This window comes from Tinamus guttatus, unplaced genomic scaffold, assembly GCF_059628265.1.
Source record: "Tinamus guttatus ecotype Peru unplaced genomic scaffold, ASM5962826v1 Tinamus_guttatus_pri_ptg000314l, whole genome shotgun sequence".
Taxonomy (NCBI): domain Eukaryota; kingdom Metazoa; phylum Chordata; class Aves; order Tinamiformes; family Tinamidae; genus Tinamus; species Tinamus guttatus.
Window position 1 is genome coordinate 2,399,511 of NW_028288848.1, and position 144,179 is coordinate 2,543,689.

A 144,179-nucleotide genomic window follows, 5' to 3' on the forward strand; every position below is an offset into this window, starting at 1 on the left:
TATAGGATAAAGCAATAGGAGAAAGCAGGTTTATGTGCCAAATAATCATCAGCTGCGTTAAAGCCTAATGTAGAGAAGGTTTTATTTGCTTCCTGTGATATGTTGAAGAGGATTTGTGAACATAAAGAAAGAAAGATTCAGATCAGATATTGGGAAAGACTTTCTAACAGGGAATGTAGAGCACTTGGTGGTGGGGTGGAAATAGAGATATCTGAAAAGAAGCTACATAATGGGAGAGACTCCATGCAACTCCAGGTAAAGGTGTTAAGATATTTTGTCTCGGAGAAGAAAATAATTTAGGTGACCTCTTTATGGTTCTTCCAGTTCTGTGTTTTTCCTCTGTAGTGGGTTTTGTTCCAAGTTAATGCAACTTTTCATGTCTTAAGGTGGAATAAGAGAACGAGGCTGGTTCCCTAGGAAATGTGTGGAAAAATGCCAATATGACTCTGAAATGGATCAACCAATGGATGGAGAGAAGAAAACCAGATAGCCTTCTATTTTTTTTTTAAAGTGATGGAAATTTTATCTTTATACCACAATCCTTTACTTGAAACTTTCTGTATATTACTTTACACTTAGACAACGAATATGTTAAGACAGGGTTTTCTTTTTGTCGCAGCTGAAAGGGTTGGATATATCTGTGCCATGATTTGCATACTTTTTCAACAATAAATAATTGAAGAAGCCATTCAGTGGATTGCCTTCAAGATGCAACTTTTTTTCATCCCAAATCAAGTTTCTTTTTGCTGTTTAAATTTCACTTTATCGTATACCAAAATCATATTTTAGTCTTTCCACAACAGCATCAGACTGTGATATGTGCTGTTTATCTTTCGTATTTTACTTTCTCTGAAGTTGCCCCTAAAAACGATAAAATAAACCTCTAATTCAAATTCACAATAAGATTTGTTACCTGTGACTTTTAATGATGTGACTTGTCCACTTCAAATAAATGATACACATTCATATTCACTTGTGGATTTGATTGTTCATAGAGCTACAATAACTTTTTTTAGGCATGGAAATGTGAACAGAGTGGGAAATAAAGAATTTACTGTGCTAAGTTTTTCTAAAGGCAGAAAGAATTCAGCTCTTGTTCCAAAAATGGTGCTCTCAATGCCAGAGAGTTGTAGCCAGATACATCTCTGCTCCCTTTGAAATCTGATCACAGATTTGAGAGACTAAAGATCTTGGTCATGATCTATCTTAGAGTCAAAGACAGCAATAGACCCAAGACTGAAAACTTCTGTTAGATAGGCCCCAAAAAGTGATTAACACCTTTCCTAAATTATTTTTATTTGACATCTGACATGGATCAGTAAGTAGAAGTCTTTAATACAGTTAATAAGGAACAGTTTATATAAACTGTTTATATAAATACAGTTTAATAAGTTCTGTGTATAAACTGATAACTTCCTAAAATAATCCTTTCAAATGCTGCAGGTGCTCTTGGTCTCTCTATTAGGCTAATTGAATATCATATGTTAAGAGTTCTTGCCACTGATTTGTTTGAAAAATGCCTTACATCTGGGAGCATGCCTAAGAGATTTGCCTCAGAAGCACACGTACAAGCTGAAAAGAATGCTGAAGTACATGCATTATTTTTGCCATACTTTTGTCTTGTTTAACCATTCCAGTTTTTCTGAAGCAACAGCTACAGTCTTACCTCTCCTGTGTTTTGTAGCATACACCACTGATGTCTATAAGTAGCAGCACCTGGGTATATAGCCTTTAAAGGCCTTGAAGAAGGAGGACAAGCTCTTTTTTCACGGCAGCTGTACCACAGCATGAAATGTTAAGAGAGACCATCTCTACAAAACTCATTTTTAATGCTAGTAGAAAACTTTTTCTTCTCTGTCAGTCTGTATTTTTCTTTTCTCCCATCCCCCTCCCTGTTTTTCTTGGAGAAACTGCTTAGCTCATTAAGGAAAGAAGCAGGTTGATTTGACATAGCTGGTCTTTGTTGCACAATGATTCATCAGGGCATTCTGTTTATATTTTCTTTTAGGTTGTTCAAGTCACAAGAGAAGCCAGGCCACAATGCAGTAGGAAGCAAGTGTCATTTTCACACAGTAATTAGGTCTATTAAATTACATCTTTTGCCTTTCCCTGAGGGAAGAATTGCTCTTTGTACTTAAAACCCCATCTTTTCCATCTTCTGACAGTAAGTCTTGACTTGCAGTGTTAAGAGAGGACTAGCTCAGGCTCCAAGAGGCTGAAAAGTAAAGGTACCTGCATGCTGAATTTGAACTTTCTCTCCTTTTTAAAGAAAAAGAAGGAAAAAGGCTAACAAGAATTAGCCTTTTGCTTGTCATACAGATGGGTTTTGCACCAAATGAAACTGAATCTGATGTAGATAAGGGGTAGAGGGGGAAAACACAATACTGATTACTGTAAATAGACACCTCCGTCTTTCTGTGCAGCCACTCAATCAACAAGAATTTCACTTTCTACTGGTCTGCCCTAGATTTGGCCTCCAAAACCTGAGAAGTTGCTGCTTGGCCAAGCCAGTGACACTGCCAGCTCCTTCAGCTCTTAGAAGCATTGAATTGTTACAGTTGGAAAAGACCTTCAAGAACATGAAGTCAAACTGTAAATCCATCACCCCCCTGCCTGCTAAACCCTGTCCTGAGTACCTCATCTACACATTTCATTAAAACTGCCAGGCATGGTAACTCCACCACTTCCCTGGGCAGCCTGTTTCAATGCTTCACCACTCTTTCCATGCAGAATTCTTTTTCCTAACATCTAATCTGAATCTCACCTACGACAACTTGAGGAAGTAGCCAGATTACCATACAAGACTGTCCAAAAGGCCAGCCTTGGCATCCTCTTGTCTGGAAGCTCTGAGGTGGTCACTATTAGAAGAAGAAATAGGTGATAGAAGGTTTCTCTCCTTCCTTATCCAAAAGGTTTCTGATATTAATTCAAATCTGTTAAGAATTAAGCAAGTTGTAAGCTCCTGCTAGAGTTGAAACATCCCCTGTAGAGTTGAGGCGCACATTGCAAAGCATCCATCAGGAGAAAATGTTAAAATCCTCAGGCCAGGAAGCCTAGATGTGTGGGTTATTTAGTTTTTGCAATTAAGTTTCTTAACTACTGCATTAGAGACTGTTTCCAGAGCTTCTTTGAGAGCACTGATTTAAATAATTTCATTAAAGATGAATTAAGACTCAGTACTTCCTTCCAAGCACATCCTCTCTGGATTGGGAGCATAAGAGAATAACCAGAAATTAAATTGCAGAAGTCATACTATATAGATGGAAAGAAAATTAGCTAAATTTTTATCTCGGGCACAGTTCTTACGCTTTGGGGAGTAATTCAGGCAATCTAATTTTTGATATAGTACATAAGGGAGCTATTTCCAATTTGTTAAGGAAGTTATCACCATTCATGTTAAATGCATGTGTCTTAGATGAATAATCTTGATAGACACTAATTAATCAGTTAGCTTGCACATCTGTACTGCTGCCCAAATGGATCATCTCATAATGGACAACTGTTGGATTAGTCTAAAGTAGAAAAACAGATTTGATCTAAGCTCCCATCCTCTATCATAGGAAAAGAGTTACAGAGATCTGAACTTCATACTACATACAGTCATCCTTATCTCAGATCTCACTTCATTTAGCAGTCTTTCAATCTTGCTGTAGCTTTCTCCAGTTCTCAAGGAGTATCCAGACATCATTTTCCTATTACTTCTTTGCATCCTGCCTAGATCATTCCTGCTTTCCCTTTAGAGCTATACTCCAGTAGCAGTTCACAGGGTAGAAACAGCACCTAAGAGGCAAGTTTCAGTCTACTTCACACCTTTGGCTTCCTGTTCAGCCATTACCCCTTCAACTGCATCTTTGTAGCACCTACGAGCAGATCCCACAGATCTGAAAAATTTACAGCACTTACTTACTTACCAGCCATAAAAAGAGGTTTAATCTACAATGAAGAGCAAATCATGATCTGAGATTTAGGCATTTCTATAGAGAGAGATTTAGATTCTCTGTGTAGAGATTTAGGCAATCTATAACCTTTAAGGTATAAACCTAATTTGCCATTAATTTGATTAGTTAGGCAGTGCCAAATAAGAATGCTAAGGTACTCAACAGTATTTTGCCTTGCAGTTAAACATCCTTCAAGCATACATGCTGACTGAGCTTTTCAAAAGACACAGAGAGCACTCAGCACACATAAGGAGTTCTCAAACTGAACTTTATTAAGCCTCGTACCTTAGTTTATGTGGCAGGCTGAGCTGGACTAGTGCAATCTATGCTGCAGGCTGTGGTACAAACTGCCCTGCTACAAGAACATGAAAGCTGACTACAGTTGCCAGACAAGATGTTACCCCATTTTACTGCCATACGGTTTGAGCTGCAGCCAAGCAATGACAGTGCAGGAAACAAGTTAAATGCAGCTAATTCAGAGCCTCTATAGAAGGCTATCTATTAAGCAGGCTGCAGGAAGTCTACAGGTGATAAAATTCTGCTTGGAGTAGAGAAACAGTCACTCATGCAGGTTTTTGTTCAATTTTGCAGTTAAAATTTATTGCATCCTCAGTTCTTAGGAATCACAACTGAAGTTTTCCAGTGATCTGACTCAAAGCCCATATGCTGTTATGAATTTATGGCTGCCACTGCATTTGAGAACATCATGCACAGAAAAACTGATCCAATGCATATCACACATCAAGTATAATGTTTGCTTGCAACACTTGCATTTTATAAACCTGCTGATGTCAGACTACTCACACTTCAGTTAAACCTATGCTGTATAGTCCAGGGCTAGGAGCAGAAAGTTCACTTCTTTGTTTGCTGAGTAGACATTAACTCCCTGTTCACACTGTAACAGCCTGAATTGAGACAGGCACATTGAGAAGGCTATGCCATCCTCAGTGGGAACTGGAGTCTTAGTGTTATCTTCCCTCCCCCTTATGCAAACATATAACTGCATGGAAGAGGTTAGTATGTGATTGCAGATCAGTCTTTTGGTCAGATTGGAGTTTTTGGTTGGAATAGGAAAATAAGTTTTGCTTTTGACAACAGGAAGAAGTGCATACAGCTGCCTTGTAAAGGCTGAGGCTCTTCGGCATTTGCGCTTGCTTCAGTCGCAGTCCAAGAAACACTGAAGTTAAGGATTTGCCTAGACATCCGATTCTTAGTCCTGCAAGATGTGGACGTGGCCAGTAGTCAGTTACACCATAACCATCTTCTCTAAAGGTCATTTTTCCCAAGTTAATACCAGAAGCAATACATTTAAGTTGTCCTTGCTCCCCTTCATTCAGGCTTGTGTTCACCATAAGTGATGTAATGGCACAGATTTGTTTGGACACTCCATGAAATTTAATAAGACACTTATTCCTGAATACTTGAGTAGAGAGCATCAATTTGGTTCTTGAAGAATTTAACAACCTCTCCCCGCTTTGCCTTCAGAGTTGGTGTCAAGAGTCCATTTTCTACAGAGAACATCTCTGTGTGGATGTACAGATCTTTAACCTACGTGGAAGGGAAATAACAAGAATGTGACATAACTGCTTACAGCACAAACAAAATGGTTCTTCCCAGGTCCCCTGAGCTCAATGCAAGGACTTACTCATTCTCATTACTCCAGTAAATAAGGAGTTCCCTTAATTACCTAATCCAGTAAGGATATCCTAAGGATAGGCTGGAACTACCAGACAGCTCCTAGGGCTCATGGGGAATCTACAGTCAATCCTACAGCAATTGTTACTGTTGCCCTACGGCCGTGGTTTGGTCAGTGCTCCACTGCCTGCTGCCACTGGGCAACTTTCTTAGGTCCAAGCCTGGCACTAATAGTATGACATCAATAACGATAGTAATGGAGACTCCCCAGCCATAGTAGCAGTGCAAGCACTAGTGAGCCAGGTTTGGAAGTACTCACTTGTTCAAAGGATTTAAGGCCGCCTTGTCTCCCCAGTTTGACTAGATCTTCTAAAATGGCTTTCTTCAGTGCCTAGAAGAGATGCATAGTTCAACGGGAGCAGCGGCTGAAGATCCTACCTGATGCCCAATCAGTGAAAACTCAGGATGGCAAAATGATGTGCGTATTTCAACATTCAACAGTTCTCACATTGAAGCCACTGCTAGGTCCCCACTGAGTTCTTTTCAGAGGAAAAGAATCAGTAGTAGCCCTTGAAGCCTCAAGGGACACCTATACTTCCCCAGCTCCTACTTTAAGGCTGCTTGCATTACTCACTCAGCTTTACATCAGTTTGATTTAATAAATAAATAAATGAGGTTGAAGCATTACAAGACTGGGCTTCAGAATTAAGATACTCCTGCAGCCCACTTAAAAGGTAAGACCACTCACTGGATTTTTGCAGATATCTTCATAGGAACCTTTTATTCCAAGTTTTGATGCAAAATCTGGAAGCGTCTCAGGATCAGGAACCACAATGCCTACTAGAGAGGACTGAAAACAAGTGGAAGTAGTCATGTTTAGACAAGGATGAGGCAGCTAAAATTATTGTGATAATGTGCGGGAAAAATTGGTAAAGAATAATATTTACATACGTCCATGTCTACTTCCCTATCCTTTTCCATGGTTTGGAAAGTGGCTATAAGGACTATCTTAACTTCAATTACTGATGTCATAAGTTAAGATTTAAGTTTCAGATTAAGTTAAACTACTGTTTATGTCTGTTACTTGTGCTGGCTTTTGTGTGGCTTAAGGACTAAGGACTGAAATCTACAAAAACACATAGACCCAACCTGACATACTGATCCCATACAAGTATGTAACTAGCCTTAACATGACTTTCAAATTCATGTTGAGATCTCGTGTTCTGAGGTATCCAGAGCAAAGGCTGAAGACAGCCCAGGAGGTCTGAAAGAAGGCTTCCATAAGCATGGCTTTCATGGGAACAGATCTCATTCAAGGACACTTCTATGCATTTACTTCTACCTGATCCAGAACTCAGTTTGGGAGAAATCTTACATGCTTGCACTTAACATTGCTTACCCTCAGGCTCTCCCCATGCACAAAGACTTGGGCTACAGGAGCACTTTGGATATAGATGTTTTCTATCTTCTCTGGAGCAATATATTCTCCTTGTGCAAGTTTAAATATATTCTTCTTCCTATCAATGATCTTCAGTGTTCCATTCTAGAAGTAGAAGATGGATAGCCATTAGTTTAAAGTCCTTGTCTTGCTTCTGCTGGAAGCATGACTAGACAGCTCCTTTACTCTCCTCTGACACAGGATGAGAGACCACATTCATTCTGCCTGATCTTAGTGGAAGTGGCATTCTTAACTACTGGCCAAGCAGATGTTATTTGAAACCTTGCAAGCTGATTGCTCTTTGGAACTTTGCCTGGGGTTATATGGTAGCTGATTTAACAAAATCCTAGGATCCACTTTTCAGACTACTGTACACTAGTCCACGATTCAAATACAAGAGATGATATGTATTAAATTCGTACTCACTGGCATCCATTTCCCTATGTCTCCGGTGTGGAGCCAGCCATCTTTGTCAATTGCTTCGGCTGTTTTCTCAGGGTCTTTCAGATAACCCTTGAACACATTTGTTCCTTTAATGCAAACCTGCAGCAAGCACAGAACACTATTAGTTACCCAGTCTTATGTTTTAGTATTTCCTGGTACACGAAAGAAATGGTACCTACCTCGCCTTCATTATTAGAAGAGAAATAGTTCATTTCCTCTACATCATCCAGCTTTACGATATTACAAGCTAGAGGGGTTCCCACATGTCCTGAGGGAAAAAAGAAAACAAGATAATTAAGTTTGGTGGCAGAGCACTGGAACAGGCTGCCCAGAGAGGTTGTGGAGTCTCCTTCTCTGGAGATCTTCAAACCCGCTTGGACACAGTCCTGTGCCACGTGCTCTAGGTGACCCTGCGTGTGCAGGGGGGTTGGACTAGATGACCTCTAAAGGTCCCTTCCAACCTTAAGCATTCTATGATTCTATGATTTTATATAAAGTTACAAAGAATTGGTTTTGAAGTGGGATGGGAGAACCCTGCTGTCCTCTGCATATGGAAGACTTGAGCAATATGAGATACTTCATGGTCATATTCACAGCTTTAGGAAGAACTGGTACTGTTTAGAGGGGCCAGGCACCAAATACACAAGAACCACTATTGTAATGCCATTTTCAGATACTTTCTGTGTGTTAAGTGGAAGCTAAGCTTCGATGTTTTGAACCATTTATTGGTCTAACCGGGCATACTGGTCATGTGCCACACTTGCCCTCACAAAACTCCATCATTATTCCCTGGTTTTCATTTCTATTTTATACTCATGAACTGTAATATCTGTTTTGATAGTTAAAGAGCCTAAAGCCTTAAAGCTCTTTGAAAAAAAGTCATCTCCTCATCTACAGTCCTACAGATGCACCTTGCTTGTGCAACTGTAGTAGACAAGTTCTAGGCTGACTGAGATCACTTTACACCAGAGCTCTTCATCTACTTGAAGCCAGTATTTTGGTGCCCTGTTATACATACAGGTGTGACTGTTGACACTCAGGATCATTTTGAGGGAGGTTAAATACCAGGATTTATTTTTCATTGACGTTAAAAAAAAAAAAAAACACGTAAGCATGAGTGCCACTTTCCATTGGCAGTTGTGGGAGAGTGAGTCTCAAATTGCAATACCTGCTGTCCAGTCTCCAGGCGTTGAGACAGTGCATCCAGCTGAGCATTCAGTCTGACCATAAGCTTCAAAGATCTGTATGAGAAAGTATGAGTATCCTGCGAACACCGAGTCCTTGGTACACAAGCACTCACTCAACTATGCCCAAGCACAAGTTTTTTTAGGAATGAAATTAAGACCATCACAGGCTTCTTTTTAGTGTGATCAGATATCCTTAAAGTTTACCTTGTTCTCCAAATTCTGTTCTGTGGTGGGACCTGCTGACTGTCAGGGTAAGCTGCAAAGGTCAGAGCAACTACCTGACTTGCTGCTGTAATTACATGTTCTCTTTTCTGCTGCTCAATTCCCTTGCCTAGGGCCTCCAGGATATTTTCAGTGGTTTAGTCTGAAGCCAGTTAGCCATGCAGGGTTTGTTCCTGATACAATTAACTTGGACTAAGTAGTCTGAAAACACTGGAGACCCTGACTGCAACCTCTCCAGCAACAAGCCGGGCTAGATTACAAGTTGTATCATTAATTATATCCAAATAAGTGACTATTAAGCTGTAGTTTAGAGAAGAAGAAAAAAAAAAGAAAAGTCAGCTCACCTGGCAACCCAATGCTGCTCTGAGAAATGACAGGACAGTAGGAGATATGGGAGCTGCAGCTGTTACCATCATACGTACTTGTCCACCCATTGTTTCCTGCAAGAGGATTAAAAGCCATCAGATCCTCCAGGATGACATTGGCTGGGTTGCTTACACATGGGAGGACATACCTGAACTTTTTTGAAGATTAGCTGATCCCAAATGCTGTTATTTCGAATTATGCCCTGCTTCACTTCAGCCATCTTCATAGCCACAGCAAAATTTAACAGCAATTTCTTCATTGGGCTCTTTGCACCACTTTGTACCTGCCGGAAAATTGAATCGTGGGTTTAACTCAAATCTGTACCTTGAGTTTTTGAAGGCACCATCTCTTACTTTGATAAATTATAATTGATCTTCACTACTGTCATGTTCTAGGACATGAACAAAGGGGAAATATTAATTTGTGATCTCTAGCTTTGCATTTACTTAATTTTTATTCTGAAAGTAAACAAATTTTTGTCTCTGAACAGCAACAGATCTCATTCAGTCATGGCTGGATACGCTGTTCTTGTACTAGAGGTCAATTACTGAGAAAGGATTTTAAAGATTTCCTTCTGCTAAGGAGTGATTAATCTAGAAGGGTTGTTATGCATTCAATTGCAGTTTGAAGTTACATTCTTGCTTAAATGCATGAATTTGAAGATAATTTAGCTAAAAATTTCTCACCTACCTTGTCATATATTCTATTAAGCAGTCTTGGTACAACTGGAAATAGTGTTGGCTTCAAGGTTTTCATGTCATCTGTTAGAAACTTGATGTCTCCTTGGAAGAAGCCTACTTTCCCTCCACAGCAGTAGATTACCGTCTAAAAATTAAACAGACCTTAGTCAAGAACAATTCCTACCTTCACATTAGCACTAATGATTTGCCTATGGAAGGCAGCATGATTTCCAGTGCCCATTAGTAGGAAAGGTCTTGCTGTTTGAGGTTTTGACTATATTTTGACCTACGAGTGTTCAAACACATTGACTAAGCACTGACGTGAAACCTTGATTGAGAGTCCATGAGTGCCACAAGAAAAAAAATCATGTTATATTTGAAGAGTTTGATTTAACGCATTTGTGCAAGGGTTGTTCTATTTTGATATCTCAAACATCTGGAAATGTCAGCAACTACAAGATAACAGAAGAACTGAACAGCTTGACAAAGGATAAGACATGACACAATCTGTTTTAACTACCAGATCAGGAATTGGGGTTAAGGACCATTACATGTAGAAGAGTTGATCCAACCACAAAGTTGCTAACACTTCCTGTAGAAAGGAGCTCTGAGAGCTGAGATTTTTTTTTTTTTTTCCAGTTCTGCTCTGCATTTTAGCAAGTGCATCTTCAGCACTCTTGGAACATGCTGGAAGAAGTGCATTAATTGGAAGAGTAGAAGTGGAGCTTAGGAAATAAACTGGCAGCATGACAGAGCCCAGCAGAGTACACAGTGCAGAACATATAAACATTCACATCCTCTGAAAGCTTAAATCTGTGGCTCTTAAACTGCTGCCACTTCACGTGCTAGCTTTCTCTGTACTTTAGATTAAGCACTGGATGCTTGCAGACTTCTTAGGGCATCAAGGAGGCTGGACTGAACATCATAGCAACTCAGCAGCTGTTTCTTGTCACAGTAACTAGATATTAATTGGTCAGCTTAGACGTTTTATTTTATGTAGGTAGTACTGGTTGCTAGGTATGAATTATCACGAGTGTTATTATCAGCTAGTCTGTACATATAAAAATCTTCTACAGAAACGTAGTAGCATGTGCACAGTCTACTTACCTGCACAATTCTCTCAAACATGTGAGCCAAAGGAAGATAGGACACAGAAATATCCGAACTTGTACACTCAAATGTATTCTACATGGGAAAGAAACAGATATTTGTCAGCAGTCCATATATCTTCTCAAGTTATTCTTAAGTAGAAAGTGAATGAATCTTGGATAGGAGTACTTTGAAACAGCTGTTTTTAAATGACTGAAACAACTCAGTCCCTTCTATCTTTTTTCAAAACTTGAAACTGAGTTAGTGAAAGATGAGACAAAATACTAGGTCAGCAGTAGTTTCACATTTTGGAAAGATTTGAAATAGGGTAGTTTAGCATGCTTGGCATAAGTTCTGACTCATTCTAGAATAATTTTTAAAGTCAAAATAAGTTACTTGCAGTTATCTTTTCTCATGGAAATATGTACACTTAAGAAAGCATGAGTTTCCTGGAAGTGAACGGTTTGCAGAAAATGCCTGTATTAAAGCCATTTTAGTTGCTCTGAATGACAACCCGGAGATCACCTTCAGCAGTGGCTTACCTCTGTGCATTTAAGGAAGGCAGAAGCATTTGCAACAATATTTTCATGTGTCAGCATTGCTCCTTTAGGGTTACCTTTGGACAGATTGAGGAAAGTCAGCTGTGGCTATGAGTGCATATACTACTACATTCTCATGTTTTGCTTGGTTCAGTCAGTTTGACGAGAACGATCTTAGTATGTGTTGTCCCAAGAGTTCAGAAATACCCCACATCTTGTTCACTTTCAGCTATAGATATTATCTAAATAGACTGTCTAGAAATTGCAGAGTGATTAGGAATAGCATAGAGAATGATGGAACAAGACCTTTATGTAGAGAAGATCAGCACATAGATAAACAGCCAAGGTATTTAATGAAATGACTTCCCTCTATTTTTCAGAAGGTAAGACAGAGCAAGCATGGACTAGAATTTATCAATTCTTCTCTCGAAGAAGCTTTTTCTTTAGTGCACTAGTTCTGCAGTGACAGCATCCCAAACAGAAGCACAGTGATAACTCTACACAATAGAAGGTTCCAATTTACTTTGTTACATTTTATGTTGTTAAGTGTTTCCTTTTCTCTGCTGGAAAGCAAGTTCTTCCAGCTCAGGGAGCTTATTTTAATGGGTAAGCCTCAACATGCATTTTCTTACCTGTGGTTCCACTGGTGAAACACACAATGCAAAGATCTTCAGGCTTAGGAGGCTACAAGAGAGAAGCAACATGAAGTCAGAATCTATAGATTGTTACAGTGTCTCTCAGAACACACATTTTAGAAAGGGTTATGAATCTGGCATGCCAACCAGGAGTCATCTGGGATGAGAAAGACAAGATTAAAACAGTCCTGCCAACCTCCTCTGCTACCAATGTGGCAAAGTTCTTTTCAAAGATCAGTTTTTGCACATTTAGAACTGTTCCATAGGGATACTTACAATTGGTTCTCTTATGTTGTTTCTTCCCAGCTCCTGTATTAGAGAAAACACAGATTAATAATTGTAACCAAAAATGCAACAGAAGTTGTTTTCACTTTGACTCTTACTTTATGTTCTTAGTTCCTTCTTCAGAGAGAGGAGATAGTCTTTGTGCATTTAGTGCACACACAGCTTGGAAAAATGAACTCTGCTTGGGGTTGTAAAAAGCAGGAATTTTGATGTGCAGAAAGTGATCAGGGCTACTTAAGGAGTTCAGACATTTTAATTAGAGATATTTTATTTAATGTAGGCCAAATCTCTTATTTATGGTCCAATCTGGCAGATTAAAATTAGCATTAGGATTTCAAAGCAGCCAGTTATTTGCATTTGAAGTTTTAATTAAATTATTTTTATCCTGTTACAACTAAACCTATGGAATTCTTCAGGTTGCTGCACACTGAGTGCCCACAATGCACAAACACAACAGCGGTCAATTGCCAGATCCCTGCAAGTCCACTCAGCTAAATATATAAAGTTTCAAAAAGACTGTTCCTCAAGATCTCAGATTCAGTATGATTGCTGGATAATGTGAAAAGTGCCATTGTGGTCAGAAAAGCTTCACATGTCTATCTGGCAAAGCAATATCAAGCAGAAGCCATCAGTCACCTACCTCAACTTCCTGCAGCGCTAGGATTTCAACTCCTATTTGTGCTCCTCTGTCCTTGAGCTCTTTATCAAACAGATTCATGAGAATGATAGTCTTCAAACACGTGGTCAATCCTTGCTCACAGTTTTTAAGCAAGACCTGTGCCTTCTCAGGAGTGTCGCATATGACTGTGGTTATGCCAGCTACAGAAAAGAAATTACATTTCAGAAGTCTGTTCAGGGGACACAGGACGCTAAAGGTAGCATATACATTTAAAACATAGCATTTGCTTCTTATAGGGTGAGCTTCAGCCTATGCATTTGTTTGTATGGATTCAGTGGCTGGCTTGATGGTGCTAAAAAGATTCCTACCAGGTCAGCTGAGCTTATAGCTAGAGCCCTTTTTTTTTTTTTCTCCCCCCCGTGAAGGCAGGTCTTTGTGTTGAAGAACTAAATAAGAAAATATTTAAGTCACAGTCAGATATTTCATCTTTCAGCATTGCTATAAAAGTTCAGAATTGTTCACATTAATAATTTAGTTATAACCATCTTCATAAAATTTAAGGAAATATAGATCTGCTTGAAGTTGGTAGCTAGAATTTAGGAGTTGATACTTCAGTTTTCCTGCATTTTCAGGAGACTTGCTCAGAATTACAAAACCATTCCCCAGCAAGACAACAGAGGATCTGCATTTGGCTGAACATGCTGGTTCTTCATTAATCTAATCACAGCTGTGTGATTAATTAGTCCCTAAAAAGCATCAGTCCCAGGCAAAAACTATTAGCAAGATTTACCCCCATGACTGTGGAGGTGATTCTGCTTGGCAAATGCTATTTATAGGTAGGATCCTAGGTAGTTGGGATAGTAGTAGATTTTTTTTTTCCTTGATCTTCTCTTGGACTAGAAGAGGAATTTTGAAGACACATTCAAGATCCCTTACCAACTTCCTCCATGAGGGCATGCAAACTGTTAGTTTTGTAGAACCACAGACTAGATAGATTTAGACATACACCTTCCCTCCACCCTTCTTTCACCCCCTGCCCCCAACCCCTGCAGCATGGTCCACATAACCTAACAGGCCATTATTAAGCTTGTACTCAAAGACAGCAAGAGGTATAGGAAGTTCACTGCCTCCTTCCAGAAACTGAACAATGTCCTCAGCAGAACAGCTTTACAGCTTTATGAAGGGTCCGTAAAACTAGAAGAGCAGCAAGGGCAAAGCTAGTTTAAGTTAGATGAAACACCTTTGAATTTCAGCCTTCTCAGAACAGAACATCTTACAGAAATCATCACTGAAGAACTTGTTAAAGTCAACATTTACCTTTGTCAACAATATATACAATGGCCTCTGGCCCCAGAGTGTCGTAGAGTGGAACAGCAACCAGTGAGTAAGTGTAGCAGGCATACTCCGAAATGATCCACTGAAGACAAAAAACAGTCATTCTAAGAAAAAACTAGCAGCTCCCAGGACAAGATTACCTAGAGACTTTGTGCAACTGAACTAGCCTGCAACAACTGGGCTAACTGAACTGATGATGCACATGTCAGGGGCTGGGTCTCTGTAAGGAACAGGTCGTTGGGACTCCTATAGCAGTCAGAACTCAAGACAATCATTGCTGTATGGTAACTGGCAGGATATATTCAGTTATTACTAAGGGAAATAGGAGGGGAAAAGCCATTTGTGATTGTTCCTAAAGTGGCCTCACACTATTTAAAAAGCAAATTGAACAGATCCCAAGTGACTAGACCCTCCTCTCCCTCCCAGATACCCAAATATTTTCCTTCTTGCTTACCTCAGGCCTATTCTGAGCAAAAATACCAATAAACTGGTTTGATGATGGGTTACATCCTTTCTGCAGAAGCCCTGATCCCAGGTATTCAGCTCTATCCAAAACCTGTAGGAAAGTATTTTCTCTTTAGTATTGCAAGGCAGCATCCTAAATGAAGTCATCTATTAATAGCAAAACTTACCTGTTTATATGTTAGCCATTGATAAGGTTGATTGGGTTTTCTGTAGCCCAAACAGGCACCATTTCCTAATGGAACAGTTCAGAAAAGTAGCTGTAAAGCTCAATACCAAAGTTGCATGGCACTTAAACACGATACCAATTTTCAGTCAGATTCCTAGCTAACGTCATGGAATATGGCAGTGATGTGTTCATAATTAAGAAGTCTACCCAAATCAAAACAGCAAGATTGTTGGCTTCATCCTTATGAGCAATATTTCAAGACCTGGTGATATTTTCTCATTTTACAACCCATCTGAATTTGAATTCAAGCTATCATATTTCCGTGCATAGGGCCTGGGCCTATGAAGTTACACAGACAGCAGCTCCTACCTGTTGTGAACAGGCAGTAATTCACCTTAAAACTCACATCTTAACCTTCTAATGCTTGCTCTGGAGCAGTTTGCCAACTGATAATATTTCCAAATTAGTGGAAAAAATGGGGTCACTTGTCATTCAAACATACCAAGGTAAAGGAAAGCTTTTACTAGCTTGAAAAACAAGATGCAGATGGAAAAACCTTGGAACCACTTGATTTACTTGTGTGATAAGTCAGCACTAGCAGCTACAAAACTTACTAGAAACATGCAGTCCTCTTCGGAAGATTTCATACAGAGTTTTAGCATCTTCATAGTAATAAGAAAGCAAGTTGTTATCTGCCAAGATGGCACCTCTTCTGGCTCCTCCCTAGAGACAGAACATAGTTATGTATTAGCACACAACAAATGCAGTACTACTTGTTAGTCAACCACTCTCCCAGCAATTTCCTTTAAAACATTTTAATAGCACTGGATTGTTACGGAAGTCTCATGTTCCTTCCCGATTTCAGTCTGTCAGGTCACACAGAGGAGCTTTGTAGCTGGACTAGATTAGTATTCAATTACAGATTAGAGATCTTGACTAAGTGTTATCACTTGCCTACTTTCATTAACTCTAGCATCTTAGTGCAGCATCAGCCTCAATGTTGACCACTCAAAGTACTAAAATAAAGGACTAAAAAGAGTGGTGGCTGAGAATACCTGGTAAAAAGCACATCTGGGTTTGACAAGAGGCACTGCATCTTATTCTGTTAATATCTTAAAGACTTCCTTTCTCTCCCTGTAAAGAAAAGCCATACAACTGGGAAAGAAAGTTGAACATATCAGACAGGAAAGTTCCCACTGATACTTGGAGTCAGGAATAGATCAGTGTCCAGAGCAAGTTGCTCAAAAATGGTCCATCCCTACAAACAGAATAAGCATTACCTCAATTCCTACTGACTGCTTGTTTAAGTCAACAGGAGGCAGAACAGGTTTGGGCCTGCTGATCACCCACAGGAGGATGACAGCTCCAAACACAACAAGGCTGTACAACGCTGGTGTGGGGAGCGGTGAGAACAAGACTTGAAGTATCCAGATCATCGTGCTGGGTCACAGCAGCCAGAGTTGGATCTGAGACAAACAGGAGATTCAGCAGACAGTTAGAAGCACTTGACCTGCAAGTCATCATTATTTAGTTTCTTAAGAAAAACTAAGTATAATTTCAGGAGTTTGCTCCTAGGCACAGCACAGTAATGAAGCAAGATTATGCAATGCTTTATGCCCCCTAAGAGATCTCAAGTTACCTGTCTCTGTAAACCTTAATCCATTCTGTACCCACACACACACACACACAATTAAAAAAAAAAAAAAAAAAACTGCACTCTCCAAGTCAGGCCAGGAACAGAAGATGTAAAATCCTTCCATTCAAAAGTCTATCACCCATATCAGGTTTATAGCTTTAGTTGTCAAGTCTACTTTGGGGGGGGAAAAAAAAAAAAAAAGTAGTAAACTATTTCCCAAGTTATGTTTAGCTAAACGGTACAGTTTACAGTTCAGTGAAATGAACAGCAAAAGCAAAAAAGCCCTCAAGGTTATAGCTGTCCAACAGGAAGGGTATTCCTGGACTATATATAGGTGTAACAAATGGGTAAAAGTCTGCAGAATTATAGTATCTACATGATCAGCTGCCCTTATTGGGAGGAAGATCTGTGCTGGACAAGCCTTTCAGTTAGGCACTGACTACGTGTTCAGTGTGAGATACAAGTCAAAACTCTAGAAGATAATTTGCACTAGGGAATGGTGACCTAGAAGCCAATGCATGCAACAGAAGTCTAGCTGGGAAATACCAAAGCTATTCTGCTGCTTCTACCATTCAGATACTCCTCCTTGAGGGTCAGGGAAGCAAAAACTGAGAATGCAGGATGAGAGAGATCCTACATCTTATAAACAGAAATTATGCTTGTCTGTATCTCTTGTTCCCTTACAAAGAGGTATTTTAACTTCCAAGATGTACTCTTACGTTTATGGTCAAGGCATAACCACATTTGTTCTAGATGAATTCACATATCACACCAATTTATCTTTGCCGAGTATCTACATAGGTATGTAGGGCATAATACACATGACACTTTCAAAGGACATGATTATTCACCTTGCAAATTCCTATATGCAGGATCAAGGGAATCCAAACAACAGATAATACTTCAGCCAGCACCTAATTCCCTTCACGTGAAAAATACCAGGCATTCTGGAGCAACAAAACCCAGTCATCCCTTAACTACAGCACCAAGAAACTAAAAGGTGTTTTCCAAACAGTGAGCAAATTCGGCCAGGTGCCTAAGTCAGAATGTGGGTCTCTGAGCCCAGACTGACCAGAGTTACCTCACCCATATCAGGCTTAAAATTTTGGTTCTCAATTCACAGCGGCCATGCCAAGCAGTCTCCTGTACAGCAGATCAAGGCATGCTTTGCCTGCTGAGCAGCTGGATAAGAAAGGAAGCTCATCACCTCCAGCATGCCAAAGACATGCCATCTGTTCATCTGATCAGTAGGAACTCCCTAGACCCCTTTCCCACTCTTAAGTCCCAGTCAGTGTGTCCTTCTGGTCTCATACTTTGACAGTTCTCCCCAAAAATAGTGCTACAGCAAGAAACATAGGAACGGCTGCATTGTAACTCTGCATTGGCTGAACTTCAGTCACTGCGTATATCACACCTAAAAGTGTGAGCCTATTATTTCTATAACTTATTTCCACATTCTTCCTCATCCTTTACCAACTTGGCTTGGAGAAAAATCTCCTGAACCCTGATCTGTTGATCAAGTTTATACTCTGAGCAGAGCCTCCTAGCAGTCTGTTCTAGTACGAATGTTTGAAAGACTAAGGTTTAAGGTGAATTTGGCAATCACTTGCCTTACATAATTTATACATTTGGCCTTGTAACCTATTACTGGAGTAGTCTGTAAGCAGCTATATAGAGGCGATTAAACAGTACCTGTTTTATGATGTGATTTACTGAACTAGACACTGAGCTCCTCCTGCCAAAGTTAGATCTGTTCAACTGCTTAGTCCTTTGTTATCATGGACAAGACACCTTTTATAGCATCTGCATCTCCACTCTCCAACATGAGGAGGAGCTGTATATAAAACATTATCCTTTTAACTCAAGGACCAACTAGATCCAAGTGATACAGCAAACCATATTTGAACTATTGTACACTGTAAGCATGGCTTGTTGCCAATCGGCAAAACTAGCCTGGGGCACATCTATTCCACCATCTTTCTACAGGGGTGCCAGAATACTCATGTCCTACTCTTGGAATTTTGATTAATAGCAATCGGCCTGTGCTATTTTCCTGTCTTTTCCCATTTCCAGATGGGCTGAAAGGAATTTGTACTCAGCATACTTAAGGGGAGTCCTCCCTGGATATCTTAGGTCCTTTCAACAAGCAGTAATAGAGATGTATACAGGCCACTAAAGAGATCACATGCCTGCTTTGCTGTGCTAATTCCAATGTTTGAAATATGCTCTCACATGTTAATTTAAAAAGCAGTTTTAAAATAGCTTTTTCTATGTAGGCAGGAAGAGCTAGTTGCCTATAGCATTGTGCTAGAAGTAACCCATCAGAACTAACATAGAAGAGAGTCCTTTAACTGAATTAAAACTGCTCAGTCAGACAGGTAAGTGGAGTTTTCAAATAACTAGTATCTGTTACATTTTTTATCTGTTACATTTATTTTACTGAAAATAAATAAATGGAAGATATTTGTCTGACATTGCTGTGAAAATGACCAGGGAACCCACCAAGTCCAAATGCTCCATTTTGCCACAGACAAGTCTGTAGAAAGCTCGACTCCTCATTGAACAACATTGCAAGGCTATTTGTGCCAAGGCATCTAGGAAGACCGAAGATCAAGCCCTAACGATAAAGGCGCTTGGAGCAGAGAACCTACTGAGGTCCTGGGAGAACACCTGATCAGGAGCAAGTGAGAAGCTTGCAGAGGCCTAATGCAGGAATGTGGCAAAGCTTCTGCCCTCAGTTTCTGAGTTGATTCCACAAGTCTCTTGCATGCAGAAGAGAAAGCTGGTAACTTATCAGGGATGAATTTCAGTTTTAAGCAAAAACCAGAAGTTTTTGTAATTTAAAGAAATATCTTCTTTCTTTTTGTTTATATCCACAACTTGGGAAACCTTATGGCACTATTTCTTCATTAGCCTGTTTACAATATTGACTATGTTCAGAAGTCAAGACATAATAAGCTTTAAGACTACAAAAATGTTAGCATTGTATTAAAAAAAAAAAAAAAAAAGAGGGCACAAACACACAAATACTTGAATCTTGTTTGCATTACAAAGGAAATACCTGAAAGACAATTCCTCTACTTTATGAAAGGTGATAGTGACAATAGCATGTTACTTTAATTTCCAACTATTATTAACTATTATATTAACTATTATATTAACTATTATATATATTAACTATTCCCACCAAAGTACATAGGCTGTGGCAACAGACAGCAGCTTTGTCACAAGATTTCCAGATAGGACAATTGTCTATACTATGGCTAGAGCTTCTTCTGTAACTGCTTATCAAATTCAAGGTACTGGTAGTTTATCCACCCCTGCTGTCTTCCAAAAGGCATTTAAAACTCCTTCTTTCGAAGCTGAAAGGCACTTAAAATCCTTCATTCAAAGCCGAGAGCAGCAAGAGGACGGGAATGTCTTCTCTAGACAGTCATCTGTCCGTGCAAAGACAGCAGCTTTACTCTAGGTCGATGCTATGGAGCAACAACAAGCAGAAGTTAACCCACAGATCCAGACACCCTGCAAATACCCAATTCCTGATCTATACTGACTGGATCAAAATTCAAGCAGGGGGTGAAGCACATGAAAATGTCAGGGCATTTCAGCCACTAGCTTCCATCATAGGGCAAGTCCAAGCACTAACTGCTTTCACTAGTATGCAGGAGAGTTGGACCACTTGAAACCTGAGTACTGGAGGGCCTAACTCTGGCTGACCAGAGAGATACAAATGCACAGGATGTCTCAAGCCAGTTCTTTTAGCTGTCTTATGCAATAAGGTGCTAGACAGCTAAAGTATTATCAGGTGTTTGGCCTGATCAATGGTCAGGGGTAAGGTACACCATACTTAGGAGTGCAAAGGCTTAGATTTTATCAGAAAAGATTACAGTGGTACCAGTTATGTCTTTGAATGCAGCCATGCATGCTCTCATTTCTACTGTACCCTCAGTAACCTTTAGGAGAATTTCTTTGCTAGCTAGAAGATATCTATAAGGAATTAAACAGAACTATTGTCTCCAAGGCAGGAATTACCGGAAAGTGACTGATCTTTGTGCCTTCAAGCACACAAATTTGAAGTTAAAAAAAAAAAAAAAGTAATCTATCTCACAGTAGTTCTCTACAGCCAGTACAGCAGGGTCTGATACTCCTACCAGTTCAGAGGCAAGGATCATGCACTGCCTGAGAAAGTTCTGTAATTATATTCTCTTTGCTCCAAGGCCAAAGGGGTAAGAGACAATTCACATATACATTGAAGAGATCATGAAAATTTTTTGATCAGCATTAGTAAAGTAACCTTATTGACTTTTTTATTGACTTCCTGAACAGGAAGAATAGACTAGAACTAACTATACTGAGTCCACCACTTGTAGTAGTAGTTCACTCCTTAACATTTGCTTTCTCATAGTGCAGATCTCACCTGGTCTTCTGCAGATGTGAGCCACTATGCCAGTTCTTATTTCTTGGTATGATTATATCCCATCATTTTTCTAGTGGCAGCAAGGAAAACCTGTGTTCTTCAGCATTTGGGCATATCTGGCTTTTAGCATCTACAGAGCTAGACAAAGCACAAGAGCTCAGTAGTGACTGCAGACCAGCGTCATGTACAGATTGCATCACCTATTAATTTAATGGTCTGAGAGATATGAGACTTTGAAGACAAAATAAAATAACAGATTTGCCTCCCATTGCTTTTCTCAGGGTCCTTTTTGGAGGCAAGTGAAAATACATTTAATGCAAAAGCTTTAATGCAACCTGCATTAAGCTGAGGCACACTCGAGATAAGAAGTCTTTGAGAGCAAAACCCATGAGAGTTACAGCCGAACAGTTCAAGTATACCTTGATTGTGCCCAAGAACTGCTCTAGCAGCGGATGAAAAAAATGAGGCCTCCATAACTTACTTTCAGGAAGTCTATAGCACTGTGGTTGGAGACTGAGCTACAAGCTATTTCTGGGCCCCGCTCAGACCTAAGTAGAAATGCTTATTGAGCCCAAAATTAGAAAGCCCATTTCTACAGAGGATTTCACCATGCCTAATATTGTCCCTTCATCAGGGGCCCAATGTTATCAGGACATTGAAAAGTTCTACAAGTTATTTTGTAAAACCTTCAAGAATCTACTTTTTAAATGTTAGCTTTTATGGCTGGTTTTCACCTTGAAAATCTACATGCTAAAAAGATACCTACACAGAAGGATTCTTTACAGAATGCTTACACTTAACTAGCACCATAAAGTTTGAAATATCTTAAAAGTAGTATAAGAAGTTCTGTTATTGTTTATCCTATTATATAATAGAGCATCATACCCCTGCTTGGTATGTATGTATCAACATTTCACTAATTGAAATTAGACACACATCAGGCATGGTTTAAAGAGCTGGAGTGAAAGTTCAGCTTGAAAAAACACACAGAATCTCCGAGAAAGCTATTAAACACGTTATATAGCCACATAGAAAGGAGGCAGCATTAATCACTCTTAGTTACACGTGTTTTTTATCTGTATAAATTATTACAGCAGTTCTCTTACAAAGAGCAAACATATATCTGGACTTAACTCAGCCTAAGGTTAACTCTAGCTAAGAACACGGACTCAGAGCAGGCTCTACCAGTAGGACCAATGCACTATCTTGAACCTCAGTTGCACTAAAGATCACACGAGCAACCACAGGAAAGCCCATTACCCGTGAGAAATTTTTTTTTAAAAAAAAATCATCATCTTTACTTACACAGAATGGAGCAGATGCAGAGAAAAGAACGAGCAACAAAAACACACCTACTGAGGAAGGGGAGAAAGAAGAAGAAGGAAAAAAAAATGCTAACTTTTTTTTTTCTCCTTAAGTAAGACAAAACCCTTATCAACACAGTAGCAAAACAACAGCCATAAAAAGGATATTCATGTTAAAACTCCAAGCAGTTTCCTTTCCCGCGTTTAAGTACATCAGCAAGCGCAAGGCAGGAGCTCGCAGAAGGCAACTTAAGTGGTCAGAGAGACTTTGCTAAGGAAGTTGGGTGGGTTTCTCTCTTTTTTTTCTTTTTCTTTTCTTTCAGGGGGAGGAGGAAGAGGAGAGGTTGTTGTGTTTGCGCATTTCTGAAGAGCTAAGCAGTGAAAAGCATACTAAGGCTTCCTGAATTAATATTTACAACTCATACTCCAGTTGCTATTTTTCCTTCGTTATGTAAGGTTGCTCACTAGCAGTGCTCTTTCACTATGGCTTGGTTGTACACATGACTGAGCAGATCTTGGCAGCGTGTAGCAGTAACAGATTACTGAGATTACGGTATTTATAATCTGCTGTTGTAATTTGCTTGTTTATGGGCTCCATAATTGTTTTTGCCTTTCTGCTGAAGGGTACCTATTTTTTTTATAAAGCTCCTCAGTCCTCACAAAGTATTAACTATGCTGAAATCTTATATATGTGCAGCTATTTGTACAGTGTGACAGGTTTCAGCCTTCTTTAGTTTTATTTCCTGCTATAACAGGGATTTTCTTTACACCTGGAAGCGTGTTTATTTAATAGTTTATAGCTGCTGCCTTATCCCTTTCTCTTTAATGTGCTTGACTGGTGTAACCGGAATGTGGCACCAGGTTCACTGCTTTCCCTGTTAGTTCCTTGACCTCAGCAATTGGAAGCCTCATTTCTCACACACCAGCTTGCCCATGAGCCGGCTGCCTATGCTGGGTGATTTTGGGGACGCTAGATTAGGCTGCAGCAAGGCTGGAATAACACAGCATGATGTACTGGCACCCAGAGCACTATCCATCCTGAACCTTGGCTACACATTCTGCTGGCTAAAACCCAGAGCCTGTACTAATTGCTATTACATTTTCATTGCTGCAGTAAACTGTCTTCTATTTAGGTAGATTGTAGCATTGCTTAGCAATGCAGACATACCTTCAAGACACAACTGAGGCTTAATTTGCTGATTTTGCTGTAGGCTTTTCATAAAAGCAAAAAAAGAAACCACTTGTTCTTCAGGACAGCCTTCTCCTTTCAGTTTTGCCTATCCAGAGCTTCTCCTGAGCAGCCATGAAGTCTAGCCCTCAGCCAGTATGTGTTTATGCTTAGAGGAAGGCAATGCCCCCACAGAGAAGGGAAGGAAAAGCAGGCTTAGGGCCAGCCAGCTGCATTTCTAGCTTCCTTGGGTGTGTCTGAGGACTTCCCCCCTCCAGGTGTGTGCGTTTGGCTCTTACTTTTCCCGGGAGGAAGAGAAGAAGCAGTGAATTTGCCCCATCCTTGATGGGCTGTTAGGTACCAATGTTGCACCTCAGCTGCATTGGTTTTTGCCTAGAAGTGCAGGAGTTTGTTCCTACAGCACAGTCTTGCTGGGCCTGCTTCAAGCCCAGGGTGATGCAGGGGTTGCAGAGCCATGAGAGCTACACTGCACTGCCTGGATACTGCAAGTACCACTGCTCCAATGCATGGATTCAGGGGTGCAAAAAGGAGAGCTATGTAGAGAAGGGCTCCTTAAGGGATTTGTCCTGCTTAACGCTCAGAAGTTGAAATGCATCTGATGTTCTTTCCCAGGTATGTGTAAGAAGTGACATGTGAATTTGGAGGCTTTGCATAAAATCCAGCTTTTCTAAAGAGGCAAAAATCCATTTGAGTTAAGTAAATCCCTGCCAAAAATAAAGAAAAGTGAGTCTTAGCCTCTGTTTCTTGTGTGTGCAAAATGTTCATGTGCATCTTTCATACCCATTAGCAAGTGATTAAAATCAGCAGTAGGTCGAGTGTGTGTATAGAGTTAAAGCTGTTTTCTTTCTACTGTCGTATGTAAGGGATTTGCTTAAAAAGGGATAAAGTGACTTATAGGGAGCCTAAAGGACATAGCAGAACACAAGGATTTGTTATCCAAAGATGCTAAAATAGACCATCTACCCATAGCAAACTGCAGAAGTTATATGTAAATAAAGGAGAAGCATAAACTCAACACCCAATTCTCTCTGTTGCCACCTCAAGGATTGTATCTGAAATCTGTGAGTTGATGGGAAATGTGGGCTCACTACTTTTTTGAAGGATGTGTGAATTCTGATATGCTTTCTTAATGTTGTGGAAATAATCATTCTTTATTGGTTTGTCATGAAAATAATAATTCTTTTTTGCCCTGCTATATTTTTAAAGCACAGATATCTGGCTTTGGAAACAGAGTGATTGCACAGGGATATAAATTGTTGCAGAGCGTAAGCTGTGTGAAGGGGACAATAGACTAGGGCTTGGGAGAGCAGCATGCTTTTTGCTGCGCATCTTAATTGAAATCTGTTTTTGGTTAGTATTTCTCTCTAGTTTCCTCTCCTTGATTACAGTTGTGACTGCATGCAATAATTTTGAGAAACTACCATCCCTATAGCTGTATGAAGTGGTTGTGCCAGGGTGATGGCAGCAGTCTGTTGTGCTATACTTAAACTCATACTTTTAGAAGATTGAAAAGTGCTTTATAGCCAGCTTCCATATTCTCATAATGATAATTTGGGAGATGATGGTACTCTTGTACTAACTGCTGCTAGTAGGCTTGTGTGTGTGTAAATGATCTAGTGATTAGCAATTTTTTACTGACAGCATTTCAAAACTTGCTTCCAATGCTGTGGTACCAATGTCTTTATTATTACTTTTCTGGAACTTGGTCTTAAACATAAATCTGAGGAAGAGCCTGGCATTGATACTCTGTGCACTCAGCCTTTAAAAAGGCAAAACTAGCAGGCTGATAAGATGGCCTCAGGCTACACTGCAGTCAGGTTTCCAACTCCAGCCAGGCTATAGCATCAGGCAGAGTTCAGGTGGTTGCTCTCCCTCACTACAGCTGAGATTCCTTTGCCTCCTCCTGTGAGCCCAGACTCACTCCTTTCATAGCTTGCAGCCCATTACTCAGGTGTTGCCTTTAGCAGCACATAGTGTGATGGGAACTGTGCATTTATATCGGGGCAGTGCAGCAAATTAAGGTCATCATCCCACCTCTGCTGTCCTTGCAGGAGCAGGGAGCCCAGTCCTGAAAGAGTTGGCTCTGATCCGGAGAGTTTGGCTTACCTGCCTTCAGCTCTGGTGGAGGGGCTGGCACCGCTCTCCTTCCTCGCTGCTCTACAACTCCAAGTGGGTGTTCAAGGGCTGGCGCTTCCCCAGCTCCCGCAGCTGGACTGAGCCCTGAATCACCAGCGTGTGGCTCTAATAAACAGGCAACACTGCACCCAGGTAACCTTTGAACCTGTGTTGTGACAGGTTCAAAGGTAAAAATTATTCCTGATCAAACATAAAGAGCAACTTTGGCCGGTTAGAATGTTAAACACACAGGGGGCTTGCGCAACAGCCTTGGAAGAGAGCAGGGCGCTGTGAAAGCTGACCCCGGCCCGCAAAGGCTGTGCCCTTGGGGGCTTAACCGGCCTCTCGTTTCTCCTGCATATACACAGGGCACTGAATAAGCATGTGTTTGCTGAGACTGGGTGCCTCTTAGATTGTACGTATAGCAAGCAAATGTATTCTATTTTTCCCTTACTGCTTTGTGGAGGGACCTCTCCTTAAATGTGGACGGCTTCCAAGATACAGTTGTGTTGCAGTTCAAGTGGTCCATGAATAGTGCACCCCTGTAGGGGTAAGAGTTGTTAATGTGGTGAAGATGGAGTGAGACTGGTTTTCTTAACCACTGTGTGCTTTCTTTGAAGGTGTGTGAAGGGCCTTGCATTCACTGCACTAGCAAGGAGCAGTCTGGTGCTCAGGACACCGGACTAAGCCTGCTTCGTCATCAGCTTCTGGAGTGGTTGCTCTGTGTCCCTTCTCTCTATAAAATGGGAATAACGGAGCTGCTGCACTTGATGCTGGTGGTGAACAGGCTCAGCTGTGAGGTGAGGTGCTCACCCTGGGCTGCCAGGTGGAGTTTCCTGCCTTTGCGTTCAAAGATTGAGGACGTGATCTTTGGATCATGAGAAGCAAAAACTCTTCCAAGACACAAGGCCTAAATACCAAAGTCCTTTCAGTGCTCACTTAATACTGTCAGGACCAGTTAATATCATATAGCTTTTGATTCAGGCCTGCTTTGACTAGTGCTTGAATCTGACTCCTGTATAATCTTTGAGAAGTTGCTGTTAACTCTTTTCACTTATGGTCTTGAGTATTCTTTACTGGGGGTAGGGGAATCCGCTTTTATAGACATTAATAAAAGTGACAGCAATTGTGCAGATACTTATTATCATCCTAGATGTTCTTATGAAGATGTCTGGATTGTATGTCCATGAACGTGAAGGATTTTAGAAAATATCAGTTTGGGGAAGAAGGGAAAGGAAACAAGTGGGATGATTCCAAACTTGGTGTAATGAGATGCTCTAGGTGTGCAAGTTCTTGGCTGCAGTCTGTGGTGTAACTTGTACGTGGGAAATAGAACAGCATAAACCAGGGGCTTTGAGATGAGCTGTGGGTGCAAATAATTAAGAACTGAGCAGGTCCCCATTTAGTGTAAGTGGATATTTTCTCCCAGCCTCTAGAATGACTAGCATAATCCATAGATTTTTGCTCCTAGCTACATCTTATTTTAATGCACAGAAGTGTGTGTAGTAGAGTAAGCTTGTCAGAGACCTAAGTGAGTTGCCCACGTCAGACATACAGGTAAAGCTTTAACTGCGTTTCTTTCTCCAGCTCGTCTCCCCGGTACATAAAGTGCATGGCTTTTTACCTCATTTGAACAGCAAATTAATGCACGTTGTACTGTTTTGTCACCTTTCACCTATATAGTGGCCTCCTGATGAGTGAAGACCTTTGATTTTGTGCTCTGCAGGCAGCAGAGCCAGGAGCCCTGAGCAGCTCTGAGCCGTGAGTTGTGCCCGAGTTGGACAGGCAGTGGTGTTGATCAAAAGTTTGCCTGAACTGCCATGGGGCTTAACCTTTTCTCAATTCATTCTGAAAGCAGGAATAGGAAAATATGTTTACAAACCCCAGGAAGCACATCTGCTTGTGTTCTATAGCACAGACTTGTATGGGGATACTATGGCCTTGTTGCCCCTCAATGAACACTGCCAGAGGGCTGGTGTTTGGGATCTGAGTGCCTAAAACACAATCAGTAACATAAGAGAGACTAGATCATCTGTGGACAATGTCACCCAGGTACCTGTCTGAAAAGGAGGAGTCTGAGGCAAAGCTCATGTCAAAGTTAATCCAAGGCCTTTTCTTCTGTTGTAGACTAGCAAATAAGCATCAAGTTACACATTTCAACACTGGGAGGATGAACATCAGCCATAAGGGAGCGAGAGAAATTTGGAAGGAGTCTGTATGTCCTCCAGCTTTCGTACAGCTCCAGTACCAATAGTGGGATTCATAAGCATGTTTTAGATGCCTGCCAGGGAACATACAACCATGGGGCAATAATCCATGAATGCTAATTAAGTGATTCTTGCTGAGGTTGTACAACTAGTCCAAGCTGCAAAGGGTGGCTCTAAAGGTCATTACCAAACAGAGCTGGAATTTAATCGCTCTTCTAGGCAACTCATAAGAAGCCTTTTCTTAATTGGTCTTATGAAATCTGCTAAAATACAATTGAATGATAAGCGTAAAACAATCTCTATCCTGCCACCTCAAATAGCTGCACTGCCAGTAGTGGTATTTGGGGACGGTGTTTTATAATTCATTCTTATTGTGCTAAAGCTTTGCTTTATAAAAAAAAAAATATATGTTTAGTTAAAGTGCTTGGATCCATGAATGAGACTACACCTGTTTGAATATTTAAAATTGCCCTGTATGCCCAAGAACAGCTGCATACTTATTTTTATCACATTATGATGTGTGCGATGTGTGATGACAACTATATGAAATTTAAGTTTCTGAGTGAATTAGTGTTCCTGTGTTACTGCTGGCAATTCTGCATTTTACTCTTCTCATAATTCTACTGATTTTGATTGGAAACTATATTCTGAACTTACTTTAGCCCTTCTGGGATAAGATTTTGTGTCCAAAAGACTAATCCTTCTGAGCTCTGTCATGAAAAACAAAATTTGGTATTGATCATTTTATTCTATTTGGTAAGAATCATAGAAGAAAAATGAATGAAGCTGTCTGCAGAATGTCCAACAAATTAAAGGAATTACTCTCTCAAAAGCAGTGTGTGTTGCGTGTTAGCCCTAAAGATGGTCATCCAGCACACATTCTGCCTTTCTATGACAGGGAGCTGGTATTTGAAGTCTGTGGAGAGAAAAATTATCAGCAGGTCACCTTTGAAAAGTTAACCATGTTGTTAACTGAAACAGCTGAAACATCAAGTGGGCAGGTGCAGAGGGCACAGATGAGCTCAGATTCAGCTTGTAGCAGTTAGTGAAGATTTCATGGTATTTAACTTCTACTGAAAATAAAAACTGCCTACTAGAGTTGAGGGCGTGCTGGCATTTTGAAACTTAACACACTTTTCCTGTGTTAATATAATGCTTGACTTCTGGATCAACATCTCCAGGCTATCAAATCCAATCCTGTCACAAGATTCAAGAACTAAAACTTCAGCAGCTTTTATAGTTTGGTTCTCTTATTCTGTATACTGAAAAGTGTTTACTTGAACAATTGGTAGTATTTAACCTTCCCTATTGCTGTGGAAAATATGAATGAGAGAAGCAGACATAGCAGTTTTTGAGTAGAAACCTTGTCTATTGACCATTCAAATTGGAAGTTTTTTTTTTTTAATTTTTCTTAGTGACTTTAGACTTTGGATCATGACTAATAAAAGAGAAAAGAGCTAATGTTCAAAAGGAGCAGTATCTGACGTGTAATATTTAGATGAGGAAAGTTTAAAGACCGTTTGAAATGCTTCTAAGTGTTATCAGTGCTGTAGTTTGTTTAGTTGGTTAAACTTTCATAGAAGCAACCAAGTTCCATCTATAATTTAGATAATTATAAAGATTTGATCTATCAATCCCACTTGTGAGTAATTTAACCAAACGAGAACCAGCAGTGATTTTTTTTTTTTTTTTTTTTTTAGGAGTAAGATGTTTTTAATAGCAGAGGAATAAATATAGTAGTGTTAGGTAAGATATATTACAGTCCTTTGTTGTGTCTTGGACCTTTTCTTTCTTTTTAGCTTGATTCAAAGGATAAACCTTGAGTTTGACTTTCTTTTTTAGAGTTCTAGGGAGCTTTAATTTGATTAATTTGATTTGGTGTCTATATTTTGGGAACTCTATACTCTTATTTTTTTCCATTTTAAGCTGGAGATAATATCATTGAAGTTGATGGGATGACCTAAAACAATACAGAGCTGGACTGTAACAACTGACTTTGATGTACAGCAGAGAATCTGCTTACACATTTCTATTGGAACAATACAGAATGCTTCTGATGCTCCAAAATTTTTTGTCTTTCCATGCACTGAAGCCACGATGGAGATGGTTTTGTGCCAGTTAAAGAGCAGACTGCATACAAGAAGTTCAAGATTTGGCCTGTTGTGAGATGCGGTGTCTGATACTTCTTTGATTTATTTCTGCGGACTTTATTAGACTCGAGAATTTAAAGAGATCATGGAAAAGGAATCCTACTATTTGAGGAGTACTTTAATTTCCAAGGTCATTGTACATAATTTTTTAGCAATCTGTGGGAACTAATCACTGGGCTAATTTTAAAAAATGTTTGGGAGATCTTTCTGGTGAAAGATCACTAAAGACAAAGTTATTTTTAAATGCAGACTTAAATTGTAAGCCTCTTGTTGCAGTTGCTTATTACTGATGAAAACCCTCCTATTTTGGTGCATAAACCCTCCTATTTTGGTTCAGCAATTTAGGGACTGTGATGTAGAAAGTTTCAATGCAACTTTTCAGACTTTGCTCTTGCAATGGATTTGTGCAGATGAAGAGTAGACAAATTAAGTTTTGTGCCAATTGAAGCAATTCATTGGAAATAATAATAAAAAAAAATCAGAATAAAAATAGATGGCCATATGTTACAGTCTAGGGAAATAGGGAAATGCATTAAAGAAAATGAAATGATATTCAAATTTGTGGAATTAGTGCTTCCTTTTGCTGACTAAGCTATAACCTCTGGGTCATGTTTAGTAAAGGATTGGAATGAGGTGAGTAAATGATTTTGTCCACCAAATTAATCATTGTATGATGTATGAGGCCTCCTTCCAGGCTTTAAATCATGTCTGTGACATTTACACATGGTCACTGAACTCAGCTTGTAGAAGGGGTAAGTTTGATGCCTTTTGGCTGTTTTATACAACAAGCATAATTTCCATAAGGCACTTGAAACTGGAGAAAAGCTTAAAAAAAATTCTAAACAGAGTGGTCATGGTGATCCCTTAAGTACAGGCCTTTTGCTTGAATTATTTCCATTGTATCCTGGGTTTTAAGCTAACATGTTTTCCATAATTTTTTTTGGGGGGTGGGCAGGTGCGCAGGGGGTGTGAGGGTAGGATGGTGACAGAAGTGAGTCTTGATTTGGGATATAGGTGTTTCTGAATTGGCAGGCCTTACACAGAAGTCCACTGGGATTGATGTACTGCTGAGTCACTTCACATCCTGTGTCCCACCCCAAGCAGTTTGGAGGGGACCTATTGCTCATTCTACAATCTTAGAAGACTTCAGACCATGTTTACAGCATATGCCCATAATTTCTTATCGACTGCCTACTCAGGACAAGCACACAGGCGTGTATTATTTGCCTTAGATCTTCTGTTTCAAAACATGTGGGTTGGTTTATGAGAACAAGATGCAACTTCTGGCTTAGATGGAGAGAGGTGAAGAACAGTAACATGGAGGCCATCTTCAAGACTTCACTGTCAGTGGTACTTGCCCCTTCTCTCAGTTAAAATGTTACCTGCATCCCATGTATCTATTTCTTCTCTTTCCAACTGAAGTGTGATGAACAGTACGTGGCACACTGAAAATCTGACCTGACTTGACTTCCAATATTAAGTCCAAACTGAGGTTGTCACTGAAACAGTTAAACTGTGACATACTCTGAAGAATGAGACTTTGGTTACTAGTGTCATTTAATTAAAATCTGCTGACAGGCAAGGAAGCTGGAGCCGGCAGAATGAAAAGAGGAATAAGAGGAAAGTGCAACGTCTCCGGTGCAGGACTACCACCTGCTGACAAGCGTGTGGGCTTAATGCAGGCCTCAATGATGAGGAAGGGCTGTCCCATCCTGCACTAGCTCTCCACACTGTTGTCATGTGCCTGCTTGGTGGGACGGACACCTTGGCACTTGCTGTGCAGTCTCAAGCGCCGTGGGACTCGTGTGCCTCCTAGCACCGTGCTCAAAGGCTGGGCTCTGCCGTGCAGATTGCCATCGATAAAGTCAACTTGGAGCTGTCATTCTTAGGTAACCTTATCCCGGCTTTTGTTTGCGCTGATTGTGGTTGTGATAATTGTGGTAATACATTGAGATAATACTGCCAACTGCAAAATCTCTGCCAAAAGAAATTACGTCCGATTTCCATAGGTAGGCATTAAATTTCCAGCTGTATTTAAATGTTGGAAACCTCACAGGGCCACTTAAGGTTGCTTTTTTTATGTCAGACTTCCTTATTTTTATAGCAAAGTTTCCACGTAGAAAGAAAATTTAAATGAAATTAAACAAGATATTGTAAGCTAAGTTCCCTACTAGATTTCCAAGTTGATAAGGAAAGAATCTTTAGTAAGGACAGTAGGGAGACTGAATTGTATTCAAGAATATGAGTAAGGAGGACAGCAGTATTTCCTCTGAGAAGCCCTTTTAGTATGTGTTAGGAGTTGGGGTGAAATGCTGTGGTCTGTAGATATTTCACCTCCAAATGTTTATTGCTGTCATATTCCAGTGCAATGAAATAAAAACTTATTGGAGTAGATGTTTCCTTCACAGGGCATGAATATATATTTATTTATTTATTACCATAAAGTTTCACTGTCCCTCTTTGCCTGTCTTTGATGTAAATTGCTATGTGCCTGTACCAAATCTTGCAGCATACTGCTTGTGCTGGGAAGTTGGTATCTTCTGTCAGGAAGTGAGAGGGAAGGTGGCTCATTTGTTGATCACAGTAAGTGACAGCAGGTAAAGCACTTAGCAGCAAATCCAAGCAAGTAGAGGTCTTGCTGTACTGAGATCTTCAGTCCTCAGTGCTTGCTGCTGAGGCTCCTTGCAGTTAGCTTCATCATTTCCTCTTAAAAGGAGCCAGGTTCTGTTTAGAGTGTTTCCTCCAAAGTGCTTTCTAGTTAGTGGTCAGTGTTAGAGCTGGTTGAGAAGGGGGTTTCCTCACTGTTTATAGCAGTTTCCAAAAGCTGACTGAACTCCCTGTTTTGCTTGGAGGAGCTTTAAAACCTCAAATAGGGAAGAAATTTTCATCCCATTTTTTAATTTCTCTAATCACAGCATTTGACTCACTCTCTAGCAGTCCAAGGAAGATGCCTCCTGGTAGAAGTATTAAATAGAAAGGTCAATGCTAGAAAATAATATTGTAGTATCACATCTCTGTTCATAACTGCTAAGAGCCAGCATGAAACCTTCCTCATGACAATCCAGGTATCCAAGCAGGGCTCCCATTTGTACCATGTGGTGTGCACCTCTGATTGCAAGGGCATGAGTTTCAGGCTGTGGATGTCAAATTAGCGTCAGCAATGACAAACAGATTGTTACATCACAGAGTTTTGGCAGATAACTCTAATAGCAGAGGAACATGTGACAGTGGTAATCTGTTTAGGCAGTCTAAAGACTAAATGAGACCTGACCTGAGTGTAGCAAAGAGCATCTGCTCCATATTCTGTGTGTCCTACATGGAAGAGACCTGGACTGTGGTAACGCCCTTTGTTGCCTTTTTTGTGGCTGCTGAGATCCCATACTTGGGTTCAGCCCATGGTGGAGTCCGGATTGAATATAAGACTTCCCCCTGATGCCTGGTCACATACCACACTTCATTGCAAGCACCCACATACTATAATGCCTTCAGTGTAGGTAATACCACTAATTATTTCATATTAAGGTAGTACATCCATATCCCAGCTTGGTGCTGAAATGTTTGGAGAGGTCTTGCCATGTTCAGGGATAGAGTAGGAGCTAACACAGATGGTATCTGGTCTCAGCCTCGCAGCAGAACCCGGAGCTGGGGTTCTGCCCTGTGCTAGAAGCAGTGAGTCTTTCTTTACTTCCCTTCTCTTCCATTTCTTCCCAAACTGGTGCACTGCATTTTTCTTTTTTTTTTTCTTCACGTTTCATAGTGACCGTTTACCTAGTGCTTATTTTTGCTCTCCTCAACACAGAGTTTTCCAGGTATAAAGTAGAGCTCTAAGGAGAGCTAGGAGCATAGGATTCCTGCTTTCTACTGTTCATAGCTCTAAAGACTCCAAGTACACAAAGCAAGTGATCATACTGTTAACTGTTAGTTAAGAATGCCACCTGGAACTAGATCTTCCAGGGAAGAGATTCTCCACCTAAAACCATAAAATTCTCGAAGTCTTTTTTAATTAGCTTATGATGAAGACCAATAAAATGAGTTGTGTCACAGGAGAGAGCAGAAGAGATCAACCATACCATGAAAATCCTTGTTCTCTAGATAGCAGGGATTTGTTAACAGCTTAGCATCTCTGCCCAGGGAGCGGACAAAGCAAGCAACAGTCATTTAAATCAGTTGTTTTTGTTTTCAGTCACTCACCTCTTTCAGTAGAATATCTGTGGTTATTTCTGTAACCTCCTTAACATTGTTGTTAGCTTCTGTCTTTTTCTTTGCTACTCTCTTTGCTTGCTCACCTATCTTTTATACTGACAGCTACACCCTCTCGTAATGATAACCTGCTCTTATGCAGTGCATTTGACTTAGTGATTTACCCAGCCTACTCACAAGCTTGCAAACAAGAATGCATTGCTTTTATGGGGCACTGCCTACTAGCTAGTCTGTTAGTAGTGTGTGTATTATGTGATTAGAAGATCACCTCAAGTACAGCTTGTAGTATCTGTAGCAAACTGACAAATTTGTCTGAGATGTTTTTTTCGCTGTTAAATGACTGATTTGGAAAGGAGCTTCCACCTTTAGATTAAAGAGTTTCCAATGTGCTTCTCAGTAGCTGAAACTCTTCTAATAAAGGTCTAGCACTCAAGTTAAAACAAAATTTAAAATTGAGCATCAAAAGTAGGTAACTTTTTCATCAGCAGGGTGATCACCTAGTGATTGTTGGGGCCAGTTATCCTAGGACAGGATATCCAATTCTATGGATTTCTACTTGGGGAACAAACCAGACCCTCTCTCAACTCTTTCCCAGATTGCATAGTCTGAACCCTAGAGAGTGACTGGTAGTTTTAGAGATTATTATTCTTCAATTAAACATAGGCTTTGGCTGCACATTCTGGGAAATCTTTTTGTAGTGCTTTAATGAGGCTTTCTAGGCTTGTGTAAAAGTATCTCAGAGCAGGTGATGTGCTGCAGCTGCTCCTGTTCACGGCTGCATTGGTGGGCTCCTAGGAAGGCTGCATGGAGTAATGTGCAAGTCTGCCTAAGCAGTGACAAGGTCAGTGCAAAAAGTACAACAAATGTCTGTGGAAGTGTGCTTAGTTGTGATCTTGTAGCTCATGTTTGCGCAATTACTTTTGGGGATTTCTTAATGGGATTCTTTTCCGAAGAAATATTTACATATATGTGTATATATATTTTCCCCTCAGAGGCTACATATGGGCAAAACTTGTTCAGCCTCTTTGAATTGTTGAATAAAAAAATCTGGGATGCAGTATGGAAAAAAATAAAAAAAACTTCTATTGCTGGTTGTGGAAAAGTTACCAAGCTAACACGCAATCCTATGTTGTTAGCTTTTATTTACCCTCTGTTTCTTTATTGTGCTTACCTGTTTCATGCTCTGTCTATCCTGCAAACTCTTTAGTTTCATAATGGTGCCTTCCAGGATGAATATTAGGTCAAAGCGGTTAGAATTTGAGTCTAAACTAGGTGCTCCAGTGATATAAAGAACAGCAGTGTTCTGATAGGAAGAAATTAAGACATGTGGAAGTAGGTTAAAAATCTGGGAAGAGCTTCAACTACAGCTTTTCCTAGAGCTTTACAGGTGCTATGTGGAAATCCTTCTAAAACCACTGGCTCGGTGTTGCTCGGTACTCAATGACAGACAAATAGGACCTGTTTGCACATAGCCAAGGAGGCACCTTAGCATTTTAGCCTGGTGAGCAAACTGGAAAAATATAGCAGTTATTTGGAGGATATTGTTAGAGAAAAGACAGTGCAGAGAGTGGCAGAGAACAGGATGGCAGAGAAGCTCTTCTCTTCAGTGCTGCCTAGGGAATCAAATAACTATTTTCCCTAGGTCATCTAATGACATGAAATAGCTTTCCACATCAGGACTGTTCAAGAGTGTAGCATCACTCTGGGCTAACGCATAACTGAGTTGTGTGATGACACAGCAGGCTCTCCTGTTCCTGCTGACTGGTGCTAAATGTGCTAGCTGCAGGTTAACAGCACCCACACAAGGTGAAATGTCTCAACTTGCGCCTCAATAACACTGTTAATGGAATTCTGCCTGAACTGAATTTTCAGCACAATTTTGGCTTGGGCTAATAAAGGTCATTGTTGTCAGTAACTTCAAAATTTATTTTTTTTACATTTTGAAAAATAGTATTTATACGAGTGAAGAAAATTTTTTAAAGCTTTTTCAACACTTTCTGTTTGTTTGTTTAGCTGTTTAATTAACTTCTTCCACTGAGAAGATGAAAAGAAGTTTTTGACAGACTGGTACTTTGAAAGAGAAAGAACTCTGTAGCTTTCAACAACTCTAGGCATGTGTTAAGAGAATTAACCATGGATAACTCGGAATGGCAAAGTAATTTCATTTACTCAAATTTTGTTCTTAAGAATTTGGCTTGGTATATACTGTTGGTGTAAACTTCCTTCCAGGGGATTAACCCTTGAGTTTTACCTTGCATTTGCTATATGTGCTTGTGGTCCGTTACTGTGTGTCTCCAAATACATGCTAAATTGTATGTTAAAACCCTTAAGTTTGTTTTCTTGATTTTATATATAATATATGTATATGAAGTTTATATTTTCAGTATAAGTTCAATAAATGCAAAACTTGTAAGTTTTCTGAATTCATAACCTCATCCCAAGAATTAATTAAGATGAGACTGTATTTTTTTTCTGGTGATGATTATGCTTTTCAGGTAACCTTCCCCTTGATGCTGGAGCCTAGCTTGCTACCTCGCTTTTGACTTCATTCTTTATGCCTTGGTGTTTCCCAGTTCATAAAGGAAAGATCAAATCTGCTGTACTAATTTTTTAGGTACTGTCTTAAAATACTTTGTGGTGTTCACTGAAAGGTGCTATGGAAGTGCTGGAAGTTAAGAGTTCTTAGAATGCTCTTATCAAGGTTTGTTAATCATTGTGTAAATTCAGTGCTGTGCAAACATTTATTTGTGATAAGACCTCTATATGGCTGCTCACCAAGGAACGGGATCTGCTCTTCCCATCATGCAATACTGCATCATTCTGACTTCCCACTAAGTGTTAAATTTATGAGAAATAATAAAAGGGCAATTTAAATCTGCAAGATTGCTTCAAAATATATTTCGGGGAAGAGTTTAACACAAAGCCAGCTAGAAACAAGTCTGTCTCTTAGGAGTGTTGAACATCTCTGTATCAGCGGTGTTGGCTCCAGAAGAGGAATGCTGATGATGTTTTCTGCTAGAGGCCAATTAGCAGGGCAGATGAGCACAGCAGGAAAGCAGTGGTTTGTGTTGGAGTTTGTGGATTCCTTCAGGGAGCCAGCCCATGGGAGGAGGTGTCAACGAGCATGGAACCACATGCAGAGAATGTTCAGCGAGGAGACCAGGCCCAGGCTGCTCCGTGTGGGAAGTGATCTGGGAAGGCTGTGGAGCACCAGCATGGGAGGTGTGGGAGTACTAAGGATAAGTTAAATAAAATGTCAGCAGGCATATGATATAGATAATATTTATTTCTCCTTCTGCACCTGTGAGCGACAGCTGCCCTTTAGATGGAGGTAAATTGGGAAGATTTAATTCTCAGAATGGGGTAAAGGGGTTCACTCCTGATAAAAGCTGTGAACTTCTACACAATGTTTTCCTTGTTTGAGTCGCAGGTGTTGTGATACTGGTGTGAGATAAGTGAGGTTTTTCCTTGTTCCTGTCTGGAACATTAAAAAAAATAAGAAATTTACAGAATAGGGAGATGGATGTGGTGTTTAAATTAGGATTAAAACAGGGAGTTTCTATACAGACACACTGGCTATCTGGATAGCTGAGGGCTGAGCTGCCAGGAGAGGTGCTATATGGCTGCTATGTGGGTATTGGATTTATTGTTTGTGTAGGTGTCAATTTGTGAGGTGCCAAGCTAGTTTGTACTCCTGAGAACTGTGTTGCGTCTGCCTCGGTTGGAGTTTTTCTTGCTGTTTTTTTTGCATCTGCAGGGACTGTCAAACAAAGGTGTTTACCACTGTATAAGTGTCCTAATTTAATAAACAAAGTATTATGTATGTATGTGTCACTGCTGTTGTGCTGCAACTTGCGTTGCTATCTTGACATCTGTGCATATTCATTTCTATCCTATCTCTTGCCGTGACCTTGGTGGCCTTGTGTTTTAGCATAGCCAAGAGCATCATGATGCCGAACTGAGAAGCGGAAAGCATGGCAAAACCTGACCTCACTGCAATTCCTCCAAGCAGGAGGAGGAATTGCAACAAAAAGCACAACCTCGGGGAGGGGGAGAAAAAAATCAAGTTGTGTGTGTTTGTTTATTATTATTATCTATAGTGGCTGGAGGGCTGGGTTAAAAGTGAGCTTGCTTCTATGCTGAGCTGTGAGACAATTTTATCCTTCTGTAAGGATTTTTCAAATGAATTGTTTTGTGCGAGAAGCCATAGGAAGAGCTTGCTGTTTCTAGCCTCTAATCTCATTAAGGCAAATGTAATGCAACCTATCTGGAGCTGTGTGCTAGAACAGGATTGTAATCTACTACTCAGTAAATGAAGTTTTCCTCTCGGTCATGTGTGCTGCAAAGAAGTCTGCTAAATGCTTCCATGTACTTTAATCTGTTATACTCCACAGACTTTGATCACTGTTCAATCTCCTCTAATAGCCAAAATGATTGGGCAGTGCAGATGAACAGGAAAAAAAGTGGGAAGATTTTGAGGAAAACTGGTGGTTGATGATGGCATTTGGAGTGTAAGGAACAGCTAGAATAAAACTGGTCTATGTACATTAAAGTACACTTGCAGATAACCTCAGAAACTGGCTGTAATAAACCATTTGGAACTGTTTGATGTGCTCTTTGCCCTTTCCTGTGAGATGGCTATTTGACCTACCATGAGAAATCCCTGCCCAGTGTATCTGTAGATACCTAGATGCCTTTACAAGGCAGGTACTGTTTGTTACCTTCCACTTCATTTTCTGTTGCTGGCTGATTTAAGAGATAGGATTGAGGGGGATGTGTGCCAATCTGCAGTGCAGAATAGTCAGAAGCTTGGCTAACTCCAAGAGAAATGCAAGGGAGGGAAATGGATTCAGTATAGGTATTATCCTATTATTCAGCAATTGTATAAGAGAGATTCCTCAGTCCTTCTGGAAAATAGGTTTTTCCTCATAGTGATCTTCCCTGGCTTTTGACGCTTTCCATTCTGATCGGAGGAAATCATTGGTTTGTAAAGTGTTTGTAGCTGAAGCAATGACGGTTGCATGAAAGGGTTGAAGGCTAAAGTTTCTTCACAGAGTGATTCCAACACTGCAGAGTTGAACATCCAGGGCATCCCTGCTTTTTTAAGAAAAGTATATTCATGCCCACCATCTGCAAAAGATCCACCCTTGGGCATCAAAGATTTTGAACAGCTTAGTAATCTTAAATTTGTGCTAAAATCACTGTGGTTTCTGAAACTGGCAAAATGGTATTTAGCTGAAAAAATAATGATAGCCATATGAAGGTTAGGAAAAGTGAACATCAGTTATGGCTATGAAAAAGGAGCATAATTATAGCCCCCTTTTGTTAAGCAGGTTATATAGGATGAAAAATTTGTGCATCCTTTAGGAACAGTAAATGAATTCCTTCTGGAGTTGCAATCTCTTCACGTTTTGCAGCCTCCTGAGACATTCATACCTTTTTGGTGACTGCTAAGGGGGACATTTCTTCAATGATGAACTGTAGAAAGTTCTGTGCTGTAGGAAGGCAGTATTTGAGGTTGTCAATAGGCCTTGTCCATCCTGCAGTTCCCAGATAACTGGTATATGATCCATATTCAGCACAGTGCTGTAACACATATGGGCAAAATATATATGCCCAGAGGCTCCACTTGACAGTGGGCATGGAGGTAGCCTGGGAGTTCACAGGAATGCTTCAGATTTGCTGTAATCATGTAATGTTTGTTCCAATACATTATTTATTGAGGCTTTAAAGACTGGGAAGAGAATTAACCTGTCAAAGAAACTGTTCAGAGTTTTCTGGAGAAAATAATCATGATAGGAGAGTGCTAATTGTTGCAAGGGAAAGGCAAAAGAGGGACTTTGGGAAAGGAGCCAGTGTGTTAATCTCATTTGACAAGGATAAGAGTTGGAACGGGTAGAGCTACTAGGGAAGGAATGATGAAACTTGGGATGTTAATGGGAGGAGGGTGAAAGGGAAGTGCAAAAAAAAAAAAAAAAAAGAGGGGGCAAAGAAGAAGGGAAAAAATCTGCAGGATCATTATTTCTGGGCAAAATACTCTGTGATGTGCAAAACATTCAATAGCTCTGTGCTTGTTTAGTTCTATGACTAACAATTGCTTCAAAGTAGCTCATCCAGTTCTCAGATTTAAATTCTTGCCCGCCTAAATTGGACAATTCTGTCAAGAGAGTGCCCTCTGTTGTGTGTAATGGCTAAATACACCTCAGAGCTGGTAGCATTTTTCTGGAGGCTGTCTATAGCTCTCTACTGTAGATCCCACCTTTTCAGGAGCCTTGCTCTTCTAAATCAGCCACGAATACCTATAGAGATTATTCTTGAACGAGGTACTTAAGTATCTCCATGCTAAAGTGTTGCTTCTTCAGGTACAAAGCTACCACTGGGCCTTGTTGTATCTGACATCCACTGTGCCTCCAAAGTTAATTTAAAGCTCATAAGCTTGTTTCCCAAAGCCAAGTGTGCTTAATTTGCGTCCATACCATACCCATACTAAGCCTGTCCAGTCAGCAAGACATCCTAATCTGAACAGTGCCGGGCCTTCTGCAGCACATGCCATGTTCTACCTGGCAATACCGACACTGCTGAGAAGCAGGAAAGGGCTGTCAGGTACATTCTGAGGGCCTTTTAACTTTTTCTCCATGAAAAGCATGTTTTTCTCCCCTCTGACATGTTTGGTTAGTTTTCATTTAGTTCTGTGGGGAAATGAAGGTGCTGAACTGAAAAGGAAGAGCATGCTGTCCTTTCAGAAAGCACTGTGAGGAAAGGCCTCCTGACTCCTCCTGACCTTGGCGGGTATAAATATGAGCAAGAAGAGAATGAAAAGCTGCATGAGGATGTTTCTAGGGAAATGAGGTTTCAGAAATAGATAAATCTTTACATTCTCCATTTGTGTTCAAATTGATTTATCATGAAAAAAACGTATCTAAGGGTAGTAGAGGCAAGAGCTAAGAATATTAAGAGTGAGCTCTTGATCTCCAGTAGCAAAGCTAGGAATTTGGATTATTATCCAACAGAGCAAAATAGGTGACATGGGGAAAGGGTAGAATGACTTGCTTATAAATTTGGCTTCCAGAATGGTGAGTACATTTAGGTTGATGAAAAGATGTTCTTGCTGGGATTCAGCATGCGATTACTTTCCCTAAGCACGTGGTGTAGTCATAAGTGCTAGACTTTGTACGCTGATGCAGTATAGCTGGACAGCCATGGCTCAAGCTGTGAAAATTAGTTTTAAGTCAGAGACATTGATAGGTAGCTGCAAAAATTTTCGAGACACTTTCTTTGGTTAAAGACTAGACTGAGTATAACCAGCGCATCCCTCACGCATCACAATAGACACACTATTTCTTTAGCCTGGGTATTGGAAATTTATTCTTATGGAAGTATTACCTTGTACTTTCTGACAGTGAAATTCATTTCTGTATGGTCTCAGGTGAATTATGCTAGCATTCTACTTCATAGAACCAGATTTTATGGAACCTCCTGTTGTTTTCTTGAGGTAGTGCTGCATTTTTCATTATATGTTTCCTAGTGAGCTGAATGGAATATGGAAATTCGGCTTTAGAAATACTGAGTTTGCAAATTCTGGTGTTCTTTATAGAAAAAAAAATACTGCTGGCATCACAACACTTGAAAAGTAGGCATCAGCAGAATGCAAAACTTCTAGGTTTTCACTGGTATAAAATACCTGCAGGGACAAGGGAACGGCAAATTTGCCTTCAGATTCCTCAGTATTATAGACACAAAGCTCATGGAATATTTTATTATCTGGTAAAATGGTGCACAAGGATTTTCTGTGTGTGATTTATTTATTTATTTTTTATTTTTTTCTTCTTCTGTCTGTAATATAAACATCTTTTGTAAAGAAGTCCAGTTCCAAAGAGGTTTGATAAAAGATAAGAAATGCAGCTAGACTGTGTTTTATAGTGACACAGCACAGAATCCCATCATGAAGAGCAGGTGGAAGATGATATCTGCAAGAGAAACACAGAGTGAGTGTGGGTACTTCACTGTCAGCTGCCTTTCATCTTCTGTTCTTGTTCTCCTTCCATCCCCATCAGTGTAACTGTGTTTCCCTAATGTGGCTCTGTCAGCATATCAAGTTTTAACAAATAGGCATTGAAAGAGTTTTTGAAAACCCTCCCCAAATTGACATGTTTTCAGGACATCTCTGCTAGTCCAGTGAAACATGTCTGTTTATTTTCCTTGTTTACAGAAATGTTCCCTTCTCAGACTGGAAAATAAGAGCAGAAATGATGCCCAATACAGAAAATTATTGGTGTGGTTTTGTTGCACATGTGCCAGGAAGGAGGAAAAAAAGTGTATAATATTGAGAAATAAAGTTTGACTTTTTTTTTGTAGTCTATTTTGATCCAATTTACTGAATTTATCAGGGTTTCTGAGCTATGCATTTTCAAGTTGACAGTCATTTAAGATGCAAATATGGGATTGATATTTTCATTGTCATATTTTGCTGTTTACCTGAAGGAGTGTAAAAACTGGATAAACCTTTGCCTGTATAAAATAAGAGAAAAAGAGAAAACACTTGGATGGCATGTTTAAAATAGGGAAAAGTGTACAACTGTATTTTGTAAGAACAGAATAAATAACGCCAGTCACATTTTTAAATTCTGGATGTTTTTGTCACTTGGTATTACTCTCTGCTATGTGACCCTGGAGTTATAAAAGGACCCTCAATTCTTTTATTTTCTGAATTCAACTGAGTTTTGCTGTTGCAAAGGGAAAATGCTGATTTGCAATAATGCTTCATTGCAGGTATTTGGAATTATGTAGGTTGGTGTGACTGTAGCTGATAAAGCAGTATAAGTGGCCATACTGAAGATGTGATTCAGGTATACCTTGTGCAAGGGATTTGTTCCAGCAGATCTGCTGGACCTGCAGTATTAAACCAACTGCAGGAGAAATTCCTGGTGCCTCCAGGAGGCAGTAGTCAAAGGGAAAGGAGGAAAACAGGTGACAACTCAATGTATGCATGTCAGGAGGGCCAGGCATGAAGAGCAGAGTAAACCTACTAGATGTAGGGTTACACTGAAGTATCAGCTAATAGCATAAATCATCTGAGCAGCTTTCCTGCTGTTGCTGAGTGTGGGAATCTCTTCCCCACCAACATGTGCTCTATCGGAGCTTGTCTGGACTGCTGCTGCAATCAAATGCATACCAAGAGTTTAGATTGCTAACCAGATGTGCAAGAGGTTTGTCCATTTCCCAGTAATGCTGAACAGCTGCATTAATGCACTTTGTGAATGATGAGTGTGTGTCTCCTGTCAGAGCCCTGGATCTGGAGAAGACCCTCCCTACCCTCAGGGAGGGGGACGCAGCTCTGGGAGCGCCGTTCTGCTTCCCACGCTTGCTGCTGCACTCCAAGCCACTGCTCCTTGTTTCTTTGCCCAAAAGCCCTGGAAACCTGATCACTTACTGCGTACAGAGAGCTCTGCCATTAGAACACCTCCTGTTTGTTCCATGCGCTGTTTTCGTCTTTCACATATCTGGGGAGATCAGAGAGAAAACCACACATTTTTCTATGAAAAAATACCTAATACAACTCATGTTTCCAACCAAGGAAACAAAATCTATATCAGTTTTGCTGTATGTTTTCTAGTGATATTTATTGCTGTAATTACCGGAGATCGTTTGGTGCAGGATAGGTTACTTTTGAAGGAGAAACTTCACTGTGCGCTTCCTGAGGATTTTTGTGTGCTACCGTTTTTACAGTGGCTGTCGGTGTAAGTGCTTTTCTTCAGTTTTAAGACTGCAGAAATCAAAGAGGGTGTCTGATACTAACCCCAGGTTCTCCTGGCCTGCCTTTCCAGGCTGCCTTAAGTGTCCTGTTGTGGAGGAAGGGGGCAGCTGAGCTCCATCTGCTTAATCCATGACCTCTAGGAAGACTTACGTTGTTATTTATTGCAAATTACAATTGTTGCCTGTGAGGCAGCAACAGGAAGTGCCAAATTCCTTCCATATTTATCATCTCGCATCCAGCACTAATGATTCCTGTCTCAACTGACAAGGGCTGTATTCGAGGTGGTGCTCTGTAGAATAAAGGTCCCTGTCCATTCCCTGACTGTTCCAGAGGCCCAGCTGTGGGCATTTGTACAAGCTCAGCATGTGATAACTTTTTCCAGGAGTAATGTATGGCTTGTACACATAGATCCCCAGCTTGGATAGGATGTAATTGCAGCAGACCAGCCTCTGGAGTTCTGGGATGGAAGAAGGCTTCAGGGATGTCGCATTGATTGAGCAATTGTCCTATACTGAGCATCAAGGAGGGAATTTCCTCCTGTGTCTATGAGGAGGATGTAGATGTCTGGCAAGTACAGTGAAAAGGGCAGATATGGAGTGCCAAAGGGTAACCATGCTTGGTCCTAACTATGGTTATGAGTCAGTCTCACAGGCTCTATTGGCTTGGAAAAGAGGTAAGAATCTTTAAAACAGCTCCTTGTATGTTTTTTAGTAGCTTTCAAATGATTTTCTGTTTCTCTTAGCTGTCACCTGTTTCTGAATAAATAGTTGAAAAAAGAATTTTAAATGAAATACGTAAGCCTGCTTTTTTTGTGTGTATGTGTGGTTGAAACTTGTCTGATATATTGTATCTTTGCACAAATAAGTGTCCCTTGCATAATGCTAGGGATAGGCAAAAAAAAAAAAAAAAATGCTATTTTCATTTGACTCCTGAACTGCGAGAGTGTTTAGAGGGAAAAATTGGTTTGACTAAGAGTGATTCTTCCTATCCTTCAGCAAGAAATATTGTTAAAGTGACAGTGTGTGCACGTAGGCAAGGCAATACTTTGAGCTTTCATTGTATGTTAAATAAAATCCACTTTACAGCCATGGCATGTTCATTGGCTGAGGAAGGGAAGGAATAGTGACTCTCTGATTTACTGAAGGAGAGAAAAAGGAATCTTTAAAGAAATTCTTCTTGGTAGCAGTTCCCCATGTTAAATAACACACTGTATAGCACTTGCCCTCTCATTCCCACCTAAGGTCATATTAAGCTGTTCCTTGATCTCAGTTCCTACTGCAGTGGAAACTATTTCTTTTATACAGAAGAGCCCCCAGATCAGTAATTTATCATGAAGTAATTGTATAGGGGAGAGGGACGGAGGGATGGGTAGGTTTCATTCAAGTAGAGAAGTGTCTTGAACCAGGTTCTCCCACTGCCCCCAGGGTGCTCTTACCCCTGGAATATTGGATAAAATGGTAACATCTCTACTTGTTCTATTTTCTCATTTTTTAAAAGTGTAACCTCTTTGGTAAATAGGAGTCTAGTCGGGAATATTGACCAAAAAAAAAAAAAAAAAAAGATTTTTAAGTGGCTACAGTGTTTCTCAATGTGTTTAAACACATTACTCAAGGTTAGTGCCCATGGCGTGACAGGGATCAGGGTGCAGGGGTGGCCGCTGGCACTGCTGCTCGGTGCTGGCTCCCTCTAGTGAAAGCCCTTGCACTTGGTTAGAACCCGAGGAAGGTTCTCCACATCCCCTCGCTGCATCTAGTGCCTGCATTTCAGCCTTACCACAGGGCAGGAGAACTTCTCGCTGTCGCACACGTGGGTCTCGCAGTGCAGCCAGACCTTGGACAGCTTGGGGATGTTACGGAAGCGGAAGGCGTTGAACTGGAACGTGGCCCGACTGGTTTTCCCGTTCTCGTGCACGAGGATGGAGTTGTCCGTGGCACACCTGTATGGGGAAGCAGTGTAGCAGCACGCATCCTGGAGAACGGCTGTGACTGCAGGTCACAACCTGCTGGTGGCATTTGGCTGCTTTCACAATCATTAAAAGGTTAGCAGAGCCTTAGAGCACTCTCGAAGCCTATGGTCAATTTGCAGGGTGTTACCTACTTTCAAACCAGAACACCAGAATTCAAAGTGTTGTCTCCAAAATGCACCCTTGCCGCCTTCCTCCTGTTCTGTGACTGCAGATGCTGATACCCCCTAGCACAGGGCCTGATGTGCACCGAGGCAAAGCAGGCACTAACGCAGGATGGCAGACAACTCAACTGAACAGTGTGGCCTGTTCCTGCAGTCTGACAAGCCTGTCTGGGTCCTGCTGTCAGGGCAGAAGGAAAAGGCAGAGGTGGTGGGGCCAGTGCTCCCCATAGCACCAGTTACCACGTGTGTCCTCCTCCAGCTGGCATGAACACCAGTGGTGTGGCCCTCTCACCCATGTTCAGCCGTGTTTGCTGAGGAGCCTTGGGATAACTCTGCTGCACAATATCAGCACGAGGACCCCGGGACTGTGCTGTACTGGGGGTGCTGCCCTCGCTCCCATCAGCACCTACCCCTTGGTGATCAGTGGCCACTGGATCTGGTAGAAATACTCCGAGGAGGGGGTTGCCCAGCAGTTGTTGAGAACGACTTTGAACCTGAGGAGACAAACTCCAGATCATCAAGCAATGTCCTGGTTGACTACTTGCTAATTATTACCCCCTCATTTGCTTACCTGTCACTTAAGCCCTTAGCTTCCACTCCAGCAAATATGTCAGAACCAATTTCTGATGTTTCAACGATGAAAGGGGCTTCTTTTACAATTGAAAACTTGGCATTCTTTGAAAGAGAAAGGCATTGAGCATTACTAACAACATGAAAAGCAAAGGCATGTGGCAACTTCAGATAGCTTTGGAGAAGTGTAGGCCAAAAGTCCAAGTCTTTATTACCTGCAAGCTCCAAAATAGGTGCTTGATAGGAGGGCAGTTGTAAGTTCAGTGTGGTTTTTGAAAATATTTTTGTTAATGCTTAGCTTAAAATGGTAATAAATGACAGATGTTGGTGCTGGGGTATATAGCATGTGAGCAGTAAGTGAGCTTGCTACTGCCTCCGGTATGCTCCTTTTTATTGCATAAGATCTGAACAAAAATAGCAGCAGTCCTATTTAACATGTAATATGTTTACTCATAGCATTTGTCTTGGTTAAATCTATACTGCAGGTTAGGGCTAAGCATAGTTCCAGATCCCTCCAGAGCTCTTAGACTATCTTTCCCTGCAGTGTTTGCTCAGTTATCTAAGCGCTATTTTTCTTATGTTTTTCCACATGGAGTGGTGTCTGTGAGATGCTATGCTATTCCCATTGCAACCCCCGATAGGTTGCATGCACTGAATTTAAGCCTTAAGACTGTGTTTAGGTTCCTGATCCGTGGTTATCAGTGCCCTGAGGAATGTACTGATTTAAGCAACGATTTCTCCAACAAAGAGAAGTGCTGAGGTGAACTCCACAGCTCCAGACAGCACGTTGGCACCTGCTGGACAGGGCAAGTCCTGCTTTCCAGCCTCGCTCCCTCTCACAGAGGGGAGAGTGTTCGTGCTGCCCTGCACCTTCCTTGGCCATCCTGAAAGGCCTGGGAAGCACTGCATTAGTTGATCCTGAGATGGCTATCATGTTTGAAGAAAACAGGGCATAACTCAACCTGCAATTTGAGATGCTGGCACAGGAATTGTCACAGAAGTACTGTTGCAAGACTCTTATCAATCCTTTTGCTAAAATGAGCTGAATCTGGTGTATCGCTGCTTTTGCCAAGCGCCATCAGTCTAGGTTGTTTTACAGTACTATCTTTCTTTTCTTTCTAACAAGCTTCAGAATTGAAGGTCTGATTTCCACTCAGTCTCCATCCTCAATGCTACATCACAGTCCTTTGCTGTTATTGGTCTCGCAGACTAAAGGACAGGCAAAACTGGAGTGTCCCCTGGGGTGCAGTGCAGCCCAGATGCTGGTTCTAGATGGAGAAATGGGCACTCTGAGCACCTGGCATGGTGGCTGCCAGGGGGCTCAATCAGGCAGCAATGGGGGTGAATGGCAAGGCAAAAATAATGCTTTGTCTCCATTTGGTCAGGAAAAAAAAAAAGAAAGTTTAATCAAAACTAACATTTTCTCACTTATGAAGGCATGAGTGAGATAAAGGAGTGGTCAGTGGTTGTGTATTATATGCAGTTTATCTCCTTGTGCCTTCATTCTCAGGAGCCCCCAGCACCACTGGAGAAGAGAGTCATTTGTCCAAAAAAGAATGCCAGAGCTCCACGGCTCAATGTCCATCATTTGTTTTTGCAGTCATTCAGTCAAGAATCGACGGCAGCAGTGTAGTTCTTCATGAGACCTTTCTTTCCTATATAAAGGCTGTGTACCTTATGTCAGAAATAATGAGCTCCTGGAAGCACCAAAGGCTGCCAAAGCATTCAGTAATCAACTGATATTCTAAATCCAAGAAGGGCATACCCTCCCTGTGCTAAATATTCCCTACCTGGCCTTTAAGGAATATGTTACAAGTTGTGCTTTCTTCTAGTTGTGGTATAATAGAGATGGTCTTTGGTACTTTTAGCTGTGCTTTTGGCAGGGGGCGGGGGGAAGCTTAAGGATCAGATGATTTCTGCTCCAGCAGAGTAAAGAAGTTGTGGGAAGGATGCTGATGTTTCAAAAAAAAATTCAGGGATAAATGTCAGAAACAAAATTCCAGCATCACCTAAAGATCTCCAGGGAAAATGAAATATCTACCAGCAAATGCATGGAGATTTCTATATTTAGTGAGATAATGTAGCAATTGTGCCTGAAGATGCGTGCTTCTCTTTGAGTTGGACTACAAACAAGGTTTTACTTTTTCCTCAAATAACTGTCAGCATGTAGATATGTGCTGCTCAGCAGTGTGCCTCATTTGGAGGTATTTTAAAGAACTGGTATGTCTGCTCTGTTTGGTGTAACTGCTTCTCTGCTAATCGATAGAAACAAGAACCCTCGTGATTCTTGTTATGATTATCTGCAGCAGGATCCTAATGTTCTCCATGGCATAGAAAATCATCAGCTCTTTCTTCCAGCTCCTAGTCTAGGTTTTCCTGATGGCCAGGAAGTCAACAGAAGGTGAAGGGGGAATGATGAATGGCACTTACAGAGTAGAAGTTGAGGGATAACTGACTTTCAAATGAACCAGAGCTCCCATTCTTCACATGGACAGTGGCCACCCTAAGAACATAAGAAAGTTTCTGCACGAATGAAACATGGTGTTGAAAATGAGATGGGGCTCAATCCAAGAACAGGACTTACCTTTGGTCAAAGGCAGCCTGGTTCACCAAGTAGTTTGCGTTATATGTGCAGGCAAAGGAGTAATTCACAGGCTGGCTCTTCACGATGATGGAGGTGTCGTTGGACACAATGGAGTTATAGAAGTGATAGATGGGATTCTTAAACTGTAGGTGGTGAGACAGAAATGTGTGCTGTGAGCATCTGAGGCATCAGAAGCAACGTGGCACTTAGACATGAAGCCCCAATGCAGTGACAAAATACCATCCCTGAGAAAACCTGGTTTCATAGCTCTCTATACCCTTTTGCTGCCTACTGTACAAGTATGTTCTGTGTAATACAGATATGTTGAAATGGAGGACCAATAATCAGAGCTAACATCACTAAGCCAGTATTTTGTCTGTCAGTGCACAGTAAGACTATTTAATTCCTCCTCAAATACAAATGAGCCCTGATACTGGTGTTTGCTTCTACTTTTCAGCAGTTCTTACTGAAGCAAATGGGGCTCCTTTGGCAAGTTTGCTTGATTCGTGAGTCCAGCTCAGGCTATGGTGTTTCTACAACATTTCTGAAGTGCTGACTATGATAATCTTACCTCTGACTGCGTCCCACAGTATGACTTGTTTTTAGGAGAAAGGTCTGGAATTGTGAATTGGTAATATCCTGAATCATGGATGCCATTGTAGCAAATGCCTCCAAGGGCCAGCTGATTAACCTCCCATCCATAAGGGCACTCTGGAATTCTTGCAATGATGGTTTTAGGGTAGCAATATACCAAGATTACATCTGAAAGGAAAATAAAACAACTACAAAGATATTCATGTGACATTTTCCTTCCAAAGACGCTGGTCTGCACACCAACTTTCTAATGGAATTAAGTTTCTGTGGGCAGGAGTATGTGCTGAGAGGTCCACCCTAATGTAAATGGAGAATCCGGGTTGTCATGTGCTACACAGAGCTGACCTTTGGGTTGTTAAATTCCCTCTCTAGGGGAGTTTTACCCTTTGTTAACCAAGGCTTCATGCAAATTTTTAATCTTTTTGGAGTAGCTGTTCAAAGAACAAAGAAACTGCCGAAATATTGTGAAATATTTCACAGCATGTAAAGTGAAATATTGCTGTACTGAAACATGACATATTAGATTATGTTGCAGAGCTAAATTCTGGTGATGTAATACCACTGACTCAGTTGGTCTGTATCCATTTGTAGCAGTGTTAGATCTGGGCTACAATATATATTATATTACAATATACAATATATATATTCTTGCCTTCCCTTGCTTGCATGAGTATTCAAATGCTAAAACAAACAGAAATATTAAAATTTTCAAATTGAAAGTTAAGGTCAGAAAATAAAATGAAATTAAAAGTTTGAGCCCTTTTAATAGTGGGATAATTAATAACAATACAATGTGTTTCCAAACACGGCTATGGTTAATACAGCCACGAATACTGAACATAGTAACTTACAGGCTGCTTGCTTTGTGATACCAGAGGAATTTGGACCTTTTTCAAAGAGAGCCAGTTAGTGTGAATTTTATTGTCTGATAAGAATTTAAAGGGCAAAATAGACTAATTATTAGTGAGTTGAAAATTGAGAAAGTTTACTCAAAAAGTACCTATTGCTACAGTCAAAAGAAAGATACCGTGCCCCAAATCATTTAATTATTTATTTAAATAACCCCAGCACTCATTTTTATGATATAAGCCTGATTTTGCAGTCTTTTCGTGTTTGCTGAAGGTTAGGGAAAACTTAGGGAAAGACAAGTAGGGACCTTAATGATTCACTCCTTTCTGATCAACAAGCCTTCCTCACATGGGCTGATTTGGCTTGTGATGATCATCAGATTGGCTCTCCCACTGACCTTACACCTCTGCTGAGTTCGGGGAAACTGCTTGTGCAAGTGAAGGTGACCAGCATAAACGGCCGGAGAGCCAAATACTTAATACCCCGAAATTCCTGTCGGTAACATTTGCCAGCCTATTTTATACACACCTCCCATACACGTACAAAATATGTGCTCCGTATTGAAAAGCATTTCAACTCATTACTAGAGCTTGTTTCCTAATTTTATTGTGTGCTAAATTACAGGTCTGTCTGGCACCAGATCATTTGAATTCTTTTCAGACATCTGCGTGCAATTAGAGCTCTAACCTAAGTGATTTTTTTTTTTTTTTTAAGTGACATGGTTCAGGAGTTTAGGGCAGCACATTTGTTCAATGCTAGTCATCTGAATGCAGTCAGTGGTTCTAAAGCCCAGCTTGGGCGACAGAGATGTGCACCATCTAGCCTTTGCTGTTGTTGATTAGTCTATCGTCTAATTAGTGCTATTTTCTTTTCCATCTTAAGCACAGGCAGCATCCAGAACTATGCACTATGAATATAACACAAAGTTAAGCATATGCCTAATTTTCTGTATGGCAATGACCTTAGTGATGTTTGCTTTTCTGTGCTAGTTGAAAACAGATCAATATAATATATACAAGGATTGGCTTTCCAGAATCTCCTGTTTATCTCTGAAGAAAATTCTTTCTACTCTTAAAAAGACACAAATCCTTGGGCAGCTTAGTTAGAAGATCATAAGAGACTAATATTATTTTACCTGCTTTATTTGGATTGCAAGGCCCTGCAAGAGCTTGAGACAAGATGACCAGCACATAAATTGGAAGAGTCACCATTTCTTGCAGCAGTCTGAAGACGCAAGAAATAAAAGCTGAATTTGTCTTCAAAATTGGAAAAAAACAAATCTATTCACTGCAAACCTAGAACTATAACTACTGTTTAACATGTTATCCTTGCAGAGAGAAACAAATAACATTAATGATGCTCTTTCATCCAAACAAATTCTATTTAAAGGACATATGTTTATAAAGACCACTACTATCCCCTGTTGTCACTACTGTGACAATTTTACTAAACAGTAATTTACATTTTAGGCCTCAAGCCTACAAGCTGTTTCCCTTGGGTAGAAACATGTTCCAACAAAGAACAGCCTGCAGGGCTGGGGCTAGATTATTTCTGGTTTTCCTTAAAAATCACTCTTCAGTGTTTGCCCTCAGGTATACATCATTAAGATAATCAGAGGTACAATTATATATGTAACATTTCTTGTGCCCAGCTAAAGACAAAATAGTCTCAATTGAGTATTTCCAACAAAAAAAAAGCAATTACAGTGTTTTCACTCAGTCTTGATTTAAAATATATGTGTGTGTGTATGTATATACACACACACACAAAAAACCTTAAACAGTAAATATCAGTGACAGTTCCTTCTTATTATAGTCCTATGCATTCTATCAGAAGTTCAATAAAATACCTACAGGATAGGAACGCGATGAGTATTTCAGATTTTCATTCCGCTCTTATTCCTGTAGCTGCGTATTGGCTCTTCCCAAGATGTCCTTCTTTCAAATGAACCCAGCTGGTTTTATCTTCACTTTATATAAGCGATCTTGTAAAAGGAGCCCATCTCTGGTTCAGTCTCAACCCACCAGTATTGTCCAGTGTGGGAGGAATAAAAAAGAGACATAGAAAAAAACAGTTCCTTTGCTCTTGATGATTGTTTGGCTGCCATTTGATTTTTTTTTTTTTTTTTTTTTTTTTTTTGGTTCCCGCTGGTGTTTTTGGTGGCCTTGAAAATAACTAAGTATTAATCTGCTGAAGGTGAATAACTGGTACTTTTATTTTGTTTTACAAGTTAGTTTGGAAAGGAAAATTTATATGAGGCAGAACAGCAGGTGCCTTCCAGAATTCAATTAAATTATAAACAGATAAGCAGTAAAAATGGTTGAATTCTTATAGTATCTCTCTTAAATGTACATGAGAGAATTATGTGCTCAGTTCACAGTGACAATTTATGGAAATTAGATATCTGGTTTGGATGTTTTATTGACAGTCTCACCCTTTTGTTCCATGCAATAAATAGACAGAAATATTTTCACCATATCATATACCAACTTTTGGGTTACTTTATTTACTTTTTTTATTGTTGGTCATTTTAATATAATCTCACAGAAATGTAATCTGAAATATTGTATGAAGCTGGGGTTTTCCATAAGTCTAAAAATTACGCTATGCGATTATGCCATATAATATGTAATGCTGTGTGTGTGTATAAGACTATATAATATCCATTAAATATCACACTACCGAATTTATAAAATTTCTCCTAGAGAAAACTTGGAAGAGTTTGATCTTCACATGACCGTCAGTTGTAAGTTTGCTTTACAATAGTCATAAATAGTCAAACGTACTTGGTTGGGCACATGCATATCCATTTACTGGCCTGCCCTGTGGGACCCGGTGCTGTTCATCAGAGCTGATTTTGGTGCCTCCTTCTGTCCAGCTAATGATTAGAGCCTCATCCTGCCTCATCTGTGGCAGGAGTTTGATAGGGGTCTAGGGGTCTACCTTCTCATGGGTAGCCTTGGGGAATATAGATATCATGCAATAAGCAGTTCCTCTTGTCATTGGTGTTGGAGGTTTTGAGGGAGAGGGAGTGGGGCAGAACAACATAGCGGTCCTGACCTTCACCTGGATAATTAGGTTGCAGCTCTCCTGTAAGGAAAAGGGAAAGGAGTGGTGAGATTTATGACACTCCAAGAGGTGTTCTTACTCACTTTGCTGCTCTAAATGCAGACTACATATGTTGTGCCATATGGTGATGGAGACTACATGTGTTGTGCTTAAAGCCATATGGTGTTGGCTGCTCCCAGCCGTGACTACACCGCCCATTGTAAGGGATGCTAGTCAGGAGGGGTGAGGATGCTCTGGGACCTGCTCCATTGCTCTATTGGCCTTGAAGAGGTGTTGCCATTACACCCACGGAATGTGTGTCATTGATTTGTCCCGTGACGTGATTTGGAGACACAGATCACACGGTGCTAAACAGGCTGCTCCCTCACTTCTTGTGAGCCAGGTCCTGCAAGCCGTGGCATACCGACTTAAATGAGATTATTTGAACGTGTGCACAGAGATAGGGCTGGTTGTTATTTTAGTTGAATTAAGGAGTAATTCACAGAACAGGAAACAGAGCTTATAATAATCCCTTTTTAGATCACACTAGATTATTTAAGAACTGAAATCCTAAAATAAAGATTTAATTCCATATGTCTGTTTTATAGCCTCACCCCAAATTCTTCTCCAGGCACTATGAAGCCCAGATTTGATTTCCAGATCCCAACTCTGACTGAATGTACACTTTGTAAAGATTCATTTATTTTTATCTTTGTGTGTGTGTGTACATGTGTCTCTACACTTAGTCTGGGACTAGAAACCTGAGACTGCTGAGATATTGTGACTTGCCCTGTTGTCAAGTCTGTACAGCCCATGAACACAGTCCTTGTAACTTTGATCAAATCAATTTTTCAAGCTCAAAGGATCGGATTCAGCTCTGGGTTGAGCTTAGGTCTCTCAGGCCTACCCATGGACTGATTTGGAGCATAAGGTATTTGGTAAAATCTAATCCAAGGTTATCCCACTAATGGACATAATGTAATTATCTTGCTAAAAAGCATGCAAATTTTCAACTTCGTTCTGATGTTAAGAAAAGCATTTGAAAGGTATAATTAGCTTTGTTCTGAGGATAATGAAATGAAATTGTTGTTGGTCTAATCCGATGGGTTTTAGTGCACTTACTCCAGGATGGATCTAGCCCCATCGTTTTTGAAAGAAAATAAATCTCTCATATCTGCTCACAGAAAAGTAGTCTTCGTGTACATGATATCCCTTTTAGGTGAAAGGTACAAAGCAGAATGAAGTTCATGAAACAAATTTGGTGAAAGTGCGAATGGGCTGTAGATGTTTGTATTTGCATTTGAAACAAGTGCAAAATGTACTTAAGCTAAACAGTAATTGATACCTGCACTGATCAAAGGTGAAGGCTTGGGAAGGCTTAGGTTTCTCAGTAATTGCATATACAAAAAAAGGAAAGTCATTTAATTGCAAAGGACACCATTCAGTTTTGTAGCATTTTCCTGAGTCTTTTCAACCCCGTTGAATAATTTCATCAATCTAAGTATCTGTAAAGATTTTAACAAAGAGTAAATGAAGGCCTTATTGTGAATTTAACCTAAAAGGGCAGCTTGTCTCTTCAGTTTTGTTCCTCTCACCATGACTGAAAGCTTTGTGAATATCTACTGTCTGGTTTGTACCTGAAGGGAATGAGGTTCTGCTGTTTGAATATGCAAGCGATACTGTGACATCCATTTTTCATTGACTTACATAAGACAATAAACCTGAAGAGCTCTCGTAGCTAAATGAAAGGATCTTATGGGATAAGAGTAATCAATGGAAAAGCCTCATGGGTTCTAGGAAGAGTGAGGTCTGGTGGCACTTGCTTAGAGAACACAGTGCATTGGTGCTGTTTCCAAATATGTGCCAAAACTTGGCATACTTAAGAGCTTTGTCTAAGGGGAGAAAAAAAGAGTATATCTACCCCACAGATGCAAAGACAACCAGGCTAGGTCTCAAAGTATAAAAACTGCATTTGTATTGTACTGAATCTTAGTTAATACGTCCTGTTGTGAAAACACAGCACGATGTTGGTATGGCCAGAGTTGTTCTGGATTCTCAGTCCATAGAGAGTTGTGCCCTACCTATGTAGGAATCTATCCTATGTAGATTTGTTGCCTCAAGTCATAAATAGCTTGTGAATTTCAGCATTGTTTTGCATTTTACAGAGTAAATACCTTTCAAATAATTAGTTATTCATACCAGGTTGTTAGTCAGTCTTGTAAGCACATGATGTTGTTTCAGCCTCACAAGTGGACAGTAGAACTATGCAGGTTCATAATAGAGCACCTAGGGCTCACAGGCACTCAGCACCCATAAATACTCAGATAGCTTGCATTTTTCAATAACTCTATAAAATCAAATCAGAGCAAGGAAAATTAGAGGAAATTATGTTTATGGGAGAGAAGGTACTCTAGAAAAATCAGATGGAGGTTATGACTACCAGAGGAGACAGTCTTTTGCTATATAAATTTTTTATGCATCTGCTGTCTGTGTAACTATTAAGGATGAATCACAATTTTTAGCCATCACCTTAAGCCGTATGCTTGGCACAGCAGTACTGCTCTACTGCTGTTTCTACATGCACTGCCTGGGGTGCGGGTGAGCACAGCTGGAGAAGCGTTCTGCAGTCCAAGGCAGAATGTCTTGTCTCAATCAACTACAACAGCAAATCACACAGAGTGTAGAATCGAGGCTGAAGTAAATAATCATGTTTTGTGGTCATCTCAACGGCTGTTCTTGTCTTGTTTAACTTTTTCAGTGTATTCAAAGTAATATTCTTTGGAGCAATGAATTTTTGCCTGGAATTTGCCACTGTAGGAACAAGGAATTAGTTTCCAGCTGAGCTTCCCTGAAGCCTCTGTGCAGGTAAGTGCTTGTTTGTCATATTTCTTTATGGACTGTCTTAGAGTTAGCTAGTTACACAGGATAAGAGGTTAGGGCTTTCTTTAATAAAAGCATGAGAAACAAAACAGGCCTGTCAAGGGATGGGCCATATGAGAGCGCAACTGATGACTTATGCTGGTCACATGAGACCTTAGTCATTCTTGCACTGCTGTCTCATTTTGGAGATGCTTAAACTTGCCAGGTGTTTGATTCATTTGCCTATGTAGTTGCTTAGCTTTTAATGTAGTACACTGAGAGGTTCTGTAGAGTGGCCAAGATACCCACAGATGTGACACAGGAGCTGTAGGAGGCTCGTGCTTTTGGAGTGGGATCTGGAGGCCAGGCATGATGTTCAAGGGCATCTCAAACAACTCTAAATGTCAGTGTGTGGGCAGCAGAACTGAGTCCTAGGAATACTTCTTTGGTTGTCTTAGCATTCTTCATAGAATCATAGAATTGTTAAGGTTGGAAAGGACCTCTGGAGATCATCTAGTCCAATCCCCCTGCACACACAGGATCACCTATAGCACATGGTACAGGATTGCATAAATGGATGGAAATAGTCCATTTACCTTGAGCATTCTTGGATTGCCTTGACATTTGCTTTTTTGTTTGCCTTGAAAGTTGTTTAAGCATCCCTTCAAAATCTGCCTTACATGTGCCTGAATGTTCTCCCCTTGTCACAGTGCCCTCACAAGGTTCATAAAGGTAGAATATCTAAGGGTAGCATATAGCTGGAAGATGCAGTACTTTTGGGAGAGGATAACTTTGAACTCTACAGACTAGGAGAATTGTCCCTGGATGTCCCATAAGCCTGGACAAGAGCTCACACCAGAGCTGTCTCTTCCAGATATGCTCTAAAAAGAGAGTGGCTAGGGCTGCTGGATCCCGGTGCAATCAATGCCTCTGTGCCATTTGGTCTGTGTCAAAGCTGAAGTATAGATATTTTCTGTTAAGAATACATGGATTAAGTGTTTTGAGAGCGAATGATGTTGGTGGGGGAGTCGCATTCTGGAATTTAGCCACCTGAATTTGGTCTAAATTGCTTTTGAGATGCCTAAGTGCTTTTTTGGATCTCAACGTCAATGCTGTGCTGTATAACACCTTGTAGGCCTTTTAGTTCTTGTTATCTCAGCAACAAGTCTTGATCTCTTGGCAGTGGAGAAGCTGGGCAAGGTGTTTTAGTGGAAGGTGAGCAAGAAGGCAAAAAAGGACCCTTTGTGTCATTAATTGGGTTGTTTTTCTCAGGTTGGCAGCTAACTCTGATACCATAACCATTGCTCTTTCTGCTCAAGCAATGCTCGTGTTTTTTTTTTTTTTTTTTCTGGACACTATCCCACTAGAGCTGGGAAGGCAGCAGCAATATAATCTCAACTGGGACTAGGGCATGTCACTGAAACTTTAAGAGAGTCTACAGTCGCTATCAGATTTTCTACTTGATTCCTGGTTGCAATGTATTGATCATAATGCTGCTCACCCAGTCTTCACAGTTTGTTACAGAGTCTAACAAAGTGAGACTGCTGTGCTGAGAAACATTAAAAAATCTTAAAGACAATTTCTTCCTGATTAGAATTACACTTTTGTTTTCCCAAGCTATATAAACTCACTAGTTAATTCTTAGACCTACTTTTCTTAGCACACAGGATCCATTAGCCTGGTGTTGTCCCAGTTTTTAAAAGGTTGTGATTTTTTTCAGCAGGTTGATCGTGTCATGATTAGAGACAGTGTCACTTACTGTGAAGGGATCTGTTGGTTAAAAGCAATTGTTATCTGGCTTAGAGACCTGCATCATTAAGTCATGTATCAAAATTAACTGTATTAAGTGGCTTGTGCTGTGCTTGTAAAGCGATCATACTAATGTTTATCATGATCGTAGTATCATTATCTATTTTGCAGATATTGGAATTAAGCCACAGACAGGCAAAGCCCAGTGTAGGGCTCTTGAGTGGGCCATACTGCTTTTATTTTCCCTGTGCCATTTAAACAGCAATCAGCTTGAAGGAGGACCTATCCAAGCAAGTTCTGGCTGGTTCTATCCTGTGAATAAGAAAAGCCGTCTATGAAGCTGCTGGGGACAAAGTCAAAACATACTTTCTGTAATGAAGAGGACTCCTATTTATCCTCATAGTTGTTTTAGAGGCTATTTTACCAGCAAAAGTGCAGTATTAAATTCTCCTTCCTTTTGGTTTACTATTCACACTGGGCTTATGAAGGTTTATTGATGACTGTCAATGATTATTGATGATTGAGGCTTAATGACTCATTTGCTTACAGTTGAGGGTCTCAGTGTTTTTCACTTCTCTGATGCCATAGACAAAATGATGCCTACTTTCCAGTTTGCCAAGACATACCTTTAATACTTTGAGCATCTAATGTTCCCTTTCTGAGACTTCCCATGGTTACAGACTGAATTTCAAACCAATTAAGGAATATAGTTTTCTTCAAGCTGTTGACAACACAGTAGTAATATGCACCAAGATGGTTTCTTCCATTCGTCATGCTTCATAGTAGAAGAGAGATGCTGTTGTCCTCATGCAGTGGGAATGAAACTGAGGAATAGGGCCTATCTCTCTAGAGACTAGACTCAATGAGGTGGACTCACTCAAGGACTCAGTCAGGTGTTTGTATGATTGTTGCCTCAAGACACAAGTCACAGATCAAAAAGAAAAAAAAAAGTTTTTTAATTGGCTACCTCAACTTAGAATTTCTTATAGAAACCTTCAAGTATCAAATGCAGAAGATGGACTGTGTTGCCCATGTGCAATTCCTCAGCAATTTTGACAAAATTCTTCTGCTCTCTCCTGCTGGACTGTAGCTGGTGTTGCACTGATTCACTCAAAACCTACTTAACCTTTTTGCATGATTAATGTGAGTGTTTTAATTGCTATCTTTTAAAATGAGCATTTGTGTATTCTATTGTAGCTCAAAGAATGAATACTGTAATTGAAGTATGCATTCTGCAGAAAGAGAGCATTTCAATATAAGCTGTGTGAACACAGCAATGAACATCGTTGTCACTTGCAAAATATTTGCACTTATAATACCCCAGAGGTGTTCATGAAATATTACCTATAAACTATTACAGAAGGCATGACACTGCAGTTCAATTCTCTTCTTCCAAGAAAATCTCTCAGGAGTGCAATTAATCTGATTAACTTCCAAGGGATTCATAACGTTGCTCTGAGATACCTCCTATAGCTCAAAGTGCTGAATCTCTAGAGCAGACTGTGCTGAAGATTCTCTAAATTGGTTATGCTGTTAATAGTCCAGAGAGGCTCTGCTGTTTATTCTGTCAGTAGCTAAAATCAGAATTTGGCTCTCTGTGCCTGAAGTAAATTGAAGTGGAAAGACTAATTGCCTGATTCTGTTAATTTCTCTGGACATATGATTTTTAAAGCCAAAGCTAAGAAGTTATCTTTCTTGAGTTGTTAATTGAGTTTTAAAGGATTTTGAAATGAAATCGTCTGTGGCCATTGAGATATGATACTCCTGACTTAACTTTCCAAAGTGACTTTCCTTAAGAAGTTGTATTGTAGACCTACTGATAAGTAACATTGTGCAAGATCAAGAAGATGTCAAAGCCTTGTTTAAAATGCTTGGGAACTGCTGAATAAATTCAAGTAGTGTTGTTTGGACAGACGTCCTTGTTCTGTTCACTGTTCATCTATACCAATAACACACAAAACAGGACAGATATTCTTTGCATCTCTGTATATCTTGAGATCTTAAAAGCAAATAAGAAGAATATTGTAAGAATGAATACTGAATATTTGGTAGCAATAGGTGGTGAAGTCCGTAGTAGTTGGTTTAAAATGATGAAACATTGGAAGAAGGTTTGATTTTTCACAGGCTTTTCCTTAGTTTCCATTTTAGTTTTCTCAATTCTGCCAGAAAATCAGGCACAAGTGAATGGTCAGTTCTAAAATTGTAAACTGAATTCAAATTTCTGAGACTTCTTCCTAGAAACCATTTTGAAAAATACCTGTAATCAAAACATCTACACCCTAAATCTGTGGGGGTTTTTGTGTTATTTTGGTGTAGTGTACTTAGAGGTGAATGAGTATGGGATAAGGCAAAGGTAATGTTTCCTGTATTTGCTTTTTGGTGGTGTGGAACAAAGAGTTTGCAAAAGAAGACTTGACTCCAGACCCCAGCTGGCCAGGAGATGGTGTTAGTGGTGTACTATGAACAAGCAATATGTGATATAGGCAAAGTGATTCAGTGAGTCATGAATTCTGATGAAGACATCGCACCCTTTTTTGAATGCTGCCTCATCCCTTGAACCTTTCATTGGCCCATTCTGATTATTTTCATTATCTGTAATGGTTGGCCCTTTCTCATTATTTTCATTATCTCTAATGAAGTCTTGCCATCTCAATGTAAACAATGTTGTTGTTCATCAATATGAAGGCAAATCTTTCTTAAATTTTTGGTAATAATATGTTAACTGACTAATATCTGTAGATCATTTATGATCTGGTAATATAAAAGAGAGTAGATAAAGCCTACCTGGATCAGGAATAGAAGATCTGAGTGATGAAATTTCAGTCATCCAGACCTATTCAACTTCTGATCCAAATTTTAATCTTGTGGGTAGTAACAAGTAATTTGGGAAGATATTCCTCTCTAGGAATGCAAATGCTGCATGTTCTGTTCCTCCATTGAGGAAATGGCCCCAAGTTGCACCAAGGGACGTTCAGGTTGGATATTAGAAAAAATAATCTACATAGAAGGAGTGGTGAAGTATTGGAACAGGCTGGCCAGGGAAGTGGTGGAGTCACTGTCCCTGGCAGCATTCAAGAAACGTGTAGATGAGTCACTTAGGGACATGATTTAACGGGCATGGTGGTAATAGGTTTATGGTTGGACTTGATGATCTTGAAGGTCTTTCCCAACCACAACAATTCGATGTTTCTATGATTTCTTCAATAGCACATACTCTAGTCAGGAACAAACTCAATTGAAATTTCCAGCTGTAGAGTGACTTTCGACCTTTTCAGTCTCCCTTCCTATCATGATTATTAATCCCTATGCCTTTACCGGCTCATTTTTCCCACTTGCTACCCTTGCTTTTCCTCCTATATTTGCAACTCTTACAGTTCATCCAATAGGCTGCTAAAACCATATTCTTCTGCAGCTGTTACTACATAGTACAACCTTCTGGGAGTATGATTTAGTTTCTCATCTTCACACCTTTTTGAATGTTTCCTCTCCCACCATCCTTCTGTTCAGTTACTACTTTCATTCAGCTCGAACAGTGATGCTCGTATGGTGGTCTTCAATTCTTTCTTCTTGACTTTGTCTATGCTACTTAAATATGCCTGAAACGTGCTCTATATTTGTGCATGAGATTTTCTCTCTGTAAACCTTTACTTAATGTTGTACTTAGAGCATTTCAGTGGTGACTTCCTATTTATTTTGCCACCTCTGCACTACTCCTTTTAAGTATATTATCACCTAGGAAAGACTGTGTGGTCAGGGAGAGAGTAGCTTGTGTTGCATTGTAAATCATAGATGGTTCCTTGGCACCAGGTGGTCTCTGTAAACTCAGGTTATTCATCTGTGGTTTTGCTGTTTATCAGGTATTTAAATCATTACTATGCAAAGAAAAGGCAAAAAGGTTCTTATACAGCCATGTTACTATGCTGCTATAGCTTGCCTTGACCTTAAGTCTTCAGTCTATTTTCTCTAGACGAATGGAGGAGGTCAAGTAGAGCTCATGAGTTTTGCTGCTTAAGTGCCACAGAAACACCAAGGAGAAAGAGGGAAACTACAACTTTATATTGCATTGCTCTGTCTTCTTCAGAAATGTTTTGCCTGGCTCAGTGTGCAAGAAGACCTGCTGCAGCTTTTCCAAATGCATGGATTGCACTTGCTTTTCTTCTTGCATGAGAAGAGGTGGCTACTCTCATCCTCTTATCTCTTTTTTTTTTTTTTTTTTTTTTTTTTGTATGTCCACGGCAAAGTCAGGGGCATCCTGACTAGACGGACCATACAGATTTTATGCTGGGAAATGCCCTGGTATTTGTATCTAAATATTGTATATAGCCTTTATCTACAATAGTTGTTATCTGTTAGTTTTAACACACTGGACAAAGTGTCCTAGATGGCCTGGGAAAAGAGCCACTGATATCAAAGGCCATTGAGATCAATCATGCCGATGAGAAACTACTGATTTATTTATGTGTTTGACTGTATTGTGATGGTAATGATGGCTGCTTGGTCAGTGTGCTCTAATTTTGAAATGTACATAGCTATTTTATTCAACTTCATGTATATGGTCCAAAATCTTAACTCTGGTGGTACTTTGCACCACCAGATAATCTTTAAAAAGGCTAGAACTAGATGACTTAAAGGACTAAATCACATTTTCAGAAGTTATTTGGGAGTCTAAATCTAGTGATTTTCAGGATTGAAAAACTGATGATCGCATTGCTGATGTGATTCACCATTGGAAGCTATAATTGCCAAAGAAATCCATTGCCCTTTGAACTTCACGCAACAGAATTTTTAAAATAACTCACAAAATACCTTTTGCAATGACCACTTTATAATGAGATGTTAGACCCAGCGTTTTTTCTTTCAGATGGTCCTCTTCACCCAGTAAGTACAGAGAACCACTATCTTTTTTGAGGGTAATTTAGATTAATTCTCTTGAGATTGCTGGGAGAAGATGGCTATTCTGAAAAGTGCTCTGAAGATGATCTGTGGCCTATTTTGTTATATAAAAATGAGAACAGATAAGGAGATAATTCTGCCTTGCACCAGAGGGATATATCAATATTTCAGTAAAACTCATCACTTCAGCTTTTCATCCAGATTCTGGACAGAATGGACATGGAAATATTGCAATGTTCTTCAGGATAGAAATTCTGAATTTTGATCTACTGTACTTTGTATTTCAGGGGAACTTCTCTCTTCTCCCCTTTTAACCCCTCCATTTTCTGAAGTAGTCACCAACTGACTTTTAACCTCTATCCTCTTTTAAGTATAATGCTAAGAAATTGTTTGGGACCCTCAGTATCATTTTTTAATAAAATATCTTATTATTTTCCCGGGTCTGTGTTTGGGCTCTGAAATCTGTTGATTACAATTTCATTTAGTTCCCTACAAGTACACAATGTCATCTTTCAGGACTTTACCATACTTACTTCTGATGAGTAGCTGACGTTTTTCAAACATTGTTTTGGAAAACAAAATTGAGGTTATCATCAATATATAATTATGATAATGAATTATGATGGGTTCAGTCTGCCTTTCTCTAATGCCACTGGAAGATTTGTTTGTGTATCCAAAGTAAAATGAGAAGCTTTATGTGTCACTTGTAGTAATTATACTAGAGACATATTAGTGAAACGTCGTTATGTTATAGCCCTTGAACTGACTATGTTAACAAGCCATGTGCCAGTACAATATTTCTCCTTGTTTTAGTGAATAAGGACTGCTACAAGTACCCAGGAGGAGAATGGCATTAACTAAACACCTGCCATTGCTTAGCAGTCCAAATTGTGTCCATCTATCCAAGACAACCAATTTCAGGAAATGACAGGATTTACTTTATTTCCAGATGCATTGAATGTGTTAATTTGTTATTTATTTCACCCAGTTAGATGTTAAAGTGAGGCATCCTCGTATTTTTCTGTTCCATCAATGTTTTTGTCACCTTTATGGAGCTGTAATGTACAAATTTATGTAAAAATACATTATAATTTTAGAAAACAAAATGAGCGTTTTTTTGTTTATTAACATGTTCTGGATGATGATAGAAATAATGTAGGATTAGAGCCAACATTACAGTTGATCAAATGGCCCAGGTGACACTTCAGTTAAAACTGATTCTGTTGTACAGAAGGCAAACAAAAAGAAAGAATGGAGCTCGGCTGGTTTAGAGAAGGATTTAGGAATGACATGTGTATCAGGATATCAAAACACACTGGATAATTCTGAATGCTCTGGTAAGCCATAAGACAGAACCGAATAGCTCAAGAAATGTCATTTTTACGATTGGTTTCCTTTACTTATTGTGGAAGGCCTTGAGAAGCTAAGCTAAGGAGAAAGAAGCAGGCTGGCCAGTCTAAGCACTAATTAGGGCCAAAGTCTGTTGAAGAAGTTAATGAGTTTCTAAATACCCAACTCACAGCAGGTAGGGAGTAAAAAGACTATTCAGCCTTTGGATCCTACATCTGTTTTGGCCTAAAGTAAAATAAACTTTTAGGGGAGCTAGACAATATTTTGTACTCCTAAGTCTTCCAGTAGGGAATATTCCTTGTGATGAGAAAACTTCTTTTTTTCCTCTCACGATGCAAGGGAAAGTTTAAGTACATTTTTAGTCTGTTGCGATTGGTGATGGTTTATGTACAAGTATCACCTCAGTCTTGCTACCATGGTCAGAAGAGGACATTTTGACTGTAAGTGCCCTGGTCTCTGCATTTGGCTCTGCAGAGCTTGCAAATGTGCCTGGCGTGGCTGCTCCTGTTTGAGCGTCCCCCCCATCTTGTCTGACAAAGTATTTGCCATCATCCCAACCTCGCTGGGTAAACATTGCACCAACACACCTTTTGCATAGCATTCATTTGTTTTGGAAAACAGGGAAAGGAGGTAAGTGAATGAGAAAAAACAAATGGGAGGTCAAATTGCAGAAAATGGTGCGTGTGGGGATGTGCTCTTATTACAGACCAGGAAATTGCTGTGAAGGGGTGTGGGCTGTTCAGAGTGCTTAGGTTGGATAGATATATCACCTGGATCAGGACAGATGTGCCTGCTGGCTGCTGAGTGTGTCTTCAGACGTGGGTGTAGGAGTACCCATTAGCTACTCGCCCACCTGCGGATATTTGAGTCACCAGTGCAGCGATAGTGAGGATTTATTCAGGGCTTCTCTGCTCTGAAAGGGTCTAGTCTTCTTGAAACACTTGCACAGTGGGCCTGACTTCATCGTTGTTATTCCCTGCAGGACCCTATACTACTCATACTAAGAGATATTTAATGATATGTATGCAATAAGTAAAATGTTGTATCTCCTGTAAGATTCTATTCATTTTCTCCTCCTTACCACTTGCTGGAGCTCTACACAGGAAGACTAATGCATTTCTTTCAAGCTTGAAATATTTGTCGTTCCTGTGGTGGCTCTGTTCTGAGTCACCTATTTTCTAATAACTTTAGAAGTAACACTAATACAGCAACATGCAATTAAAAAAGAAAAAAAGAAAAACAGGACAGCCTCAATCTATTTAGCCCACACTATTAATTGAGTGTGATTTCCGGGCTATGATTAACCGTGCAGTGTTTGGAAGTGTGTTGTATCCACTGCCTGCCTCCACTCTGATGAATCTCTAATCTGAGAATTGGAACTGAGCAACAGTAAAAAGAAAGGGCATAGAACGAGCTGTTCCTTGACTGAATATTCAAAAGGCCTGGACTTCCCATGTGGTGTCGTTATGTGTCTTCTGCTGTCCTTGTTGAAATAACTCATGGGTTTGGTTTAAGTTAGTGCTAAATTTACTATGGTATTGAGAGCATTAAGTGTCTCCATAACAAATTGCCTGCCATCTTTTCTTTTCAAAAGGTAACAGACTTGGAGACCTATAAAAGAGGTAGGTGCCTTCTTATAGATTGTTGTCTGTTTCTTACGTAATTACATTTTTTGTCATAGATGTAATGGCCTCAGGGTACTGCTTTACTGATACCATGCTGAACATTCTCTGGTAACTGTCTTTTTCCGTATTTATATGTATATTTATATGTGTGTATATACACATTTGTGTGTAGAGAGAGAGAGAGAGAGAATATAGCTGAATATATGGGCATAATGTTACGAAGTGAAATATTGGTTCCTCTAAACTGTTACAGGAAAGGGAATTGGCAATGCATCATGCTTTATTTGCAGGTTATTACTATCCAGAACCTGGTGCCAGCGAAACTGTGATATATACTGTGTTATTACTGTGTTATTCATTGCATTGAGTAATAGATAATTCCAAACATAAATATATCGAGTAGCTGTAGATAAACCCTGCGTTCAAGTACTCACCTGCTAGCCCTGGCACAGGGAATCAGAAGTCTCATATACTCTCTTCAAATTTTGAGTATTTGGCTGCTGATATTTTGAAGTACATAGGACATTTTGATTTTTTTTTCTTTTTTTTTTCCTCCTCCGTGTGTTCTGAAACTCCATAGACTCCCTTTTGTATTTTTGAGCTCTGGGTGTATTTGACAGTGTCATAAGCTTCTGGGAGCGTATCATTTCGTCCTGATTCTCCCAATCTCCCGATTCTCATCTCTTCAATAGTTAAGGTATGTTTCTCCTTCATTGGTTACATTCTGATAGGTTTAGGAGATGGAATAGTTATTTTCCATAGCAGAGCCTCTGTGTCTTTATACATAAAGAAATACGTTCCTGTTTCTTGCAGCTTCGTGTGCTCAGACCGGAGAGTCTCCGGGAGCTTCTGTGCAGTACAAAGCCCTTTCCAGGCCCATGTGTCAAGTCCAGTGAGCACCTGCAGTGCTGTGGAGCTCTCCTGAGGGTTGCTCAGTGATTTGCACAATGGTTTCTTTAAAACAACTTGTAAACTCTTCTGATTTAAATTGAGACTGCTCATAATCCAATCCCACTGCTGGTTTTATCGACCCTCAGACAACAGTGATGGGGTTTAGTGAAGCAGATTCTGCAATTAATTGTAGCCTGCAACTCATGCAATCTTGCATTGATTGGTGTTTCTAGCTGCATGTTAGCTGAAGAATAGTCTGAAAGACTTTGCTCTGTGCAGCCTTTTTTTGGGGCACCTCTAGAGGCTTTTTTCACTTCCACAGTCACTCCAGTATTTTTCTGGGCTGTATTTAAGCTGTAGGGGCAGAGAGCCGTCCTTGGGCACAGACCAGGCATGTGATCACAGACAAGAGTGTTACCCTGTGCCTCTGGCTGCCCTTCAGCTTTTGCCTTGTATTTTTGGCTCGCTCCTCCTTTGTGGAGGAATTGTCTCACTATTTTTGTACCACGTCTAGCACAGCCGGTGAATTGGTCGTTCTGCCCCTCCTCCTGAGGTCTGTGCTCAACAGTAGACACTCAGAAGTGATTCCCTAATTGTAATTAATGGAGGATTGTATTTCCAAATGTGCATGTGCTAAGGCCTCCTTGTTTAAGTTTGTCTGAACTGTTCCTTGTCTTGGATCTTCTTTTTGCACAACAGGTACTTCATTTCACTGCTCTCTTGCGGTCCGAGCTGGGATTTGTTCTTGCTCAATGTCAGATCCTTCTGCTTGGCATAGCAGAGCATACCACACAACCCATAAATTGCACTGGGGAGCATTTTTAACCATACATCATCACATTACCTATAATTAGCTTCATCGCAGCTATATCCGTGGAGATCTCCTGTGCAAGGATAATGTCTACTCTGCAGACTGAAGTGATCCTGCAGGGAAGCTGGGAGCCCAGCTGCAAAATACTGCTTTAAGAGACCTGAGCTGAGGGAGCCTTTGATACGAATTAGATTATTCAGAGTTTCATATTTTGAAGTCCAGTTTTGACTTCCTTAAGCTTTTCCAGTGGTTAAGTACAAATACCTTAGTGTTTTATCAGTCCTGTATATTATATAAATTCCTCAGTTATTGTCTTCCTACTGTAGTGTCAAGGCTTGTTAGCTGGGATGACATTTACCTTTCTCAGAATTAGAAGTTAGGGATTTATCTATATTTGAGCTAGTTACCCTTCAGCTCTTTCAGTGCCTGTTAAGAACAATATATTAGGATGAGATGAACTGTGCCCTAGAAATGAGTGTGTGTGTGGTTTTGTTTGTTTGTTTTTTTTTGTTTTTTTTTTTCCATAGTGACTTGCAAACAGAGCTGTCCAAGCTTAGCTGGATGAAGCTCACTCAGTGCAGTCACCCTTCAGTCCAGCTCAGCTTCCCTTTAAATGGTCAGGAACCTCTCAACATTAGCACAACTAAGTAGGACTAGTCACAGGTTTTCTCTATTACAGGAGGCACGGAGAAAGCAGACAGAAAAGCAAAGCAGGGTGTGACGAATCATTTATATTACTTGCTTGGACCTGTGGGTCCATCCCAGACTTGTTATTAATAATTTTTTTTATCATCCGTTTTGAGTGTCCCTCCACATCTGCTACTTCATAGGCCCTTCAGACCCTTGCAGGCCTGGCGCATGTGTGGGGAGCCAGATCACGGCTCCTCTCGGGCTAAAGCTTCGGTTGCAATGTTGTGGTTACAAAACGTGCAGAATTCTCCCAGATGGTTGACTGTGTTAGACTGAGAATCACAACGTTTGCCTTTGTTGCCATTTCTGACATCATGTGTGATTAGCACAAAGCTGTTTTCATTCCTCTGAATACTAACCATATAGCAGCAGCTGGATTTTCCTGGTTGTGAATATCTATTAATCTGATTTCCTGCTAGACCTACATTTCAAAAAGACTGTGTTCTGATTTGGAGTGTCTGTGCTCCCCTGCCACAACCAGAGTAGCTACGTCAGGAGCATTTCTGAGAGTTGACAATCAAAATGAAATGCTTGTAGAAAGGAGAAGCAAGGATGCATGATTGAGGATGAGAATCAAGGAAAAGAATACAGGAACAGTCAGGAAAAGTAGATTTTTAATTTATTTTTATTTATTTTATTCCATATTCCATTATTAAGATGTAAAAGAGGGACACAAGCAGGCTAGAACTTTACTACTTAAACTGGAAAGGGAGCAAATAACAGAAGACAACTGAAGCCTGAAATAGTTTTAGTTGTTATGTCTACAAGTTGAGCAAAATTCTAGCAGAATAGTAGGAGTTTAAGTTAGAAAACAGAAAACACAATTAAAGAAGTTTTTACGGGTATATGCATAGAAAGAACCAGAATCTGGAAAATATGCCCTAGAATATTTGAGGAATTGGCAAAAGATGCCAGTGAATTGTTAGTTGTTTGTGACAGCTATGGAGAATGAGGAGATGCAGCGCCCTTCAGCCTTCTCAGCATCATTCACCAGTAGATTTCCATCTGAATAGTGACCCGACTTTTTCCTTCCTCTTATTCATGCCTAGGTTTGTTTCTTTTTACCTTTTATGGCCCTTGCACCTCGAGTTTCCTTCTTTCCAATGTATATATCCAGCAGTTTTTATGGAAATGCAGAGCAACTGGTATGAACACTTAAACATGCTTATGTAAAAACATGAGAGCTCCTTATAGCCTTTATTCTGTCCCACTGGAAAACTTCTGTTCCATTCCTTGGAAAGTGCTGGTTTAAAGTATGGCACAGCAGGAAATATCAGGTCATTCCAGTTATTATGGAGAGATGTGTGCAAATATATGCCTGCTACTGTATTTTACTAGACTTAATGAGCAGTATGTGCATTAATATGCTAAGAAATTTTGAATACTTAGAGATTTTTGCTGCTACTCCTGCTATATAGTTATGTATCCATTTAAGCCTGCTATTAAGAGAACTGGTTGAAACTACACGTATATAATTAGTGGGAAATGAATTTCCAGTCTTGCATTGTAGTTCCTATGAATAAAACATATGTCACAGGCCTCTTCAGCTTCAGAGAAGTTCCCCTCCTAAGAGAGGACTGCCTGGTACTCAGGACTTCAAATGATGTGTGTATCATCTATGCTCTTCTGCAGTGAACTGCCCTGCCCAAAGATTTATTGGAGTGAAAAGCAAAGTGCTTGTCCGTTCAGCAATATCTCTGCAGTGATTTGGGGAGATGTGTTTTGAGTGCACCAACTTCTGTCTCAAATGAACTCTCAAAAGGTGCACTATGCCAGGGAAAATGTCACAGAATGTATAACTTAGCCAAGGATCCCAGCACTCAGGAGAATAAAGGCACGAAGGAAACTACAGCTCTCCTGAAACACAGGACCAACATAAATAACACACCAGCCAGGTGTGAGCTGATTCAACACCTCCTTAAGGCACTGTTTCAATATTCCTAAACTAATCTTCACTAGTCAGTCAGGGATCAGGTCAAAATGACTCATGTTTTCAGATGAAAACAGAACTGAACAATATGGATGCATACACTGAACAGAAACGAAGAATTACAAAAATTCCCATAAAGAGTAGCTTTTATGTAGTGTGTTTCATCCGTTCTTTCATGCAATAACATCCTACCAGCTGCAGTGAAAGGCATTATTAAAACCTGTTATTAACATTTTCGCTCATAGATCTGACTACGTGAAATTAAAGCTAGTGTAACAAACCTGAAAGCTCAAACCGGTTATGGTTGAAATAGTCATCATGATATTTCAGCATGAAGATATGAAAGGTGAAGACTGCAGCTTCCCAAGGCCATTTAAATAGGTGCATTGCATCAAATTGTCTACTATCATGACCATCAATTCCAGTGGGCATTTAAAACAGAAGTTTATTAAATACATGGTGAAAACATCCTTCATTACATTTCTGCAGTGGTGCTGCTGCAAAAAGTGTCTTTGGCATCTGCAACTTAATGACTCTTTCTTCTTGCATGCCTTTCCTTCAGGACCTTTTCTCATCACATGTTCTGCTGTGAGGATTTTGTCTAGGTTAGAAGGATGGATCTATATGAAAATAAATATTTAGATTAAATAGGAACACTAAGTGTTTTAGAGGAAAAGATGTCAACGGGCTGAATACATTACTTTTCATTGCCAAACACTGTCCAAACCCTTTATTATTTTTGAGCAATCCAGTCTTGCTTATAAAGGCCAGAGGGGTGATGGCACTCATGGATGTTTGTTAACCAGGTGTCAGTGGATCATATCTCTGTCTCTCTATCTCACAGGGATTTGCATTCAGCAATTCTAAGGGCTTCTCCAAACAACAGTTAATTATCTTTCCCAACATCCTATCAGATAGGTAAGTACTTTGCCATTTTACAGATAACAGTCATAAACATGCTGGTATTTTCTGGCTGTATAGGGAATTATTTAAGGATTGTAAGAAGAAGAGTATTGTTTCTTCATTTCTGGCAAAGCAGGTATACAGATAGACATTATTGACTGAGGGACATGCGTTGAGTTACTCAACCAGCCAGAATTGGGCACTGCTAGATGAAAGTCTGTGTTCTAGCTCCCAGGAAATATGTTACCATTTCTACCTTATCCAACCATCAACCTAAATTTAAAAAATATAATAATGATGTAACTAAATGATGTAACTAAAATGATCAACTAAAATAGAAATTTATAAGTCTTGCTATGGAATATATTTATTTTGACTGAAAAACATTTGATATTCGCCAAAAGAAGCTGATCTGAGTCAAATATCAGTTCATTTCAGCTGTTGGTTCACATCCAACAAAAGCTCCAAGATGGAACCTCTTGTTACTATAAATATCTGAAGCACTTGGATAGTTTGAGAATGAGGCTAAGGTGTTTATCTATGTAGAAATGGGAGGTAAACATCCCCTAGTGATCAAGAGCTTGTGTAATTTGTATAATGATCTGTTCTGTTTCAAACTTCTGACCTGAGATAGATCACACCACCTCTCCTGCCCTATTTAGATGTTGTAAGAATAGCTGTATGTTCCTGTATATCCAAGCATCATAGTAATAGGAGCCTTGTAAATTCCTTAGCAAGACAGACAGATAAAATAACAGGGAGCAGAGATCATTTCTGGCACATCTCCTGGGTACTTCCTCTCTAACTATGAATCAGGCTCCATCCAGGCAGATCTTACTCTTGTCCTTGTTCATGACCATGCAACTGGCAGCACTCGTTGGATGTGATAAGACAATACTTTGCTGCTAGTTATATTCATTTAAGGAGAAACAAATACAGCTGGAGATGCCTATACTGTGCTTGGGATGCTAGCAGGCAGAGAGAAGGGTGGAATTATGTGGTTCTCTGCTCTCTTACAATGGTCAGATTGGACCGAATCATTTGAGGTAAAGCAGATTAATATTTTACGGAATCAGGGTCTGCTTTACATACCTTTTTTGTTTGTTTGTTTTTGTTTTAAATCAAGGAAGGAAAATCCCCTCCCTCATGCCTCTCTCTATTCTAATTCAATTATGTGAACTTTGTGACTCTTCCCAAGTAGGATACAACTCTTAGGGCACAGCTACACATACATTTCTTTCAATTTCTTTCAATTTTTCTCAGCTATTCCTCCCACACTTTGCCGGCCTCTGTGGTTGCGCTTCCGGGATGGTTCTGCCAACCATGGGAAGAGCGTTTGGGCACAGAGAAGGGGAGCAGGACCATTTAGTATTATGACTGCTGAGATGAATTCATGAGCAAGTTCTGCCTTTAATCTTGGATATCTTCAAAATATAAAAATATTTTGAAATTAATCCAAAAATAATTGTGTAACGTTTCTTGGAGTTAGAACACACACATCTATATGGGCATAGCTATCTGAGCTTAGCTATACGCTTTTATCTAAGTTAATATCTCAGCTGAAAGTATTACCCAAATTAAGTTATAATTAGTGCACTCTTTCATAATCTTTGTGCACAGAGAAATAGAGGATATCTTTCATCTGTGCTAGATTTGAGAAAGCTGCAAGGCCCTGGAACCGAAGGGACATTCACACCTCAAACTCCGAGCACGCGTTCAGCAAATAAAATAAGGGATGGTAGGAGAGAAGCTGAAGCCACCGCAGTGCATAGATGTACCTGTTTGCTAATGATGTGTTTGTTTTAGACCAGAAGCTTCATACTGCAATCAGTAGAGATAGGTGATTGCACTGCACGCACATTTTTTGTCAGTGTTGGTCAAAGTTTATACTAACAGGCTTTGAAGGATGAAAGCTATAGAATAAAGTGTTGTTTTGTGGCAGACTGTGTTAGGGCTCTCTGCCTACCAGCAGCCAAAAAATTCAGAGCATCTCTTGAAATGCCTTTACCATGAAAAAGTTTTCCACAGGTAGAATTTGTTTTCTGGCATTGCTTTGACTTATTACTCAAGAACTTGTCTGTGCCATGGGCTTTCAGCTGGTGGTGTTTGTATTAAGTTGCGTAACTGATTCTTAATGCCAGTTACGTAATGACGCATAGATTGCAGTTCCTGCACAAATCTCTGCTCACAGTGTAACATGGTTTCAATGGTTAGTCTCAGTTAAATTCATTTTATGTTATTTAAAATCCTTCCTATGTAAGACATTAATATAGAAGGCCTGTGAAAGTTCAGATAGGCCCCAAGAAGTATGTAGCTGTGACTGTCTTTTAATATAGGATATAAGGATGCATGTAAGAGTGTGATGCAGTGCTCCTGGTGTTGGTGGGAGTTTTGCAGCTATCTTTTGTGAAGAATCTGGGTCTAGATTGGCTAAAATATGATAACTTGCAGACAGAGAAGACATCAGAACAAGACTTGCACAGCCAAAAGTCATAAAGTATTTTGATTTTATACAGCATCTGCTGTGTAAGCACCCTTTCTTGTATTTAAGTGATTTTTAATTAGGCTAAATCAGGATCTGGATTGGGAGGATAGTCCAAAGATGTCTTGGACACTAAATAGAATCTAGTCTAAAATAGAAAAATGTTAAAGAGACTTGAGTTTAAGGAAGTATCTTAGTATAATGAAAATGGAAATGAAACAAATACATGTCTCAATCTAAATCAGAAGGCTTGTAGATGGAGTTACAATTTGAAATGTAGTTACTTCTAGTAAAATTTACTTTTTTTCTGTAAAATAAAACAGTATTTTAATGTCTTTTTAAATGATTAACGCTAAATTCCCAAAGCTAATCCTGAAAGTCTGGTTTAAGGCTTTTCTTCACTGGAATTCCCCATCACCTATATATTCCCTATCACCATCATATATTTTCCATTGTGGTTCTCTGCAAATGAACATTTTCCTTTGCAAGGAACTTGCTCCAATTCTTCGCAGCAGCCGACTGCCTGAATACAAAATGTGGCACCTCTGCAGTCAGAAACCACCTTGTATAGATTTACCAGCGGGATAGATAGAATGGAGAAAGGGAGAGTGTGGATCATGCTGCTGACCACGGTGTTGCCAAACGGTGCTCTGGCTCTTTGATCATCACTGCAGCAAGCCTTGTTCTGCTTCCAGATTTTGCAAGTGCAGAGATATGGATGACTTTTTCTCCAGATCTGTCTGACCCAGGCAGGGTCGAACAGGTTTAACAAGGCCTAGATTAGAAAATAAATCATCTTTCAAAATATATTGACTCTCACATTGAGCACTGAGCATGTTTAGATAACATATCTATGCTAGTGCTTGAAACGTTGGTTAAAATAGAGTAGCTATGGCATTTTTAGCTTCCTCGTGTAAACAAACTATGAAATTTTGCTCCTCTTTTGTCAGTGGTGGAACTTTCTGGCTCTAGATACACTAATAGCATACTAGAGGAACTAGAGCTGAATTAGGAATTAACAGAAATAAGGATGATCCCATGGTGGAGACCGGACCCAAGGCAGATGTTTGCCCCATAGGACTGTTGAAAGCTGTTTCAGAAATCACTCAGCCGGGCAGGAAACTTCTCCAGATCCCAGTCTGGCCATTGCTTATTCAATTTCTCAGTATTGTGCCAACATTACCTCCTTGCTCACCTATGCTTTCTTCACCAAATGGAGTTTCCTATCATGAATTTCTAGAAGGAAGCCTCTTTCTCGTTCACCATAAGCATCTTATGATTATTTTGCTGTTACTGTAAAAACCTTCTGTTTATGAGATGGGCATCTACACTGAATGCAGTATTGTGGATGAAGTTTTATAATTCACAGTAATTACTCTTCATAATAATGCATGAATATATTCTATTTTTGCTGGAAATAATGTAGGAAGTTCTTTCTCATATGGCACCTGCTTGGTGGCTTATCATAACACTATAATCACCTTAAGCCCCAAGTTTGTCCCGTCCCGTCAGGTTCAGTAAAAACGTTGATAGTTCTTAAGTGCATTCTTGCATTTCATCCCATTTTTTTGCTTTGGTTCCTAAGAACATCAAATTTTGATTCTCATTTTATGGGCAGTGCTCCCCAAACTTTCATTATTCATGAACTTAATCATTATGTTTTAACCTCTTTTGTGACATATAAGAAATATTGAATAAGAACTAACCACAAAAGCATATTTGAGAAGTGCAATCAGTAAAAATATGGAGAAAGTAGTGTCGTGAAAAATGTTGGATAAACAGCACTTGGCTGCATTTCATCTTGATGACGCTGCAATAAAATAGGTAGAAAATGAGAGGAAAAACTGATCTTATAAGGAAGACTGAGGCAGATGCATGCCCAGCCTAGGCTGTCTACTTAACCAGAATTCTGATTTTATGTTACCAGAGCTACTGTGGACTTCTAATAAATGGTGAGGATGGATTAGATGTTAAAAATTGAATTTTTTTTTATGCTAGATAAAATAGTGTTTCTTTGGAGGAGTTCTATATTGCTGAAAGACAGATGCTTTAAAGAAAAAAGCTTACAACGCCCTATCTTGTATCTCAGGTAAGATTCATTAGATCCTAATGAGAGATATCAACCATTTAATTCCCTCTGACAACTATCTCACTTGTGGCCGAGCTTATTTTCCTTTGCCGCAGGGAACCCATATTATAATCTCTCCTTGCCTATAAGGGTAACACAAGATGTCCAAAACCCACTTATGCTAGCCCTGGTACGCAGAGAAAGAAGGGGGAAGGAGAAGTGGGAAGAAACAAGGAGTATACGACCTGTATTATCTTAAATCTTAAAGATCTGTGGAGTGACTCCATATTAAACTGACAACTGGTTTTATGAAACCTCCCTGCCGTGCTGTGTCCCATGTAATGTTCCTGAAGCAAAGCTTGGCTGTGTGGAAGTTTCTGAGCTGGGAATGTGCACTTGAAATAGAGTGGAAAGGACTCTTGTAAAAGAAGGCATCCTTTTCAACCAGTCTGCTCTTCCCCTGGCGTAATGAAACAATTTAATAGGTCAGGGGATGCACCTGGAAGATTTCTGCAGCCACGAAGGTGGAAGGAGCTTGGAAAAGTATCAGGTAATGCTTCAAATTCCCTCCCCAAACACCACAGAAACACCTAAGTAGGATTTACACTGTTTTGAACTGAATAGCTGTTACTTAATAACTGACCAGATATCCTTTGGCCTGATCAATTAATATGATTTTGGTCAAATGACCACTGATAGTTTGTGCAATCTAGCTCTATAACACAATTGCTGGCTCAGTCTTGCAACTTAAACAAGAATATTTTGATGCAGTTCCCAGATCCAGGATACACATTAGTGGGAGCAGGAAAAAAAAATGCTTTTGTTTGGAAAACATGCTGTGGGAAAATTGCTCAACGTGATTTGAATGTAAAAAATAAAATGCAACAACTGGCATAGCTAGATTACTGCAAAGAGAAGACCAAAGGCCAAAAAAAATGCTTTTGTCAGGGTTCTCAGTTAAATTTGTTTCTGCACAACAAGATTATAGCTTATATTTCCTTTATTGCATTCATAGACAAAATTTCAGTTACTGAAAACCAATTATAGATATTTATGACAAACAAAAGCTGGGAGACAGAGCGTGTATAAGAGAATGACTTACAAAAAAGAAATGCATCTAGACATCTATGGGGACTTTTAGTTCCTGTTTACCTTTGCAAAACAAAAATCGCCGAGCGCATTCCGTGTTTACCTATGTAAATCTGTGGGAGGGTTTTTTGTTTGTTTTGTTTTGTTTGTTTTCGATCGTTCGAGATGGCTGCTGGTCTACAGAGAGAATAGTCAGTTCAGAGACTGAAAAATATTGGGGGTTGGAAGTACCTTCAGGAATGCGCAGGATCCTGCGGAAGGATCGTTGTTGGCATCAGAGCAAACCTGAGCAGTGAACACGTCTCCTTTTAAGACACTGCTGAAGGACTTGTCAACCATTTCATGGTAATTAGGGGTTGTGTTGTTCTACAGCAATGTTGCAGGCTCTCACAGATGAGTCACAGTGAGTTTGATAAGATCATAATTTATTTATGATATTCTTTTTTTTTTTTTTTTTAAAGGTTTGTACTGCCCTCACCTCTGATTTCTTTATTGCTAAATTTATGGGATTGTGTTTTTGGATGGAAAGAAATCAGAGGAAACTGATCTTCCTACCATCTTCTGCAGGGACTTAGCAACAAGAAGTCAATTGGCCTTGACATAAAATAAAGCCATTAACAGAACTTGAGGTATCAGTGAACACAAAACTGGATTTATCCTTTATATAACCACAGTCTCATATGCTGATTTTTACTGAACTACAAATGGATAATATTTTAATGTATCCAAGATTGTCTAGACCTATATATAATAAATCAGTCATTTCATCCTTCTTGTGTTATTTTTCAGTTTAAATAAAATATCAGCTTTGCAAATCATCTCAACAAACAAAAGTGGAGAATTGGAATAACCACTTTTACAAAACCGACCTTGTGACCCTAGCAGGGAATTCCTCTCTAGGAGGATGAAGGCACACGGAGGCTTGCATCATTATGCTGGGTGACTGACTAAGTGTGTGGGAGAATCTTGCCCCAAATTCTGGCAGTGCATCTCTCTCAAATACTCATGCTGGTAATTTCCCTTGGATAGTTAAGATGTTCTAACCTATATGACATAGAGGGATGTAATTGCTTAATAGATGCACGGTGCTATATCTGCAAGTTTAGAAGTTAGTTATGCTGGGTTTAATCCAGTAATGATTTCTGTTAGAACAAAAGCCTTTTTTTGCACTAACACAGTAGCAAACTCAAGGGAAAAGCTGGGAGCAGTTTTGGCTAAAATGTACTTATCTTTTCAAGAGTACGGTAACAAAAGATGATATTTGAATGGAAAGAAATTGTGGAAACACAATGTTCTGTACTGCACAGCAAAGAGTAGCTGCTCTTAATGAATTTTGTATTTGTTCTCAAGATAAGGGAGATGAAATAGATGAGCTGGAATCATTTGTCTCAAAAGGGGATAAAAAGTATAGCCAAACCATTTCTATGTACAATATTATCAGTCCATTTCATGGCCTGTTGCCACTCTGAAATGTTTTTTATGTATTGCATACCAAAAGTAATAATGCTGACATTGAGTTCCGCGACTGCCAACCTGCATAATCTTTATTGTTCGCAGTCATGTGAGGTCAAGTCCAATCGCTGCAAACAAAGGCTCTTTGTCTGCATCTTTACTCCCTCCCTGCACAGTTTTTAGTTTCCCAACTTTTGTAGCGCTCCCTGGGTTGCAAGTTTCCTTTCAAGCAGGATGCTGTGTGCTCCTTTGTAAACATCTCTCCATTACCAAGAGTGACATCATGGGAATTGCTAAAAGCTAGCTGGGAGCCCAGAAAAGGGAGGTATTTTCTTTAGAAAGAAGCCCCCTTTTCCCGGCTCCCTCCTCCTGCCGGCAGCATTGTCTAGCAAAGAGATACTTTGTGGCGCTCCTTTGGAAGCTAGGGAGGAATTTAAACAAAGGAGAGACTAATTTTTATTTTAAAAAGATGCATCTTGCCAGCGTTTCCTCCTTTGAAAACCGATAGGCACAACGTGGCTCGCAGTTGGCTTGCACAAAGCCCTGGACGTGCTGCTTTGCTGTCACCTGCAAACTCCCTGGCCTCACCGGCACAGCGAGCGCCTTGGCTTAAGAAGCGTCGAAAAGAGGCATTGCAAAACTCGGGCACGCTCCCACGGCCACCGAGAGCAGCCACAGGCCTCCCCGGGACTGCAACGGGGGCGGGACGCAAGGGCCAGGGGTGCTGGAGCTTTTGGAAAGCCTGAAGCCTCTGAAAGCCTCTTCCTTTGGCGCATTCCAAAATTCTTCCCATTTGCTTGATCCCATAGCAACGCACCACCACCACCAAGCTCTGAATGCTGAATTTACTACTAAGCCTGAGGATTTATACAAGCGTGTCCTGTTAGAAAGGGACACGCTGCGCTGCAGTTGCTGTTGGGCTGATTCTTCATCCTTTGCAGATGAAGGACAAAATTACATCTGGATTTATTTTAAAACAAGCTAAAAGTTCTGTAAGGTTAGAAAAAAACAAGGTAATTGCATTAAAATCATACTAGAAGCATTTTTTTTTGATTACACAGAATAAGCTGTGTTTGTGTAAAACACTATTTACTATTCTTTTCAAAACATTGCAGAAGATAGCCTAAGCATTTTTCTCACAAGTTATATTAAAGTCAGACTCTAGAGACTGTATGAAGTGACGAAAAGACCATTGTGTCTCAAACAATTGTTCCAGTATTACTTATATCACATAATTTTTCTGCAACCTGAAAAATATACTAATGGAAAAATGCATAAAAAAATGTGCCAAAAGATGAAAAGATTATTAGATTCTGAATACATCATAATTTATCTTGAAAATAGGGATACAGTGTGGTTCAGTTTGGGTTGCGCTCCATGACTGAGAGTTTGCTCTGGGTTATGTCATCACGCCCTGAACCAGGGCGCTGTTCAATCCTGCATTATGGTAGTAAATATTGCATGAAGGGGAAAAACATGTAAGAAGTTGTATACCTAGAGAAGGTAGAACTGCATATAAGACCTAGTGGTCCTTTATAATGTACAGTACCTAAGAGTAAATTTTCAAGTAAAAGTGCAAATGAAATGATTATGGAATCACTAACAAGATTTTTAACTCAACTTCCTAAGTTTTCCCAAACCACAGATATAAGTATTTATTGTGATGCCTGTTTCTTTATATTAAGTTTTTCAGTTTCATGTATTCCGGTTGTCAAACCCTTTCAAAATGTTTCAAAAACCAAACTTGCTTCAAGATCAATTCTGTAGTTTCAGTCACAGACTTTTGTAATACTCTCTTTAGGCGAACAATTACAGAAATGAGTGATAGAGCACCGGGTTTCAGTTTTAGAAGAAGGTTTTGTATCTTGCCCCTTTGTGGCACGCTCTCCCTGTGTAGGACACGCTCCACGCAGTCCTGCAAGCAGGACAGGGGCCCGCGGACTGGCTGGTCCACAGCAGCAAGGACCCTCACTTCATTCTCCATCCACCATAAATCTACTAAGCCAACGAGATGTTCGTTATGCAAGGGAACAATTGGGATTAATACCTGAGATGACGCTAATGTCACAGGAGCAATTAAACCCTTATGTAATTTTTCTTTTTGCCTCCATGGCCTCTTGGGCTTGACTCGAAGTAGCTGCAAATCCACTTAGCTTCAGTCCACACAAATGAAACCCAAATCTTTTGTCCCTTGCTGAAATTCAGTAAATCTGTTAGTGGGAAAAAAAAAAATGTGTATTTTAACTAATGCTCCTTCACGAGAACTGAAACCCACAGAAGCACTAACCAAATTTTCAATTCTTGGCCAAAATGAGAAAAAATGGGGAAAAGACCAGTAGGCGAATGCGCAGTAGGAAACCAAAGTGGATGTTGTGCTTCCCTTACACAAAACTGGATGCCCTGGGAGGTGGTGCTCTGCTCGGGCACTCGGTATTATGCAGAAAAGCAGTATTTTTATAAGCATTTTATGTTTCACTAGATTGCATCTTCATGCTGTGTTTCTCTAATGTGAAAGGCCTTAAATGGGGGGAAATTCAGACCGCCAAATTCCCCTTCTGACCCACGATCCGAGGAAGCCTCTCTGTAGAGCACTAAACCAGGACGGCTCCGTGCTCTTCTCCTGGGACATGTAGTTACTGGCAGCGAGGCCAACACGCACGGGCAGCAGCACGGAGCGCTGGCGTGGGAGCGACCCGCACGCGTTTCCTTCTCCGCTAGGCTGCAATAAATTCAAGATGAGAGCTGGAAGCAGGGTGTACTCTCCTATGCTGTAACAAACTGCACGTATGTGCGTTGGCATAAGGCGGCGTGTCCCGGTTTGGCCCCCGGGCCCGCGTGGCGCTGGCCGGGGTAGCGGCGAGGAGCAGAAACGCTGCCCCTACCCGCACGGGGCGGCTCAACCGCGGCCGCGGAGCCGCTTCATCCACCGCCTCCCCGAGCCCCGGCTGGGCCATGGCGGGCGCGGGCGAGGCGGGCGCTCAGGAAGTCGCGTCAGGAGCGGCGCCGCCGCACGCGGCCGGCGGGCGGGAGCGAGGGGGCGGCCGGGCCGGGCCGGGCCGGGCCGTGTCGGGGCGGGCAGCGGCGCCGCGCGGAGGAGGACAGCGGGGCGGTGCAGCGGGCGGGCGCTGCGCCGCGCCGGGGCGGCCGGCACGTGTGCGCCGAGCAGTGGGGCAGCGCCGCGGAGCCGGGTGAGCCGCAGCGCGGCGGGGCTCCCTGCGCGCTCCTCTCCGCGCTCCGCGGCCCGGGCAGGCAGCGGGAGGCGGGTGCGCGGCGGCGGGAAGGTGACCTTGGGCTGCGCGGCCGGCGAGCGGCCGCCGTGTTTGTGGAAGGGTTAAGTATTAATTTGCCTCAGCGCCGATAAAACGGAAGGCAAGCCAAGATGCGGGGAAAACGGCAAAAAAAGGGCTAGCTTGAGCACTTAGGCAATGCCGAGATAAGTATCTGCGAATGCACGTATGTGTCCTTGCCTGTGTATGTGTATGCGTGTATGTGTGTATCGTATACTTGCATGTATGTGTGTATATGCTCAAACTCCAGTTTGCACGGGGAACTCTGTATGTGAAAATGCTGCGGGGGAGTCTCGTAGCGACGTGTTTGGGGATGAGTGTGAATAAAATAAAACGCCAGGCTAAAAATTCAGGCCTTGCTTTGGCAGATTTTAGCGCACAGGACGGGAGCAGTTGTGTTTCTGAAGGGCTTATAGCATTGGGGCTGCATGATATAGTTGCACTGCGGTAGTGGATTGCAGAGGCAGTGTTGGCCCCTTGCTGGTTTTCGTGATTTTTCATGATTGCTTTTCTAAAGCAAAGTGGTTTAAGGTGCAGACCTTTGCAGATGTGCTGGGTAGTGCTCATTTCTTTTGGTCTTTTTGTTTGGCTGAAGGAGAACTATTTTTTTTTATTGTATGGGCTGTAAAACTTAAATTTTAAAATAATTACATAAGTTTGGATGTCTTTACTGCTTTTTAATGGGCAAGGTCACTTCAGCCAGCAGCGTGTGCAGACCCAGCTTGCTTTCGTGCTGTGCATCCTTTCCCCCAAAGAGTTTGGAAACCGGTTTGGCTGCAGCGAGTTGATGAGGGAGGGAATATTGAAGCGAAGTTTTACAAGCAGTAGGTGTCCTTGACAGGGAAATGATGAAAGAGTGAGGTAATGCAATGCAAGAGATTTGTAAACTCTTGGAAGTGGGTGAAATATGTATCCTTTTGGCCAAATCGTTTAGACCTTGTATGGTTTGCACACATGCTCGTGGACAAACACAGGCGTATTTATTTATTTATTTATTTATCTTGCAGGTTCTGGTCTTCGGTTCAAGCCGTGTGTCATGGACGAAGCTGCTTTGTCCCTTGGAACCATAGATGTTTCCTACTTGTCCGCCTCCGCGGAGTGCAGCATCAGTAGGTGTAAGCATTCCAGCGAAGAGTTGGTGAGTTTAGGACTTTGAATACCGCTGAGCATGTTTGTCTTGTTTTTCCTTCAACTTGAAGATGGCCTTTATTTATTTATTTACTTTTTTATTTATTTACTCATTTACTTATTTTTATTGTGAAGGCTTGACTTCTGCAGTGCCCTGGTATGGTGTTATTAATCATTTTACATGGCAGTATGCACACAGCTCCGTTCTGTGCTAGACTGAATTCAATCAGAAATGCTCTTGTTGTCCTGAAGGATGTGGTTGCTTTAAAAGCTCAGATGAAAAGGAGCACAAAGCTGAAGATGGTCATGTAACCGTTGTAGGTGGAGCTCTCCTTGCAGTACAGGAGGCAGAGAAAGTTTTGATGGATGTAAAGAAGGAGCTATTAAAAGTCTACGTCCTCTGTTGAGACTTGGCCTTCCAAGGAGCCAGCGTAGGCAGTGACTAGAGAGGACTGGGAAGAGCTGCGTGGGGACTGGATTGTTCTGGCTGGTTTTGAGGCACAGGTTGGGTGCAGAACTAGACGCTGCTCTGGAGAGGAGGAGTTGAGCTTGTTTGAGAAGAATAGTTGGAGACAGGGTCAGAAATGAGAGAGGGCAGATATTTGGGTTGCAGTGTCTCCTGCCGGCCTCAGTGCAGGAGCTGCAGAAACCTGGAGGATTTGTGAAAGAGTGGGATAAAGGCAGGCAAGACAAAAAAAAACAAAAAAGTTGTAAGGAAAGAAGTAGTGAGCGTAGTCAGAGCCTGGAGGCAAGCAGGAACACGACTTTACACATGTGGCTAATGGGAAATTGGTATTACTGAAGGGAATGGATCAAACTTAGCAACTTGATGTCTGTTTCAGATGGAAGGCTCTTTAGTCTTGAAATAATTAACAATTCATGCTACTTGCCAAATCTGATACACACACATTTAAGTTCTTAGTCATCTTCTGCACTGCATTTGACTTTATGGTTGTTTTAGAGTGGGTGTGTGTTGATCTAAAGTGCTGGTTCAATCCTATTTCTTCCTTAAGTGTATTATTTTAAATATATTTCAATTTATTTGGTCATCATTTTTCCCCACTGTGTTTTCCCTTCTGTTACAAACTTGGAATGCAGGATTCAGGAAGTCTGAATCCAGTGGACCAGATGATGCGTTCTCAGGCTAGCAATAATTCAGTAGGTTTTAGTGGGAGCAATCAGCATTTGTCTGTGTAAAACCAGCAGTTAGAAATATTTTCATTACATCCTAGCAAAAGAGTGTGTTCTGTGAATGCAGTTGCTTTTGGTTTTCCGTTTGATAACCTTTAAAAAGACAGCCTAACATTTCATCGTTTTTTTCATGAAACTGCTAAAACTGAGCTTACTGAAGTCTTTAATTCAAAGTTTTCATAGGCTCAATAAATACTGCGTATGTTTCTGTATGTATATTTACACATTTGTGTATGTAAATCCACGTGGCTGCCTTTTGTTTTGCAGGGAGAGTGTAACTCTAGGCCTACTCTCTTTCGCTCAGCTACTTTAAAATGGAAAGAGACTCTGCTGAGCAGAAAAAGGCCATTTGTGGGACGATGCTGCTACGTGTGCACTCCCCAGAGCCGGGTAAGAAGATTATGGCCTGGATTATGTTTGATGATAATGCGTAGTTACGGTGTAATGAAGTTTCCAAACTTTTACTTTCAGAATTCAGGTCGCAGTGTTCTTGCCTCATAAAGGAATGAGGCTTTTTTTGTCTTTTGTTTGTGGATATATTTCCTTTGTCATGGGATGAACGGATGGGACAGATACAGTGATACTTTGCCTCCTGCTTTTCAGTGTGGATTTACTCTTTGCAGAAGACTCTCAGCTTTTCAGATTTAGTCTGCTCTGCCAGATTAATAACTGGGACACACCTTTAGGACGCTTAATTTTCTATCCACAGAATAAATGCAATTTTGAAAGCAAGTAGTATGTTCTCCTTCAAACTCGAAGAGATGAGAAGACAGCTTGGTTTTCCACACTCAGATGATTCTTGGCTTCTCTGTCCAATCTGGCAACAAGAAGTGCCTGGTTATAATAATGGGAATATTTGTCTGCTGGGCACAGTGTCAAGTTGGTTGTACAAAATGACTTTATAATTTCTTTTTTTTCCCCTGACTTTATTGAACTACATTGGGCAGGCTTTCCATAAGAAAGATGCTTGTGTAAAATGCTGATAAATGGCATATTATAGTTTGCAGCCAGATCATTATCTAGTTTGACTATATGTGTAGCAGAGACTTCAGATTCCACTTGGCTGCCCCTTGCACTGAGCTCTGTAATTGGCTGGTGTAAAATGATGATTTTATTGTCTTTTATAACTAGGAACAGTTATTAGTTCACTTTATTCCTATTCCAGAATACAAAACTACAGCAACGGCACACACTTATATGGGATAGAAAGCCAATCATGCTGTGAAGACTGCATGATATGGGCAACAAGGCTGTTGGATAAACTGAGGCTGCTTCTCACAGACACTTAAGAGTTCAGACTTGTATAGGAAATCTGCTGTATTAGTAGTTAGGCTGGTTCTCTCCAGTTGGAAATTCAGTGAAAGTTCACTAAGACAGGAGGGGAGAAAGAAGAAAGCAGGTAGTTTTCTGCTTAGTTTTAGTTTTCTGGCAGTTAACTGAGCTAAACTTGCCCGTGGAGGGTCTGACATGTCTCGCCTCAAGAGGCAGAGGCTTTGTGTTAGACCAGAAAGAGTGGGATGTGGTGGTGGGAGCTGGTCTCCTTCCTGCTGGTGGCAGAGAACGGAGCCGTGAGCGCGCTCCGCACAGAACCGCGTCCTCCGCCTGGCACGGGCTCAGGGAAGGGTTAATATGGGAAAGCTGAAGCGTGGCATTACACCTGGGGGATGAACTTCCTATTTAAAGCAAGATTATAGCCAAGGTTAGAGCACTCGAGTGGACTCAAGACTTCTGTGCTGCTTTCTCAGCTTTGCTGATTTTTTGGGAGGCAAAGAAAGAAGTAATTTCATTTCACTTTGCCTGAATGTACAAACAAACACAAATTTGCCTCAAACACAAACAAATCAGATTCTTATCAGATTGTAAAATCAGTAATGAGGCTGTCCTGCAGATGCCCTGTTAATGGTAACCAGCATGTCTCTAGCTCTACCTGTGCAATAGTTCATCCTCACTGTCCTCTGTGTTTGCTTTCCTTGATGTGCACAATCCCAGAGGTTTCAGCTGTGTTGCCTGTTGGCATAGTACCCACTTTTATAATTAAATTTTATTTGGGTAGAAAGAGACTAACCTCTTGGTCAAAGTTTTTGCTTGGAATATGGAAGTTTAAAGTTCAGATCTGCTTGCCAAGGAATATTTGTTTATCCAAAGCAAAATGCTTCCAACCTCATCCTGGAGCAGCTGATGATCTGGTCTTTGCCAGGGATCTGAAAGACTGAATTGAGTTTGTTGCCTGCAGAGTGGGAATGTGAAGATCATTTGTCAAGTAATTGTGGATACCCTGACACTTCAGTGGTCAACTGTTCTAGAGTACCTGAGTCTGGCTTAATAAATTTGTATCTCAAATATGACTTCTGTATCATGAAAAGTCCTAGCTTATATTAATTTCGAATATAATGTTATAATAAAACATACTGGTTTGAAGGATACAGCTTCAAACTTGGTACAACTTGAAGGATACAATACAGGTCTCTCTCCTGCATACAGTAAGGTCTGGAAAATGCATTAAAGGTGCTGGAACTGAGAACAGTGACTTTCTGAATTTTATCCTATTTCGGAACAGTTTATACACACTTAAGGGAAGTCTATGACTTATGACTATGTTGTTATGAATGCAGAGATATGACTATTCCTGCACCAGGAAAGCCTGCTGATCTCTCTTTCCTTGATTTTACAGGATAATTTGTTCAATGCTAGTATTCCTTCTTTGGGCCTACGTAATGTCATATATATCAATGAAACACATACGAGGTAATGTAGTAAGTTTTTCTTTTGCCTGTAAGTTTTCGTGTGTTCTGTTTCATGTGTCTCATGGCAGGGAAATCTCCTGGATCGTCCAGACTGAGTGCTTATGTTGCTGTCCTGCTATGCGGGAACTGATCCTGGTTTAAGAAAAGTAACATACCTATAAACTCTGTCTGAATATAGTCTGTGCTTGGACAAAGTTCCTTGGGTTTATAAGCAACGAGTGTAAGGGTCAAACTGATTTCACAAAAAAAGAGAGCAGCCTTTCCCCAGTAGTGCCCGAAACCATATCCGTCCTGTTATAAGGCTGTTTTGTCCCTTTTCTTAAGAATGACTTCAGGCCACATTGTTATTTTCCTGAGCAAGTATGGGACTCAATTTCAGCTTTGATTGTTATCTCTAATAAAAATCTAATCCAAAAGTGATCTGCTCTGTGTCTCCTGTGCCTCTGTGGCAGAGAGCAGCTCCCCAAAGATGGTGCATATGTGGCAAAAACCGTGATGCATCTTCACACAATTTGAAATCTGTTTGCTGGTCTGGGATGAAGACGCTGGAAGCACACAAATCCCTGTCCTTATTTTCTTGCCTGAGAAGCTAATAGTGCTTACTCAGGTTTTTAGGGTAATCGTTAGCATAAGAAGGCTCTGCAGAGTTTGTGGTGGAGTGGGAGCAAACAAAGGGAGGCCCCAGGCTGCAGGAACAGCGCCGGGGCTCAGCCTAAGAAAGGCAGCTTTGTGCCGTGCTGGAGTCGCAGCAAGCTCGTGCCGAGGCTGTTCTGTCTTCAATTCTGATTATTTTTTTAAAGAATTGAGCTAGTAGTTCTGGATGCAGAAAAATAACTGAAATACTGATTAATTTTTTTTATTAGTTCTGAAAATCTAGTCTTTTGAATACTCAAGGTTTTTAAATTAGAAATGTAAGGGCATCAAAATATGGGTTAATGGAATAAAATGCCTTTAGCTCAGAATGTCATTATAGGCAGAAAATTGAGTGTTAATGAAGTTCTGGGGTCCAGTGGGGTTACAGAGTGGTTCTTTCTTGGCCTCTGAAAACAAGGGGGATTTTCTTTAGCTGCTAGTAGAATGTGGGAGCTCTATTGAGTGATAATCACAGCTTTTCTGAGCTGTGAATATTTTACTTTTGTGATCAGTTGCAAGTGTCCGATCCAAATAAGGTATCTTGACTGGGTCTGTAGTCTGTGTTTTCTTTTGTCTTTACTGGAGGATTAGAAAACATAGATTTTTCTAATCATTTTATATTATGTCCAGGCTGGAAAATGAACACAGAAGCCTTCATGCTCTGACAGATCCTTTTATCAATTGAATGCTATTGTGCTTATATGTTCATAGTTACTAAAATATTTGTCGGAAAGAAGTGTATAAACTTAACTTTTAAGAAAAAACACATAAAGCACTCAAGCTCGGAGTGGAAGGGGAAATGGGAAAGTAATTAAGCCAACTTCCCTGACAGTATGGTAGCAAAATTCTTGGTCATAGAAAGACCATAGAAAGGCAGTCTGATTATTTGGATGACTTATGTGCCTGACTGTATTGATTATGCATGTGTACTTAATTACAATGCAAGTGGCCTATGCGTTTAGGTTGATTAGAATTTTATGATAAAAGAGTTTAGTAATCTTTTCTAGTTTGTTTCGATATCTTTATACAAGTGTTAAAATGTGGTAGGGAGCTTCAAAAGTTGCTGCGAGCAATTCAGGCAACAAATTTTCAAATGTGATTAGCTTTGGGACTCCCACGGGGACATCAGCAGTGCATGATTCTCACAGTCCCCAAACCTCCTTTCTCTGGAGATGGTCGGTGCAGGAAGTGGAAGGAGAAAGGAGAGAAAAAAAGAAGATGATGCTCTTAATTTTCCCCCGCTCATCAGTTTTGATTTACAAGCATATTGCTCCTGATGGCAAGTTCTGGGGCCCTTGCTCTAGATCATGGCATGACTCCCATCTGTGGCAGCTGGTGTCCTCCTGACCTTGAGAGTGAGGTGGGAAACTGTAAGAAGAGGGGGAGCAATTATGAATGTCTGCTAAAAGGCTGGATTTTAGCCCTTCCTCTGTTACGTGCATTTTCTTTTGAACAGTTTTCCTAACATCGCATCCTCATATTGTGTGGAATTTTTGGTATGTGATTTGTATGATTGCTTATTTAGGAAAGGAAAACAGTAACTTTAGTGTAGAATGAAAAGGAGAAAGAAAGAGAAGGTTCAGAGTACAGAGAAACAGGGTTAGTTAATTTAAAGGGGAGAGCCTATGGCTGAACAGGGTGGGTAAATTATCTTAAATAAATAGAGAGGAAATTCAGAAAGTTTAAGGCAGATTTCTGAAAAACTTTACTTTTCAATTGTACATATTTATATTTTTTTCAGGGCTTGTTTTGAGGGTCACACTTAAAAAACCTCTTCATATTTTTGTAGGTACAGAGGGTGGCTTGCAAGACGGCTTTGCTATGTCCTTTTTGTGCAAGAGAGGGATGTTCATAAGGGTATGTTTGCCAAGAATCTGACAGAAAATGTGCTGAATAACAGCCGGTAAGATACTGCCAAATAACCTATTGTTTACCTATGACTGATACGTATAATATGATTTAAAAATTTGGAAACACTAGATTTTGAAAACCAGACCATTGTTTAGTATTAGAAAACACAGGATCTTCAGGACAGCCCTTTAGCACTGTAACTTGCAATTTCTGCTCAAATAATTGAGGGGAGAGTTGTAATTCTTAATCTGCAAATAAATGATATATGAGTGGACGGTGGACAGCACAGAGAAAAACAGATTGCCATGTGGAGACTCTTCAAATCTTTATCTAATTTATGTAAGTCGTTGTCATAATAGGGATGCAGCATTTCAGAGAGACTTAGTTCATCATACATAAAGACTGTGAAGCAAAACTGGAATAAAGCAATAGAATTTCAGCGTCAAATACCACGTATTAAATGGCTTACTGAGCCCAAATCAAATATTAAGGTATTCATTCTGCTTGGGCACAAAGAAATTCAACCACATGCTTGCTCCTTGAGTCTGGTTTTGCCAGAGGCCAGTTACTGCCTGCATCAAGCACTCCTGCCTCTTCTGGATTTCCTTTGTATATGGGTATTCTATATGGTCGATTCTGAGGATGTTAATCCCATGCATCTATTTAATTAGATTTGGGAGTTTGGTGGATTAAATTTAATTCCCTTGGATTACACGATATTTTAGTGTGCATGTTTGCTTATGCCTGCAGGTTATTCCTGTAGTAATATGTACTCCTTCACAGCAGAAATTGGTGTATTTAGCTGTGTATTTAGCTGCTGTGTTGCATAACTGTCTCATAAGTTTTACTTCTTAATCCCAGAGTACAGAAGGCCATTTTAGATGAAGCTTCTGAAACAAGTGCTCCGGGGAGTTTTGTTCAGGCAGATCCCAAAGCTATCAGCAAAGTGAAGAAAAAAGCTCGGAAAATTCTGCAGGAAATGGTAGCAACTGTGTCACCTACTTTAATCAGGTAATAAAAGTGTCTTGTAGGTGTTGTCATTGGGTACAAGGACAGCCAAGTTTTCTCTATATTGACCATAAGGAGAACATCTCCTTTTAATTTTTAATAATGGGAATTATGATAGTTATTGTTCCTCTACAGATGTAGCTTTTTTCTTTTTTTCCTAAGTAATTAACCTGATGATAAAAACAAGAATAAATAAATCTTTTCTTTTTAAGTTAAGCTTCGTCCAGTAAGCTACTGGCCCCATACTTCTGTATCTGTTTTTTTAGGCTGATCCTAGTAAGAACGGCTAACTGAAGCATCGTAGACTGTGAAAGATCTTTATTTTTTTTTTTTTTTCTGTTGGCCATTGAGTATTGCAATCTGTTGTTATAAATATGTTGAAGAAAGCCTTATCTTGGATATAATTTTCTATTTTGATGTCTATCTTAACTACTATATGTGACTTGATGTCTGTCATGTGGTTAGTCCCCCCCACTGTTGACTTGTAGTGCTGCAAGCCCTACCTCTTTTTGTGACTACCTGAAATTTGCACATAAGACCTGATACTCATCATCACCTAACAAGTTCATCTGCTAGCTGAGTTAGCATAACAGATCACAGTCTTTGTGAGCTTTCCTCAAATGTTGGAAAGACGTTGCAGTTTGAGCAGCCTTCAAGTTTTGTGTCATAACTGCAGCAGGCCAAGAGCCAAAATGTGGTCACTAATCGTGTCCTAGTTGGTAGGCAGGAACTTGTTGAGCAATTTGATTTTAGACTAATTTGATTTTAGACTAATTAGATTCTATAGTTTTTTTGTTAGTGATATGAAAGCAGTACAAAAGAAAGCATCAATTAAGTTCTTTTATGTTTTTTCTTCCTTCAGGTTGACTGGCTGGATATTGCTAAAATTGTTTAACAGCTTTTTCTGGAATATTCAGATCCACAGAGGTCAAATAGAAATGGTCAAAGCAGCAACAGAGGTAATGACATTGGGGGACTCTAGTAAGACAGATTTCTGATGTGCTTTCTATTAGTGTTTGTAGCATTTACTTATGAAGAGTTCTGCTACATCTGCATGAAGACCAGATTCTGGACATACCTGTCTCAAATCTGTGAAATACCATTCCTAGTTAACAACCATGCTCTTTTAGTTGTGTAACCTAAAATACCAGGTAAACTTCCAGTTTTGTCTTTGTTTTGGGGTCAAATTTTAACTATAAGGTTGAATGATTATCTTGCCTAACCTGCATCCAGTTCTTTCTCTGTGCTGAGGCAGCCAGTAATAAGTTAGTAGGTCCATTTAGGATTTTCACAATCACTCTTATCTCAATTTGGAATAAAAAAATCTTTAAGAAATAAACTTGTTTGCTTACTTTTTAGCAGTCTGCTGCCAATCCTTCAGTATTGAGGATTAATATAGCCCCTAAATTCTACCATCTTCTTTATACCCAAAGGAATTTACCCAGAAATACTTACCTAAACACAGCTTTAATCTTTTGTGCAGGGTTCACCTGAGAGATACATTAGATAAGTATGCCAATAGCAAACAAATAATTGCATTAATACTGTGTATCTACAGCACTAATTAACAAGAAACATTCCTGAGAGCAGATATGTGCAATACTTGATAAAGAGATAGGAGCTAGAAATAAAAATAAATGTTTCTTAATATTTTCAGTTGCAAAACTTTGAAACCCTACTATTCATAAGTCTCTGCTGATTTATGAGATAGAAATAGCAGCTCATGGTTTCACTGCATTCTCATAAACTGTTTGGTGTTTGTCTTAGTAGTGTGAGTTTGAAGAAACTGAGTATCAGTCATTGTTTTCTTGTAACATCTACAGCTAAAATCTACCAGTCAATGAAAATTTAAAAGTAAAGTTGACTAAAATGTTCTCACCGTGACAGATGAATGAAAGCTAAAAGTAAATAAACTGTAAAATATCATCAGTTCTGATAGTACGATACTAGCCATCTCTGTGATAGAGAAAAAGAGTATTATTCCACAATTCTTATTAATTTTCTCTATCCCCTGCCCCTTTTTTTTTCCTTCTCTTCCCTCCATAGATGAATTTGCCTCTTATCTTCTTGCCTGTTCACAAATCTCACATCGACTATCTACTCCTCACGTTCATTCTTTTCTGCCATAACATCAAAGCACCCTATATTGCATCGGGAAACAATCTCAACATACCCATCTTCAGGTAAAGATAATAAACTAAATGGAGCCACGTACTTGAAAAAAATAACTAAATAAAAAAACTGAGAGGTATCTTCGGGTGACCCGTGTTGTTATAACACAGTAGCCAATGGTGTGGTCCATATGTAAGATAAGCAGTATATTATAGAGTCATTCCGCAGGATTTATTTGGTTCCTCTTACATAGTTACAGAGGGAGTATAACAAACTCTCTGTCCTAACCTAAACAGTGTAAGGAATGACACTTCATTCTTTAGGAGACTCCAAAGAAATTGGGTAGGTGACTAAGGAAAGATGAGTATGTAGGGAAAAAAATATTGCAAATGGACAATTTTTCTTCTTTATGAAGGGCTAACTTTTTGTAGGCTACCATAGTGAGTAAATAAAGCTTTATGGAGAGATATCCCAATTTGACCAGCGTTTAAGTTATATTTCTGATGGCTGAAGAATGCAAGAAAGTCTTTTAGCTAATCTTTGCCAGTAAATCAGAATTTGGCCATTGCTGATCTGTGAAGAGCTACTGGGTACTGTGGCAGGCAACAAGGAAAACGGGGGCTATCTGAACAGAAAAACCTGCTCATTAACATGAGTAATTTTTGTGTGGGTCACACCAAGTACGAATAGCGTAATACATTGTGGTTTGAGGGGATTTTAGTAATTCCAAATTTCGGTAATTTCAGTTTCATTAGGAATTTTGTAGTGGCTGTATAGTGTTTTCCTGCAAATTAAAATTAATGCTGATAATTCTTGTTTATGCAGCACATTGATCCGCAAGCTGGGAGGATTTTTCATTCGTCGGAAGTTAGATCAGAGTCGCGACGGCCGGAAGGACTTTCTGTACAGAGCTCTGCTCTACGTGGTACGTGGTTCTTGTCTGCCTTTCCCTAGGTAGCGTTGCAGTTGGCTGGTGATTGATCCCACCTGGCAGGGCATGCTTGTTGATTTGAATTTTCTTGGGGATCATACTGCAAAAGCAGGGTATATTGTTGTGTTGCCTTTTGAATATATGAAATAAATGAGAATGTAATAATTTAATGCCCGGCATCCTTGAGGATGAGATTTTCACCTTGAGTAATCCTTATTAAAGTGGAATTAACAGTCTATGAATTAATGCTGAATTTTAGTCTTGTACTTTGCACTTGGGCATATCTACACTGATTATATTAATTTAAGGGATGTCTCTCTGTTTATGATGTGTCCAGGTAATCCTTTGTGCCTGTCAGTACATCTCTTTTTGAAGTGTGGAAGATAGGATGTACTGGGAAACCAGAAGAGAGAAATGCAAATCAGCTATATCAGCTGTTGTTAGAGATGCTTTTTCATGAATAAATGGCATTATACTGCTTCTATATTCATGCAAATTAAATTACAGGTTTTTCTGGTTTTGTGTAAAGCATTGATTATTGGTTTAGTTTTATTTTTTGCAAGTATTCCTGTCAGTTCCATTTCAAACATGAATTTGTCAGTATAATGAAATACACTTTTTTTTTCTTTTTTCCGTCTCTTTATATTCAGCACGTAGAAGAATTGTTGAGACAGCAGCAGTTTTTAGAAATATTCTTGGAAGGCACGCGGTCTCGAAGCGGGAAGACGTCCGGTGCTAGAGTCGGTCTTCTGTCTGTGGTCGTGGATGCTCTCTTTTCAAATGCTACTCCCGACGTCCTAATTATACCTGTGGGAATCTCCTACGATCGCATCATTGAAGGTCACTATAGTGGTGAGCAGCTGGTAAGAATAATTGAACAACTTGTTTTGCCTAAGAGATTTTCTGCTTGTGTGCAGGGCAACATGTTATATAGTTAATTTCTGTGCTGGTCATCCTCTGTCATGGGTACTTCGTGTTAGCATCAAAGTGTGCAGAGCTGGGAAACACAGAGCCTCTCAGAGGGAGTGACTAGGTATGGGGAATATATTTCTAAGTACATTCAAATTATTATGTATGGGAAAAAAGTGGTTCTCTAGGTTTATTTGGAGCTGGAAGGTGTGTCAGACTTGATTGTCAGTCTTCTGTTGTTTGCATTTTAATTAAAAGAAAGACTTTTAATTCTGAATTGAAAAAGAAACAAACAAAAATAACAATAAATGTTTTCCAGGGGAAGCCTAAAAAGAATGAGAGCCTTTGGGGTATAGCTAGAGGAGTCTTCAGAATGCTGCGGAAGAATTATGGGTGCGTCAGAGTAGATTTTGCACAACCATTTTCCTTAAAAGTAAGTTCGAATTCTTTTAATTTATTTATTTTAAGACTCTTTTGAAGACTAGATATTCTGAAGTTCCTATAGTGAGACACATTTATTTTGAAATTCTCGTTGTGTGCTATCATTTTATGTTATCTGTATTATTAGTGTTCTGTGCAGAGGTCTATTTCAGTGGGAAAAGGTATACAAGTTCCTCATTTTGCTGGAGATAGCAGTCTTGGGGCATTTTTGTGATAAACTGAAATAGTCTTAATGTTAATAATAAGGTTTATATTTGTTTGTTTGTTTTTAAATAGTGTAAGTATTTTTATTGAGTAGCTTTTGCTGTTTTCCTTAACAAACCATCTTTAAAATGATCCATGTAGCAATTCTTTTATGTTGTGGAGTTGAAGGAAAAGACACTTCAGTTTGAGTAATTGAATGGTTTATACTAGTTGTAGGCAAAGGGCATTTTATTTCACTAAGCAAATTAGTGCTAAGCAAATTAGTGCTAAGCAAGTTAGTGACTGTAAAAGTGTCATGGATACATTATCTGTATGTAAAATCTTTCTCTATGTATGCTCTCAGTGCCATCATTATTAGCTTGCTGCTATTACCTATACTAACTCATCAAATGATGTTCTGTGGGTTCTTGGGGAAGGGGTAGGTAACAGCTGGCTGCCTTCCCTATTAAATTTCCTCTAATCTCTTTGCAGAATCTGCCAGCATTATACCTAATTTATCTGCACGTCACTAATCTGTGTTCTGCTGCTGTATTGACTTTAATTAGATTAACTACTGTAACATCCATCCACTAGAACATTATTCAAATTAATTAGGCATTCTTGTTCTTTCTGGCCTGCTTCTCTCAGAAGAGCAGTAGGTTGGAGAGCTTTGGAGAGTTCAGTTACCACAGCATAAAATTATTGTGACTGTCTGTGCTGCATTATAATTAGTGTAGTTTGGAAAGGTGGCAATTGCCTACCAAATAAGAAGGCTTGGGTCACTTCCAAACTATTCTTGGTGCAGAGTTAGCAATTGGTCTTGGATCAGTATAAGGAAAAGAAGGTTATCTGGCCTCTTAATCTAGTGAAATGCTAATTGCTCCATGCCTTCTTAGCTGCCTCTCTCATGTCTCGCTTGTATGTGTACCCTTTCTTGTACTTCAGAAAGGTGTAAGTATGAGATTAATAATAATTGTTTGAGGATGCTTTGATAGACAATTGCAGAAGTACAGCTATAAATTTAAAATTTATGTAGTTATATTTCTGCAGTTTGGTTTATATACATGTATGTATTTTTTTTCATCTGTCTAAAGTAGATGAGCTTTTGGGGTTAATTTTGAGCATTAGCAGCTCTGTGAATACAGAAATAGAGAGAGTTTGCTGTGAAAGTCTTTTAAGCAGCTTTCCGGGAGGGAAATGTATTCCTGATCAGCAGGCTAAGTGGCTCTATGGTTTCCTACATCAGTCTTTATAGGAACTGGGAGAACATAGTGTCCTGAGAACAGAATAATGCAAATGGTAACCTATAAGGAAAGGCATTTACTTGTGAGAAAGAGCTCCAAGCGTGTGGTGTGCTGCCTGCATCCTGGGTGCTTTAAATTAAAGCACTGTGCAGTGTCTTAGAGCCAGAATTTCTGTGGTGTTTATTTATGGAGCTGCTCCCTATCCTGGGGTTTGTGAGGACGGCAGCAACAAGCAGTTGTTATAATTTTATGTTGACCAGAATGGATACTAGGCTTTGCTCTCATTCATGTTAATGAAAGCAGTTCCCATTAATTTTAATCATGGAGAATCCAGTCTCAAGAGAGTTGTTGCCAGCAGGGTACTGACAGGGATAATGTTTTGTTTTGTTGCAGTGTTTTTTCTGAAGTACAGATTCAATGTAGTGGAAATTACCAGTGAACAAACTGCTGCAAATTTTTAATTTCTGCGACCTTATTTCACCTTTTGTATTGTGGGCCATTTTTAATTACAGTTGTGGTTTTTTTGAATGGTTGCCTTTCTTTCTTTTTTCCCTTTCTTCCTTCTTCTTTTTCTTTATTTTTATAAATAACATTAGCAGTTGAATGTAAAAATAAAGTGAAAAGGTATCAAAATAACAAGTCTTTCTCCTAACAGGAGTATGTAAACAGCCAAAGTCAAAAACCAGTACCTGCTCCTCTTTCTTTGGAACAAGCTTTGTTACCAGCTATTCTTCCATCAAGGTAGAGCATATGGGGGGACTGGGGAGAGGGAGGACAGGTTGGGTGGCTTTTTTGTTCTTGAGATGATCGTTGCTTAGAAATGCAAAACTGCACTTCAGGGCTAGGGCTGCATTTCTTATACAGATTTACATGTTAGTTGAGCTCTGTTCTTGACTTATACAAGCTTGTGTGGTCCTGGCAAAAACAATATCAATTTGTAAGTTGTAGCTATGTATAGAAGACTTTCTACTATATAGAGTGACAGGGCTGAAAACACCCTCATGGCAGAACTGCAGAATGTGCTTTTGCTGTCCATATTCATCAAAGAGAAAAGATTTGTGGGGTGCAAATGCTATGATGGCAAAGTCAGGAATAACCAGAGAAAAAGGTATTACTGTTTCTTTTCTGAGGAGTCTTATCTTGGACTATTATTTAGTATGAAGAAAACATCTGGAAAGTTATGTAGATACTCAAATATTTGTGGACCTTGTTACATGTGACACATTTGTTTTTTTTCGTCCTTAACTAGAATGTGCAGTGTTCTTAATGCTATGTAATTCAGCCAGTGTGTATAAAATAAATCAGGCAAGGTTGTTCTAATTTTGATGAAAACTTCATATTGCAAATTTTTATTCTGTATTCAGACCGAGTGATACTGTGGATGAAGGTTCAGAGGCTTCACTGCCTAACACCAGGGATATAACCTGTGAGCCCTACAGGAGAGAGTTGATAGCCAACTTGGCTGAGCATATTTTGTTCAGTAAGTTTTACAGTGTCATTATCAGCTCCTTTCCTTTTTATTGCTGATTGCTGCGTGGTAGTGTCATACTTCCTAATTCCCCCTGTTCAGCTGAATATTTCTTGACTTCAGATGCTCCTTTACCTTTCTCCTTCACTTCTCTTTAATATGTAATAAATCATTTCTCTGGTTAATGGCAAGATATTTAGTTTGTTTTGATAACTTTCTATTTCTTCACTGAAATGCCAGCTTGTTGAACGCTGAAGTGTTTGAGCTGAATGTCACGCTGATGCACTGATTTCACAGCACACCATGTAAGGAATTCCTTACATGTCTTACAGGCATTATTTTGCATGTAAAACACATGAATTCATGCAGCTGCGTTGATGACTGTTGCCTGGTTTTACAGCTTATGTGTGGTGGTTCTTATTATTTTTTTAATTAGTAGGTCTACGATTTGTGGTTTAAAAGATATGTATGAAATTGTGCTTAGCAGTTGATTGCAGAAAACTCTTGGCTTTTATTCAGACTTCTTCACTGAAGTTTGTTTACTTTAATCTTTTACATGCCTAGAGTGCTGTAGAATTCTACCTGGTCATTACCATGCAGGTGAATATGGTCATTCCTTGCTGGATGGAACTGAAGCAGTCGGGGCTGGGTGACTTACCAGAGGCTTCTCAATGCAGTACTATCAGAGTGCAGTTGAAATTCTAGAGTTTATACCCTTTTATTATTATTATACAGACTTCATGCACTTTATTCTCATTCAAAAGGCATAGCCCCTATGCAAGTTTGTATCCACACAAGCTTGTATAAACCTTTTTATTTTTAATAATGATAACAGTTTCAGTTTTAATGATGTTTTGACCTTCTCAGATACATAACAAGTTCCAGTCTAACTTTGTTTTGTTTACCTCTAGCTGCTAACAAGTCCTGTGCTGTGATGTCTACCCACATAGTTGCCTGTTTGTTGCTCTACAGACATAGACAGGTAAGGCTGCTTACGCACCGAGCAGCACTTTGTATGCCCTTAATCAAGAACTATGCACTTTGCTACTATATGATACTTGAAGATGCATCTTTACTGATGAAATAATAATAATGAGATTTTGGGGCTTTTTTTAGTTTTTTTAAAAAATAAGACTACATGATCTTAATTCTTTGCATTATGATTCCTTTTGGATCCCAGATATTTAAGCATATATGCTATTGGATATGTTAGCAGCTCTTCCATTACTTTGCAAATGAGTTTTGTTGATCTTTAATACTATAATATTACTCCATGATGGCAGAAAGATGCCAACATTTAATTGAATTTCTGAATATGTAACTTGGAGGAATGGGTTTTGTGAGGATATTCTCAACCATTCCTGTCAGTTCACTCTTCCAATTCTGTAAAATGACTGTAGGAAAGATTAATTTTACTATGTGGTCTGAAGCCATCTTGGCAAAAACAAACAAGCAAACAAAAACAAATACTTGAGGAAAAGCTCTTCCACATGTCTCCAGCTAATTGAACAAACATTCTACTAGTTATTCTTGTATCCATATTCTTAGATAATCAATAATAATAGTTTATAGTGGAGCTAATGAAAATATGAGATCTCTAGTGTATTCTAAACAAACATTCAGGTGTTTGCAGCTTGTGAAATCAGCCCTCTGTGATTTTAAGCTATAATCTCATAGGCTATTTTGGCAAAAATTACATGAAAACAAGTTTTTCTAATAAGGTAGGTTTTGCTTTGGATTATTTAAAAAAAAATAGTTCATTGATGTATTTCTTAGGTGCATGCTTGTGTGGCTTATGGATAAGAACAGAGGTACTTTTTTTGTGCAAAAATAATTTTTTATCCTGCTGTTCTATTTTCATTTCTAGGGAACTGATCTCTCCAGGTTGGTAGAAGATTTCTTCTCCATGAAGGAGGAGGTCTTGGCCCGCGACTTTGACTTAGGATTTTCAGGGAACTCGGATGATGTTGTCATGCATGCCGTGCACTTGCTGGGAAACTGTGTAAATATCACAAACACTAGCCGAAACAACGAGTTCTTCATCACTCCCAGCACAGGGATACCAGCTGTCTTTGAACTCAACTTCTACAGCAATGGAGTAGTTCATGTATTCATTAAAGAGGCCATTATTGGTATGTGTTGGGATTTACCAAGGAGTTGTATTTCCTGTAACTCTTACACACTATAACATAATCTATTTTATTAATACTCTCTTCTTGATTTATACATTACTGTAATTCATTTTGTTAGGAATGTTTTGCATAGGTCAGATCATAGAATCATAGAATGTTTAAGTTTGGAAGGGACCTCTAGAGATCATCTAGTCCAACCCCCCCTGCACACACAGGGTCACCTAGAGCATGTGGCACAGGACTGTGTCCAAGCGGGTTTGGAAGATCTCCAGAGAAGGAGACTCCACAACGTCTCTGGGCAGCCTGTTCCAGTGCTCTGTCACCCTCACTGTTAAGAAATTTTTCCTTAAGTTCCCGTGGAACTTTTGGTGTTTCAGTTTGTGGCCGTTACCTCTAGTTCTCAGATCTTTCCTTTCATCTGCAATGGTTGACTACTTTTGAAAGCCTAGGTAAAATAAAACATAAAATAAAAGCTTAAGTTTCTTTTGCTAGAAAACGCCTCATAAACAGACTTTGCTTATGTTTGCTTCTGTTCTAGCCTGCAGTCTTCATGCAGTTCAGAGTAAAAGGTACAGAAATGGGACCACGGGTGCTTCTTCCAGCTTGATCAGTCAAGAACACTTGGTCCGCAAAGCTGCTAGTTTGTGTTACTTGCTTTCTAATGAGTTTACTGTATCTTTGGTAAGTGAAATTCATTGCATGAGTTTTGCACATTTCAAACTTCATTCTGTTTGGAACTGTCTTTGTTACTTTAAAATGCATTGATGCCTTCTTTAATTGCTTTTGTTATGATATGTTCTCTGTAAATACAGTTTGGTGATATGAGTGGCAGGACATTGAATTTCGTTTGAAAAGGAAATAGTGTTGTTCTCATTTACTTCAGGGAAATGTTTGAACATTTCAGTGAGTGTAATTGCATTATAGCAGTTCATCTCAATGATCTCTGGCTTGAGATTTTGGTGTGAATTACCTTGCCACATTCATGGTTTGCTTAGCAAGGTATGGGAAAAACAATTCACCTCTGGTTTAAGTGATGTATACATTGTAAGATGTCTGCTGCTTGTGCAAGTGATGGATTGAAAGTTTGGGGTGAGCCTGTGGCTTTTCTGCTGTGCTGGCAGTAAGCTTTTCCTGAGGAAAGAAGGTTGATCTCTGTCATGTTCCAACAACTTGAGGTTGGACTTCTTAACATCTTCCAACAACATACTTCACCTCACTTATGCCATTAGAAATCACAGCTGCATCTGCACTTCCCCTAAGGCTGTTTAATGCTTTTTTTTTTTTTTTTTTCCATCTAGACAAGTACAAGTCTTTGACACTAGCAAACTCACTGCATATTTGATTGAAATTAAGCTGGGAGTTAAGGCCCAGATTTTAGAGATACTCTCGGTTTACATAATGGCTCAGGAGCCAGTGTGCCACACCTAATACTTAGTAGCAACATTACACGTCCTGACTTTGCTTTTTTGTTTTATTGCAACATGCTGAGAACTGATGATATCTCAGTTTTAAAGACACTCTGCATACTTAAAATTATAAGTGCTTGCTTAAAAGGACTTATGCGTGTGTGTTTGTTTATACATGTGTGTGTATGTGTGTGTATACATATACATGTATATATATAAACATTTCTCCTGGATCGGAAACCAGAGAGCTTAAAATGGGTACAAATTTGGTACATTTCTTTCTTTTTGTGTAGCCTTGCCAGGTGATATATCAAGTTTGCCATGAATCGGTGGAAAGGCTAATACAATATGGGATTCTTCTAGTGGCCGAGGTAAGGTGATAAAACCACAGAACTTGTTTGTTTTTTTATACTTTACTCATAGATAGATCATGCTTGTGACTTGCTTTAAATATATGTTATTACTGAAAGCTTGTAACATCTTAATATATCTAGGACAGATAATACTGTTTGTGTGTTTCTTTCTATTATAAGCCTGAGACATTAGAGTATAAACATATTGTAATGCTATGAAGGATTGTGTGTGTAATATCACTACACCATTAAACACGACACATTTTTATACTATCTTATAAAATGAGGAATAATTTTATTATTGGAAGTCTTTCAAACTGTACTAGAGATAGCTGGATATTTATCTTAAGCACCGACATGCTGTCATGAATTGGAATGCAATGATTTAAAAAAAAAATTCAAAAATGCTTACAATTCAAAGGATTTAGGCAAAAAAAAACCCGCATGTCCTATTTCCAAGAAAGGAAATATAGGTGCGAACAGTAGCAAATGTGTGTCTCTGCCTCCTCAAGCATGTAACCTGCCTTACAAAGTTTTCTGAGCTCCAGTACTGAGTCTGTCCTTTGCTCTTTATAGCTGGGGATGTAGGCACATCGTAGGCTTCATATAAAAACTTGTCTGCTTTGTCCAGTACACACCACTCGTGTAACACTTGAATGCTTAAGAAGGGAGATAGCCCAACAGTAAATTTCCGTAGCTCAAAACCCCCCCCTTTATTTTTTTAACCTCCTCATGTCTTGTAAAACATATTCAGATTTTTTTGTTTTATATATAATGAGCATATAAAATACTGTCAGCAGTGGTTGTTTCATGACTTTGGACAGTTTGGAAGTGTTCGTGGGGTTCTTACAGTCTGTTCCCTAGGAAAGGTAGCTTGCTACTGCATCCTCTCTCAGTATACTGAGATATAACACAACGCACTGATAAATTTTCTGTTAGAGTTAAATAGATCACTCTCTGCTTGTTTTTTTGGTTCTTTTCCTGTGAGTCTAGTGCCTGTTCCTAAAACTAAGAAACAATCTTAACATAGTGTTCTCTTTAGTATTTTTTAACTTATTTTGTGATCTTTTCTTCATTTCAAGTAAAAAACTTGATCATACTGTAGATTTGAAAGGATGTTAGGCTTCATTTGCTAGAGGCATTTGTCATGTATATTATGAAGGTAATTATGAAGTCTCTATTTATTTTCTTGCTGACTTCATATTTCTAAATGGAATAATCATAGGGGGTCTTTTCTTACCAACTTAGCATCTTCAGTAGATTATTTTATTCTGTCCTTGTGGAGGACAACTGCTTGGGACTGTCGTTTATTCAGATGTATTTCTTAGTATACCAAATAGTTCTTACTGATAGGGATTTCTGTGCTGTTTAATCCTGTCAATCTCTAGCATAGCCAGGAAACACTGTCAGTACCAGGAAATTTTTATCTGTTCTTTGATTCTCTATTTTTAGATACCTTTGTTTCATGCAACTGGAGCTCATTTCTGGGTTGACAATGATTCCACATAATGTACAGTCAATGATTTGTACACTCAAGCATTTTCTTGCCTGTTTATTCTCAGCTTTAGCTTACAGTCACCCATTTTCTTGTCCCAAGCCAGTATAATGCATTCAACGTAAGTGAGGCTAGAAATAGATGAAAACCAAGTCAGATGATGCTGTAAAATAAAACTATTTGTAGCACTGATTTAGGTTCTTACCTTTTTGCCACCCTGTCTTTCAAATTTAAGCAGGATGATCAGGAGGATGTTAGCCCCAGTCTTACAGAGCAGCAGTGGGATAAAAAACTCCCTGAACCTTTGTCTTGGAGAAGTGATGAGGAAGATGAAGACAGTGATTTTGGAGAGGAGCAGAGAGATTGCTACCTGAAGGTAATGTTATCCTAACGTTGATAATTTTGAAGCCTATTATGAAAGATTAAAACTTCCTCATGATTCCAGTAAGAGCTCTAATACAACCCTTCTCTGTGTGCCGATTCTCAGCATTAGTTCGTTGCTACAATCAGTAAAATATCTTTCTCTCTTACCCATGGAGAAAAATGTGAAGAAATATAATCATAACATAATCTTCTAAGGAGATGGAAGGGCTAGGTCTTTTCTTTTATACTAACAACACATGTTCTTAAAAGGGACACATATTGCTGGTATTTATTTTCAGACTCGATTTTCCTTCTTAGTTTGCTCGTGTTGATTTTAGTTTTCAGGTGGGATTCATGCAAAAACTTCAGGATATCATATTAACACTAGGAAAATATGCCCATCTCTATGATTGAACAGCAACATTTCTCTTGACCGAAGAAGAGTATAACATGTTTAGTTCTATCTTAAGAAAGTAGCTATGAAACTATTAATTTGGAGAGAAAAAAATAGTGTAGGTGTGTGATATGCGGTGTTTTTTCATCATGGTAAAACCACTTTTTTGCTGTGTTTTCATAATGTGTTGTGCCCCTGTAATCCCTGTAGCACTAGGAATTATTTTGTCAGTTGTTTTGCCATATACTGTGTTGCAGGTCACTTCTCATTTCCCCTCTTCTCTGTCATTTACTGTCTTGTTGCTCTTCCCTAGGTGAGCCAGTCTCAGGAGCACCAGCAGTACATCACTTTCCTGCAGAGGTTATTGGGACCTTTACTGGAGGCATATAGCTCTGCTGTCATCTTCGTACACAATTTTAGTGGTCCTGTTTCTGAGTCTGAATTTGTTCAGAAGTTGCACAGGCACTTAATAAGCAGGACAGAGAAAAACGTTGCTGTGTACGGTACGTGAGACAACTTGTGTCTGAAGTGTTTTGTTCCTTCTGTCCCTCATGGCATCAAGGTAACCCAAATTCAGTTGCAGTTTGTTTATCTCTCTGTTGTTTTCTTTGCAGCTGAGAGTGCTACCTACAGTCATGTGAAAAATGCAGTGAAAGTCTTTAAGGAAATTGGAGTAAGTATGCTGTGATCAAAGTCAGAGACTGTTAAGTTTCATTTTACGACTAAGCACTATTTTGACAATTCATGAATCCTGTGTGACATCAGCTTAAAGTCTGTGAATAGACCTGTGCAAATGTCTTGTGGACTTTGAGCATTTTGCTTTTTTTAAGGTTCAGATGAACACAGAGTGCAGAACAAGGCATTTCTTGTACTTGGGAAAATCTGTTTAGAGAATGACTAGGTATCCAGGCATGTTCATTCATAGCAGCTGAAGTTTCTGTGCTCAACTGCATGTTCTGATCATTCTTGGGGGTCTGACAGTGTCAGAAAGCTGGCAGCAGCCTTTGTTCTTGCACAGCTGTACAAAAGTGTAAATGTCTGCTTAAAACTCCAAGAAATACTAGTTATTGTATTTTGGCTAAAGAATGCTCAGTGTTCCAGGAGAGTCATTCTAATATAGCTCCCATGTCCAGCATGAGGATAAAGGTGTACTTTAAAATAATGTTTGGCATTTTTCCACTACGTTTTGCATTTCAAGTTGCAAATCTAGATTTTGCAAAAGAAGACTTTTCATCAGGATGATGTGGTTTCCTGAATACCAGACAGGATTTAGCATTGCAATTTGGAAAGCATCAGCATTTAGGCAAAGAAATATGCTAGATAAGGGATATGAAGTGTTTGTCCTTTTTTTCTAATATTTTAAAAGGGCTAGCAAAGCAAAGGGAGCTTCCTGTAGACAGCAAGAGCTCTGAAGAAAGCATTTATCAAACCCATCAGCTTAATTCTAGCCCACACTGCTGTAGAACCAGACAACATCTGCTTTTGCATCTGCTCAGAGGATAGCATTTGAAGTCTTGTTTTCAATGTACTTGAACTTTCAATTATGATTTTTTTTTGGTGCATGTTTTGTCCCTCCCTGTTGTTAGAAGGTGTCTGTTTACCATACACTGTGCTTATTGCTTAGTTTCTCTTCTTTTCATGCAACTTAAATAGTTTGAATAACGAGTGAATTTTATTTGTCATCCAAGCCTTCAGGGAAAGAAAAAGTCTTGTAAACGAGGGCAAATTTAGTACAGACCATAAACTGTTAATCACAGGAGAAGAGGAGACTCCTTGAGCATGTTGGTAATTGTGTATTCACCCTGTCCTCTAGGTTTTCAGTCAGACAGAACAAAGGACAGACACTATTTTGGAACTAAGCACTACGTTCCTACCTCAACGCAACAGGCAAAAACTACTGGAATTCATCATGAGCTTCATGGTATTATAGAGCATGCATAGCACCTCTGACCAGGGACATGAAGATGGGTTTGAGGCTCTGTCAAAGCCTGGCACATTGCTAGTCCTTCAGAGTGTAAGGTGCCCCTGTTTGGGTAAGGCCTATTCTGACTTGAACCACTGGAAGACAAGTGCCTTCTTACATATGCATTTATGGGTTTCTTACAATCCCAGTCCTGTTGTAATGCAGTGATACTCAGATGACACTGGATGTAAATGATCAGACATGTTGCAAAAAAATAGACAATTAGAATTAGGTTTAAAATGAAGAGTGACGTTTTATCAGTGTTATGTTTTAAGTAAATAAACTTTTAAGACTGTAACAGATGCACAAATACAGATATTTGTGCTCTGCAGCTAAACCCGACACCTCGAGCTCATGGCATAAACAACTTCCAATCCAGTTTTATTGTTTTAAATAAACGGTTTATAAAATTTTGTTTAGACGGGATATATACTTTTGGATAAAGCCATAGCTTTTCATAAATGTTAACATAAATGCCAAAATTCTAATGACAGTAACACTTACAAACATCTGAGGATAACGGCCATGTAGCAGGTGATTGTGAGAGCCGATGTCAGCAGACCCACCTTGCACTGTTAAAGCTGTGTAGTGCAGTGGTAAATTGCACTAATCACTGCTTTCATGAAGAATGTGATAGTAGCAGTTTTGTTTTTGTTACGGCATCTGTCCTTCAGCCAGATGAAAGTCAGGAGATGGTTGCTTAAATGTGAATACCTTGTAAAATCTTAGATTATTATTTAATTGAAGAAAAATATTAAGTCTTTTAATTAATAGGGTGTCAGTTTTGGGGCTTTTTTTAAGCAGAGTAAAATCTTGATTTGGTGAAATAATTTTATGTTTGGCCCTAAAAATTTCAGCAATAACTTTTGCAACTCTTTGGAAAAGAGTGTTCATGTTGTATTTTTGTTGCTGAGCAGATCTAAATTAGCATGAAATAATAGCCTCTAGAAATACTAAAAAGTCATAAACAATCTACTTTTTTTTTTCTAACTGAGTGTATGAAAATAAAAAACAAAATGTTGAATGATCCTGTCCTACGCAACAAGACTCCAGTCTTGCAGTTCAATCCGTTTGCATGAAGAACTTGCACTGTGGAGCTCAGCAGCTTTCATTTGGTCTCGGTGTGAATGGAGAGTAGGTTGCAAGCTGTAGTCCCCTGTTTCAGCACAGGTGATCTAGTTGAAGCAATAATTTGGTGGTACGTGAAACTAGTTTGCTTGTGAAATGTCTTCTCCTGATTTAGATTACCTTCTATGTGAGGGGAAATTAAACATTTCAGTTACTGTAATGTTTCATCTGATTCTTACGTCCTATCCTTGCAAGCAGTAAAATCCCCCCAAATTCCTCACAGATTCATGTAATCTCTGTTGCTTAACTTAAATATGGAAAGCATACTTGAATCCCAGCATTTGCACTGTTACGCCAGCACAAAACTGATGCACACAATTTGAGTTTGTGGCCAAGGAGCTTGCATTTGTACTGCACATTTGTTAACAAATATTTCTGTAATTTTTTTTATTAAATGCTATTAACATTTGTAACTTGCAGTGTATATAGTTTGTCAGCATTATACACTAAAGCACTGTGAGATGCATGTATTCTGTCACTAAAGAAGGTGCTCTACAACACTTAAGAATTTCTGAACCAAAGCTACATTAATACAGATAAAAAATCATCTAACTGATTTTCTTTTTACATACATTTGCTATCTCAGCAGGATAGTGAGTACACTGCACATCATTTCTTTTTCTAAAGATTTACAAAGCAGTTCATCTCATTCAATCTAACGTGCACTTTTTGTTAACCTGATGAATGCTCCACACAACAGTTGATGCTGATGGCTTCCATTTAATGTCAAAAAAAAAGACTAGGTGCTTGTTAATAATGAGATCTTATAGTTTACTGCTCTTCAGTAAATCTGAAGTGTACTAACAGTGAAGATTGTATATAAACAGACTTTTAAAAGTGAAGCAATATGAAGCAATTGAAACTTGAGACTTTTTATAAAGAGTGTTCTGCTAACTGACATATTAGCTGTCAAACTTTAGGAATAGTATGGTTACCAAGAGTGTTCTGGCTAGGTGTTACAACTAAAGATAATTTACAGATTACCTTAACAGATCTGGTTATATAAATCAGTAAGTAGTTGGGGTAATATGCACATAAACAAACATAAGTTTAATTTGTGTAGCAAACAGAGGGTACAATTCTAAAATTTTTTTTAATGGAAAAATTGCATGTGAAAAATTGTGTACTCGGAATGACCCCTTGCCCTGCAAGGCTTTGTGTTCTGCAGCGCGTGTGTATGTATGCAAGCATGTATATTATGACACACATGACAGCTCTGCTTTTTCCTGAAAATAAAGCACAGTATGAAAACTATCACACTATCAGTTAAAAATTAAAACCAACACTTTTGCACTGTGTTTACACCTTCAGTCTTCTTATTTCTATTAACCTCTCATATTTCCTTTACTGGTACAATACCAAGTTGAATGAACTTTGATATCAGTAAAGAAGAAATTACTGGACCTGAATTACCACAAATGTATTTTAAGACTCCCCTTATGAAGACTTATGCTGGTCTTGTAATTCTTACAAGCATGTTACTCAGGTGTGCAAGTCTTTTGGTACTAGGGTCTTTCAGGATGGGATGAGCGTGAGACTTGATTTTTCCCTGTGCATCCTGTAGATCTCCTATTCTGCTGTGATTGAAGGGTAGACTCCCATGTCCAGTGCTACTACAACCACCCACTCCCCCACAGAAACTTTTCCACACATTTCCTGTTCTAATAACATATACCTGCCTTCCCCTTGACAGTACAAAGTTTTGTTCTCATATGTTTGGTTTGGAAGCATACATAGTTGCATTTAACTGCCCATTCCCCAAAGAAGTATCAGAATTGCAATTTAAAAGAAGGCTAAACTGGAAAGTGTTGTATGATACTATGGCCTTTGTGTTTCTGTGCTTGTGAGCCCGAAACTGCTTCCTTGACAGTGTTAACACATTTTACTTGTTACATGTTATGCTGCGTCTACTGTAGAAGCACAGAAGTGTACTGGAGTTATTTTAATAAATTAAACTGTTTGCTAATGTGACATCTGATAAATTCTTCTAGTTTTGTTTTTCTTTTTTTTCATAACCTGCTAATATTCTTTCCGTATTTTTGTACATTTCCAGATAGTTTCTAAAATTAAAATGTGGAAAGCTCCATTTATAGGTATAGAAAGAAGCTTCAGACCGAGAAGAATCTCTGTACCAGTTTGTGCAGTGAATGTTGGTGACTGACAGCATCCTGTCTACCTTCCGTAGGGTATCACAGGTGGAGGCAGGGGCAATTTCTATTATGTCATGAGAGTAACTTAGACTGACATGAGCAGTTAACAGACTAAGAAAAGATTCAAGTGAAGGGAGCAACTGAGGTCTACTCTTTTAACTCAGTGAACTGTTGAGGAAAATGGTATGAGCTTTATTACTAGGAATATGTCTTGGCTAAAGCGCAGTGGGGAGCATTCCCTTAGAGAGAGAGCCTAAATGACTCTTTATGCAGAATCAGCCAAAGCCCTCTAATGTGTGAAGACGTTCAGAATTTCAAATATGAGTGCAGGCTACAGCAGATTTCATCTCTTGTTGTTTGAAGATCTGGAGACCTTGTTGTCCCGTTTTCATTAGAGTTCTGTATGCATCTTGTGCTTCTCAAATTTTCTAATAGCAAATGGTTAATTTACTTCTGGCTCTTGCTGTAACTGGGTTTGCATTTTTAAAGGTATTCTCTTATTTTATTGCTAAATGCAGGATGTTTGCTTTTAAAGATTGGAGCAGTTTGAGCCGGGATATTCTTCTCTCAAAACATAAAAGTCCATCTCTAAGTTGAGCCTTCCTGTGAGATACGGTGGCCAAGATACCAAGCCACTCATTTTATTGGTGGGGAAATATTAGACCTTGTTAAAGATGTAAGCTCCTCTCCTGGAGCAGAGCCATTTAAAAATATGGTAGAAGTGACATCATGACTCCTGTCTCTCTCTCTCTTTTTCTCTTTCTCTGTTTTTTCTTCTTTTTTAATTCCATTTTGCTTCTGTGATTTCCCATCCACTCAAGTCTTTTGTTATATGGCTTCCTTTTGCCATATGCCATTTTTTTTGCAAAAATCCGCGGCTGCTCCCTGATTCTGCAGATTACCCCCTTCACATGACAATTTCAAGATGACGTGGTGAGCACTAAGTATTTGTCAGCTATTCTTACAGCATCTGGCAATGTGAATCAACTAGAGTGGGACTTTAATATAATAAAGCCTGCATAGATGATCCCTAAATGCAGAAGGAGAGATGCTAGTTTTCCCTTCAAAAAAAGAGAAACTTTTAATCAACTGATATTTTGAGAGCCCTCTAGCAATGTTCACATGCAAATAAGGCTCAGAATTAATTGTCAACTCTAGGCTGAGGTAGGAAACTAAAATTCAATTATTGTCAATAGCTTGAATAAAACCCAACTTTTATTGGTGATGACCTTCCATATTATTCCTTGTGGAAATGTCTTCCTATTTCTCAGTCTTTTAAAATCCCGAATGTCAAATTAAGCACTTTATCTCCTGTTTTTGTTTAATTCAGTTTTCTGGTAATAAAAGCGTGTCAGGCTCACTTAGAAGGATCACTTGATTTGAGCTGTCTGCCTTGTTCTTTCATATGGCACAGGGAGTTTTCAGCAGCCCTCTCTTTTCAAGGTAAGACCTGCATTGATCTGATTTATTACTTGGAATGTGTTCAGACTTTTCATAATGTCTGTTACGCTTTGCATCTGCTAGGTGAGGGATGAGATGTATTGTGTCCTTATTTAATTTCGCTCTAAGATGGCTCATCAATTAGTGTAAACATCCATAAAGTATCATAGCTGATTCCGTGATAAGAATGAGGAACTTTATAACTCATGTGAGCTTGAGGTCAGACTTGAGTGATTATAGAGCAGAAGAGACTTAGAGATTTCACTGAGAGACAGAAACGATAGTTACAGAAACAAAGCCCATGTAATTATTTGTATAATTACAAACTATGCAAATATATGTGTATGTAATTATGTAATAAAAAACTTAAAGAAAGGACATATGGAATACTTGCTACAAGTAATTCACATAAAAAGGAAGTTCTCTAGCAGACCAATAATATTGGTTCTTAAACTTCCAATCTCTAGGTCTCAGATGCTGCTCAATGCAAGAATCTTTTGCAAGTAAGGAAACTGAGACTTGGAGATCAGATGACATGTCTGAGGGCAGGCATGGATGTGTTCATTGACACCTATGAACTGAGTTTTTCAGCTCCTGATTTGCATGTCACCTCTGATGCTATCTCCAATTTTCATTAGCAAGGGATGGAAACTTAAAGAAGGCTGCATGCATGTAGGTATTAAGTTGAGTTTTCTCTCTCCTTAAGGAATAATTCACTTAAAGAATGGAAAAATAACAGAGTTCCACTAGCGTCTGTCCTATTCGGTGTTTTCATTAGTGACCTGGAGGATGGAACAGAGATGCCTGAGGAGCTCTATCTGAAGAATAATATGGGCAATGTGGAAGGAAAAAAACACTTTTAACTTTTGCTTTCCTCTCCTTGAATAGAGGCCTAGGAAACTTGCTTTAGGACCCAAAATGACTTGTTAACAGCTGGATGGACTATGGCCATAAAGTAAATGTTTCACCTTTCATTTATCCTCCTGTTCCATATGAGGCCAAGGAAGGGCTGATTTGATTGTTTTTATTCCCCAGTTAAACATTTTGCATGTTATCAAGGCTGTGGAAAATTTTACAGTCTCACCTTATGGTTATATTTATATATAATATATATAATTTATATATATATATATATGTATATATACGTTCGCTAAATTTAGCTGAAGTCTCATCTTAGTAGCCTTGTGTTGATTTGAATCAGATTTCCTCTTCTCTATACAGGATAGAGAAGGCCAATTAAATTACCAGTTGGAAATGTTTAAAAGCCCTTTCTCAGTGTTGATATTTCCCCTTAATTAAACTCAGTCATCACGGTGCAGCCCCTCGCTGCCTCCGGATCGCTCCCGTTTGGGATGGCCGGCCGTTTATACCCTCTGGGTTCCACAGTTTCCTCTTCCTGCACCCGGCAGGTTTAGACGCTCGTCCTTCTCATCGTCCTTCCTTCTTAACAGCAGCTCTTCCTCTGGGTCACTCAGCTCTCCTATTCAAACAGAGTCCCCAAAATATAAGTGCACTTTAAAATCCAGAAAAGCTAATTAAAGTTAATGAAAATTTTGACATATTTTTTTATTCCTGTCAGTAAATACTCTTTCTCTCCAAATCAATGTGTTACAAAAACAGGTGTATTTTCGTCTGGGTTTCCTAATTTTGGCAAGGCGTTTGTGAAAGAATTAAATTTGCAGAAAGACTTTGCATTGAACTCACAGTTTTGTTCAGTCTGAGGTGTTTTGCAAGTGGAGTCAGAAAAAGCTTTTTCTTTTTCATGAGGAATTTAAATGTCCACTTTTCTCTTTTTATAAGATAAAACTTTGGTGCAAGAAAGGTTTTAAAAAAAAAAAAAACTCTGCAAAACTTTGTTTTGTAAGAGCGATGTTACAGTGCATGCATGTTTCCTGAAACCAATATTTCTGAAAACCCCAAAGTGAAATCATTTAATGAATTGAACAGCCCTTCATTATTATTGTCATTATTAGAGATGATAACTAATTTTATGAACTAAGTAAATTAAGTGCTAAATGGTTATCAATACCTCAAAGCAAAATGCTATATAAGAAATTGAAGCAGCTTCTCTGTCATTTCCAGACATTGAGATAAGTCTGAGCAAGGCAGTCCGAGACTCCCTAATCTCATCCAAAAGCCTCCCTTCTCCCTTTATTAAACACTCTGGTGCCAGTGACGTTCCAAGGAGCTGGTGCAGGGTGCCCTCCCCGTAACGGGGGCCACCCGGGCGCTGGGTTTGGTGCAGAACATTTTGCCGTCCTGCTTGCACATGTGTGGGGCCTGTGCTGGTCATGTCCATGATGGCCACGTCCGTGACCACTGTGCTTGCACACAGCCCGGAGGAGCAGGTCTCTGCTCAGGGCATGAAGGGCGTCTGATACATGGAGATACCTGCCATTTCCTTTCTTCTGTGCTAAAAATTTGCTTCTCCCTGCTATCACTATGTGACTGTAGCGATTTCCAATGTCTGCCTGAGCTCTGCTGTATTTTCTTCATCCCCTCTTGGTCTCTTACAGTTCTCTTAAGGTTCTCTTTGCCTTAAGTCAGACAGCTTCTGGCGTGTAAACCACATAAGCTTTTTCGGTTTGTTTACCTTGCGGAAGATCTCCACTGTTTTCCTGCTGTTTGCATTCACCCTGCACTTGGTGAGGATGAACGGCCTCTCAGATAATGTTAGGACTACAATAAAATGGAGCAGAAAACAGTCTTTCACAGCAGATGGGTAGAAGGTACTGATGTCCATCACTAGCCAAATTTTCAGGGGCTAGTAAATAGCAGGAGGAGGAGGAGCTTGGCCCCAAATTTTTAACCTGTTTTTTTTTTCCACGAAGGCTTTTGTTGTGCAGTTAGTAAACAAGCAGGGAGGAGGCCAGCTCCATCCCAACATGTCCAGCAGGTGGTGGTGGAGCTTCATCTAAGGCTGCGGTCGCTGTTGAAGACTGGGCACCTCCATCCGCACCCCTGGAAACATCATCTCCTTGGGAGCCGGGTGCAATATTTGCCTTACAGGGAAATCAGTTTGTTTGGGGCTGATCTTACCTGTTGCTGATTGATTTTTATAATTGCCAGCGTTGGGCTGTGTTGAGCACCTGACACTGATGACACCTTGAAGCGACATCTATAGCACCTGTGGGCACACGATGGTGTCTGTGCTGCTCCAGGAGGCAGGGATTTGAAATGAGGGGCCGCAAGATGTGCTCCACGGTGACAGGAGGCCCATGGTTGTGTTCCCTGCAGGAAGGGGGGAAGGAGAAGCTGCACCATGAGGTGCCTGGCAGCCTGGCCCAAACAAAGATGTGGAGAACGAAGCAGCAATTGGACCTGCAGGTCCCCTCAGTCCCACTTAGGTCATGTGCAGGGCAGAGTCTCACACCTCGACCTTCTCCTGGGAAAAGAGTAAGAACTGCCTGAGAGAGATGCTTTAAAAAGAGAAGGTGCATGACAGTGACTGCCAGCACAGAAATCGTAAATGCACAGGTATGCTCTGAACTGGGGGAAAAAAAAAAAAAAAGTTGTATTTAACTCCCTGGGCCTGTTTGTTGCTGCCTGACACAATGCTGATTTTCATATTATTGCTGTTTTTATTATTCCACCACTAAGCTGTTTGGGATCGGGATTCGGTTTCTTCAGTAGAAATGTTGTTGAATCATTTCCTTGGTCATTGTCCATTGTCACCTACAACGAAGCAGTTACAGGGGAAGAAATGGTTACTCTGATGCAAGTTGAACTCTGAAAGGATTCCTCCCACATCCGAAATATTAGCTAATTAAATCTGGGGGGAGATTTATGGGTACTAATGTAGCCACTGGAGGGCACCATTAAAATTCACAACCGCCCTTGTATCAGCTGATTTGTACCTGAATGATTCACTTTGGGCTTATCTTGTTGCAGCAAACATTTCCCTTTTGATTTCCTGTATCCCTTTTTCTTCTCACTCCATTATTCTCAGATCCAGCAGCTTTTGGAGCAGTGAGGACTGCAGCTCTCTCGTCTCTGCAAGCCAGGAGCAGGGCGGTCCATATTGCTCTTACAGTCAGCTCTGCCAAATGAATCCTCGGCCCTGTTTGCAGGCGCCTGCCTCCGTGTCCGTGCCCCAAGCCCAGCGTGGTTGGCAGCTGCCTCCCCGGCTCTGCTGCTCCAGGTGCTCGCTCTGTAGCTCAAACTGGGCGTTGAGCCCAGCACACAATATGTGTGTTCAGGAGGAAAAGCCTTTTGCAGAGCCAAAGCAGCTACTGGTAGCAGGAGCGATGCTGCTCTGTTCCGCCTGGCTGTTGAGATTTTTGTGGATGTGGTGGAAGAGGAATGTTTCAGGCAGTGACATGAGGAGAAAAAATGGCACAGCCTTGTTAATGTTTGAAAACAAACTCAGCAGAACAAAACGCCAAATACTTCTCTGTGAGCTCAGAGTATAGAAATGGCTCAAGGCTGAATCAGAAATGTGCTGGAGCTGTCACAAGGGAGAAGAAAGGGAAGGAAATATGGGGCCACAGCTGCCAGCATGGTGCCTGGTGACCTGGCACCGTGGATCAGGAGTTCTGCCTCTGCCACCTCTAGCTTGTTACAGAGCAAGTCCACAACCATTTTTAATCATCTCCTGGAAGAGATTTTAGCTATTGCACAGTTCAAAATAAAACAGTTTCTAAGCTTCCGTCGTATGAGCAGCTGCTTCATCACCCTCAGTTCCCCATCAGGGGCGAAAGCTGCTTTTGAATCAAGCACCAGGAGAGCAGCAGCCAGGGAAAGCCAGGTCCTCTCCTTGCCAAGCCGAGCCTGGGGACCGGGAGGAGGGCTGACAATAAAGCACTGCTGTGCTCTGCGCTCGGAGATTGCCGCGGGTTATTCACTGAGTTACACCATATGCCATTAAATCATCCCACATTAGACAAATCTGTGCTTTGGATGATTTCCCTTTGCTGGCATGGCTGAGTGGAGATACAAACACACACAAACACTCGCTTTCTCTGTAATTTCCCTCTGCGTGGTAGATGAGACCTGAAAAAAATAAACAAGCTTGCAAGGAGGCGTATTTGCCTATGGGCTATGACTTTCATCTAACTAGTGCTTTTGTTCCGTGGCTATAACAGATCCCAGGCTGCCCAGTGCCTTCTCTGGTGTCACTGTGACCCCTGTAGAAGGGTGGGAAGTTTTTTTTTTTTCAGTTTCTTTCTTTGCTGGCACCCAAAGCTACTTGCAAGAATGAGACATATGCAAAAGCCAGGAGTCTTTGAAAGGCCTTGAGAACCTCAGTTTGGCCTGCTCTCCTCTGCATTGGGGGTCATGTGTGGAAAGTTCAAGAAATAAGGTCTTTAGACAGGGGGGATATCTGTTTCTTTGTCCAGACAATTTCTTTTCCAGACCATTTTCCCCACAGTGTGGTATATCATCAATTCAGCTACTGCTTGCACTGACACATGCCCAACGAAGTTATGAGGGATGCAGGAAGATGTTCAGTGAAGTGGTGGTTAGAGGTTACAGGACACAAATTCATAGGTATGACATTTTGTTGGTTTTCCTGTACCTGGCATGCCTTCCTTTACCAGCATAAACCATTTATTGTCTTATTTTTAAATTCCTTGTGTTGATGTCTTCTGGGCTTTGACTATTTCTATACAACCCATAGGGGACAGAATTGCTGTAGGAAAATAAAAAGAGAAAAGGAATCTTTAGCATGCCCTGCAATATCAGAGATCTTGAAAATTTGTGTTTTTGGAGAGCCTGTATATCATCACCCTTTTCAACTGAGCATCCTAAATGCTTTATAAATATTAACTAAATCTCTTGTGGCTCTTCTGAATTATGTAAAGACAGAATTGCCTCATCCACCAGAGAAGATCCAGAAACTGCTTAACAATGTGAATCACCATCAAGTGACACCGGCTCAGTGAACAAGAACACAGCACCCACATGCAACTTCTGGGAAGGAAAAAAGGTGAGTGACTGGACTGTATCTTTCCACCTTACAAAAAAAGTAAAACTGAGTCAGGAAGGATCTTGAGGGCCTTTCTTCCAAAACCTTCCTTTTCTCCCTGTTTTTTTTCTCTGTGGGAAAATATTGCCTACCTGGATAAATTTTATTTCAGGTTACTTTTTCGGAAAAGTAAGGAACATAAAGGAAAAAAATGTTAATGAACTGAAATGCTTTCCCTCTACCTAGTCCTAAGACATTTTGAAGAATGACCATGTACCAGCAAACTGCTGCATGTTGGTACCAGGAAGGGCTGGAAGAGAGGAGCTGAACTGGGAGGACGGGTACTTCATTAGGCAGCAGAGCCAAGAGATGCTGCTTGTTTCACAGGGATTTCCAAGACCATTCCCAGGCATTAGGGGCACTGAGACTCACCCAAAGAGACAAGCTAAGAACAGACTGCCTGCCAAAGACGTGCTGAGTGCTCGATAAATGGCACACACCGCCAGGTGAAGAATCTGGGTTTGGACTCCAGTTCATTAAAAGTTTAATCAGAGTGGCAACTGGCAATTAGTAAAGGCAGAGAGTCATCAGTTGTTTACTCACATTTCCCTGCTCCTACAGGAGGAGACATTTTCATTTACTATTTCAAAAGCCTGAGGAAGACACTGGAATAATTGTCTCTCCAGGTGAACACCTCCAGATGCTTCTTTTATAATTGCTCTGGATCCATTGTTTTTAATAACATAACTGCATCCCAGGAAAAAATTAAAGCATATCCGCACATCAGGGGGTTTTATCGCTGTTGTTTGTGTGCATGTGTGTGTTATACGAGATATACCAAAGTAATCGCGTAACGTTCGAAACTTTCAGCAAGTACAAAAGACATGGGAGATTTCTTTCCTGTTATGAGAGCTGTTACCTATTCTTCACTTTTACTGACTGACACTTTATACAGAAGCTAGTTACTCGTAACGAAACACAGCTCCTGATAAAATAATCCCTGTGGAATAGTGGGACAAGAGTGATTTCCAGAGGTGCCTTCCAACTTAAATTATTCTCTAATTCTGTTTCTTCACAGTTTGTTTTTGGGAACTGGAACAGACTTGAGGAATCCATGTACTTTATTTCTGTAGGCCATGCTTAACTGGCAGACACAAAAAGATTTCAAGGCACTAGGTCTGTGTTGTAAAAGTACATTTAGGAATTATGTTCATGGTTAGGTCATGATTGTTTTATTTTTTGAAAATGTGAAAGTGGAACTAGTTTTCTTATTTTAATTCCTTTCTCCATCACATATGATTTCAGCCTTGCTGAGTTTTAATCTACTTTGTTTCTCGCAGAGCTTCTTTTGAGTAGCCCTTGTAAAAAATTGCATGGACGCTGGATATAAACAAAAAGCAGTTTAAAGCATGGATCAATCATTCTCGAGAGCCTCAGTACTATCATTTACAATGCATAGGAAAAATATCACAACATCATAAACTCAGTTACAACATGGCTAAAATGAATCTGTTAGTAGCTCATGCAAATATACATATTTATAAACTGCATGAAATTCAAGGGAGCAGGAAGGGGTAAATATGGGTTTATTTTTTTAAACGGCCCAAGATAAATGAATTCTCTGTGAAGGAAAAATATTGACTTTTATTTATGTGTTTCATTTTACAAAAGTTGTTTTCATGCACACAATATTCATACAGGAAAACTAATGAGACTGTCTAAGTAAGTGAAAATGAAGTTTATTAGGTAGATTTCTCTGTGTTCCTCCTCTGCAAGATCTATTAGTCTTGAGAAGTTGTGTTTTTTTTTAATACAGAGAGACTACATAATTAGCATCAAGCAAACACCAATCTCACATTACATGTTTGTTTTTCCTCTGCAGGGAAGAAAGAAAGAGGTTTGGGAGTATGTTGCAAAGAAAGAAATGGCGCATATAGTAAAACACAATGATGAGGGTGGCTCGACTACATTATAATTTGGCCCTTCTCAGAAGGACTTTTTACAAAAAGTGGTATTGGTTTCTAGCAAACTAAACTAAGATTTCAGTAGTGATTTAAACCCTTTGTCATTGTCTCAATTAGCAGCTTTACATCTGGTTAAAAAAAGGATATATACACACATTCTTCATCAGAATTTCTCAGTAAATCCTTTCTCTATTTTTTTTCCATTTGATTTTTAAAATAAATGATTTTCTATTCTTTTTCTGTTTCTCCACAGTTCAGGATGTGCCAGCATTTTCATTATAAGCCTGTGGTTTCATCATTTGAACGAGGAGGAGGGCAGGAGGTGAGGTTGCTGCTGTGGGGATTTTAAAACACCTTTTTGCTAAGGTTGATGAATGTTTCAAATCAGGTCTCAATTTTACGCTTCCACAGAAAAGTAGAAAGGACCTAACAGAGCCATGGGAAGTCCGTGCCAAGGGCTCATGCACCCTGGCAAGGCTGTTGTGATGGTTGGCCCTGACCAGGTAGCCTAACCCTGGCCACGGAGTTAAGGTTATCCTGGGAAAAGACTGCAGAGCTGCAGGGGGGACACGTCATGTGCCAGCGGAGAGCGTTGACGCAGGAGCCATCCTGGTGAGTCCCTTCAGCCTGCAAGACTTTGCAGCACCTTGGAAAGACCCACATTGCTCAAGAGAGGAGAAATTACCTCTCTGCCTCTCTAGAGGGATTGACAAAATCATAACCGTCCTCCTAGGTTCCTGTAAAACCTCTTACAACTGCCCTGGCAGAACCACGGCCAAATGGTGCTATCGCAATGCCTAGAATATGCTGAAATGAAGTCTGAAGTTTGGATGCTCATGCTCCATGCATCATAGGATAAGCGTGTGAAAGCAGTGGTGTTAGGATCCACCAGTAATAAGAATGTTTGTGTTTACTTCTGCTGACATTAAATTTCTGGCAGTATTTTACTCAGAGAAACCAAGCAGTCAGAGAAAATGGCTGAAATTGATAAACTGCTTTGTTTGAGTTCTTATTGTCAAAAGAAAGTGCATTAGAACTTTATGCTTTACTTTCTTAGAGCACATTTTACATGTATCATCCCTGAATTCCCCTCTGATGTGCAGTACTTTCCACAAAACCATTCAATTAAAGTAAATTTCAATTTTCTGGCCCTTTAAAGGTTGTTCCACCAGGATGTCTCACGCTACAGAGAGGACATGAGTGCCCAGGGTATAGTTGGCCTTGTGCCAACAGATCCTGAGAGAACAAGGTGTAGGCACTTCATGGATGCCTCCTAAGAAACCTCTTGCCAGGACTATCCAAGACATAATAAATAGAATTTCCTATTTCAAAGACCATGGCATCACTTGTAACTACAAATAAGTGCACTTATCTGCTCAGAGAGGCAACCTGGCTGTTGGAAACTCTAGAGGCTCAGGCAGAAAGCAACAGGAGGGCTTTCTATAAAAGGCAATTAAGTATTTTGGTGTAAAGGCTGGCTGCAACACCACAGGCTGTAACCCAGATTCTGCTTTGTCAGCATATGCACATAAATTACTTAGCCTCCATGCCCCAAAGTCTCTCTCTAGTTTATGGCTAAACCATCTTCTACATGGCAGGAGCAATGAGAATTTATTAAAACCTTGCTGTGTTTTGAAAAGTGGCATCACAACACCATTGCTACACACAGCTATTATATAATTTGCTGCTCTAGGAGAACACTTGTCAAGCTAATGCTGTTGTGTCTGTGTCAGGCTGTCCAGGTTATTACAGACTTGGCCTTGAAGAATCATCTTAAAGCAAGCCCCTGTATATATATAAGTGAAGCTTAGTGTGATTTGCTGTAATCCCTGGAAGCAGCTCAGAAATGTCTTTCCATGTTTACAAAATATGGAGTTATTGAGCTATTTTTCATCCACCCTGAGATGGAAATCATTTTCATTTGGAACGGTGTGTCTGATCAGAGAAAGATGCTTCTGGGTAAAGATGGAGAAGGGCACATGGAAGTGACCATCCTGATAATTGTCTAGGAAAACTTAGATGTTCCATAAAATTAATATTTTCAGATGAAAAGGTGTTGATGAACTCCAGTAGCTGCAAAGTACAGAGTCTACCAAAAAAACTTCTTAGTAATCCTGATTACTTCAGTGATCTTTGGATAAGACCATAAAAGTTCAGCTATTAGCTGAGCTACCAAACGGAGAAGCTCTGTTCCATCATTTTCCAGCAGTTGGTGCCTTGCTCCGTGTGCCTGCTTCAACACAGGCTTTACCTCTGCAGCATCTTTTACCATTCTTCAAAGCCTGAAATGTTACCTGGAGGACACTATGGAAATGGTCATTCCTGATCCAAAGCCTGAGCTCTATAAAGTGCACAATAACACCTTCCTCCCTGGCTCCACCTTCAATTATAGCTATTGTGAGTATTTCTGTGCATTAGAAGGCAGAGAAAGAGAGATCAGGGGCCAGATCCACTCTGCATGGGAATGACTTCAAGTCCATCAGATTTAACCATATGCTATCATACACACTAGTGTAAGATCCTCAGCATCAAAAGCTAGCAGAGAAACACAAGGAGGGAAGGACTGTGACCAAGGCAAATATTTTATTCTAGTGGCCATGAGATTCCTGCAGCTGCAGTGCTAAAGAGAGACACGCAGCTCATTAAATAATTTTCCTCTTTTCTTTTTTTTCTCCCTGGAAAGCTGCAAGCAGAGGAGTTTGGTAGTTACTGAAACAGGGAGACTCATGTGAATTAAAGTAATGAAGCTGCAGTTTCCCTGTACGAGCATGTTTCCTTTACAGCATCCTGTTTTTTCTGTTGCTGCAGGAACAACACTTGATGATACATCATTCCAAGCACCTCAGCTGCCCCAGAAACAAATCCAACAGAAAAACAGGCAGGAGAAGATTGTAGATTAACAGAGAATCCCCTGCCTAATCATAAATTCTTCCACAGTACCCTGTGCTGCATGCCTGATACTTGGAGGTATCCCAAGCTCCTTCAAGGGTAGCCCAGCTACCCTTTGCTCCCCTAGATTTTAATGGATCTTTACTTCCTACTTCAGTTGGTTGGGAAAATGTGCCCATCTTTTTTGTCTTTCATATACAAATGTGAAGATTTTTTCTCTCAAAACAATTAGAAGGGCTTTTGGTCAGTTCAAACACTGGCTGAGCTTGAGGGAAGATAAGGCCCGAGTTTTCTCTGGTGATTCAGCTCTCCCTGCCAGCCCTGGGCTCCAAAGTGCATACTTTTTCCTGGTGTCACCTGCAGCAGAGAGCCCAGAGATCATAGAAAAATTATTTCTAAAGACAGGTCACAGGACTGGCAAGAAAGCATATTGCCTGTAATGACCAGCTCTCCACAGCAGCAGCAACAAATCAGTGCTTTCTCCTAGCATTTCTCACCAACGGCTTTTCCAGAAAAGAAATTTCAGGCATGGGAATGGTAAAATATTTGATGGTCCCTCAGGTTTTGGGACATCCAGCACTTTCCAAAGTTAATGAAATGAAATTCCCACTTGACTAATATTTAAACTGCTGAAGATCATCTGGAAGCCTCAAGAGCGATTCTCATCAGAGAATGACTGTTAGATGATTATCTTTCATCAGCCAATTTTCCACCCATCATCTACTCCAGATTATATGTCTTAAATTACACATATCCCTTTGGTTGTACGCTAAGTGAATTTGTCCCAGGAGTAAACCTGCTATTTTTAACTTTGATAGCGCTTAGAGACCTAATTTGCTTCAGGAGCACTGCAGTCAGTGTCTACACACAGCAAAAAGATGGTGTTTCTGGTAGTAACTGATCTGCAAAATTACAGCTATTGTGGACATTACTGGCGTAAGAAACAGTGGCACAATTATTAAGAGGTAACATACCTCGGACATATTTCTTGTAGATTTTGGAATGAGACAGGGCATATTTGGCTATTTTATTGTGGCTTTCCTTTAGCTTTTATAAAATCTGATGAACGCCTGCAGTCCTGGTTAATATTGAACACTCTGGCTGTTTCATGTGTAGTGTTAGTCCTGCATATTCATTTATAGTGCCTGCTTTGATGATGTGACTGAGTACACTGAGTCTTGTCCAGGGTCCCACTGCCGCGGGCGGCTGCAGCACAAAACGTTATGTTCAGAACCGCTCATGGTAGCACAAGGAAACCTGCAGAGTTCCCAAAATAAATCTCGGGAAAGCTTTCTGCAAAACTCATGGGCTTTCATCTCCACACTGAAACACATTTGTTTTAGTAGCTGGTAAGAAAGGTGTATTTTGAACTAATTCTTGGAAGTGGCTTGTTTTCCTGCAGCTTTCATATCGATCTTCTGTCATTGGAGACTTTTAAAATGAAATTGTTTCTTTCTGCTACTTCTAGAAAATCTAGTTTGTTATTAATAGGAGCCGGAATATACACTAGCCAATGGATGGATCACAGTTGGCAGGCCCTAAATAGGGCTTTTAAAAACAGTAAATTGTTGATTTGTGCAAATCCGAGTATTTCTTCATAACAGAATTGAAACATATTGCTTGGTAGAGCTCTCTGCTGGGAAACCTTGCAGTGTTCATACCACAATATTAGATGTGATTTTTCTCCATCAAAACACTGATGGAAAATTTGAGATAAGTAAGCACGCTTGGACAAACAGTAGGAATCAGTCTTATAGCTGATATCTGCTGTCTTTTGTAGCAGAATTTGAATTGAATAATAATATTTTCTTTTGCATATTTTATTCTAGGTTTGCAAAATGTTCTATAAAATTGCCACATCCTTACCATACACTCCTGATCCTTACAAGTGAACTCTGTATACGCCTGATACTTGCCAGGCACCAGAATGGATGTAACCTTGTTCACAAAATTTTCATTTTGAAAATGCAGATACTGTGTTTTGCATATTGACACACTGGAGACTTTTTCATTTCCAAACATAGACTAGGAAATCAAAGGGAATGTTCCCCAGCTTTGTTTGACATAGCTGAATAAGTAAAATGCTTTGCCAGGCTTAAAGAATTAGACTTTAAAGAATCTAAATTATCTTAAAATGTTTTGTTCAAAAAACTAATACAAGCCAAAGGAAAACTGGCATAATTTGGATTGACCTTCCTGTTCTGAGAGAAAATTTTAAAGATGTCACTGATCTAATTGTGCCTTAGCTGTGGGACTCAGATACTTTGAAATATGTTTGCTTTCCAAGTAGGGCTCAGAGATAGCCATGTAAATGACACATAGAGTACAAAATCCAACAGAAACAAACATTTCTGTGTACCCTAAACTCTGACACCTCACAACTTAAGATCTCCAAATTAGTATGAATTGATGTGACCAGCTCGAAATTTCCTGTAAGAGCTAATCAATCCAAAAGTACTTATGAACAATAATCCAGTCAACTCATGAACAGCACTAATCATGAGAGATGAAGACTCTGTGCTTCTGTGAGTTACTAGCTAGGTAACTGATGAGCTAGCTTATTTTCTACCAATATACATAAAAAAAATCAAATTATAAAGAAGGTTTCAGTCGCGGAAGTGTTTATGAAGAGGATCTCAGAAGAGCTGAAGCTAAGGGTAATTTATTAGTAGCTTTTAACCTGGTATCAGCTCAAAATGTCACTTTTGAATGATGGGGAGTGTCACTCTGTGTCAGGAGCTTTACGGCTTTATTGACCCTGACCGGCCCCATCTAGGGGCTAAAGGCTCAGCATATACTGGCTAAGTGGAGATGCCTCTAATACCTGCAAAGAATGGGCTATCTTTAGAATATCTGAAGTTTAAAGGGAAGAAAAGGAAATAGTCAAAGAAGCATTTTTTAAAAAAAAAAACTTGGAAACTTTAGAAGAGCAGCAAGTTAATTAAAAAATGACACAGGCAGAGCAAAATGATGATGTTTCTAGAAGCTGGAATAAAATGAAATAAGCAGAATGGGAGGAGGGAAAACACATTTGCTTTTTCTTGCACACTGAAATTTCATTTCTTTGTTAATGAAACACTATACATCAAAAATGCAGCTTTCTCTTCCATGTCATAATTAATGCCGAAACAGCAGATATCTGACAACGTCCTCACTTGCCCTGCACTGAATAGTGATTCGTGCTGTTGTTCTTAGATGGTAAGGAGCTTTTCTTTAGCTTCAAACCACTGCATTTGTGGGGGAAAAAAAAAAAAAAAAAACAAGTTTTCTTGATGTCTGCTCATGTCTGTTGGAACATTCTTTGATCTTCTTTTATTCTTTTTCCTTTTTTTAATAGCAGGGGAAAACTACAGGTACAGAAATTTTGGACTGTATGTCTTTGTCATCACAGGCTATTTCATAATAAAGGTAATCTATGCCATAAATCTAGTTACAGTAGATTGTTACATATGAGTTAATATGTTAATGGGAACTCATACTTAATCTCTGCTGTAGGTTTCTCTGTCTCTTTGGGCTCAATCCCTTACAAAGATTTATGCGATTTGTTTCAAAATTCATTTTCTGATGGGCTGCTAATTGGTTTGTGACATCAGTTGTTGTACTAATTCCTACTTGCTGCACACTGTGCTAATTACTTTCTAAAACAATTTCACACTCCACTGAGAGAGGAAAAAGGAAATGATTTTTAGATTCCTTTAATAAAAATTTTTAAAAAAAGGGAAGAAGAAGAAGAAAGAAAACATGGATAGAAATGGTGACTGAAGATTTGGCCATTTGACTGAAGATTTGGCCATTATAGTTAAAGTGTCCAATCCATCCTGGTGCGGTTTTAATAGCAGCAGGGGCAATCGCCACCAAAAGGTTTTTAAATAAAGAACTTAGCTTTTATAAGTTAAGTTATAAGTTGTAGCTTTCACAACTGAGGACATTTCAGTAAAGTTTAAAGATGATGAATGTGTGGCCGTGTGGGGCCAATCCTCCTCCTGCAGGAAAAAGACATTTGTTTGACAAAGTGACCATGATCAATGGCTTGTGAAATATGATATCCCATGTTCTCTTGGAAGACCTTCATAGAAGTACAGCCAGTTTGAAAGATTTGAGTCTTCAGCTGTATTTCAAATGCCCAAAGCTCAGGTACATTGAGGTCCATTATTTATAGTTTGGTTGGTTGCAGAGGAGCCCGCTGTAGATATAGATTTATCCACTGAGTGTTAAATTATCTATAGCAACCCAGGTGATCTGCAGGCAACCTGATGCATTTCTACTATGTCATCAGAATGAGGCACTGCATTTAAATTCTACAGCAATAATGACAAAAAAGAAACTACATTCCTTGAGTAATGCATAGTATTTTATGCCTTTCCTTATAAATGATGACAGTTTATTTTACTACAGAATTAAGCACTTTATATTAATTTTTAAATGTGTTGTAGTTCTTAAGCGAACTGCACATTTGCAGATAATATCCAGAACATGAAATGCTATTTAGCAGAAAACAGCAATAAAATTACTCTATAGTTTCTTCTATGTGTGTGTGTGTGTGTGTGTGTGTGTGTGTTTTAATTAGGCAAAGAAAATTTTCTGTGTAAAACATGAAGTAATTCTGGCTCAGAGACAAAGATGAAGCCTTTAATGACTTGGGTAGATAATCACCAGGAAAAAAATGGATGAAGCTGAAAGAAATAGATAGAGGAAAGCTTCTCTGTAAGCATATAGAAATCTTAAAGAGGAAGTTAACTGAAAAAGAGAGTTGGATAAGCAGAACCCAGATAAGAAAAGATTAGTAAAAACACTTTGTAGTCTTTAGGATTCTGTTGCTATAGCATTACTAACATTACTGTATTTGGGCTAACTGCACCAGCCTTTTTCTCCCAAGCCACCTTCCAATGCACTTAGCTCTGTAATGAGACACAGGTTTCCTCGATCTGCCACAATGCACTTCCAGCTGTTCACAATCTTGATTAGTTCTTTCCTCTCACCTGAAAAATTAGGTGCACCTGAATCACCGCCTCCAGGTAAAGGTGTCCTCCTGACTTAAAAAGCCACTAAGGGGTTTAGGAGAGGAAGGCAAGTTATGTTTTTTCTGCTAGCAGGGTGGCTACTAGTTTTCCCCTAGACTTTTTGGGGGTAGGAGAATCTGCCCCAAGTGAAACCAGGTTCACTTGAAGAAAGTGCTTGACAGTATCATGCACAAGAAAAAGGTAAGATAAAATTGGGAGGGTGGTGGGATTTGGGGACTTCAGTAAAGCCGCTAAGCTTAAATGTTCTTAGTAGCCATGGGTTTCTGGATATATGTGTGAGATAAGTTGCCTAAATGTTTCTGAAGTACCTCAATCTGAATATGAGGGCCTTGACCAGGCAATTGTGGAGAACTTCTGCAGCTATTTTGTCTCCTCTCCTAGAGGAAGCAAGCAGCTAAGTGTTACTGTTGGGATGCCCTGGTAGTGTTGGTTTGGGCGCTCTCTATAGGGATACATAAGAGCTATTGGCAAGACTCTATAAAATGTGGTTACCCCCCTGCTGAATAGGGGTGACTTGATTACTTTTCTCTTATGCTAAGATGATTTCCCCTGGAAAGTGCACCTATCTTATTGACTATGCTTGCTGAGGCTCTAGGGCTCTCTTTGGGGTTCTGCTTTCTCTGCATTCCATGTGCCCTGGTGGGATTGCTTAATGTGTAGTTCTATTGTATTTTCCTGTTAGTAGACCCTGGTCCCTGGTCTTCTGTTTTGTAGAAGTTTTGTGTGTGTGTGTTGAAGAGCAGCTTTTGTTTTTTCATCTTTTAGTTATTATCAGTGAGCTGCCTGGCCCAGGAATTCATTAATTATTATCAAAATATTTGACTCTGAGTAACTTCCTCAAGAGAAATGCTCTTTTCTTTTTATCATATTCTTAATCATATTCTACTTCATGTTTATTCTACATCTTGATATTCATAGCAAGCAAATAGTGTAATGATTTACCCATGAGAAATAGGTGGTGTGGCTTCCCTTAAGGACTTCTAGGAAGGTACACAGAATTACAGCTGCTGTTAAACTTTGTGCAGCAATCACAAATTGAAGACATAGAAAGCTAAGAAAATTGTCTTGTAATTTTCTTTGAGGTGCAGAAATGCCTCACTCCTTAATTAGAAAGGAGCTGCTCTACTGCTGAGAAAAATATGTGCATGTTTTAGCAGTGTGATGGATAGCTTAGAAGCTTTCAATCTAGTGTTGCTTAAAGCGTCAGCTCTATCTGCATACAGTATTATAATTAGTGTAAGCAAGAATTAAGCAAGGATGTTAAAGTCTTTAGTGAGTCTGAATCAGTACTGATGTTTATACTCCCATTGCAAATGATGCAAGAGTGTCCTTAACTCCTGAAGGAGAAAAGGAAGCTTTTGTCAGGTTGTGTGTGCAGACCAGGTTGGTGGCTATGCAGAATGTGGATAATGGCTATAGCAGCTTGCCTTGAACACTAGCTCTGTCCTGGCTCAGCTGATGGGGATGTTGTGCTTTGGTAGCTGGATAGCACAGTATGTGCCAGTTACCTTCCTCCTCTGCTGCTATGCCACTGAAGGCCAACTCTTTATGAAATAAAAATCTAGCTATGGTTTCTAGAAATCCATGCTACTTTCTGTAAAAAGTCTGGATTTCATCTTGAAGTGATTCCTGCCATGGTCATCCCAGCCTTGATGCTCTTGTGTGGCATCTTCAAGTCCTTTGGTATGGAGGCTCTGGCCCTCAGTGGACCCAGCCTACTGGAAGGTGTTGGGTGAATTGAAGCTGCTGAGAGTCTGGGTAATGAAACTGCTGTTCCCTGGGAACGCCAAGAAAGGAGCTAGGCAGCATGTTAAAGCTTGCATGATGCCAACAGTCCTACTTCTGCTTGGAGTAGCATGAAGTTACTGGTTTTGTTTGTGCCTGCCTGGAACATCTCATCTCTTCCTGTTGGCTCTGGGTGGTGCCTAGAGATTGGCCTTAACATTTTTGGTTTGTGAGGCTTCCTTCCTGGTTTCCCAGCAGAATAGAGATCTCCCAAAGCCCATGTTACCTGGAGGGGAAAAGTAGAAAAACAGACTCTACATTGCTGGACTGTAAGAGAATCTAACCCTGGCTGAAACTTTGCTACCCTTCAGCTGTGTGCTCTGTCTCCACAGGAAACTAAAATTGCCTTGGCATTAACCTTCATGAAGGATTTGGCCAATTTTGTAAATAAATTCTGTAGCCTATCTTCTACACAATTTAAACAGGAATCTTCATGCCATGCTTGGGAGCACCTTAAGGATCAGATCTGCTTAGGAAATGAGTGCTGAAGTAGGCAAATTAGTGCATTTGTCAGATAACTGCAGTTGAGAATCACTAATGCTCTTTCGTGAGTGATTCCTTAAAAATATGGGATTTGCTTTTTGAGAAAAAGCACTAGGATAAGTCATTACTAATCCCCAGGCTGACAGCTAATTTCTAAACCCAAACTTCAATTCTATCAAACAATACCTGAATGAAAATAAATCTTTAGATGTACTGTAGGCAGAAGCTGTGTATTAGAGCAGTTTAAAATAGAAGAAATAACTAATGCTTTGGCAATTTTTTAAATGCCTGCATGCTTATTAACTAATTACCTTTCTGCCTGCTGATAATAACTTAATACTGAAGTATTGCATTTATATCCACAGCTGTCATTTGTCTATAAGTAAGCTTAATTATCCACGGAGAAAATTGTAGGGCACTTGCTTTGTGTGTAAAGTACTGAGACTTAATTATTACATGACTGTATGTAAGGACTGGCTTAGGGTTAAATAATTCCGAACACCCAGGCTGAAAGTATTTAGCTTTTCTTAGTGATTTTTTTCAAAACAGGTGGTCTTGGACTCCCAGCAATTAAAATTCTTGGCTGTAATACTTTATGCACTTTATTTTCTGCTTAAGCCTTCTCTGAGGGCATTTCTTTTTTTTAAAAAAAAAAAAAAAAAAAAAAGCTTTGCTGCTCACAGAGCAACCCAGATATCAGAGAATCAAACAAGAGACAAAGTTCCCACCTGAAGATTTTTAGAGTTAATCTGCTTGTAATAGCTTTCCTGGATGGGTTCTGAAGTACTTAATATAAATATTTCATTGTAAATTTTGCACATTCCCATAATGTTTTTCTCCTGTATTCCAGGATAAATTATATACCCTTTTTGGCAATGAAACTGCCAGGTTTCACTGTGTGTTGAGATGAGCATGTAGTCCTAGCCTTAACAGCTGACTCTAAGGGGGCTGTAGGTAATACAGAAGGGAGGGCAGTTCTTGTGTTTTGAAGAGAATCCTTCTCCATGGAGATGTCTCTTCAGCACTGGTGGCCAGTGAGAAGGAAGGATAGTGACAAGTCTGGCTTCACCACTTCCTCCTTTGTGTGGCTCAATCCCCTAAAACTAAAGGGTACTTAAAAAATGAGTTCTGTGGGAGCACTGCCTTCTGGAAGCTTATTAGCACTTCCAGTTGGTGAAGGTTCATGTATTATGACTCATGTGGTGACTTTAGGTGGATAAATTCCTGCTGACATCATGCAACTGCATCTAAAATGTACGCACCATCCTTCAATTAGGACAAAATAGCCATAGCCAGGATCTTCCTAGTGCTGATTCTTGATAGATAGCAGCAGTGGCCTAAGTGACTGTAAGGAAGGCTAATGTTTCACCTTGAGCAAATCCCAGCTTCTCTTCAGCATGGGCAAGGGAACTTTCTAAGCTGGAAGTAATTTTCAGCTATTCATAAACCCCAATGAAATTGTTTCCATGCAGCTTTTGGAGGAAACTGGATTACTTTAGCTTTTATATATTCAATAGTTAGTCTATTCTGTACTGTCTCCTAATTCTGGAACTTGGCTTGTTTTTAAGCTTATTTAATTCAGTTAAACCTCCTTCCTTCTTCCCAATTCTGTGGCAACAGAGAAGGCAACACATTTGTTTAGGGTGTACAAGTCCTGAGGCCACTTACCCTGCTTCTGAGAATCAACTAGCCAAAGGGAGCTGCTTACTGATGCAGCTGCCTAGGAGGCTGTGGGGCATGAGTGTTTCTCTGCAGCACTTCCAGCAGGTGCTGAGAGACTGCAGTGTAGTGGCCAGGGAGGCTGCCTTTCTTTCCAGGTGTCTTTTTGCTTTCCTAACATGAAACTAGGTCTAGCTGCTGGAAGCAGAGTGATAAACAAGATTGTAGCTGGGCCTTAGGGCCAAATGTGAGGAAAGTATATCCACATGTCCCAGCAGGAAACACTGACATAAGCTTGCACAGAAAGTTATCTTATGAAAGAAGTCATGCTCTGATGGTGAGCCTTTGTGAAAGACATCTAAAGGGAAAAGAAAAAACTGGCTTGGGGGTAAAAACTGAGTTGGATGATCCTATAAAGGATTTTTCTGCACCACGAGAGAAGTCTCTGTGCTGATGGAGTACTTGACAAAAATGTTCTTGTGTCTGATCAGTGCTGTGTGGGGTTTTTAATTCTAGTATATGATATAGCCTCACATCTCATGATGAGATGAGTCTTCAGAGCAGTTTTCTAGAATTGAAATCATACCATGGATTTATACCCTTTTCTGTCTCACTGTCAGCCCAAGTGATACAAGCCAGGCTGCTGGTGTCTTGCCTCTGGCATTGACATTAAATCCCTAATTTCACCATGTTTCTAGAATTGTCTGTCTCTTGGTCTTTAGGATCTGCCTGTTGCTGTGATGGTTGGCACCGATCTCTTTGCAGTGTAGAAATTCCCTCTTAGGTGTGTCCAACATGCCCTATTCCTGCAGACCAGCAGGTTCTGCACCTTGATCTCTAAACATTTTGTGTTCCTCCAAATAGATAGTGTTTCCCTTCCTGCCCTCAAGACAACCAGCTGTTCTGTGGTTTGGTTTCTTTTCAGCTACCAGGGCTGGTTCCCTTCCCTCTACAATTGAGGAGACTGCAGCAAGTTCTTATAAGGACTGCCTTCAAGAAGGGAATTATTGAGCTTCTCAGTCTTCCTTTTCTGTGAAAATAGCAACAAATTCAAAGAGGATTTCATTAAGCGCTTCACTAACCTATGAGGTAGGCAAGTGAAGCAACTGACTATTGGAATTCCTCTTCAAGGCTGGGAGTGGTAAATAGAACCATGCTTGGTTTAATCCTTCAGTGCTCATAAGGTATGTTTTGGTCCCAAGTCAGCAATATAACTAAAAAGTTTGTGCTAGGAGCTCTCAGATGTATTTCTAAGGAAGGAGATTCTCCTCCCTTAGATGAGCTACTGTTTTAGCTTCCACAGGATCTAAAAGTTGAAGTTTAAAGCCTGAAGAGGCTTTTTTTGTCCTTTTTTCCTGTAATGGGAGAGATTTTTTTAGTTCTTCCTCAAACTACTACTGGGGCTGAACTATAGAGGAAGTAGCTTGATGATTCACTCTGATTCTGAACTAGAACACTTTTGAGGTTCATGAATATCTCTTTTGGCACACTTCTCCCAAATGGTGAAGTGGAACTGTCATCAGAAACACTTGGTTAATGATGTTTCTTACCTGATAGAAATCAGAAGTGGTCACTTCAAGAGGCAGTGTGATTGCCTGAGGCCTTTTAGAAACAAAGTGATCTAACTAGGGAAATTCTGCTGTATACTGTACCTTAAAGACACAATTTATCAGGCCCCTTTTCTTCCAAATAATGTCCAGCAGTGGCTAGTCTTAGGTTGAGTTTATAACCACATCCCTTAAGATTTGAGTAGATATGGCGACCAGCTTACTGTTGACTATTCCAACTCATCTGAGGTATGCTGGGAATATTTGGGTTCTTCCTAGGCTCTACTTGTCTTCTAGCATGGTTTTAAAATAAAGAGTTTTCTGAAGGAGTTTGTTCCTGCAATCTGCTAATAGGCTATTTCTAAACAAATGTAGAAGTATTTGCATGCATTTTCCTATTTGTCAGGAAATATCTTAATGTATGTTTGTCTTGATCTAATTGTCTCCATAATACTAAAGCCCAGACTGTTTTTGAATATAAGTAAGTGTGGAAGTGTTCTGGCTCCTATGCTGTCAGAGTTTTCCTCCCATGTTGGGAAACTGCTGTGGGCTTTGTATTCCAACACTCCAAAACAGCATTTCAGAGCTGCTGGTTCTGTGCTCAAGGCTGCCATAGCTGTCAAAAGTTGAAGTAACTCCTGCTAATAATCACTGGCCAGCCTGAGTTGGATGTAATGTCATAGTGACCCAAGCCAAATGGGCAATGTCAAGTGCTTGCAGCTGGATCATGCATTGGGTATGATTCTGTTAGTGTAAATGCACCCCTACATTCTACTAGGTATATGGCTCACACCTGTAACACCAGGTGTAAGCATGTGGTCTTAGAAGTTCAAACAACTGATCTGCTTAGAAAGCAGAACTTGATTTTTCTGGGATTAAATCAGTCTAATCAATGACCTAATTGTCAGCCTTGCAGCCACAAGTTCACTAGGCTCAACACAAGGAGGGGACAATAACAGGCAGCTGCAGACTGAACTTCTCTCTGGTACTCTTATCAAACTACATTTGTCATGTAAGAAAAATGCACTTCAGTTTCATTAGTACTTTTGACACAGTGCCTTATTCTTCCATTCATCTTGGCCCTTTGATTTTCATTGGAAAATTTAGAAAAGCTTTTTTTTTTTTTTTTTCTTCTCTTTCCTGGTGTTACTTAAACTGGAGAACCTTTTTTTTTTTTTTCCCCCTCCTGAAAAACAGTTCAGTTGTTGGGAGGGAGTAGCACCTGGGTGCAAGCCTTGGAGAAGGAGGTAGCTGGTACCCTGGGCCCTGATGGGTACAAAAACCAGGTGATGCAAGTGGGGAAGGAAGCAAGTCTAAAATGACAATAGTTAAGCTGAGTAGTGTAAACTACTCCCATCTGGAGCTTAGTCCCCCAGGTGCTGTGCAGGGTTCATTAAGGGTTTATTACTTGAGGCAGCACCTCTGCTTCCAGTGAGGAGTTACAAGGACTGGTGGCCCCTCAAAACAAGGACTGGGAGGCAGCAGAACTTGCTGCAAAGGTAACAGCAGTGAGAATACTTCCTAGGAAAGCCTGTGAGAAGACTTGATAGCTTGTCAGTCTACTACATCTTCTTATTTTTGTCTTGAAGAAATCACAGCTGGTAGCTGTTCTTGTCATGTAGAAACAAATTTTTAATAACAGTAACTGTAACCAGCTTGGTAGCTGTTACTGTGGAAGCTCTAACTTGCCTCTATTTTCTAATGCAGATTTGCTAATTAATATTGATCCTTTCCCATCTTTGACAGCTTTGGTGTTTCTGTAACACTTAGGTTGCAAAAATGAAGTCTCCTTGAGAAGTTATGTAGCTTGAAAAGGAAGTAAATATTTTAAGAGAAATTTAGAGGACAGGCTTAATGTGATGTAGTAAGCTGACTCAGGTTGAGCTGCTAAGTTGGGTAGAGGGCCGCTTTCTTGCAGGGACGTGTTGTGCCCCAGAAAGACACCCTTTCCTCAATTGTTCCCAGTGCACATTCCTTCTTGGTACAGGCTGTCAAGATAAAGAAAGGGTTGGTGGAACAGAGTCTTGCAATGGTGCTTTCACAGATATGAAACCTGTAGCATACACTATCTCTTGAGGTATGTGTCTGATTTGTGAAGATGGAGGCCCAGTCACAAGCTGATTAAAACTGTGGTGCTTTTCAAGAAGAAAAGATTATTTCTGTATATGAAAACTGTAAACTTGGGCCTCAGGAGCTGCCTTAGCAGCTTGTTCAAATATGTTTACTAGTGATTTGCCAGCTGTAGGTGGGACCTGTGAGCAAAAATTCCCTTGTGTGCTTCTGTGAGGTATTTCTAGCAGCTTGTGGTGACTGAGATGTTAAAGGCAGTATATGTGGTATTTTCCAATAAAACAGCAACAGTCAAGGGCAGGGCAAGAGCATAGAAAGGGACATAGAGAAGTGACTTAATGGAATAGAAAACTGACATAATTCTTAGTGATATAAGATGAAAGGAAATGAAAAGGACAGATTTTTCAAACAGAAGAAACTTAATATTCTTCAGTTCTATTCCCTGTGAACTAAAAGTCCTTAATGTCTAAAGGACATGAAAGAAAAGCAGGAGGAGGGAGAGCAGAAGTGGATTAAAGTGCTATAAAATAATATTAATTCTCAATCATGGATATTCAAAGTTCATGTCTATAGAGTCATGTGGGCTAGCATGAGGTGTTTATTTATGGAACTTAGATGTGCTTCAACTGACTTCCTTGGGCAGGTCAAAGCTATTTCTGAGGGGAAACAAGAGCTGAGGGTTTGCTTTTCATCAGACTGAAACCTATGTGCTTTATGGAGACTTTATTTTATAAAATGTCGCTAGTGGTTTAGTGCAATGTTCTGCCCTCTGCAGGACAGAAGTAATCATGGTTGTATAATGCCTTAATCCACGATACTACAAAGCTGAGTGCCTGAAGCCAAGTGTCAGTCACTTGACCTCACTGAGTCATGAGGAAAAATTCAAAGGTGCTTCACAGCTTTATGAAGAGAACAGCTGAGGCCTCTGTTCAGAGCGGATGGGGTGGTAGGTGATGGTTTTGTGTAGATGTCTTCAAGTGATTCATCTCTAGAGAAACTGCTAGAAAAGAAAACTTTTTAATGTATATGATGACTTCTAGTGGGATCTGATAACTCTAGTATTTCTGATGCGAAATACAGGGGAGTTCAGAATGAACCAATTCACTGTTAATAGTATGAGAATACAGAATTGATTCTAAAACAACTACTTAACTTGTAACTGAATTTTCTATCTCAGCAGGAAAAAAAGATCATTGATGTATTTTTTTCAGAACTGACAAGTTCCTTAGCTTGAAACAACTTGAGGAAGAAAGCCAGATTGCATCTTCCTTTGCTTGTTAATAGATCAGCTGGAAGAGACATGTCTTACAAATTCCTTGTAAACTGGGTTGGTACAAAGGAGATAACAGCCTTCCTCTTGTAGCTCTCACTAGGTCATAGGACTGTTTGAGGTTCACTGTGCAGTGGTAAGTGGCCATTTTGGCTTTGGTACAAAATGTGCTAGTTTAAGTAACTGGCTAGCTGAGATGTAAGGTGCCTGAGAAATTAGAGCATCAATAAAAGGCTTATTGAAGCTGTTTTAAACCAAGGCAACAGGATTTAATATGTGCTCTTGACCCTAGCTCTTGGTGAAGCTGGCATTGTGAAACTGTCAGACTTGTACAGAAACAAACTTCAGTTCTCTCACTAGCAGTCTTTAAATCTTATTTAACAACTGTTTTGCTGGTAACACTTTGCATATGTCTTAAGTGAGCCTGAATTGATATTATTAGAGTATTGGGCACTAAGAGATGAATTAGCCCATCTGTGTTCAAAGCGACTTCTATTTTGAATGGTATAATGGAAAATATGCACATGTAAGTTCTTGATGTCTCTGTCAACTTCTAAAAAGATGAAAATAGAAAAAACAGGTTAACAAATCTTGCTTGTAGGCCTTGGTTCATAATCAAGCAGCTTGATCGTATCTGTTTGAGATGCGCTTGCAGTTTGTTGTCCTCTCTGCTCTAGAAGCATTCCTTCCTTGCCATGCCTTCTTGTAGAAATTATATTCTATTAAATGTGGAATTAGCAGTCTCCTGTAATGTAAGCTGTTTTCTAGTCAAACTTTTCCACCTCAAGTTTTAAGGAGTAATACCAAAATAGAAAGCAGAGGTAAACCTAAAAAGGTAGGCATGTTACAAGTACCTGAATACTTTGGAGATCCGTAAGCAGCAGACTTTCAGAGGACAAGTTTGTATAAATTTCCAAATATCCTGTGGAAGTGTGTAATGCTTCCAGACTTGAGCTACTGAGGTGGATTCAGGCAGCAGTAGTGGGTTTTTTAAAGCTGTCTTGTAATGTGTCCTAGAGTGTAGTAGCTGATCTTGACCTAATTTTTTTTATATCTGCATCTCATGGATATGAACAGTGTCTTGTAGGATAAAGCTTGAATGATGTTATGAAAGCAGTCAGTATGCAGCATGATAGGGTAGGGCTACACAGAAGATTGTGACAAAGTTGCATGTAAAAGCACATTTAAAGTCCTGGCAGAGGCTCTAGCTGAAATTGGCAGCTAGATCTGGTGGGTTGCACAGCTTAGAATTGATCCTGTTGCTACTTAAAAATGAAAAGAAAGAGGGCATGTTAATGCACATAGCTACAAAGCTAGGCAGCAGTAGCTCTGTGGCAGGGTGCTCTGGTTGGGTTTCATTTGCTTGGCTGCCTAGTAAAGTGTAGCTGACCTGAACTGACTCTCAGAAGCTGCATTAACTGTTCTGCTGGTTCCTTGGCAAGAGGCATGTTGAACAACCTGGTGCTTTTTACAGGGTTTTTGGCACAGCAGGAAGTTGGAGCAGAAATCTAGTGCATCCCACTGATGTACAACTCCTCAATAGCTTTTACAGGCTAGCACAAGCTAGACCTGCCTTGCAGGATTTCTTACTGTCCTGGGGACTTTGGGCTGAGGAAAGTGGCTGGAAGGTCTATTACCATGCTTTTTCTCAACACTTCTCAGTTCATCTGAGGACTAAGTCTTGTGAATGTTACTTTTCTGTAACTTCATCTTCATAAAATCATTATTTAAAAAGAAAACTGCTCACGGAAATGTAAATGTCAATTTTGATTTGTCTTTGGAAAGAATTTTCTCCTGGCTGTTTCAGTTGTGAGATTTCTTTTTTTTTTTTTAAATCTTGTTTTGAAAATATCCTTGTTCAAATTCTTGGGAAACTGGGAAATGGAATGCAATAGCTGCTGCTAGCGCTGTAGCAGGAGTGGGAGAGCTGCATTTTAATTAAGCATCACAAGCCTTTCTTCTCTGGGCAGGGGAGTATTTGAACAACAATCATTAACTCAGTTCAGCAAACGTGCTCACATAATGCTGAGGCTACGCAGGGGAAGGCACTGAAAGCTGTATCTATTGGGCCATTTGGGTCAAGCCTGCATGTACCCTTTCCTCTCCCCACCCCAAAGACTTTGGAGATATCGATCCTCTCTGCTTAAAACAGATGTCGAGCAGGAGCATCAGCAGCTGGAGCAGCTTCCTTTCCTTCCCTGGGGGATGTGCATGGGTGCTGCGGTGCTCAGCCTTGCCTTGAAGGAATGGAGCTGGCACCCTCCTCTGAGAGGTGTCTCAAATCAGCATCTTGCAGTGCCTCACAACTTGTGCTTTGAGAAATGCTGCTCTGTGAAGCAGTTCAACTGTGCTCATGCATTTTTCAAGGCTTTATGCTCTGCTTTGATCCTCTGAGAACAGTTTTACAACTTCTGCCATCTCTTGGAATTAAGTTTTCTTTATACTAGCTAATTTCATATGGAAACCAAGATGTACCCCAATGACATGCTTCTGTCCCACTTTATGGATGAGAGAGGCAGTGGAGTGTGAGGAAAGCAAATGGAGGCTTGTTACCATAGCCCTATTTTTCATCCCAATAATGATTCCTGCTATATTTCAGAACATTTAAAAATGATTTAGTAACTCCATTTTATTCTCCTCTTAAGAGGACAAAAAGCCTTAATCTATTCCCTTTCCATAACAAAAAGTAGGTGCAGAGTTAACACCTTTTAAACACTAGCTTTCAGCAAGTTTTTTCACCCTGAATTGCCTGAAAGCAAAAAGCTGCTCTGTGGATCCAGTCCAGCTCTTTCAGCTGCTGGACATGAGTCCTTGCTCTGTTTGCTGCTGCTGTCCTTGGTACTCTTACCACTCCTGCCTGTGTTGAATGTCCATGCCCCTATTCTTTTATCTTCGCTCCAAATGCGATCTGGATTCTTTCTGCAGCAGGCTACTTGGAAAAGGACTAAAGTGAGTCCTTTGACAACAGCTAATCTCTTCCACTTTCCCTGTGACAAACTTTAACCCAGTTTTCCTTCTTGGAGCTTATGTTTTCCCTTGAGTGTATAGTGAGTTGTCCTCGTTCTAGGATGTGATGACCCAAAGCCCTTGGTCACTATCACAGCTTCTGGCCTGTGACACTTGCACTCAGTGAGGTTATCTGTAAGCAGTGTCCTTCATTATAGGACTAAAACCCATTTGAGTCTGTCTTCTTTAACTACCAAGTATTGCAAAGCTGGGAAAAGCACATGATCCCTTGAACTTTCTCAAACTGCTATTTTTTTTTTTTAAATCTCTTATCTCAGACTTATCTTCTGTTCTGAGCAGAGAGCTTTCCTGCCTGTTATGTATGGAAATAAGTATGAAAATAATTGACATCAAGTACCTGAATTTATAGTGCTACCATTTAAATGCAAATTTTGTTTTGGTCAGACTGATCCAATAAGACAAATAGAGGGCACTTATGTAAATAAGCACATTGTAATGCAACAACGAAGTACTTGTAACTTTGGTTGTTAGTATTTTCCTGTTTCCTGAAGGCTGTGCTATATTGAGTTTTAGAAACAGAGGGAGTGTCAGGAGTGGCACTTGACATTCAGTGTTGTGGCATAAAATTGTGTAGAACTGTAGGATGCAGCCCGAAACAAATCGGGTTCATTAGGTGCTCAGAGAAGTGGAGGACTTGGAATTTTACATTAGCAACATGATAATAGATAACTATGGAGAAATAATTTGGTGATGTCCTTTAGAGACGTGGTTTTTCTGATATAGCCTTTTGCTTTTTTTAGATTTTTTTCTTTAATGATGGATTTATTGGAAATATACCCACTAACACTATTGTATGAATGAAATCAAAAGTAACTATATAAAGCAAGCTACTTGTTTTCATTATCATTCAGATTAATAGTGCAATTTACATTAAAGCCAACATCAAGGAATGTGGAATACTGCAATCTATGTAGGTGTATAGCCTAAGTTCATCTTTTAGATTCCCTCTCTATTAATGGAGGCCAGGAGACACTTCCATGAGAATTTGGGGTGGAACAAATTGTTTTCTGGAGAGTTTTTTCTCTATTTCTGTGGGCCACAGAAGCAACCTGAATGAGATCTTCAGGTAAGACAACTATTGAATTCTTCACATCAAGATGAATTGCATGCTGAAGGAGTGTAGCAGTGTGTGTGTGTTTGTTTTTTTTTTTTTTTTTTTTTTTTTTTTTTTTTTTCTCTCTTCTCTCTGCACTATGCATTAGCCTGCTCTGAGCAGGCTTGGCCTAAGGTTTCCTTAGGACCTGTACTGCTATGGCAAAATTTCTCAAATTTAATAACGAGGGGACTGTTAGGCATAGGAGAAAACATCTCTATTCCTGCTGATCTGACTCTAAGGTATGATGATAATCAATTCCAGGCTGTTCTGGGAGTAAGTGGGCTGAGAATACCTGAGGAAGGGACTCAACACTCTGTATTTTGACAAGGCAGCAGAAAGGGTAGCGTGTTGTGTGTGGTAGCTGTAGCAGCTTACCTGCATTATCAAATAAAGTTGTTAAGACTTGTAATACTCGGAGCAAGCCCATCTTCAAGTTGCTTTAGAACTGACAGAATAATCCCTAAATATCTCCTTTACCCGTGGCAAAGGAAAGGTATTGGCAAGATAATTGTAAACAGCATACACGCAGTAAGATAACTTATAAGATAAGGAAGTTAGGACATGCAAGGAAGCTGGCTGAGGCTGTAGTTGAACTGCTGAGGAGGACTACTTGTTTAATGATGAATGTTATTTGCTTTCCTAACTCTTTAAATGCTTTCTCTCTCTTCCTGTAGAGAAAGCAAGGCTTCTATCTGTGTAGCCATATCTCACAGTTATCAGATGCTGGATATAACAAAGGCTTCCAGCCCAGTGTGTGAAGCAGAAGGTTTAAAACAAAAAGCTTGAAAGGCATCTAGTGCTCTGATAAGGTTCTGGTCACCTCATTAAGACTCTAAAAGCCCTGAGCAAGTGGAAACACTGCAGAATTGCCAGGTCTCCTGGAGATCCCATCAAGAAAAGGCAGAGATAAACCAGCAGGGCCATCTCTTTACAGAGGAGACTTCATTGATGCTGTGTAACTGCTTTTACTTGATTACTCTTCCCTTCTAATGTGGTTTGGTTCTGACTTATCCGTGCCTCTCCTGAGAGGCTTTTGGGAGTGGTGAACTTAGTTCTGATATTTTTGAGGTTTCTCTCTGGCTCTTCTAAATGTGCAGTATTGAGTTATGTACAAAGTCTTAGTTCTGTAAAGGGGGGAGCAGATTTAACTGGACCTGTTAAACACATTTTACAGTGCTTTGAAGTAGCTGGAATCTGACTTGAGATTCCAAAGGTTTTGGAGGAATAGTCATATTGTAACAGAGAATAGTTAGACACAAGTCAGGAGATGCAAAGAAAACATTTGAGTGCTCTTTTGTAGCAAAGGCCATGCTGGGTTGTATCTTTTGGAAGGAAAGAGATAAGCTGAGAGATTAAAAATGGATGAAGAGACACAACAATCTTAGAATATCCTTGCTCTGTGGCAAGTCAGTAGGTACGGTTTCCTAATAGTGGAATAAAATGGACTTGGAAAGCAACTACCATGCCCACAATGAAACTACTGAAAGGGCTGAGCAGTGTTAAAAGCTAATTTAGCTCAAACCCCTCAAGCAGATCTCCCCAACAAGGGCTAGGGAAAACTTGCAGTGAGTGCTTGCATGCTTTATGTGGGCAGGAGGGATGACCTGTCCTTGATGAATGCTAGTGAATAGTCTAGAGAACTGCTTCTCTGGCACCAGTGAGATGATGCCTGTGTTGACTCTCCAGGCTGGCACTACCATTTTTCTGCTGCTTCCTGTTCTGGACTCAGGTGTGCTAGAGCTCCCTGGAATCCAGCCTTCTACTGTCAGGCTCTATCTCATATGTGACTCACTTGTCCTTATTTATGTATGATGAAAATAAGATGAGGGATATGCCACCATTTCTTGGCCCCACCCTGACACTTCTCCCCCTCAGTTCTATTGCCTACTATGCTCAAATTTTTGAAACATCTTGTGAGAAACTCCTGTGGAAAACTGGGAAGAAATCCAAAGAGGGTTTTATTCTATACTGTAGAAAATGTGATTCCACTGTACAGTTTGAGAATCAGCCAAGAGATAAAGCAGGCTGCCACTCTGGGCATGCCTGGGTATGTGCTATAGTGATGAGGCATCTGGTGAATCTGGCATGTGCCACTGCTGAGGGCAGGATGTACCCAGCTCTTGATGCAGTTCCTTTTTTTGCATGACTCTTGCCAGCTGCTCCTTTTTTCATGACTTCATATATGCATAATACTACTCAGCACACGCATTTTTTATGGACTGAACTTGAACAGCCTATGAAAGGTGTGAACAGATGTATTTAGATTAACTTTGAGCAGCTGTCATGAGCTGAAAATAGTGGCTGCTGGTGTCTAGGCATGCTTAAAGGCCAACCCCACTTTTAGTGATGTCTTTATTGCTGTACCTTCTTATGCTGTGGCATCTTTAGCACTTCTGGAGTTGCAGGCTTATTATAAAAGTGGTGCTTTTCCTTTTAAATTTCTAGCAAGTCATTGTTCATACTATGAACTGTTTCATATTCTTGCCAAATCTCTGTGGGGAAAACAAAACTGGCTCTGTGGTGAAGCATCTCTACTAAGTAGACATGGCTCACTGATGATAGATAAAGACCTTGATACAGAAACCACCTCACAGTTGAATTGGTTCCTGATGTGAAAGCAAATCAATTTACAAATGCAGCTTGAATTAAGTTTAAGATAAGATGACCACCAAGGTATTGGGAAGGCCTGCTTATCCAGGAGGTGTATTGGGCATTCCCAGGAGACCAAAGAAAGTTGGAAGGTGCTACGGAGCAGGCAGCTGCACAGCTGTAGGAGGCATAACTGTATGAGAAGGACTGGAGACAGCTAGCAAGGATGCCCTCAGGAACAGATGGAGACCAGCACTGGTTTAACCCTTGTCAATCAGATCTTGTAGGAAGAGAATGGTGGATTATCTTGCTGGACAACTTAGTCTCTCTCCATTTTCCAAACACCTCAGGAGCATTCAAAACACAGAAGTAACTTTTAAACACTTGTTTTATCAGAGGTTGCCCAGGGAAACATTCCTCATAAGCATCATGAGCTTGCAGCAATTTGATGTTTGTTGTGATTCAGAGTGAACAGACTTGGGAGAGCTGGTGATACTTGAGTTGGAATGAATTATTATGACTGTTTTTCTGAGACTTTGATCACAATTGTTGTTAATGGTTTACATTACCATTTACATATACTATCTTTCTACTTAGAGCTGTTACCCCTCATGATGCAATGACACATCAAGTTTGAGATGCTTGAAAGTTTTCTTTCTAGGCAGCTGTCCAGTTGAAGTAGCTTAAAGACTTCACAGCTGAGTTGTTGAATCTGGAATAAAGTTCTTGATATGTAGGTGTTCCTGGTATTTGCACAGAGAATACAGCACAGAGTGCACAGAGTACAGAATCACAGTACTAAAATGCACCTCATGCTAAAGTCTAGCTCTGCCAGCATAGTATTTCTGCAATTGGTATAGCAAAATTAATTTCTGAAAACTCAAGGCAGGGGCAGCACAGTTTACTCCTTTCACCCCTGCCTGGGTTACAATAAGGTGTGTGTGGCCAGTGATGGCCTGGACTCTGCAGAGCAGTGCTAGTGTGGGGAGACCTGCCCTGAGAATGCTTCAATACAGGGTTACTCTGCACATAAACACCAAAATAATCCCTTAGGTTTCCATGCTTGTTCCTCATTCAATTGCTATGATTTCTCTGCACTTATTACACTTTCATGGCATGTATCACTTAAAGGGATTTTTTAAATCTTTTCTAATGGAAAGTGGACCTTATTATTTGCTTGTAACTTAAATTGGATTTAGTTGTACTGTACTCTGCACAGAGCTGTTCTTTATGCACCCATATCCCTTAAAGCTTTTGCGATCAACTTTGTATCATGTAACTTGTAATTTCAGGGCCAAGTAATTCCTTTTACAAGTATTAGCTTATTTGGGAAACATGTCGTATCTTTCCCCATCACTCCCACCTTTTTCAGAGCCCAGAAATGCCTTCTGCTTGCTCTGGTACTCTGCCTTTGTTAAATAGGAACAGCGAGTGGAAAGATGAGACAATATGAAACTAATGATAGGGATGTAGAATTAGCATGCAGCCTTTCTGGGAGTGTTACAAATATTTCTGGTAAATGCCTCAATTGTATTGCTAATGGGTAGCTGTAGTAAAATATTCACCTTTCTCATACTCGCTTTTAGACATGCTAAAGATTGACAGTCATGTTGCAAATAAATCTCCAGCAAAAGCATGTCCCAGCTCTAACTGAGAGCAAGACAAGTGCTTCTAGTGTATTAAATGGCTAATGAGCTGTGTCAAGTTTGTATCCAAGTTGAACTCGGACTCAAGTAAATACTTCTGAGTAGGCTTGTGGCATGATTAAAATGTTTAGAGTTACAAAACACAGGATTTTTAATATGCTTCTACAGTTTGGAGATTTTACTTTGGTTTGGTTGAGGTGTCTGAATAAGCTTTCTTTAATTTGGGGTTCTTGTCTGCAAACAAGCTTCTAGAAAAATGTGCAGATGACTTTCTGTGAACATGCTATAACATAAAATTTCCATCCTGTGGGTCTGGGGGAATAAAATGGACACCAAAGATTTCTGAAGTCTGACAGTTCTCACATTCAAATGTTTGAGCCAACTGGAACAGTGTAATATCTCTTGTGGCCATGCTGGCAGCCTCAGAACCTGAATTGTTTGTTGGGGAACTAGAAAGGAGCCTTGAAGCAAAAACTATCTGAAAGCTTTCAGCAGAATACATTTCTCCAGCAAATGTAATTTCTTTTTTTTTTTTTTTTTTTTTTTAAAAGAAATTGAGTCTCTGAACTTTGGTTTTAGAAAGATACCAGGCTCTTCCCTAAATTGATCTTTTTAATGTAACTGGTACAAAACACTTCCCTCTTATTGAAGCATGATGTCCTGGTGGTCTTCAATTTTCAAAGAGATCTTAA

General features: G+C 39.9%; 4 protein-coding genes across 6 annotated transcripts in view; 2 read left to right on the forward strand and 2 right to left on the reverse strand.

Annotated features, from left to right (window-relative positions):
* Positions 1-968, forward strand: part of ZDHHC6 (zDHHC palmitoyltransferase 6) — a 9,377-nt gene extending 8,409 nt beyond the window's left edge. The window contains exon 10 of the mRNA XM_088528599.1: positions 387-968. Within this exon, the coding sequence (XP_088384725.1) occupies positions 387-490 (104 nt within the window). The 3' untranslated portion in view covers positions 491-968. The remainder of the gene's footprint in view (positions 1-386) is intronic.
* A 3,990-nt stretch (positions 969-4,958) lies between these two features.
* ACSL5 (acyl-CoA synthetase long chain family member 5) lies at positions 4,959-16,702 on the reverse strand. Its single transcript, XM_010223203.2, has 20 exons — positions 16,324-16,702; positions 15,658-15,766; positions 15,045-15,109; positions 14,867-14,968; positions 14,395-14,494; positions 13,099-13,277; positions 12,450-12,482; positions 12,171-12,222; positions 11,542-11,615; positions 11,018-11,095; positions 9,921-10,055; positions 9,379-9,513; positions 9,209-9,304; positions 8,624-8,696; positions 7,635-7,723; positions 7,438-7,554; positions 6,973-7,116; positions 6,322-6,423; positions 5,893-5,964; positions 4,959-5,486 (listed from the first exon to the last, which is right to left on the reverse strand). The coding sequence occupies exons 1-20, from the start codon at positions 16,477-16,479 to the stop codon at positions 5,346-5,348; spliced, it is 2,052 nt and encodes a 683-aa protein (XP_010221505.2). The 5' UTR covers positions 16,480-16,702; the 3' UTR covers positions 4,959-5,345.
* Positions 16,703-42,175: 25,473 nt separating this feature from the next.
* On the reverse strand, positions 42,176-52,071 carry TECTB (tectorin beta). Its single transcript, XM_010213760.2, has 10 exons — positions 51,875-52,071; positions 49,868-50,058; positions 49,297-49,439; positions 49,143-49,215; positions 46,714-46,817; positions 46,553-46,636; positions 45,789-45,951; positions 43,692-43,761; positions 42,737-42,769; positions 42,176-42,228 (listed from the first exon to the last, which is right to left on the reverse strand). Exons 1-10 carry the CDS (start codon positions 51,948-51,950, stop codon positions 42,176-42,178), a joined length of 990 nt encoding a protein of 329 aa, XP_010212062.2. The 5' UTR covers positions 51,951-52,071.
* Positions 52,072-71,478: 19,407 nt separating this feature from the next.
* On the forward strand, positions 71,479-105,990 carry GPAM (glycerol-3-phosphate acyltransferase, mitochondrial). 3 transcript variants are annotated; one of them, XM_088528600.1, is made up of 21 exons: positions 71,479-71,503; positions 82,874-83,004; positions 84,453-84,575; positions 86,857-86,930; positions 89,352-89,465; positions 90,275-90,424; positions 91,284-91,380; positions 92,468-92,604; positions 93,359-93,458; positions 94,115-94,327; positions 94,693-94,806; positions 96,897-96,982; positions 97,606-97,721; positions 98,621-98,691; positions 99,577-99,841; positions 100,380-100,522; positions 101,541-101,618; positions 103,331-103,471; positions 104,166-104,355; positions 104,467-104,525; positions 105,666-105,990. In XM_088528600.1, the coding sequence occupies exons 2-21, from the start codon at positions 82,903-82,905 to the stop codon at positions 105,780-105,782; spliced, it is 2,490 nt and encodes an 829-aa protein (XP_088384726.1). In that variant the 5' UTR covers positions 71,479-71,503; positions 82,874-82,902; the 3' UTR covers positions 105,783-105,990. The 3 variants fall into 3 exon arrangements, with proteins under 3 accessions (XP_088384726.1, XP_088384727.1, XP_088384728.1); XM_088528601.1 differs by lacking the exon at positions 71,479-71,503 and adding an exon at positions 77,391-77,472; XM_088528602.1 differs by lacking the exon at positions 71,479-71,503 and having other exon boundaries at positions 82,691-83,004; positions 103,334-103,471.
* The last annotated feature ends 38,189 nt before the right edge of the window (positions 105,991-144,179 follow it).

Coding starts and splice junctions, on each gene's coding strand:
- ACSL5 (XM_010223203.2), bottom strand. CDS start 16,479: ATGATCTGGATACTTCAAGTCTTGTTCTCACCGCTCCCCACACCAGCG. Junction 12,483..13,098: donor TAGCGCTGCAGGAAGTTGAG/GTAGGTGACTGA, acceptor TCTCTAATACAG/GAGCTGGGAAGAAACAACAT. Junction 5,965..6,321: donor AAGATATCTGCAAAAATCCA/GTGAGTGGTCTT, acceptor CATCTCTTCTAG/GCACTGAAGAAAGCCATTTT.
- TECTB (XM_010213760.2), bottom strand. CDS start 51,950: ATGGTGACTCTTCCAATTTATGTGCTGGTCATCTTGTCTCAAGCTCTT. Junction 50,059..51,874: donor TTGCAATCCAAATAAAGCAG/GTAAAATAATAT, acceptor TTTTCCTTTCAG/ATGTAATCTTGGTATATTGC. Junction 42,229..42,736: donor CAGTTTTTACACTCCTTCAG/GTAAACAGCAAA, acceptor TTTCTCTTGCAG/ATATCATCTTCCACCTGCTC.
- GPAM (XM_088528600.1), top strand. CDS start 82,903: ATGGACGAAGCTGCTTTGTCCCTTGGAACCATAGATGTTTCCTACTTG. Junction 93,459..94,114: donor ACAGAGCTCTGCTCTACGTG/GTACGTGGTTCT, acceptor CTTTATATTCAG/CACGTAGAAGAATTGTTGAG. Junction 104,526..105,665: donor AAGTCTTTAAGGAAATTGGA/GTAAGTATGCTG, acceptor CCTGTCCTCTAG/GTTTTCAGTCAGACAGAACA.